This window comes from Rhinichthys klamathensis, unplaced genomic scaffold, assembly GCF_029890125.1.
Source record: "Rhinichthys klamathensis goyatoka isolate OS25496 unplaced genomic scaffold, OSU_Roscu_1.1 h1tg000487l_1, whole genome shotgun sequence".
NCBI lineage: Eukaryota > Metazoa > Chordata > Actinopteri > Cypriniformes > Leuciscidae > Rhinichthys > Rhinichthys klamathensis.
The window spans coordinates 2017355-2123110 of NW_026606974.1; the positions used below are offsets into that span (position 1 = coordinate 2017355).

General features: G+C 37.8%; 5 protein-coding genes and 1 pseudogene across 6 annotated transcripts; 3 read left to right on the plus strand and 3 right to left on the minus strand.

Annotated features, from left to right (window-relative positions):
* Positions 1-293: 293 nt before the first annotated feature.
* On the plus strand, positions 294-18769 carry plcxd3 (phosphatidylinositol-specific phospholipase C, X domain containing 3). Its single transcript, XM_056237541.1, has 3 exons — positions 294-643; positions 13088-13796; positions 17763-18769. Exons 1-3 carry the CDS (start codon positions 541-543, stop codon positions 17917-17919), a joined length of 969 nt encoding a protein of 322 aa, XP_056093516.1. The 5' UTR covers positions 294-540; the 3' UTR covers positions 17920-18769.
* A 10261-nt stretch (positions 18770-29030) lies between these two features.
* On the plus strand, positions 29031-40615 carry c7a (complement component 7a). The gene is made up of 15 exons (XM_056237523.1): positions 29031-29346; positions 29436-29571; positions 29693-29831; positions 29992-30135; positions 33039-33282; positions 33385-33501; positions 33623-33789; positions 33981-34209; positions 36830-37001; positions 37122-37209; positions 37309-37441; positions 38199-38387; positions 38540-38630; positions 38782-38966; positions 40207-40615. The coding sequence occupies exons 1-15, from the start codon at positions 29091-29093 to the stop codon at positions 40386-40388; spliced, it is 2472 nt and encodes an 823-aa protein (XP_056093498.1). The 5' UTR covers positions 29031-29090; the 3' UTR covers positions 40389-40615.
* Positions 40616-41412: 797 nt separating this feature from the next.
* Positions 41413-48530, minus strand: rgs7bpa (regulator of G protein signaling 7 binding protein a). Of its 2 annotated transcripts, none has more exons than XM_056237544.1 (6): positions 47907-48530; positions 46160-46326; positions 44124-44254; positions 43665-43809; positions 43296-43366; positions 41413-42386 (listed from the first exon to the last, which is right to left on the minus strand). In XM_056237544.1, the coding sequence occupies exons 1-6, from the start codon at positions 48045-48047 to the stop codon at positions 42295-42297; spliced, it is 747 nt and encodes a 248-aa protein (XP_056093519.1). In that variant the 5' UTR covers positions 48048-48530; the 3' UTR covers positions 41413-42294. The 2 variants fall into 2 exon arrangements, with proteins under 2 accessions (XP_056093519.1, XP_056093520.1); XM_056237545.1 differs by having other exon boundaries at positions 48133-48525.
* Positions 48531-49777: 1247 nt separating this feature from the next.
* rnf180a (ring finger protein 180a) lies at positions 49778-57328 on the minus strand. Its single transcript, XM_056237534.1, has 4 exons — positions 56433-57328; positions 52256-52487; positions 50247-50372; positions 49778-50073 (listed from the first exon to the last, which is right to left on the minus strand). Exons 1-4 carry the CDS (start codon positions 57120-57122, stop codon positions 49877-49879), a joined length of 1245 nt encoding a protein of 414 aa, XP_056093509.1. The 5' UTR covers positions 57123-57328; the 3' UTR covers positions 49778-49876.
* A 1429-nt stretch (positions 57329-58757) lies between these two features.
* Positions 58758-60680, plus strand: htr1aa (5-hydroxytryptamine (serotonin) receptor 1A a). The gene has a single exon (XM_056237535.1). The coding sequence runs from the start codon at positions 58948-58950 to the stop codon at positions 60148-60150; it is 1203 nt and encodes a 400-aa protein (XP_056093510.1). The 5' UTR covers positions 58758-58947; the 3' UTR covers positions 60151-60680.
* A 29516-nt stretch (positions 60681-90196) lies between these two features.
* Positions 90197-92344, minus strand: LOC130072417 (uncharacterized; annotated as a pseudogene).
* Positions 92345-105756: the final 13412 nt, after the last annotated feature.

Here is a 105756-nt window from a genome sequence, read left to right on the forward strand (position 1 = left end):
TATTTATTGAAGCTCTGCAATTTAAGCTTGTTGTTTTGTCATTTGCATGACGCATCTGTTTACACTTGTTGCACAACCGTTTGTTTCTAACGCGACCTGAACTGCTTCACAAATCAGACTTGCAAACATGTACATCGACTGTGTTAATATTCAACTTGAAAGAGTGAATGTGTGTGATGCACGGATGGAGGATTCGCCCGCCCTGTTCCTCGACACAAACAATAGTTCTTCAACAACATCAAATGAATTAATGAAATCCGCACGAGCATTGCGCGCGCCACATGCTATCTAATTGCGCCCACACCCAGCCAGCAGACACATGGGAGGGAATCATTTAGACCTGTTACATGCAACGAGCTTATATGTGTTTGTAAAGACGATCTTTAAATCCAGAAATCTGGGTAAATTGTGATGCATGTGCGGCGCGCGCCGTCTCGGGGGTGTGGTGATGCTCGTGCTGTGAACTCACGCGAGCGCGGGCGCTGAATACTAGAGCACTCCGAGCGACGCACGGACACTGAGCACCGGAGAACCGACGACATGGCTTCGTCTCAGGGGAAGAGCGAGCACCGTTATGCGGACTGGATGTCAAGTTTACCGGATACCTTGCACGGTATTCCTCTTACCAACCTCGCCATACCGGGTAAGCCTCGTTATGCCTTTTAATGCGCGTATAGTAACTATGAACAGTGAGAAATTGCAGCAGATTATATATATGAATGAAAATATGACGCTTAGGGTCAGGTTCTTGAATGACTTAACTGACCCTTTAAAAAAGTTTTTTTAGTAGGTTATTGTCGTTAACTCTTGCTCAAAACACACATCGCAGTGAGAGTGTTCTGCTCATTACATAAAATGGGTTCTGCTTATGACATAAGCTATTGTGTGACTAATAGGTTGTCGACATTAATATTGCTCCAATCTAGCGAGTTTATAATAATGATAAAACGTGTGGCATAAATTAAATAGGACACTTGTTGCTCGAGGCTCGAAATCCGTCTCTGTGACGGATTAAGAGACACATTACACGTGTGCCACAGCTTCCTTTGATACAATATTACGAAATAACACAGATTATATATAGACCCATACTGCAGTTAGAAGATCAACAAAATAAATCAATAAAAAATTGCAGGAAATACCTTTGTCACTATTTTTTCTTGTTTTCACTACTCAACATCTTAATGACAGGCAATAGTCTAAAAAAAAAAACTAACCTTATTCATTAGCATTAATTTCCATAATACCATGAAACACCATACATCTTTAAAAATAGGTTATTTTTGCCATTTGTGGTTCCGTGAAGAACCTTGGGACCTTTGGAAAATTATAAAATAATGTTTTTGGTCTTCTTCTTTTTCTTTTTTTTTTTTTTTTTTACTGTTCAGTGTTCACTGAAAGGTTTTTTGGGGAACCAAAAATGTTCTTCTATGGCTTCGCTGCGAAAACCCCCACCTTTATTTTTAAGAAAATAAAACACCTTATTCAATGGCAGTATACTCTCCATCATACCCCATAAAACCTTTCTCACAGGCGCTGTACTCTCTATAATACACTTTGTGCATAATTTGCAATTGTGAGTAACTTCTAGATGGCATGTATGTTATGACTATTTAGGAACTGTGATTGTAGACACTCTCTTGAAGTGTAGAGTAATAAAAAGATGTTGGAAGGCATGTTGGAATCAAAGGATCCAAGATGTGTTTGCATACAGGCATTCCCCATGTTCATGGTACAACCAATTCATCACTTGTTGAGTGTATGTCAATATTTTCTGTTGAGACTAATCGTGATTGAATTATCAATATTTGCAGGCATCTGTTTGAACCTTAATGCAGATTTTCACACCATACAAAGGCATTTTAAAACACGGAACAAGTTTGAATATTTTGCTGTTGTAAGGGACTGGTGTTACGGCCTATATAGTGGTATATGGGTTGTTGAACAGCACTAAAGGCTGGAGCAATCAGCCCAGAAAGCTCTGATTAAAACCCTAATTAACGTCTATGTCACTGATTTCCACCATGTGCTACAGGGATCATGCTTTCTTGATCATACTGTACAGTAAGTGTTCTGACTTCTACTGTATGAAAGCAAACTAAACTGCATCATTTGTCTGGACCGCTGCAGTGGAGAAAATCACCTCATGCCACTGATACTGGTCTGGTCTGGATTCATCATTCCAACACTAGCACTGAAGCAGTATTTCCTACTTAAGGACAACTTGTCCCATCACTCTTTTGTAAAACTTTTGTGAAACAGTGTTGTCGGCAAGGCTGTGGGTGGGTGATGGAAAGTTGTAGTGTAGCAGCCGTTTATCAAAAGGCTCTAAACGAATTATGTCTTGAGTAAGAATTCTGAACACGTACCACTCCCACACAGATATCTTGCAAATCTGTGAGCTTTTAAGTTGATCTCACAATGCACATTTAAGATTAACTCGTGAAGACATGAAAAAGATATCCATTGAAACCCTGCCCAGGGGCTCGTATTCAATCAATCAATCAATCAATCAATCAATCAATCAATCAATTAATCTATCAATCAATCTATCAAATCTAATCTGTCTGTCTGTCTATCATTTAACACCACAATAAAAGCTTTTGTCCTTCCATTCATTCATCAATTGTTCTCTGACATAATGTTAGTCAAGCTTGATTTTGCTTAACTCGCATTCAAAACAAAATATAGATCATGTTTTTCAGTTTTATAATTAGAGAAAGCAATGGTCATTTTAGCTCCTCAGGATCAATTCCTAAAACATATAATCATTGATCCTTCGCCTTTGTCTCATGAATATTTCAGTAGTGTTTTATTTCAGCCTGAGGCACTTTTGCTTTCATGCTGTCATATTGTCAGGCTACTGGAGGTTTGCATGATTCAGAAAAAAAATAGTATTTTAGTTTTTTTGAAACTTGCATAATGCCTGTATAATATATTACAGGCAACATGAAACTAAAATCGACCTATTTACTTTGTTAATGCATGTTCCTGGTCTTCTGTGTTATTCTCGTGTTATTTTAGTGCATGTTATTCCGAATATTTTTCCCCTCTGATATCACTATGCCATTGTGAGTGACTGTTTGAAAATATTAACCAATTGAGTGCAACAGTGCCCACCTATATTAGCGGTCTTGTTTAAAAGGATAAAAAGCATAAAAGTATTTGAAAATCAGACCAAAAAAAAACCCCAAAGGTACAAGACTGTGTACTTAACGAACTAGCCAAGAAGCATTATGAATGACATAAATTAAAACCGATAAAGAAATAAAACTATATATAACCATACCTACTGATTTAATATGCATATATATATATAAGCATACAAATTACTAGGATATAGACCTTTAATTAGTACTTATAACGCACATATTAATGCCTTAATCTGCTATTCTGCATTAACATATTCTACATCTCTTAATCACCCAATACCCTTACTTAACAACTACCTTACTATTAATAAACAGTAATTAGTAGTTTATTAAGGCAAAAGTTGTAGTTAATAAATAGTTTATAGTGAGAATTGGACCCTAAACTAAATTTAAGAGTGTAGTAATTTGACTCTGCTACATCATTCCCAATGCTTTACTGGGAGGAGAAATTTTGGTGTAATTTCCTTGCTGCAAATCTGTTATTGGTGGAGAGTTCTTTGCAGAATAATGTGTAATGTTAGCCTGGATGCCAGCCCGAACCCTGCCCACAACATTTTTTGGTCGGGAAGTTCGGTCTGGACTCGATCCATTGAGGAGTAATTATGATCGGTTCAGAATTAGTCGGGCCAATCAAATTGCCAGGGCGGGCTTTATACGATGATGGACAGATGATCTGCAGTTACGTAATCATTGCGTTATCAAAGAGCGCTTGGGTTGAACTGGTTTCCCTCAAAGATGACTGCAGCTGGAGAATTGAGATGTATAGATTTCCCTATCGCGTCTGTTGTAAAAGAAATCGACAGCGCATTCATTTTAAAAGACGAACCGAGAACTGCAATCAAGGCATTTGTCGATCGGAAAGATGTGTTTGCCGTCCTTACTACACAGTATCTACGGGATTCAGCAAAAGTTTATTTTATCAGCTGGCTCCAATGGTCGCTAAGAAGATGGGATGCAATGAAAACCCTGTGGTCGTTGTGGTTTCTCGTTTGGTCGCACTCATGGAGGACCAAGTAAAACACTCATTATTTTACCACTTCCAGCGTGCGTGTAGTTGAGTTATCTTGACAACTTTGCGTAGCTCATAAAAAAACACGTACTGCGTTTCTCTGATTGGTTGTAGGTCTATCCAATTGAGTGCAGAGTTTTTTTTTTCCTGGTTCGGTTAAGACACGCCTCATAATCAAAGCCCTATGGAGCAGTATCAGACTCACATTCTGACTAGAATATGAGTATGACGAAGTTAGTGTAATGTAGTTTTTCACCTAGAATTTCACTGTTTAATTATGTAAAAAAAAATATATATATATATATATATATATATATATATATTACTTTTTTTAGTTGAAATAATGCAGACTGTTTTTAACAGTTAACTTAGAAGTTATCGTTGAAATCAATTTCCTTCTACCAAACTTGTTTGGTCTGGCTCCATTCTGGTAACTACCACTTTCCACAATCCAATCAATTCTCAATGGATAGAAAAATGGATTACAAATAGCCATTCATGTTGACTTGAATCTTTATCAGTAAATCTTGAACTCTCAGCCAAAATGTATTTCTAATATCAATTCCTTTCACAATCGTTTTTGAAAGATTCTGCTTCAAACGTCATCAAAGTCAGCATGTGGACATATTGTAAGGACATCCATGAGCCTGATATTTTTAAGCACTGCCACTCAAAAACTGTCTCTGTCACCTCCTGCGGCGTGAAGGTCAGTGCTTGTGCTAAGACAATCCAGTGTGTCTTTTATTTCCTCTATCGGAACTCTTTTTATAGTCGGTCCAAATTAAGAGGTTCAAGAAATAATTGTAGCCTCTCAAAGCTCTCCTCAGATTAAACATTTGACTGATCCTCCTGTTGCAGCTCAACATTGTTTACTTGTAGCATCGGTTTTGGCAGTATTTTGGAGGTCAGCTACTCGTCCTCCACATACTGTACACACTTGCAAAAACATGAATCATTCTTCTATTGGCAAACAAGTCTCTTACTGAACAGAATAGATATTCTGCCCGCATATTGTAAATGCCAGTGGGGATTTTTGTCACCAGGGAATGCATTTATCCTTTTGTTGTAGACATTGAACAGAGTTTAGGTACAAAATGAACCTGCGTACCTGTTAGAAAAATTCTTTTGAGTGGCCCTTAAACTACTGTGCTCTTCTGGATGGCTGGCTTGATGAAATCATCACACTGTTACAGTTGCCATTGTCACCTTCACTAGCGGCAGGAACCGGGGCAGAGGAATTGTGTCAGTGCTGAGAGAGGCTAAAGTGACAAAGCCACAGAATAAGCAGGACACCGCTGCTTTATCAGCCACCTGTATGCTTAGTGAGCAGTACGCAGATTTTTGCAATTCAGAGATAGGCATGGAACCTGGGTGTTATTGATTGTTATGGAGAGCCATAATTGATATTCATGCTATGGCTCTCATATTTTCATGTATCTCTGCAACTTAATCATGTAATCAGCTTTTGAGTGGCAGCCAATGGCAGACACTGTAGAAACAGAAAAATCGGTGTTTGGCATTTGTTGATCTTCAGTAATATAGTAATACAAACAGTAACATTGCGAAATATTATTACAATATAAAATAACTTTTCTATTTTCATATATTTTACAATGCAGTTCATCCCTTTGATGGTAAAGCGAAATTTTCAGCATCACTCCATTATTCATGATCCCTCACAAACTATTTTAATATGCGGATTTGGTGTTTAAGAAACATTTCTTCTTATCAATGTTGAAAACTGCTTAGTATTTTTGTGCAAACCTTTTTCAGGATTCTTTCATGAATTGAAATTTCAAAAGAACAACATTTTTGTGAAATAATTTTGTAACATTTACTGTCACTTTTGATCAATGTAATGCATTATATATATACAGGTCCTTCTAAAAAAATTAGCATATTGTGATAAAGTTCATTATTTTCCATAATGTAATGATAAAAATGTAACTTTCATATATTTTAGATTCATTGCACACCAACTGAAATATTTCAGGTCTTTTATTGTTTTAATATTGATGATTTTGGCATACAGCTCATGAAAACCCAAAATTCCTGTCTCAAAAAATTAGCATATTTCATCCGACCAATAAAATAAGTGTTTTTAATACAAAAAAAAAGAGTCAACCTTCAAATAATTATGTTCAGTTATGCACTCAATAGTCAATACTTGGTCGGGAATCCTTTTGCAGAAATGACTGCTTCAATGCGGCGTGGCATGGAGGCAATCAGCCTGTGGCACTGCTGAGGTGTTATGGAGGCCCAGGATGCTTCGATAGCGGCCTTAAGCTCATCCAGAGTGTTGGGTCTTGCGTCTCTCAACTTTCTCTTCACAATATCCCACAGATTCTCTATGGGGTTCAGGTCAGGAGAGTTGGCAGGCCAATTGAGCACAGTAATACCATGGTCAGTAAACCATTTACCAGTGGTTTTGGCACTGTGAGCAGGTGCCAGGTCGTGCTGAAAAATGAAATCTTCATCTCCATAAAGCTTTTCAGTAGATGGAAGCATGAAGTGCTCCAAAATCTCCTGATAGCTAGCTGCATTGACCCTGCCCTTGATAAAACACAGTGGACCAACACCAGCAGCTGACATGGCACCCCAGACCATCACTGACTGTGGGTACTTGACACTGGACTTCAGGCATTTTGGCACTTCCTTCTCCCCAGTCTTCCTCCAGACTCTGGCACCTTGATTTCCGAATGACATGCAAAACTGAGCAACAGTCCAGTGCTGCTTCTCTGTAGCCCAGGTCAGGCGCTTCTGCCGCTGTTTCTGGTTCAAAAGTGGCTTGACCTGGGGAATGCGGCACCTGTAGCCCATTTCCTGCACACGCCTGTGCACGGTGGCTCTGGATGTTTCTACTCCAGACTCAGTCCACTGCTTCCGCAGGTCCCCCAAGGTCTGGAATCGGTCCTTCTCCACAATCTTCCTCAGGGTCCGGTCACCTCTTCTCGTTGTGCAGCGTTTTTTGCCACACTTTTTCCTTCCCACAGACTTCCCACTGAGGTGCCTTGATACAACACTCTGGGAACAGCCTATTTGTTCAGAAATTTCTTTCTGTCTTACCCTCTTGCTTGAGGGTGTCAATGATGGCATTCTGGACAGCAGTCAGGTCGGCAGTCTTACCCATGATTGCGGTTTTGAGTAATGAAACAGGCTGGGGTGTTTTTAAAAGCCTCAGGAATCTTTTGCAGGTGTTTAGAGTTAATTAGTTGATTCAGATGATTAGGTTAATAACTCGTTTAGAGACACTTTTCATGATATGCTAATTTTTTGAGACAGGAATTTTGGGTTTTCATGAGCTGTATGCCAAAATCATCAGTATTAAAACAATAAAAGACCTGAAATATTTCAGTTGGTGTGCAATGAATCTAAAATATATGAAAGTTTAATTTTTATCATTACATTATGGAAAATAATGAACTTTATCACAATATGCAAATTTTTTGAGAAGGACCTGTATATATATATATATATATATATATACCACTCACTTTAAAGCTGCAGTCCGCAGTTTTTCCTCTTTGTCGCCATCTCTGTTCGAAATCTTTACGTGAGTTGTACTTCGACACCCTCGACACTGCACAGCGCGGATGAACACAATGTTTGAGGAGAGTGTGCAGCTGTCAATCACCGCGCCGATGTGGATACTGGCATTCAGAATCACAGATTATTCTTTTTGAAAGTATGACCAACAAAAGAATTTTCACCGGAAAATGTCATCTGAACAAGTAAGAATTAACATCCACTTTTGTTCTGGTTCTGACATTGCAGTAAATCGCGCTGATTAAATCTAACAATCGCTTATCATATCACGCAAAACCATGCAAATTATACTTTGTTCTCAAATTGTTAATGTTAACAACGTCAGCATTGCGTGACTACATGTAATGTCCTTCCGATATTTATCCTTGTTTTCGCATGGGTCCGGTTGCAGTCACTTTTTTTCTGTAGCCACTCCGAAGTCCGAACGAAGTGTTTTGCATTTTACAGCGGGTGAATCTCTAGTTGTCACTGGTGATTGTCGTTTGAACCTTTCTGGATCTGCCATCAAATTGATAAGTTTAATTATATCAAGTGCTGTGAGAAAAGGCTATAAATCTCCACCTCCAACATCCTCACATCCATATAGCTTATACGGCTTATACTAGCCGAGACTCCTTCTTTATGTGTACAGATGTGACGTAATGACGCAAAGACATGCTAGAATCTCCCACGGAAATCCACAAGTACCACTGGAATTAAAAACATTATTACAAGCTTACCGCTTTGAATCGAGCTAAGGCAAGCAGATAGTTTTGAACACTGGCTGGTTATGTATTTTCTCAAATATGTATTTTGGATAATTTTTAACCCCAAAAATGCTACGGACTGCAGCTTTAATATATATGTACATATACCACTCACTTTAATATTTACAAATTAGAATATATATATAGCTAAAAATAAAACTTTCTGTGGTTGTTGTATGAACAGTAAAAATGTTTGAAGGGAGTGGGAGCCCCGTTAGTTATCTTGCCCTATTTTTCATACATGTGTGTAATCCCTCCTATTCACTAATGAAGAATGGAAGAAGGGATTACATCACTAACCACAGCTTTTTGTTGATGAGATTCACAGAGGCTTTGTAATCTTACTGCAGTCGTATGTTAGAAGTGTTCCTGACAGGTCTAGCATTTGACCTTGAGGCAGCAGGAATGTGCCATTAGAAACTAGTCTGCTATGCCAATCTTTTTCCTCTCCATGAACAGCATCCATAGGCAGTTAATGGCTAAACTCTTTAAGTAGATTCACTTTGACTAATTGTACATGCTTAGTTGGAGACCAAAAAAACATCAAACTCAAGGCACATCTTTGTTGCAGATAATCGTTCTCTGAAAATGATTTTAATTACCCATTTTTCTTTTGTCCTATCTCTCATTTTTCTTCATAGCAGAACATTGCATTGCTTTGATGTCAAAAATGCATACCCAAAATGTTTCCTGTGATGAGGTGTAGGGATTATTTATTTATTTCCTGACAGACGCACATACAAAATGATTTCAATTATTTAAAGTTGCACTAGTGGCATGAAAAGTTGTAATGGCTTCAAACCTCGAAGGCACCGTTTACTTGTGCCTGATTCATCTTCAAATCTGTCTATCCATCCAATTGTTCATCCATTAATCCTGCACTTTAGACCCAAAAGAGAGGATTTTTAGCCTGCCATGTCTCAATAAACAAGATAAATGGAAAAGATTAAGTGACCAGACATGAAAGCACAGTCACCATTGGAAACAAAGAGGCACTTTTCCCTGTAATGATGACTTTATTTCCCGCTGAACTGTGAGGCGGTCCACTGTGGTTGACAGTGACATGTCAATCTTTTGTGATAAGTAGTTACATCAGCAGCCTAAAGGTTCACAGTAAACCCTTGAATAGAATCAATGGTAAGATTTGCTGCTGCTGGTGTTTTTTTGTTTTTTTTAAAGAATGATAGCATTTCACTGGGCTGCAATATGTGATGTAGGGCAGTCAATCCAGGGAGATTTTGTAAGATCAAATTGGAAAATAACTCATGTCTTCTTTCACCATATCCACATAAAGACAATATAACAAGGCTTAGGATGAAAACTTTCTTCATCTTGGTGCCCTTCAGTGATATTGATAACAGATGTCCTGTGTCATATTGTGTATTTTATTGAGTAATCATTAACCAGGAATGAACTGTTTCATGTAGAATGTTTTATATTTTATAATTATATTTTATATTATTTTTAGATACTTTTTATAATTGTATTTGTGTGATTATATAATTTGCTTTTTATTTATCATTTAAAATTCACTATATTCAAACAGTAACAACTGTAGACTGGTTTGTGTCCTCTCTACACAACAAGATTTATTGTTTCAATTATCATCTCTGGATTGCATGTTTCAAAAACAGAAAAGAGTCTTTAATCTGCTCTAATGTTCCTCCTCTCTGAAGTTCAGAGGTGAAACATGAGACCAATCAGTCACTTTCATTTTGTTAAATGGTCCATTTTCCCAGAAATCATTTCTATCCTAATATCAGCTTAGTGCATCTCAAAGCAGGGATCTCGTAGCAAGGAGACACTCCTTTGCATTTAGCTGAAGAGCTATTAAAAAGCTAAATAAATGCACTGGGTCCTTATGGAGCTGAAGTTGTTAAGACCTGTATAAATTCACCTTGTTTTCTTCTGTTAAAGAACCATACAGAGTTTTAGATGTGGTTTTCTTTAAGGTTTGCACAATTTACATCTTAAGGAGAAAAGACAAGTTGCTATTCATTCAATTTAAAGATGACCCTCCTGTTTGAAAAATATAATAAAAGAGGATGTTTTATAACATAGTTGTGTTTGGAGAGAATTAATAAAAACCATGTTAAAATAGTAATGTATATTGTGCTGCATATTTTATACATCTTACCATCCTTCACAGTTTCTGATCCAATGAGACATACATGGAAATTGTGTTAGAGGAGACTTCCCTCAGTTTCCACGAGCCAGATGGCATTACCTGTGTCAAGGAGGGAAATGAGACATTCACTGTTACTCATTAATCTGAATCAAAGTCTGTATAATTCCAGGCCAATCTGTTTAATGAACATTCATTAGATAAATGACACATTATTGTCATAATAGAGACGGATTGTCATTGAACTGAAATGGTAGCAAATCTCATTCTTCTTTCTTTCTTTCTTTCTTTCTTTCTTTCTTTCTTTCTTTCTTTCTTTCTTTCTTTCTTTCTTTCTTTCTTTCTTTCTTTCTTTCTTTCTTTCTTTCTTTCTTTCTTTCTTTCTTTCTTTCTTGTTAAAGCAGCATCTAATGCCTCCATCATTTCCACTGGTTTTGTTGTAGTGGTGATTGCAGAGATGTATTTTCCGAGCAGACAGCTGCTTGCCTAATGGCCCTTTTCCATGGTGAATTTTGATGGCTACAGTGCTGCCTTCAAATGCAGAGACGCATTGTTTATTCATTAAAAATAATATTCAGAGAGTCTCTCTCACATGCACCGGCTATAGACTGCTTAATGCTTTCATTTAATTACATTAGCAATGCATCTATTTTAATAGTTGTTTTGATTTTTGAGATCAAACATAGCACCTGGCTTTGCTCTATTTAAATTGAAAGCGTGCTCGTGGACTCCATGTTATTATCCTGTAGGCCCTGGCAACGCTTTTCCCTCGTGCTGCACTGCTGCAGTCAGGATGCAAGTGTTGGCTATTACATTATTACATTATTCTATTTAACCATTACAGCAGCCATTATATGTATTCTTAGGTTCCTGCTGTACAAAAGTACAAATTAGTCTTTTTCAGAACAAGTCACCTTAAAATCATTGTTCTCGTCATTTTTAGATGGCCCTGTACCAAATGGCACAGTTGATGTGTATTCGTAGTCTTGTGCATATCTGTGAAGTCCACCAGACCATACAAGAGGGCTATTCCATAATATTAAGATGCCAAATTTAATATTTTTAATATTTTTCGGGGGCATGCAAACCGGAATATTTTGTTAATGAAAAGCTGCTATCTACAGTTGTATGCTATTGTATATATAAAAAATTTTAACTAAATAAATTAAGCACCAGCTTTGATTCTTAATTTCAGGATATTCAATATATAGTTCAACTTAAACTATTTAAGCTACTTAACAGAATATCAAAACATCGAAAGTTTGGGGTGAACAAGATTTCATTGATCAAAAATATAGTTGAAACAGTGATATTATTAAATATTTTTAAAATGTAAAATAACTGTTTTCTATTTTAAAATAACAAAAAAAATGCAATTTATTCCTGTGATGGCAAAGCCGTGCGATATTCCCCCAGTATCAGCACTAGAACCGTTTCACAGTTTGTATCACTCCGCTTGCAGCTACTATCGTGGTCAAGCAAATCCACCATATTTTTTACAAATACTACTGTTGTTGTGTCACGGAATGTAGTTTTAAGAGTTTTTTAGGCAAGAATGTAGTTATTTAGACCTCAAATATGTGACTCGTATATAAAAATAGCGCCTCTTTTACTATTTGTTTAGACGCTTTCACAGATGTTAGCTCCAGTCTGTCAGTGGCCGTTCAGTGCTCATGTACCCGCCGAGAACAGCTTTATCTCGGCTAGTCAATCGGAATTTTGCCGCTGGCTTTTAGATAGTAGTTAAACATGAGATATAATTAATTTGGGGTATATCAAACAGGCAATCTTTGATCTTATTAACCTATTACTTGTTCCAGAGCAAATCGATTTGGGTTAAGGCCAGGGGAAAATTAAGTTTCATAACTTTATATTTACGCTATATTTAACTTAAATCCTGAATTAGATCGCTGTGTTTGTACGTTTGACTGAATTGTTTGCTTGTGTTTATTTCATATTATCTTTTATAATGGCTATTGTTGTTAATTTAAATATTACTGTTCAATAAATATTATTTTACATAAATATTATGCCTTATACTACGGGGCTGTTGGATGCTTGAATCTGATTGGTTGACGGACGTTCTAATTTGTGCAATTATTTTCAGGGAAACACACAGCTAAAGTAGTTCCAGGCAGGTCTTGGTCTTACAGTCCCATATCACTTCGCCAAATAATTTCAGTTATTTCAAAGGTCTTTGCAGCCTACAACAACAAAAGAACAACAGCAAATAAATATAGTAAATAATCCGTTGTTGTTTCTTATTTATTTAGTCACTTGTCGTGTCAAACTGTTGTATTAATGCAATATCACACTTGTAGTTATGCGATATGGCTATATATCAGCACGCTGTGAATACCTACGGCCGAATCATATTCGGTATTGTATTCGAACGTATTCAAATCATCAACAAGATATATGAGCCAGAAAATTGTATCACTCAGTTGTCATCGTCATATGTATGTTCTCTCTTAATGAATATCACTAACTCAGAAATCTTCTCATCCAGGTTCCCACGACTCTTTTAGTTTTTACATCGACGAAGCCTCACCAGTTGGACCGGAGCAGCCGGATACAGTGCAGAACTTTGTCTCTGTGTTTGGCACTGTGGCCAAGAAGCTGATGAGGAAGTGGTTGGCGACACAGACCATGAACTTCACCAGCCAGCTGGAGGCAGGCATCCGCTTCTTTGACCTCCGCATATCCACCAAACCCAGAGACCCCGACAACGAGCTCTTCTTTGCACACGGCCTGTTCAGCGCCACTGTACGTGAAGGCCTGGAGCAGATCAGCACCTTCCTGGCCTCCCATGCTCGCGAGGTCGTGTTCCTGGACTTCAACCACTTCTACGGCGTACAGAACCTCCATCACGAGAAACTGGTCCAGATGTTGCGCACCATCTTTGGAGACCGACTCTGTCCGGTAGTGTTTGCTCAAGAGGTAAGCCTGAAGTACCTCTGGGAGAAAGAGTTTCAAGTGTTGGTCTTCTATCACAATCCAATGGCTCTGGAGGTTCCTTTCCTGTGGCCGGGTCAGATGATGCCCTCTCCTTGGGCCAATACCACAGATCCTGAGAAGCTCATTCAGTTCCTTCAAGCCTCAGTAAAGGATCGGAGACGCAAGGGCACCTTTTTTGTGTCGCAGGTGGTTCTCACTCCCAAAGCAAGCACCGTCATGAAGGGTGTCACCAGCGGTCTGAGGGAGACCATCACAGAGAGGTAGGATACTATAGTATACACCATTACAACATCCATTCTGTGAAATGTGTGGCATCAAAGAATGTGTTGACTCATTAGATCTTGCTCTCCGTTATCTTCAAATCAACACTAGGCACATTTTTTACAGTCCCAATTTAATCTCATTACAGTTATTAGCCGGTGCTCCGAGTCTCTTGGGCTTCAGTGATCAGGATTTGTCAGGCTTGGTTAGAAACATGAAACTCTTGGCAGAAAGCAGAATTCGAAATGGGTCTGGATGACAGAATGACATATTCAGTGCATTAATTCTAGAGTGAACCAATATTCTGCTCATTCTAATGACTGGGAGGGGGCCTTTCCACTTCCCGCATTGAATACATTGGCATCTGCGTCTGTCATCTTCTGTTATTCTTTTTCGCCTGACAGCAGGAATGATATATAGTGTGCCATTAGCCATGTAGCTAAGCACAACCATAATATCTAGGCATTGGACTTGTAAAGGAATTTAATAATTTGATTCCTCTTAATGATTCTAAGAGGAGTTTCTTAGTGAACAAACTCCATCGCACACCTGCAGGTGATAGGTGCGTCGGATAATAGGACCAAACAAGTTAGTCGTTTTCACAGATAAGGAACTCCCGCACACTATCGTTACTTGCAATTTAAAATTAATGTTAATTCACACACAACGTTTCGGTCACACGACCTTCATCAGGAGTATTTTAAAAGGAGGAGTTTCTTAAAAGAATGTTAATTTAGTATATTTGAGATATAATTGTTTAGAAAAAAATATTTTTCCAGATGATGAAATAATTTAGATTAAAAAAAATGTTTGAAACAATAAGGTGTTTTTACCCAGACCTTTAAATGACTCTTCGTAGTCTTTAGATTTACAGATCCAATCCAAAAATATGCCATATAACAATACTAAATAAACAAAAAAATGTGGTAACAATGTGGTAAAAAAAAGGGCCGAGGCCTGGTTGAGTTGCGTTAATAATGTGTTAAAACCTGTAGTTATGGTAACGGGTTTGACTTTTCAAAACAAGCTCGAAGCGGTTGACCAATCACAACACAATGGTCCAGCCGACCAATCAGAGCACGTTGTGCATTTTAGAAAGAGGAGCTTCATAGAGACTGGAACTAAACAGAGCGTTACTGACAGACATGGAAGAGAGGTGCTACAATAATGTAATTTCTTTTTTTGATTTTCGAACATTCAAGCATGAAAACTTATTCTAGTAGACCCCAAAAACAAAACAAAAAAACTTGAAAAGGGGTATATTAGGTCCCCTTTAAATACAACTTGAAATCTGTATGTGCTTGATTCACTAAAAAGAACTGGTTCATTTGTTTGGGAATCATTTTAACTGCACTAGTCACGCTGTATGGTTTTGATTCACTGAAAAGAACTGGCTAAGAAAGTTCATTCAGTAATCAGACTATACTTATCTTGATATGTTTCACACTATATGCTACGGTTCAAAAGTTTGGGATTGGACTCACTGACTCCAACGGTTTGAACGGTTTTTCAATTAATAGCGGTGTTGGGTCATCACTGAATAGTAGTGCAGAAAACTCAGTAGAAGAATTCGAGCGATTCCATTAATGGAACCAAGCATCATTCAGTTATGGTATTTAAAAAAGTGTAACCTTTTCTGAACCGTAATAATACCTGTGATACCACCTTCATGCTCCACATACGTAGCGTAACCCCCTGGGTATTTAGTGAGGAGCTGCACATTATTTCTGCTTAGTGTAACTGGAACATTAACTAAAGGGCAGAGATGACACCAACCTTAGTCACCCTGGTTACTGGAAGACTCATTCAGAAGTGTCATCTCAGCATGTAACACGTTAAGCCTCAAATCTCTATTTTCTCAGGAAAATGTGCACATTGGTCATAAATGTTCATTTTATGACCAAAGCCAATGTGATATTTTGGTAGATTGTGTCATTATTTTTTTTGCATCAACTCTGCTGATGGCAAATGAATTATAGATGAGGGGAGAGGTGGGGCACAGAGAGTAAAATGATACGGTCTCTGCCAGCACACTGCAATCTGACAAGCATGGCATCTTATTAGCTGATAGTCTTCTAGCCCCTGCATCACCTCGGAGTGAACAGCAGAGCATGAGATCTCCTGAGTCATAGCCCTCGTAGATCTACATGTACTGTAGCTAACAATACATATTAGTTTTGTTACAAAACCTAGTGATCTGCCTCTCTAGATAGCATCATAATCACACAATTTGTGCTTCCTCATTATTATGGAAGCCCATTTCCGTCACAGAAGAAAACAAAAATCGGTAACGCTTTAGATTACAGCCCGGAAAGTACTGCGTAATTAAAGCGATTTTACAGCGTAACCTTCTGTAATTATAGGGTACCTATAACGTACTTACAATATAAGTATAAGGGAACAATATTTTAAGTTTGGGGAATAAAGGGGTAACAACCAAGAGAATTAAAAATTATTTAAACTGTAAGTATTATAGAACTAAAGGGTACTTATTCTACTATTATGATATAACAATCTTACATTTGGGAGCAATTTAGCAAGTATTTTTTTAATTATCCTGGTTGTTACCCCTTTATTCCCCAATCTTTACATATTGTTCCCTTATACTTACATACAAGTACATAGTGTACTTTATAGGTACACTATAATTAGAGAAAGTTACACTGTAAATTTCTCTTAATTACACAGTACTTTCCGGGCTGTAATCTAAAGCGTTACCCAAAAATCTGGCTTTGGTAAATTATAATTATGACATAATGAAATTTTGAAATTTTTATTTAAAAATAGCATAATTACAACAAAAAGAGTCCTAATTATGAGATAAAATGTCAAAATGATATACTCAAATGACTGTCATAATTTCAACTTTAACTCATAATTATGACTTATGCCCCTATGACTGAGAATCTCATACGTTAGAATGTTTGTCATAATTGTGACATTTATTTTCAATTTGGAAATTTTACTTTTTATGTCATAATTATGACTTGTATGTCATAATTATGATTTAGCAAACATGATTTTTCCCTTATGTGGTGGAAATGTGCTCCCAAAGAAGATATCTTGTTTTGACCAAATTTGAAGGCAAATTTGATCCTTTCAATGAGAATGCAAAAAAAGTATCCTTCAGGGAGAATGCTGTCCCAGAATGCACTGTGAGATGGCTGACGATGTGAGAGAAATGTTGATTATTACATTCATTCAGTACTGAAAAGTATCTGTGAGAATAGTTTAATAATGAAAAAAATATTAGCGAGTTAAAATAATAGTAATTTAATAGTAATATAATAGTAGTCGCAGTAATTTAAACTAGTTAAAGTAACTAATTAAAGTAGTAATTTAAAACTAATTAAAGACTATTTTATCCAAATTTACATTTAATCATTTAGCAGACGACTTACAATTGGACAACAATATGCAAGTGCTTTGACCATTCCCAGTTTAGTCTAACGCAGTACACGCAAATGTATATAGGCCGAAAGTATATGCTTATTAAAGTTTTGCATCACGATTCAAGACGAACAACAAAGCCTATGTGTAATATATTGACTCTTTTGACAAAGCGTCTATATCCAACGCACATGGCACCCTTTAGCGTCAATATAACACGCTTCGGTTTTGGGTAGGTTTAGGTCTGGGGTAGTGTTAGGGTTAGACCACTAGGAGGCGCCATATATCTGCGTCTCATATGACGCTAAAGGGTGCCATGTGCGTTGGATATAGACGCTTTGTCAAAAGAGTCAATATATTACGCTTTGGGATGAGAATGCGTTGGTACTTTGCATGAGAAGCACTACTTTTATGGCACACAGAGTTGCTGACTACATTCTAAATGTAGTATTACTTAAAAGGCAGCAGGCTATGTAAGCAGCAGGCAGCAAGGCAGTTCACTATGTTTTGAAGCTGAGCTATCACCAAACAAATCACCTTATATTGAAACAGACTGTATATATGTGTTCTCTCAGGGCTCTTCCTAGCATGATGCAGTGGGTCCGCTCTCAGCGACCCGGGGAAAGTGGAGTAAACATCATCACAGCCGATTTTGTGGAGCTGGGGGAATTTATCAGCGCTGTTATCACCCTCAACTACTACCTGGATGATGAGGACGAGAACGACACCTGAACCTCCAGATTTCCCACATAACCTGTGGTATCAATTACTTGCTCCCTCTCCTCTTTGCCATATTTTTATGTTTTATTTATTTATTTATTTTGGGGGATGGATCATAGAAGCTCTGTTGGTCTGACATTTGTAGGACCAATGAAAGCATGAGAATGAGCATAGAGACCAGACACAGTCAGGTCGAATAAATTCAGGGTTGTCTGAGGATGAATGGGGGTAGAAGGTGATTTCATTTCTTTCTGGGTGAAAAAGGTGACTGGCCTTTTCCAATGTTTCTCTGCTTCCTATCTGTTGGACTACTAGTTACTGATTCAAATGATTGAAACCTTGATAAGTTTCCCAAATTCTGCTTCTGATGAAAGTAACAGTAACATTAACTCATTTCATGGGAATAAATATTGTTTGTACAGTGAATGTGATGCTGAATCTATAGTAGGTTTATTTCTAGTGGTCATAGTAACTTGTAAGATTGTCGAGTTGTAAATACTTGTAAACCTATTGAATTGTAACTTTGCTCACTATTAATCATGCCCGAACATACATCAAGAGTAGAGGCTACGTTCGGGGCCTCGATCTGGTCTTAATGTTGAAGAAGTGAACTATTAGATGTTTGTACTCACAACCAAAAATTGCAAATGTATGTAACAGCATTTTTGCCTTTCTGCCATTATAAACACTAATAAGTGAGGCTTTGTATCTACATTTTTGTAGTTGTCTTTCACGTTATCAAACATATGGAAGCTTGTTTCCTCCACTGAATAAAAATTGAAAAAGGTAATTGCGGCTTTTTATCTCACAATTCTGATATTTTTCTCGCAATTTTGACTTTTTTCTCAGAATTGCGTGATAGAAATTTGCTATTGTGAGTTATAAAGTTTATGTCTCGCAATTCTGACTTTATTACACACAATTGCAAGTTTATATCTCAAAATTATGAGAAAAGAAGTCAGAATTGCGAGATATAAACTCACAATTGCAGGAAAAAAGTCAAAATTTGTGAGAAAAAACTCAGAATTGCGAGTTTATATCCTGCAATTCTGACTTTATAACTTGAAATTGCGAGTCAGAATTGTGAGATAAAAAGTCACAATTATATTTTAAATCTTTTGTTATTCCATGGCAGAAACAAGCTTCCATACTAACGGACTCTTTTATATATCCGTGAATGTAAATATTCATTGCATTTGCACTGCTCTGACTGTGGACTGTTAAAGAGTGGCCATTGATGTTTGCTAGTGCAGGACAAAAATCCCCAATACATTCCAAAAATGACTTAATAATGCACAATTTGCATTCAGTTGTAAACATGCATACATAGGGAAAAACACAGGGGAGTCACTTAATGGGTGTGAACAGACTTATTATGACACCATTTTCTAATTAGCCAGACTAATTGAATAAATGGCCTTGCTAATGTTTTAATCACACAGATGCCAAGTCATTGAATTGGTTCAATATATGACATTATGGAACAATGTCCCTTTGTCTTTCCTGTTCAGATTAGGCCTAATAGGCTGCAACATTAAGGTCATGTGACAGTGGAAAACCAGCTCAGAAAGTTTGCAGCGTTATTTGTTCTTTAAAGTGTTTAAATCGTGTTCATTAAAGGCAGGGTAGGTGATTTGTTCCAGAATTTTTTTTTGTTATGCTGGTTGAAAGTCTCTTCACATCCTGATAGCAATCACTAAGTTAAAGGATAATTCCGGTATTTAACACTTTGAGTCTATTTTCTAGTTTGTTTTGGATGAACTAGAGTGGTGAGAAATGTTGACGATGGGCCCTGTCTCGACTTTTTGACTATTTTAGAATCGCCTCTGAGCGCTTCAGAGTGGATGTCTATGGGCATGCTCAAACATGTCCTTAAAACAACCCTTAACGTTCGTTTTCAAAACTGTGCAACTCACCGAGTGGTTAGTGGTGTTCGTTGATGATTAAAAACAAAAATAGCGGCGCAATGTATGCTTTCAATCCGTGTTATTTGCTATAGTGGAACTATTTTTTCAGATACCTCACAACCGCGTATAAACTTCCGCTCGATATTTGAGTCTGAAGCGTTAGCACACTCCCGACCACTTGATGGCGACAACCACTTTGCCGCAGTTGCTCAGCTCACGCTAGCCTTCTGAGAGACGGAGAACCGAGCGAAAAGACTACAACCAAATGTAAACAGACCCCTTTCCGTTTCCGGTAGCGCAGTAATATCAACGAGCACTGAGTCCTCCAGCAGACATCAATGCGATTTTAAAAAATGGCAAATAAAACACGACAGAAACTGTATTTCGCTACGCTACTTGTTTTGGAACATCAACGAACACCACTAACCACTCGGTGAGTTGCACAGTTTTGAAAACGAACGTTAAGGGTTGTTTTAAGGACATGTTTGAGCATGCCCATAGACAGCCACTCTGAAGCACTCAGAGGCGATTCTAAAATAGTCAAAAAGTCGAGACAGGACCCATCGTCAAAATGTCTAAGTCCACCACTCTAGTTCATCCAAAACAAACTAGAAAATAGACTCAAAGTGTTAAATACCGGAATTATCCTTTAAGTGGTCTAAATATATTTATATGTATATGTATCGTCTGTGGAAGGTGTAGCACCATAAAATGTTCGTCCAATCATTGCATTCAGTCCGATGTCCTACCTGCCTGTCAACGTATGTATTTCCATACCTCCGTGCACCCTGCTCGCGCAGACATCACATCATCAGTGCGTTTCATGCTATGCAGAGTTAGACAGACATCAGCCACCGCGTACCACAACCAAAATAGCAGCCATTTTACAGTTCCTTATGAACCAAAACAACAAGCTTATGCTACGTTCACGCCATAACTACCGTAATTTGTAAGAGATGGAAACCCGGCCGTGACGTTATATTCGGAGCGGTTTGTGACTCGAATTTATGCGTTTCAATGGCAACACTATCAACGTCAAAATGAATCTTCAGCAGTCAGGTAGTACAGGTCAGTGTTCTTTAAGTTGTTTATGTTTAATATTATTATAATGTTATGTGCTTAAATTCAGACATGAGGTAGTTTAACGCTGTCTCTCAAGACGCTTTTGTTTGCTCCCTGCTGTATGCATTCATGTGTTTTGAAGGAGGCGTGGCCTTGAAGACGCTCTGAAGGGAGGGTGGGATCTTATGCTTTCAAAGCTAGCTCGCTATTGCTAGCCTCTCTGAAAATTGCCTACCCTACCTTTAATGTGACAATCCCATGGCCAACCTGGAGCATGGACTTGTGTAAATGCACTAATTATGCCTTTGTACAGTATGAAATCGCATGCAGTCGTCAAGGTCGATAAATTGTACGTAAACTTTCTATGGGTATGTGTCCTACTCTAACATTTCTGACTGGTGTACAATAAATGTAAATACTGCATATAAACCACATGGTGTGTTTCTTTGACATAACACTCATTTTTTGTCTCAAACTACTGTATTAAAAAATACATGAAAAATGACATTCATACATACAGTGACTATTCCATGACATAGGGGGGGCTTTTTTAAGACAAGGCAAGATTATTTCAGGGGCCAGTTGCATAAACTTAGCCGCTAAGTTAAGACTGAGTTAAAGGATTTGCTGTTAATTTACTCACCCTCAGGCCATCCATTTTTTTTTTTTTTTTAATCGTACATTTTTGAATTTCGACCCAAATTCAGTTGGATTTGCCACTAATTTGCCAACACTTAAAATAGTAACGTTTTCTCATGAGATCGGGTTGTTGCCATAAAAAATAAATTTACAATCATAGCTGATAATGTTAGTTTAAATACAGTTAAATTGCACATGCTGAAATTCTTGCTTTACATCTTCTATGATATCTCCCATCCAATGAGCCAATGATTGTTGAAAAAAATAACATTTTCAGAGATGTACAGTTTGCCAATTCTATCTCTCTATGATGCCGAGAGCAGAGTCCGTGGCCTCATTACATGCTTTCTCAATTACAGCTATTCATCGCTGGCAGAGGTCCGCTCAGCTTGTTTTGACAATGGCACTACGCAGCTGTGAAAAACCTCTCTTTCACTTATCCGGAGTGCTGCGTGCTTTCTTTTCTGATTGTGAGCTTACTACTCGAAGCTGTTAGTCTGCTGATTGTATTTTGTAAACTGCAACGCAGAAGTGTTGGTGTAACTGTGATTCTCTAATAATTTATAGCACTGCTGCTGTTCAGCGGTGTCATGGTATGCAACTGACCTTTTGAAAATCACTTGGAGACGTTTGGAGATGTTATACAGTATATACAAGCATGCGTAAAGGTGTTGTAAGTGATTTTAGCCAGTTTGCTGTACCTTCAACCACACATCCTCCTTTAAAATCCCTCCTCTAAAGAAATTTCAGCAAACTTGAACATTCAAAATGATTCACAGACAGAAAACCTTTATTATTGGCTAGTTTTCTGATTGGCAAAAAAAAGTGAGGGATGCTCCCTTTTTTTAAAATTAAATTAATTTTATTAAAATTTTAATAGGCTGATTTTTTTTATGATTGTCATTTTCCATTCCAAAATATAGAATTTGATTAAAAAAAACATAAATAAAAAAATAGCCTCAACCAAGCAATATGATTTAGGAATCTCACTGAACCACTTATGTGGGTTGTTATTATTATTATTATTACATTATATTACAATTATCTATATTTTAGAATCTATAATTGCTATTGATTAATACTGATAATAATATTTATAATGATAATTTGCCATCGATGTTCTTAAAATGTAAATGGCCACCTCAGTGTTAGTTATTAAAATGCAAAATAAAGAATATCAGTGCAGCTGTGATTTGGAGGAAGCTGGAGTTTTGAATCAGCAATAGTTCTAGATGTATTAAATTGCTAGAGGTCATATAACAGTAAAGAGATACATGTTTCTCTTGGGCATAAATACAAATATGTTGTGGGAGGCAATCATGATATCATTAGTAAGTTTCCATTTGTGATTAAGAGTGGACATGACTGGCTTTTTCTCCTGCCAACTGAATCTGTTCATGTTTGACAGTTGCCAGCAATTTATCAAAAAAGGTTGGGCATAAACCTCACATTCACAGTGTAATTACGAGCAGCATGGCACCATTCTGAAAGCGGCACTGGTGCAGGATAAGAGTTTCTCTAATGCCAGCGTGCTTTCAGACAGGCAGCTGAACAATATTAGCCTGTTAGCACATCCTAGTTTGACAGCATCTATTTACAAGTTGTATCGAGTCGAACAAGTCAAAGGCAACTGTATAAAGCCTGTATATATGATGGAGTGTCAAACATTTTAGTGATGTTACCAATTTAAATAAATACTAGACATTGCTGCATGCATCACAATTTAAAGCAGCTTACTTGAATTTGTTTGCCTGTTATATAATCTAATTGTTTCTCCAAACCGGCAGACATTACAAATCTTGACTGTGAGATTTAGTCTGAGGTGGATCACATAGTTAATTCTTCAGTTGTGTCTCATCAGAACCACAAACCGAATAATCCTTTCCAGTCCAATTACAAAGCACTCAAGAAAGGTAGATAAAGATATAAAATGATTTGACTTTTTTATGTATATATACAAAGTTCTGGCATGAATCTCTAGATGGTGCAGGTTAATAGGTCCTTTTACTCACCTGTTCATAATCACATCGTTATCTATAGGGCGCAGCTGATTGGTTCCTGGCGTATCAGTAGCCAATGAGCTCGCTGCTCAACCTTCAAATACTTGGGTAGCATTTGCCTTAGCACAGTGCAGCGCGCTTCAGAAACCCTCCACCTTCCCCAGCTTCACCTGTATAGATCTGCTATGGGTAATTCATGTACGCTATATTGTACAGCAGAAACATGTCTTACTTGCTCACAGCAGCGTGTCGTGTATGTATTGGAGGTAGCAAGTCCTGTACTTGCTCTGCCGCAGCAGCAGCAGCGTAGCATATCTATTCCGCCAAGACCAAACATGCAACATTGTCATACCCATTACCATGCCAATTACTCAGAGAGTTGTCATGACAGAAGTACATATATACAGTATACGTTTTTAACCCTTTGACGCGTACGATCACACCGGTGTGATCAGTCTTGGCTGGTCCCTGGTGCGTACGATCACACCGGTGTGATTAGAACGGTCAGTGCATCACGTGATCAACTGCTAAATTCAAACGTGCTTTCGTGCGTTGGCTGGCGCTGAGCCAGAGACAGACGCACTCAGTGCTGTCATATATCACAACTATTGAGTATTTTAAACCACATAATGTTTATTTTAGGTTTCAGACATTTAAATACACATAAGTACTAGCAAAACAGTGATTTTGAATTAGTAAAATAGACACTGATGTCTATGGAAACGGCAACAATAATCATTTCCATTATAATAAGACAAAACGTTTTATTCATATCAGATACACATTGTGTAAGTAGCTTTACATTTTACCCTATTCTTCTCCTAGTTCACCGGCCACTTACTTTCATGTATTTCGTGAGAAACAACAGGTCCGATTCTCTGAACTGTGAAACAAACTAACATGGCGCCGCCCATCGTGCATACAGCTCAACTAACGCGATCGTTATAAATATGTTTAAACAACAAAACACATCCACTTGCACATATTTGACAATCGGAATATCAGTGTTTCATGCTGTAGCTAATACATTTGTGAATATTTTGAATAGAAAAGGAAAAAAGACATAAAAGCAGATCATCACTCATTCAGCTCTGTGTTGTGATTGCGCTGTGTCACGTGACAAGAAATGACGCGTCACCATGGAAACATTAAAGTGACAGGTTCTAAATAACGGTCGCCTTGAAAAACTCACGCTGGGGGGTCAGTTAGAATATTTTAAACTTACGTGTGAAAGGGTTAAAAGACACCCATAAACATACTTGCTAATTCACAACTTATTAATATATATATATATATATATATATATATATATATATATATATTTTTTTTTTACCTTTATTTAACCAGGATAATCTCTCTGAGATTAAACATCTCTTTCACAGGAGTGTCCTGGCCAAGAATGGACAGCAGTTACAATCACAAACTTACAAATCAAAACAACCGAATGATAGATTTAAAATGTTCCATAGGCACCAGAGTTTGTAATTTCAGTTTTGTTTGGAGTAGATTCCATTCAAATGGAGCTGCAAAAAACCCTTTTTTCCCAGTTCAGTTCTTACAAATGGAACAGAAAGAGTAAAACAATTTTCAGACCGGAGGGAATATTTCCCAACACTTTTCTTTTGAATTAGACAACCTAGATACGAAGGCAACAACCCCAGAATAGTTTTATAAATAAATAGGTAATAGTGCATTTTCCTTCTAATGGACAGAGGGGGCCAGGCTACTCGGTTATACAATATACTGTACAACGATGAGTTAAAGGTTTACAATCTGATATAAATCTCAAAGTGCTATGATAAACGGCATCCAAAGAGGACAGAAGATGAGAAGAAGCAAATTGATACACCACATTACCATAATCAAGTGCAGGCAAAAAAGTAGCAGAAACTAACCTCTTTCTTACATTAAATGAAAAACAAAACTTGTTTCTAAAATAAAACCCAAGCTTTATTTTTAACTTTTTCTTCAAATGAGCCATAATGTTGTATACTGTACATGCATTGAATGATATCCTAAATGTATTTTAAAGTATTTATACACTACCATTCAAAAGCTTGGGGTTCGTAAGTTTTTTTTAAATGTTTTAGTCTCTTCTGCTCACCAAGGCTGCATTTATTTGCTCAAAATACAGTAGAAACTGTAATATTGTGACATATTTTTTCAATTTAGATAACTGTTTTCTATTTGAATATATTTTTATTCCATGAATACAATTTATTCCTGTGATGCAAAACTGAATTTTCAGCATCATTACTTCAGTCTTCAGTCTTGATGTGTAAAAAGTTTAAAAGAACAGCATTTATTTCAAATATAAATCTTTTGTAACATTATTAATGATTTTACTCTCACTTTCAATCAATTAATTGCTGAATACTTGATGAATAAAAATATTTTCTTTAAAAAACAAACAAATCTGACCTAAAACCTTTGAATATTCTACATGTAGTGTTTCCACACATGCCGTACAACTCAAAATATTGGGGTCCAAAAGTCTTAGACCCCATTTAAAATGGGATCCAACATTTTACTGAAATCTTAAAAAATAAGAAAAAGAAACTTTATGACATGAATATGAATACTTCAAGGCCACCACAGTAATATGACTCTTTGTACAGACGGTCAGATCAGATGTTCTTCCATTCAAGCTCAAAATGCTCTTTGCATCGTCTCAAATGCTAAAGAGCATGATCATCAGGTTTTACAGGTTTGTTGCCATCATTAAAGCAAAAGAGGGACACTACTAAAGTACTAAGACATTCTGATTCATGTTATATTTAATGTTACAATTTTCTATTAAACTTTCGATCTAAAGGAAATTAAATTAGAAAAATGCATTAGTCTCTAAGTTTAGATGTCACCGAACGACAGTAATGAGTGTTGGATGTACTGCATATATTTCTGTGTGTGAACAGTGACAAGGACTCCGTGACCGGACGAATCTGACATGAATTTATGATGCATTACCTGCCCGCCGAACATGTTGCTAATAACAGCTTGCTGATGACGGGCTCACTGAGAAACTCAATTACCTTTTAATTATGCAAATGAGATCCTCAGAGGAACTGTGGATCCTGAGGTCTAAGAAACGGAAAAGCATACCGATTAACTCCTGACCCAGAGACAATATAAGGCATTATTATTCACAAAGTCATCTGTGCTGGGAAAGCACTGTCATTTTCTTATAGGAGATACATCAGGAGATTTGACTTTTAAAAACAGTGACCTTTCCAGTAGCTAAGACATCTGAATATCCAACAGAGGCTCCTGTATGTATTAAATACTCCACATTTGAAGCAGGATTGGGCGTAAAATGGCGCTTTGTCTCCATCAAGTGTTTATTGTGTATACCTTGACATAGAGAATCCAATGCAGATGTTTGATTCTCATTAGAAGCGTGACAACCACCTGAGCGAACATGATTTAATCTGTCTATGTACTCAAATGGACATCCATAACTGACCGTTTAATTCCTAGCATAAGCCATAAATCCTCTAGTCATTAGAGAGATTTATATGCTCTTTCTATCTCCTAGGGCTCGCTCACATTCCAGTGAAATGAGGATTGTGTTGTTACAAGCATTCATTGGCAGAGAAATGACCATTTCCCGCTCATGGCTTGTTTTAGCAAGATAAGACACGGACTGGGACTATTTCTTAAAAAGCTGCTTGCACACAGAAAAGACAAACAGTTTGGAGAGAAATGCGCATGCTGCTTTAGATTATTACAATGAAGGTAAGCACTCTTGATTTTTCAACAGGTACATTCCTGCATCATTTTAGTGGACCACTAAAAACATATTTTTAAAACTTGGTGCTTTAAGTTTATACTGATTCAAATTATGAGCTTTAATTGTCAGGCTTATCAAATGCATTTTTTATTTTTATTGAACTGTATGACACAAAATGATTAGGAGGAAAACTTCAGTTAACTTTGTTCTCAGTGTGTGTTCCTGCATGGGGTCTTCCTTGTCTCTCTGTTGTCTTCAGCACAGTAAGTAACTGAAAACATGTTTGCCCTTACAACAAATATCTAAATCGCTGGAATTAAAAGTGTCTAACATGCATACATGCAAATTGTTTATCCATTTGTTATTTATTCATTTGTATATATTTATTTTGTCTATTCAATATATTTAATTTTCTTTTAAAAGTAAATGCATTACAGATTTAATGTTAGTATGCCACATACAGTGTACATAAACAGAGGCCCCAAAAAGTTTTTGGACACTGAAGACACACTTAAAAATCTCATTGCATTATATAACAACATAACAAAATGTCAAACTGAAGATTTAATTGAAAGAAAGTTTTACAAGCACACGGTTTAAAAATTGTTACATGATAAAACTATATATTTTTTTATTATAAATGAATTTGTGAATTAGAATTTTACTATGAATGTGCTGTGACATACATAGTAAACGTAATGAACTACATATGTGTTTACTGTAATACACCCTTGTGATTTTGAAGAAAACTGACTTGAGACCAGTTTAAAAGTCATTGTATTACAGCTAAAAAGTCAGTCCTGAGAAATACATCAGCGTCATTTGTTTGCAGATGCCACTTGGTTTGATATTTTGTTATGTAATGTTAAATTATCCAAATACTTTTGTGGCCACTGTACATGGTATACCATATTTGATGTTTCTGAAGACATACTTACATTGAGCTTGCTCCTAAATCAGTGCAGTGTCAGTGAGGTCCATTAGGTCTGTGTCTGAACCTGTGCACTGCCAGTGGGGACCCTGGTCCCCTGGAAGCTGGTCAGCCTGCGATGGCTGCTCCAAAACACAGGTGGGATGAGTTTTATGTTTTTGACCTTTTTAACATGTGTCATTGTAACAGTGTACAGTTATCTTACACTAAATAACTGCATGCAGTCTTGTGCACTGAATACATTTGCTGAAATGCAGTTGCAGTATCTGTATAAACCCTGTCTTGGTTTATATCATATCTCTCTGGTCTCACTATTTTCTATTTTATCTATTTACTCCCTCTCAGCCATATTTTCAGGAAATATGGTCTCCATTTTCACTGCTACGCTGATGACACCCAGCTCTAACTGTCTTCAAAACCTGTGGATCTTTTCCTCCACCTTCTTTCTCCAGCTGTTTAGTTGGAATTAAGGATTGGCTTTCAGCTAACCTTTTAAAACTCAATAGTGATAAAACTTTGTAGGCACAATACTCTGACCAGTTTTTTAGCATCCCTCCACCACCCAGACTCCTCACTCTTAGCTTGTTCCTACCACAGCCAGGAATATGGGGGGAGTACTCTGGGTTCGGGCCAAATACCGAGCTTTGAACCCTCTCCTCGGACAGTACGCCAAATACACATACCATTTATTCTATCTGACTTATTTGTAAGTGTGAACTCGTGAATTCTGCAGCGACTACACTGGCTTGCAGTGAAGTATAGCATTGAATTCAAAATTCTGCTTCTCACATTCAAGGTACTTCATAATCTCGCTCCTCATTACCTTTCTGGTCTTTATATTTATACCCCTTCACACGCTCTCAAGATCTTCACTCTCACTTTCTCTTGTGTCACCACATATACGCTTAACTACCATGGGAGCTAGAACTTTTAGCCATATGGCCCCTTACCTATGGAACTCTCTCCCTCGATATATTATTATTATTATTATACTGACATGTCTGAGGCACTTTCTGGGGACATTACAGACACAGATCCGCTCCATTGCAGTCTACTCTCAGTTTGGTGGTCGGCCTTGCACTGGGAGCTCAACTCGCACACAATCCTGTATATCGACTAAGGTCTGTCCCCTAGAGGAGGGCTGTGGAGAACGGTTCAGATGCCAGTCCGGTAATTATTTTGATACATTTCCACTTTTTCCTGTTTAAAAGTCTTTACAAAGTTATTTGAGACATCTCTTTTTACTTATTTCGCTTAAGGGAAATGTATCAGCCAGTCTCTGGTATGCAATGGAGATCATGACTGTGAATATGGCTCAGATGAGCATAAATGTGACAGTAAAGAGATCTGTGACCTGCAAAAACCTCCACCAAACGTAGAGCTCACTGGTCAAGGGTAATGTAATGATATTTGTCATCTGCTTGATTCCATATCCAATACAACAATGCATTTACATAAACACAGACACACACCCCAATCTCTAATGCCACTATGATTGTGTGTGTTTGCACTATAGGTTTGATGCAGTGAGGAGAGAGGCAAGAGGAACAGTTATCAACACTAAGAGCTTTGGAGGACTGTGTAGAAAGACCTTCAGTGGAGACCATATGGACCTATATAGACTTCCCCAAAGTGTCCTCAGATACACTTTCCAGGCAATAGAAATGTCACAATTTACTATACTAACATAAAAATGACTGATTAGATACAAAAAGAAGAACATAATGTTACCAATGCAAGAAAAAAAAATCTAGGGATCTCTAACAAAAAAAAGGACAAATCTTTTGTCACAGTTTCTACATTTGTTTTTGCCAGGTCACAGCAAAAAGTGATTTTACAGATGAATCCTATAGCAGTTCTTGGCACTACCTCGATCACAGAGAAAAACATGCAAAAACAACAGGCACAGATTATGGGCATGAGGATTATGTCTTTCATGATGAGCTGTTTCAGTCACAGGTACTGTATGCTACAACATATTCACTATATAACCCTGGGTAAACGTAATATTTGGGTGTGTTCCATATTTCGCACTTTATCCTTAGTAAATAACCCTTGCCCGAAGTACAGCAATGAGCATGTGACATGTTAAAGTCAGTATGAAACAGAAGTCACTATGAAATAGTGTTTTCTTCCCTATTGTCACGTTTATCCAAGTGAAACGGCTTCTTGAACAAGAAAAAATGTTGGGCGGGACTTGGTTTTGCTCATCAGGTATTGGATTGGATTGTTGTGGTTTACTACATGTGAGTGACAGGTTATCCCGCCCTCACACCAGTAAACATGTTGTCTCATAATGTTGTCTCATCAGTCCAGTTAACGTGCTTGCGTCGCTGTTCAAGATTTTTTTACATTTTCCCATTAGACGCTACAAACTAAACCGTCTGTGAACGTTTCTTTGACTGTATGAAGTTCATGAATAATACAGGTAAGCGCTGAGGCAGTTTAGGATTGGTTGCTTGTTGCTAAACAAATCCATGTGACATTCTAACACCATGTCACTTCACATGTCTTTTCCACAGCAAAAGTTATAATCAAGTTATGATCAGTTATGATAAGGTTAAAGTCAGCATAAAAGGAAAGTCTGTTTTCTAAATGCATGTTTCAGATCTTATTGTGAACAATTTATCTGTTTATATGTTCCATTTTTTAAAAATGTTTTTGAATGATTAATCAAAATATCATAACTCAATCTTGTATTGAAATGACAGAATTCTCTTTGGTGAGATATGCAGAACTTCTCCAATCATTTAGGCTGCGTCCGATTGCATACTCTCTTGAGTAGGTAGTTATTTTGAATAGGTAATTACTTCACGACCATGAAAAAAAGTATGTTATGAATGTGTGTAGTATGAATGTAATCTGGACGTACTACATTATCATTATCATGTGACCTACCAGCGTCAGTTACGTCGCTTCACTGCCATTCATAAATCCTCTCCCATGGCCTCATGGGATAGTAAAGGGTCCATCGTATGCACACTTCAGAATCTCACCGGAGTAATCTTTTATGAGTACTGTGAATTCAGACATACTGTACTTCTTTTGTCACATATTGTTTTTCGCCTACTAATAAGTATGCGATTTCAGATGCATCCTCAGTCTGCTTAAACCTCTTCCTTACCAGCTCACGTTCATCTGCCTCCACTTGAGTGCAACGCCCACATCTCAAAATCCAATCAACAACCAATGCATAGAACCAAGGCCTGGCTCAACATGTTTCTTTTTTGATAATCCGATACACTTTTATGTACAATTTGTATGTAAAATTTGGAAAAAAAGATCTGTCACTACTTCTGTTTCATTGTGACTTTAAAAACAGTGTTAACCCCTTTCAAAACAAAAGTCGGTAACACTTTACTTGAAGGGGTGTGCATAAGACTGACATGACACCTTCATAATCATGACATGACACATGTCATGAATATGAAGGAGGTTTTATGCATGTTTATGACAACTGTCATTAAGTGTCATTTGCTCAATTATGACATTTTTAATGCAAATATGGCATTGTTTGAGATGTCTTTGTTATGACAACTTGACATAAACCAATACATCATAACCTGCCAGTGTCTTTGTCATGACAACTTGACATTACTAACACAACATAAATTGTCATAAATATGTCATAAACATGACAAAACAGATTAATTATCAAACTTAAGAAACCACTTAGCTTTATGGGTTAACATTACATTAAACTGTCAGGTGGTTGGTTTTGACACTGGCTGTCATGAGGCCATTATAACATTTTAATGACAAATTAAATTTGTACTACTGTAGTTGAGGTCAAGAAAAATATTCATGACACAGTAATAATGGCCTCATCAGCCAATGTCAAAACCAACCACCTGACAGTTTAATGTAATGTTAACCCATAAAGCTAAGTGGTTTCTTAAGTTTGATAATTAATCTGCTGTCATGTTTATGACATATTTATGACAATTTATGTTGTCTTGGTAATGTCAAATTGTCATTACCAAGACACTGACAGGTTATGATGTATAAGTTTATGTCAAGTTGTCATAACAAAGACATCTCAAACAATGTCATATTTGCATTAAAAATTTCATAATTGAGCGAATGACACTTAATGACAGTTGTCATAAACATGCATAAAACCTCCTTCATATTCATGACATGTGTTATGTCATGATTATGAAAGTGTCATGTCAGTCTTATCCACACCCTTTCAAGTAAAGTGTTACCCAAAAGTCTTTCTTAACCCTTGTGGCTTGGTAGTTCTTAACAATAAGGTCAGATTAATTAACATTAGTTATCAGACAGGTATCTTAAACTAAACAATACTTGCATTTATTAATCTAGGCAAATGTTAAAAACAGTTTAATCAATTTTGTACAAATTATATATATATATATATATATATATATATTAGGGCTGTCAAATGATTAATCACGATTAATCACATCCAAAATAAAAGCTTTTTTTACATAATATATGTGGGTGCACTGTGTATAATTATTTTGTATATATATAAATACACACACATGCATGTATATTTAAGAATAAAATATAATTTATATATAAAATATTTATATTTATATATAATATAAATTATATATAAATCTATATACAGTATATACATGAAAATATTTCTTAAATATATACAAGCATGTGTGTGTATTTATATATATAAAATAATTATACACAATGCACCCACATATATTATGTAAAAAAAACTTTTATTTTGGATGTGATTAATCACGATTAATCATTTGACAGCCCTAATATATATAAATTAAGTGTTATCAGTTAACCTGGGGTTTTAGACATTCATTTAAGGTTAAGCCTAACAATCTCTGAATTTGTTGAATAAAAATGAAACTTTGTTCACACTTCAGTCCAAAAATCTGCTGATCATGAAGAGTGATGTGGACGTGGCCCAGTTCCAGAACCAGGCCCCAGAATATCTGCCACTTTCAGAAGAGTTTTGGAAAGCTCTGCGCTCCTTGCCCGTCGCATACGATTATGCTGCCTACTACAAAGTGCTGGAGAGATTTGGAACCCACTATATTTCAGAAGGCACTCTTGGGGGCCAGTTTAGATTATTTATGGCGGTCAGCCAAGATGACATGCAGAAATTGCGTAAGTGATATGTCGCATATTCATTTCACTTGAGAAGAGTATTCGTCATTCAAGATCATTGCATTGTCTAATGATTGTCTGTTGTTTTCTTTTTTTACACAGGAACTGTGCAAAGAGACTATAAACATTGTGTCAAAACGTCCCATTCGATCCTGTTTATCATCAGGTGGACTACAGAAAAGTGCAGTGAAGACACTTCTCACCATGTCGAACGTGTCTGTAAGTCATTTAGGAAAAATAAATAAAAGCAAAAAAGCACTAAATGATACTTTCAAACTAGTTTCTGTAAACACCCAGTGTACTGTACAATAATACTGTTTTCATAATGTCTCCCAAACAGATGCAAGCATACCAAAAAATGATATGACCACAAATATTATTGGCGGAGCTCCTGGATATATTGCACAATTGTCAATGTTAAACAAAAACACACCCCTGGAGAATGGCAGGATGTTCTCGCAGTGGTCGGGTTCAGTAAAGAACTTTCCAAAAGTCATCAAAACGAAGGTTTGTTTGGAAACGATTGTTAATATATGGTTATTGTATGCAAATGAGTTTGTTATCATAATATAGAGTGTGTATGCTATGTTAATCATAGAACATTATTGAACTTGGAGCCTTTGTTAGCCTGCCATAAACTGACCTATTTGCAAAGGAGCACATTCATTCTTATGTGTGTGAATTTCTGATTTGTTCAGCTCAGACCTCTCCATGAGCTGGTGAAAGAGGTCTCGTGTGCAGGGGTGAAAAAGCATCACTTAAAGCGTGCAATTGAGACTTACCTCATCGAGAAACACCCATGCCACTGCAGAGAATGCCAGAACAACGGGCTGCGTGTGCTTGACAATGATATCTGTAAGTGTGTGTGTAAACCAGGCACCAAAGGCCAGGCGTGTGAGCAAGGGACTCCAGAAGAGGAACAGCCAGGTACAGAAATTATTGCATAAAAATGATATAAATCAGCGGTTTTCAAACTTTTCGATGCAACAGACCCCAACTCATGCGAGCTGGTGATTTTGTATGAATTTGTACAATTTGAGTCATACAAAAAGATGAAAAAGTAAGCGTAAAGATTCACCCTTAAAGCAGATTGTACGAAATCATACAAATTCGACACCAATTCGCCAAGAAAATTAAGTATTTATGAGCTGCCATGTGTGTGTGTTGCAACTTCCCTAATGGGAGGTATATTTTCATATATAAAGACCTTTTTACATTAAATTACTGTATATTTTTTTACCCACCTTTAGAGTATATGAAGAGAGAAAAAACATGGCTTTAGAATAAAATAAATATTGTGATTAATTTCATGAGTTGTCATATTTAGAAAGCTTAGATTATTTTGTATATATTTTAATAAATGTATATTTTATACATTTATTTTTTATTAATTTATAAATTGTACCTTATTTTAATAATAATAATTGGTATTATTATTATCACACTTTTTCTGATTTTTAGTGGGTGCATGATGTTGTTGTATGTGCAGTAAAAAAGAACATGCTTAATTTTTAAAGTTTACCCTTTATTTGGATGGTCCACTTTAGACATTCTACAAGTCCATTTGCAACTACATGTCAACTAACTCTCATTAGAGTGTTCGTGTTACTAAAAGTTGACATTTACGTAGCTACAAAGTTACTTATAGTCAGTAGAATGTCTGTTGAGGGACCAATAAAATAAAGTGTTAGCAGATATTAAGCAGACATAGAGGCGGACAGAGTACAGAGCTTTGTTACTTGAGTAAAAGTACAGATACCCTTTGCTAAATTTTACTCAAGTACAAGTAAAAGTACTACGTTCAGATGTCTACTTAAGTAAAAGTACTAAAGTACTTGTTTTTAAAAGTACTTGAGTATCAAGAGTACAAGAGTAGATTTTCTAAATATTGCATTACTAATCTACTGCCACAGTGCTTACATTTATCCACAGAAACGTCCTACATGGAGTTATGAAAAATGTTAAAGTTAATACCTTGGAGAATGTAAAAGGAATTGAAAGTAAAATCAAGTCATTTTCATCTTTTTACCATGTTGCTTTATTTAATTTAATTAAATTTTTTGGGGGTCCCATCTTTAAATGCGGGGACAACACACACACACACACACACCACATGTAAGGGTGGCGCTGCCAATAAAGCACCTAAAAGCTGTCACAAAGAACTGGCAAAAGGAATGATTATGAATATGTAAAATATAGCAAGGAGATATTTTAATTGTTTATTAATAAACACTTGTTAATAAACAAGTGTTTTCTTTGTCAGTGTCAGCTAGATGAAGTTGACGATGCTGACTCGCGATCTTCAGTAGTGAACGCGCCAGAGAGAAATGCAAATTTCATACGGATTACTTAAGCAGAGAGCAGTCTGTAGTCTGTTTTCTTTCGTTTTTAATTTTTCTGTTTAAAAGTAGACATGTCTGTGAGAGGCAAGTAGGCTACCTTATACACTGAGTTTCGGTTTATTTATGAGACGAGATCCAGTTCACGTGCCGGCGCCTCCGTTTCTTATCTATCGTCTGCTATTTACTTCTTATTTGTTAAACCCAGGCAATTGTTTGATGAAACATTGATTCAAATTAAGATACAATTAATGCAAAACGAAATTCAGGTTAAAGAAAGGTTTTGTGTTTTCTGTTTGATGTCTCTGTGAAAGTTTTAAAGCATTTTTTATGCCGCTTTCAGAGCGCTCACGTCCGTAGCGGAGAACACGTCCATAACATTGTTTTTTCCTCATAAATGCAAACCCGAAAAATAAAATAATACAAAATTAATATTTTATGTACTGTGGAGACTGAGCGCCAACCCTTCTTCATTCGCTGGGTAGTAGCCTACTTTGGTTTGCGCAGTGTAATTCACATAATCAGTAAAAATATATTTTGCCTCCTAAAGCTTTTTTTTTAAGAAATCAGAAATCCCTCGCGGCTACGCCACTGCCACATTTGAACCTGACTGTGTTAAACACACCACATACTCAAGAACATCAAACCAAATGCTTGGCTTACATTAATGTGTAATATAAAATCTGACCATGGAGTTGACTTTGGCGGAAAGCTGAAAGTGATTGCTGATAGGCTGTCCCAATCAGTGGCGCCTGCACAATCCAATCACGTTTGAGAGGGAAACAACAAATTTAGGGTTTCCGAGATTTTTCTTTACTTTTTTTTTTTTTACTTGGGTACTCACGGTTATGGATAGAAATGTATTGGAGTAAAGAGTACAATATTTGCCTCTCAAATGTACTTGAGTAAAGTCATGAGTACTCCCCAAAAATGATACTCGAGTAAAGTACAGATCCCTCAAAATTGTACTTAAGTACTGTACTCAAGTAAATGTACTCCGTTACTGTCCGGCTCTGAGCAGACAGTCTATAATACTCTAATGGCTGGTTGACATGTAGTTGCACATTTACTTATAGTTAGTCTATTATAGAATGTCTGAAGTGGACCATGGAAATAAATTGTTACCTTTTAAAGTGTAGCGTAAGTACTTTTTGGGGTCACTGACTATACTTATTTTTGAGTGTCCAGTTAATATCTTTGTATCTTAGGAGTGATCCATGGAGACTGGGCCTGTTGGTCTTCATGGAGCACCTGCAGGGAAGGACAGAAAAGCCGGAGCCGTTCCTGCAGTCGCCCGGCTCCTTCGGGCGGCAGGGACTGTATTGGGAATGCTGTGGAGACCACAGCCTGTGGTGATGCGGAGGAATTAGATTACCTACGGTGAGGAAGGGCACTAGCCTGGTTCTCTGAAAGTTGCTGGAGACCCAGAGAATGAAACTGCTGTGCAACAACACTGCCACTGTGTGGAAGCCTGACTTATTGGTTTTGACCTATTTTCAGTACTATGGAGCCTCACTGCTTCGATGATTCAGTCACACCCAGGGAAAGTTGTAAAACACCACCCTTCCTTGCTAATGGGTTTGTTTTGGTAATAATGATTATATGAAATACCTGTATTCTCCACTCAACTGTGATTGAATATGTTTTTGTGATGTGTTATAATGTTGTTCTCTTCTGCCAATTGCAGTACCCCAAAGATGCATATCCAGTGGGCAGTAAGATTGAGTATGCATGTATTGAAGGTTATCATTTGATTGGAGATCCTATAGCAGAATGCCAAGAAAACCTAGACTGGTTACGATATCAAATAGAGTGCAAGAGTGAGTGTATATGACTTTTTGGAGCTGTTGAATGCTGATGTTAGTATTCATTTTCAGTGTACTTTTCAGTTTTATTTTGATGGTGTGTTTAGCATTGCTGATGTACTTTGTCATTATTTATATATTTTAGATAAAAGTGAAATGATATACTGTAAATGCATAATATGATATCTATAGTTTTGAAAGCTGTATTTTATATAATGTATATAATAATTATTATTGTTTTAATGATTTTAAATATACATTTTAGAGAACGGGAAACCATGTTTCATAAATACTAGATGATATAATTTCTTAAAATAACGATAATTTTGATGTGATGTATTGTATATAATTATTATTGACAATATGCATACATTTTAGAACAACCATGTTTCATAAATACTTAATGATTCATTCATTATTGAGGAGCTTATATGAGACTATTTGTGTTTCATGTAAATATTAAATAATATAAATATAAAATATAAGAACTATAAGAAGTTTTTTTTATAGCCTACATTTTAGAGAATTTAGGAGACGTACATCAGACTGACCGACTGAAAGGGAACTATGTTTCATTAATACTATATGATATAAATACTTAATATATACGTAACTATATTTTTATATTATGCAATTGTTATTTATAATTATTTAATGAAATGTTATTATTTTATCAATTAATTTTATTTACATTTTAATATTTTACATTTCAAAGATATGAGAAAGAAACCGTGCATATGTTTTATAATAAACGATGCCATGCTGTCTGCAGAAACACTGTGTGATCGACCTCAGCTTCCTCCAGATGTCACCGGAAGCCCATGGAAGCTTGCCTATAACATCGGTGAAGCGCTCTCGCTTTCCTGTCCTGAAGGCAAAGTCAAAGAGGGTCCGGCTGAGATCCAGTGCAACGCTGGCCTCTCCTGGTCACCACAGCCAAAAGAAACCAGCTGTCTCACAGGTCTTGTACAGTAATTCAGAGTGAAGAAAATGTGAATGAACACATTACTTACTGTAGCTGTAATGGGAAGGGACAACTCTTACAAGGATATCATTTGATTAATTGAAATGTATTGAAAATTTGAGTAAAAGTATGTGATGTTTTTTCACTAGTTTTTAATTCGACCACTGTGTCAGTGCAATGCCAGCCGTGGGAGAACCTGGCAAAGGATAAATGTGTCTGTAAAGTACCCCACGAGTGCAAGTATGTTCCCAGACAATCCATTAGCATTACACAACACAATTGCCACATAGCAATAAAACACATGCAAATGTCAGAAAGGCATTTCTACACAACCATCCAAATTTTCAGTTGTGTTTCAGTTCTAATTTTCACAATGGTTGTGTTTTTGCAGGGCTTCCTTGGAGGTATGTGCCACTGATGTGAAGCGCGGTCGGTCGCAGAGACTGAGTCTGTGTAAAGTACAGGCTATGCGCTGTCTGGGACACCTGTACACCCTTGCTGAAGACAGTGCCTGCCAGTGGATACAACGCTCCTCCACTGCTTGTCCACACTGCACCATCTGGGAGAGTTGTGATGGTGAGGGGTTGTACAATGCAAGATCAAATAATGGTGCACATCATATCTGAATTTTAGTAAATATGACATTGTGTCTTTCTTACACCATTGCAGACAGAAATCGGAGTGTCAGGTTACACTGGCACTGATATAAATATCTCTATTTTAATATATTTTCAAATGTTATTTATTCCTGTAATAAATTGTCAGCAGCATGACTGCAGTCTTCAGTCACATCATCCTTCAGAAATCAAAATGCTGGTTTGGTGCTCAGTTATTATCAGTTATTTTTGGTGCTCATTTATTAACAATGGTTCTTATTATTATCATTAATGTTTAAAGCAGTTTCTGCTGGGTAATATTTTTGGTCAAATCATGATACATTCTATTTAGGATTCTTTGATGAATAGAAAGTTCTAAAGAGCAGCATTTATTTGAAATATATAAATATTTACTGTCACTTTTGATCAATTGAATGCATCTTTGCTGAATAATGGTGAATATTAATTTCTTTTCTTTTTTTTATCGAATTTCCCCCTAACTTTTAAATAGTAGTGTATCAGTTTCAATAAGAATATTTAGCCTCAAAAACAACATTTCAACATTGATGATAATAATAAATGTTTCCTGAGCAGCAAATCAGCATAATAAAATTATTTCTGAAGGATCATGTGACACTGAAGACTGGAGCAATGATGCTGAAAATTCAGCTTTACCATCACAGGAATAAATTACATTTTAAAATATTTTAAAATAAAAAACAGTTGTAATTGTATAATTTTTTTTTTTTTACTTTGTTTACTGCATCAAATAAATGCGGCCTTGGTGAGCATTAGAGACTTCTTTCAAAAATGGAAAAATCGGTAGTGTTTTTTTTTTTATGGGTAAAATAAAGTCTGTGGTTAACACGACCTGACTTATGACAAAACTTCCAAGTTTAGTTTTACAACATAAATTACACACTCTCATAAACCCAAACATGAATCTATAGCATCGTACGTTTTTAAAACATGCACAATGCTTTCAAAATTCATGTTTTGAGTTGACAGTGTAATTTATGCTGTAAAACAATTATGAAAGTCACTTTAAGTAATGCTAGCCACAAAAATTGAAAACTGCCTTTCAAAAAAAAAAAAACATTTGAAAATTCCTGAGGGAAACCATGGCTTGAAAATGTAAACTCTTGCTAATATCTTTTTGAACCTAGTCAGGAAAGTGCTATTTTAAAGACTAAAATGTTGTAACAATCATGTCGTTGTAGAGCAAACGAACAGCTGCCGTTGCAAGACAAGTGAGGAATGTTCATCCCTGGACGCCTGGATCCATGTGTGTGTGCAGCAGGATGGAGCGTCTGCAGTGACAGTGACAGAATGTGAAGCGGGCGTGAGGAAATGCAGAGGAGAGGCTGTCCACATTGTCAGCATTCAACCTTGTCAGTCATAAACTTAGAGGCTCACTAACTAATTATATAGTGTAACCATATATACTGTACTCTGAGAAGGATTCCTGCATTCTTTCTTAAAAGAAAAGGCTTGACAAGTGCAGTTTTTTTTCTTGTGTTGACATATTTTTCCATTAAAACAGGAAGTTTGGGCTGGACAAAAGAATAGAGCACAGCAGTGATGTGTTTTTGTAGGCCAGACTGTAAGTTAGCATCTTACTGGTTCTGTCGACAAAAAAACAATACGATTTTTCGTATTTTTAGATAGTCTATGAGTGTTAGCTTTAAGGCTAACCTCTCATTTTGATTTTGAAGCTTTCACTTTTTAAAGATGGGCATCTTACCAAGACTTTAAGGTCTTTTTTTTTTATCAGTTTCAGACAAAAAATAAGCTAAACTAATGTTAACTAATTAACCTTATTATAAAGTGTTACCAAAAAAGCATTACTGCACAATTTAAACCGACTGTTCTGGACTTCTACTGGGCTCAGAACAGCGTCCTATTCAGCCAGATCCAGACGTCTTGCCAAACACCTGACAACCCAGATTCCCGCCAACAGCTTGTCCAGCGAAGGCATTGCAGCCAAATAATTAACCTGAAAACCATGTCTATTCTTGTAAAGTTTTTTTGTTGTTGTTGTTTTGCATCCTCCATTACTGCTCTGAGAAAGTAAAAGGGTAGGCACTGCTGCCAGGTGTGAATTTCACAGCCTCCATATTAATGTGCAAACAAATCAAATTACCTCTAACTGACTGTGATACAAAAGTTATATTTTAATGAGAGAAATTGTTTGTGCGTTGAAATAAGAGCCTGTGTCACAAGATTGTTCGGAGAATCGTGGATAACAGCATGGCTATGTGGTGGTTTTTATCTAAATACATTTTTTTTCAAACAGTTTCTCTGAAAGTCATTCATAATGACTTTTATTATTCCACTGATTTGATTTCGGAATCTTTTCTTAACTCATCATGGTATATTATATGTTGAATAAAATATCATTTTTAATATGAGACACAAAGTTCCAGTTTTGTTAAATCATTAAAAAAAGGTTTATTACCAATGTAAAACGACACTGTGCCTTTTCATAAACACTACAGTATCTTCACCATGCCTGACACATTTAGAACTGTTATTAATAAGCAAGACCCATGCTGAGCCCCTCCAATCTGGACTTATATCACACCAGATGGACAGACATGCCATCCTTTACTGACAATCTCTTTAAAGGAATCACAGTTTTGAAAAATAATTCAGAGCGCTAGGTTTACATTGTATATGTACATCTCTAAAATGTCCATTTATAGATATATTCTTTATTTACAAAGGCTTCTTCAGGTATTTTATACTCCTAAAGGCTGAAACAAAAAGAAAAAAGTTACAGGATTTCGGTTTATGGAAGACTAAATAATACTGTAGTAAAAATATTGTAACAGCAAAAAAAAAAAAAGAAGCAGATTGAAAGAAACAACAGATACCACATTCACTCATGTTGTGCAGTATTAAAAAAAAAAAAGCATCGTAAATGTTAAACATCATAACCTTTGCTCTAATTAGCACTCTTGAACGCCTCATTACAACACCTGCCTTGATAAAAAGCACAGCATATGAATCGTATGGATAAACATAGCTGTAGTCATATTACAAACCATTTTCTTTACTAAGCATAATGTAGACAAACATTCATTTAATAATGAAAATATGTTGTACTGATCAAATATTATATAGTGTGTGTATGACTACTGATGTTACACAGATATTACTATTTATTCTCATAGCAGTAGGAAATCGGACAGAACTCACCAAAAGAAAGCACTGGTTTGAGAAATGGCAGTAGTACTGTTGATTGGTGAGTGTCACACATTGTGAGGAAACGCAGTCATTTGTGACTGGATTCTGGGAGAGAGCTTTTAGCTGGACACCAGACAACAGAGGCCAAAGAAACGCCGCTTTCTCTGCCGGACCAACGGGTATGGCGTCAGATTCAACAAACTGCTGTCATCTGTATCAATACAAGAACAGACAGATAGAGCCGTTTTACATTCATTTAACCAAACATTATTTATAATTCCACATGTTAAAGTTGACCAAAAGTGTCAAAAAAAAATTCTATCTAGGATGCACATTTAATTTTGGAATAAAATCAGAATATTGCAAAAAATAAATTGTAAATGTGCACAAAATGGAAATATTGTGCTTTTTGTGGAAACCACTGTATCATCACAATAATTATTATTTTCTGGCAAATAATCCTATTAAGTAAGGTTATCCTTAGTAAAGATAGCTATGCAAATCTTCTAAAATAAATTACCGTTCAAAAGATTGGGGTCAGTGTTTTATTTTTTTTTATTTTTATAAATTCATTATTTTATTCAGCTAGTATGCTTAACAAAATTAAAAGTCATAGTAAATACATTTATAATGTTACAAAAGGTTATATTAAGTAAACATTGTTCTATTCATCAAAGAATCCTGAATTAAATGTACTGTATCACGGTTTGAAAAAAACAATATATTATTAACAATAAATGTTTCTTAACAATAAATGTTTCTAAAATTCTTTAGCACCAAATCGGCATATTAGAAGGATTTCTGAAGGATCATGTGACACTGAAGACTGGAGTAATGATGCTGAAAGTTCAGCTTTGCCATCACAGGAATAAATTTCATTTGAAATACATTACGATTTTTTCTTTTTATTAAATAAATGCAACCTTTGTGAGCAAAAGGCTCTTTTTCTTTCAAAACAACAACAAAAAAACAGTAGTATAGATAAACAATTTGAGACTTTGCTATTGTTGAAAGATTTTGATGAAAGATGTTGCTTGATGGCCAAGTTTGTAATGAATTTATCAGCAATATTATCCAAAATAATCCGAAAGCCGACACTGAGAAAGTGTTGAGATGTTACCTTGGTTCTTCAGTGGTAAAGGCATTGTCTCCCTGAGTTTGCTTAGCAGATTTTTCATTTCTGTCATGTCCCTAGAACATTGAGGAACCATTTCAGATTCAATATCAGTTATTGGTGAAGAAAACTGAGAGATAAAGATCCTGTCAGGGGCCATTCACACAGAACACGTTTTTGTGGTTAAAAAGGCCGCAGGTCAGTGGAGCAAAAAGATGGAACTTATTTTAACTTGAGAAAAAGTCTTGCAAAAGATGTGAGATGTGAGCACAACCGTTAAAGACGTGTTTACATTGGGAAAAAAGTAGCACAGTGGAATGGAAAAACGCCTTCTGTGTGAAGCGGCCCTTCAGTGAAGCAGCTCAGACTATTCACCTCTCAATGTTCTCAATGTCTGTGGCCACCAGGACGTATGTCTGCGAACAGTCCGCTGGAGTGGAGGACGTGTCTTCCAAGATTGGAATGTCAGAGCTGTCCTCTTTCTTACCGTCTACCTTAGTACCTCCTGCATAATGTTTCCCTGGAACACATACAGTAAGACATCACTGGTCTGGCAGACTGTAGTAGAGAAATAGAAATGGTCAAAATATCATGTCATGTCAAAATTTGACCCCTTGGCAACAGTCAACCTGCTCCCAGAACATCCATATTTTCATAGTTTCCTATAAGCTCAAATCAGATAGAAATCACAGAAACTAGCAGTATCAACTCCTGCAAACATTAAGCCACTAGAAGGTTCTTTAGTTTGACAAGCCAGGCTCCATCAACGTCAATTTCCTGTGACTGGTGTGGATGTTTCCTGCTGAGAGCCTAGGGGCGACCTCACAGCATTACCTTTTCTGTGGAGCTGCAGGGATCCCAGCAGACATACAGACTTCAGCATCTCCGTCAGGTACATTTCCAGACAGCACTGCAGCTGGATGAAGAGGCGGCAGATCTCCGGATGTATTTCTCCATCTTCTGGGCTGTGAAAAAAAGCATCACTAATGCATCTCAGATCTGGATTCTGTAGAGTTCCCCCCCCCCCCCCCCCCTGCACTTTTCAACATGTTTAATTTCTTACAAGTTACATACAGTATCCTTGCATTCATACGCCTCACCGTCCACAACAAGTGACCACTGACAGAAATCATGAGTCTCAGACACATATGATGTCAGTTCTGGGCTATATAGCTAATTTTTCAGTTTTTCGGCGATATTAAATATGTTGGTATTAATCATTTACACTAAAACTGCTTAAAACATCTGAAAGACCATCATTTGAACTAAACAGCCATTGTTGCCAAGTAGATTCTAAATCTTTAATGTACAGTAGGTAAAATACAGTAAAAATAATCATGGCATGTCTTTAACACTAAATTAACACAAGGAACATTTATATTTAATCGTTTTCATTTATATGCACCGATATAACAATACAAAAATATTTTTTAAATGTGAACCCGGAGACTACTGTAAAAATTTCTCACTGATGAGGCAAATCGAATGCAAATTGAATTTTGAATTGATTCATCGAAATTGAAACGGAACTGATTCACAGAATTGAATCAAACTTACCAGCACTAACACCAATTTTGCTACAGTTTAAATGAATTTGTCGTGCCATGGATCTAATTAAAATGACACTGTCTTTATGAAACTTAATGCCCAAATAACAAGCCCATTAAAAACAGAAATATTCAAACATCCAATGATTTTGCTGGGATCTTGATTATTGCCGAGCAGCATGTTTACAAGGAAGTTCAAACAATCTCGAGCTCTAAACACATTAGCTCAGTGGCCAGTGACAATTCTCAGAAAATCACATTTCTCAGAATCCTACGCCTGTAATTTCTGCTCTGTAATTCCCATGTGGAATGCTGTAACATGGTGGATACTTTATTTTCCTGTTCTTGGATTACCTGGAACAGAGAGATGCACCAAACTCATGTAAGATAAATCATGTCACGTGTCCATTAGGCAAACCGTTTGCTCTTTGTTCCCTCCTCTCTGTGGTAAATTGTCATATTGACTGTAACACACTACAGTACTAAATCTATTTAAATACCAAAATTGTTTCTATAAAAGTAGTAAAATTATGTGTAGAGGGAATTTCTCTCCATGTTCATTCAAAGAGCAAGATATCATGATCCATGATGAAAATAAATCCACTGCCATTACCTCTGGTACATTATTACAGCACTAAAGAGACTAAAATTGACACTACATTCAGATTTGCTTACTTTAATTGACATATATGACATCAAATGTTTTCTAGTAAAGAGCATTTTTGGAGGCTGTCAAAAAAAACAACTTAATATGGATATGTGTTGACTAATCAAGAGCAGTAGTGTCAATTTATTGTGTTAAATATAAATGTGTTAATATAAAACCATGTTACGGGCCTGTGATTTATGATAGAAGCACAGTTGAAAGCAACATTTCCAACTTAATCATCATTTATCCTGCTCTCCAAACATATTGCATGATGAGCCAGCAGAACTAGCTGATATTTATTAACTAAATGGTGCTGTGCAAAGTGCTCAGACTTATAATTAATAACAAGCTACAATATAATTTTATATGATACGATTTTATAATAGCTCACGTGCTTATAAGATGTAAGTGTGAGTTAATAATGACTAGAGGTTTTCAAAAGGGGGTCCATGACACCTAGGGGGTCCGCATGGGTACTGCATGCCAATTACTGTTTGATAAAAAAAAGGAAGAAAAAGTGTAAATCAAAAACAAAATATTAATTTCAGACAAAACTAAAGCACCTAAAGTTTAGCTAAATGTCTCATTGGCCCTCTCACATTAAAATGCAATATGTTAACATGTAATGTATAAATATATTAAAAAATATGACATTGTACATAAATATGTTTTACCCTGATATTGCAGAAAGGTTTTGATGTGCGGTCCGTGCCATCTCACAGCCTTTTGTGCGTGTCTTGTGCATTTCCGCACGAAGAGAGGGACAATCAGTGGAAATCTCTCCAATAGAGATAACCAACTCCCTATAGAGGGCCACAAGTGTATTGAACTCCTGGACAACCTGATGGAAGAGAGAAAAACAAAAGCAAACAAACTGAGAAAATATAGGGCTCACAAAACCATTTTAACCTTGAAAATGTATGAAGCAGATAAATAAAATGACTAAACATTGACGAAATGACATGTATCCAACTTGTCAAGACTTTTTTATTTTGAACAGAGAATGTCACAAAAACAGGCAATTTGTTGGAAAGTAGCACCTCAGGCAACAGATGCTCATGCCATTTTTATCAATATTTGGTAGAAAGGATAAGCGTTCAATGGCAAGCAGTTTTAACATTTATGCCTTTAACTAGTATCTTTTTATGTAACTAATGCTTATTTTTTTAATTACTTGTAATCAGTGCTCTTACATTCCTCAATCTCGGATGAAATCGCCCTCTGAGGGCGGGGCGGTCAGAGAAAAAGTGAGGGTATGTTACAGATTAAAATATAGAAGTGTGTACCAGCCCACTTCGAGCACTGCTTGTAAGTAATCCCATAATGACCACTATGTTTATTTAATTTCACTAGTGATTATTCATTTAATATTAGTAGGCTACTTATTCAAATATTGACTAGTATCTATTCAATTAGTAACTAGCACTCATTCACTCACGACTAATGTCCCTTTAAGGCAAGTAATTTCACTCGGCGGCCATCTTTGAAACGCCTCTTGGGCAGCTATTTCAATCATGCAAGTAGAGCACCTAACTCTTTGAATGGGGAAACATCAAATTCTCCAAAGCTGTTCAACAAGCTTATGAGTAAATTGCATATTTGAAATCGCCAGTGAAATCTGACACAAACTATCCCATAAATGTTGTTTCTTATGCTCAAATAGCATTAAAAAAGCTTATATTTCAGACTGGCCCAGCCTATTTTATTTAGAAGGCAGGACTTATTCCGCCATATTGCAAGCACTTTCTCTCATTCATATGAGTACATAGTTTTCTTTCTATATAGTCTTTGCTCACTACTAGTAAAAGTGACAAGTAACTTACATTGTTCTTGGAAGCATTTTGCATATTTTTGCTCAGATGTCAATTATTCACTTCCAACAAGGCAATTAGTAGCCTAACTATACAGAATAGTTAGCCAATTTAAAATAATGCCAGCACTTAATAAACAATTGGAAGACATGTTAGTCATAAGCGAACAGTTGATATCTGCACCACAGATCGACATAGAATTCAATGTCAAAAATTCAAGGCAACTGCATTGTCAATGTTAAAACGGCTTGCCACAAGCTTTCTGCCTGTTAACGGGGCAACGATTCCTCAAACACAACACACGAGCTTTACAAATGTGCTGCAGTTTTAGCCCAAAATAGAGTATCGCTCACTCCACGCCATAATCTGTCAAATGAAACGTTGTTTCTTGAAAATCAGTTAGAAAAAGGAAGCTGGAACTACCGCCGCACCATATGACAAGTCAAACCTCAAAGCATTATTTTTTTATTTCACGTCCCTATAGTGTCGCATTATACATTTAGGATGTTGGTACTTCTGCAGAACCCTGCGTAAATTTGAAATGGTGGTTGAACAATCAGCAGGAATCATAGCGGAATAATGCTGTGGGTCATGACGCAGGCATACGCACCATTCTGCAGTCCGCTACGGCACGCTGAGCTTCGCTGCTCTCCCGGCGCTCCGGCTCTCTGGACGGGGGCTTACTGCCGATCTGGAAAATGGTCCCGGCAGTTCTGGGGCGGTTTTTGCGCCCATTCGGTGCAGAACTCATGCATACACATCAAGTGAAGAAACTGCCCTGATATAAAACGCTGATTGATCTATATACTGCCACTCGTTTGGAAAAAATGTCTTACTCAATTGATCGATCTGCCCGTGTCTTGCTCCTGGATTCTCTCCGCATCGCCACGATGCAGAAGCCGAGTCACCTTCATTCACTCCTGCAGAGAGCTGAAGTGTCCTTGCAGGGTTTCTTCTTCTTCAGCAGAGAGAAATGCGATAACAAAGAACCAGATGCAAACATGTCTTGATGCCCCGTATAGCCCTTCAACGAAGAAATACACCTCCCCGCGACAATACTCGCTACTTGAGATAGACTAAAATGTGCCGCAAGTTGAAATGATACACTCTATATGCCGTTTATTGAGAGTAGGTAGCAGAAGGTGATCTAAGAGCGCTATTCTAACCTTGATAGGTGCAGTTGCTTGAGGCATGACGTGGTTGAACACACTGCACTCTCATAGGATGAGAATACTAATGCAACAGATTCACCAACTCACCAACTCAGATTCACCCATCTCAAATGAGTCTTATTAAACATTCATATGATAGGCCCTACAAGTAAAGTGTCTACTTACGGTTGGTTATTAGGAAATGTTCTATTAGTGGTTGAATCATAGGCTACTGTTAATTGTAATAAATCTTAATTGTGCAAAAAGCTAGAAGCACAATTAGACCTAATGGCAGCCTGTTGTTGTGTTGTTCTCTGCCAAACCACTATAGAGAAACCACTGCATTTGAGATGGTCTAATGTAATCTGTGTGTATGCAGATGGTTGAAATAGAACAAGACAGCATGTCTTGACAACAAGGACTGAACAAAGCTTCCAAAGGATTATACCTCTAGCTTTCGATATTAAATATTTATTGCAGGAAAATAACGTTAAATATTAAGTGCAGGAAAAGATTTACAATATTAAAGATTTCTCTACTGCTTCATATGTTTTTGTTTTTAATGTTTTTAATTTAAGTGGCCTAAATAGCCTACATAAAATGTATGTCATGTAAAAGTATTACTTGAATATAAAATCTATATCCTCAATATAAAATAATAATAACATCAATCATTTTCCTCTGAAAGATTCTGGGCCATGGAGGAGACAATAACAATGAATGCTAACAGCAAATTAAAGTAGTTACTTAAGTCAAATGCAAACTTAATGGAACAAATAAGTAAAAAAAAAAAGTTATCTCAGATCGCAAAAGTCTGTTATTTGACATAATAGTGGTCGGATTACTTATCTAAGACAACAAATTGAGCATAGTAATTGAGATCTCACAACGAGCCGTTATGGCCATTTGAGCATTACTGTAAAAACAAACAAGAGCGTTAAATTAAATAGATGTTATAATTCTTAGCATATTCTATGGATAGTTTAGAAGCTGACAGGCAGTTATGGATAGTTAAGTTCACAAACCTGCAGCACTGCACTTTGGAAATTAGCTGTAAGAGAAGACCCTTCACAAACATATTCACACTAAATATAAAGCAAGTGAATACAACTTGAGGTGAAATGAAGAGTCCACTCGTGTGATTATCCATGCAAAGCTGCACACAGTTGGCCAAAATTCTGTTTGAAAGCAAACAGATGTTAGGCAAAGCACGAACTCAAAAATCATGAATCATCTTTGTGGTAAACAGATCATCAAGCTTTGGAATTTTAGCTGCATGGATTCATTTCGCTCTGTGATCGGTTGGCGTTCGTCCCTAGTCCCATACACGTATAGTCCAGAAGCAGCTGCAGTACGATTCCTTTTTTGCCGACCTCTCTATTGTCCTAAGAGTTCAGAAACACTGCAGACAGCTTCTCGCGCCTTCTCTTTAAAAAGAGAGGAAGAAAAAATAGCAGAAGAAGCAGAAGATAATGAAGCCAATGACCCAGTTGACGGAGTATATGATCACCATGTCCATGTCAAATCGCCAGCCATGCGAATCATCCTCAAAGTTGAAGGAATCAAGCCTGTAGCCCCTGTGAGGGAACTGGCGTCTGCCAATTGGACTTGCCTGCCTTTGAAAGCCTAAGAAAGACAGATATAGATAAAGAGTGGGAGAGAGGAAGAAAGACAGAGAGCAAGACAAAGCACAATGACTATTACAATGAACATTATACCATATTACGAAGAATAACAACTGAATCTGCAGAGTTTATTTATGGTGGAATTCGGTGAAATTGATTTAGAAATGGTTTTACCTCCGAAAATGCGAAACAGTTTACGGCAGCTCGGAAGAGGCCATTTTGCACAGCTCGCTTTCTGGAAATTCTGCTTCCGAGACAGGTATTCCTTCGGGAAGAACATACGAGCTGTATGGTTCAGTTCTGTGAAGAGTGGGATGTGTGAATTTATTTATCTGTGAATCATTAATGCTCTCAATGCAATGTGCATTAAAGTGCATTACTTTCAGAAAGCCCAGACTCATTTTATATTTATTTAGGCTACATATCTATCTCATAAGGTGTCTCTCAGATCAGATCCTGTCTGCTATATTTTATGTCACGTTTAGTTTGAAAATCAATAAGAGCCTTTTCTGGTCAATCACTGTCAAAAAGCACGCACTGGGTTAACATGCAGGAATTTTCCTTACTTTTCATTGCACTACCTTGCAAAACTATAGCAGACTACAGTATAAAGCTCAGCAGTAAATATCTAGTAGTTTACTTTTTTTTTTTACCTATCTTTCTCAGCTCTTCCATCCTTATACACCAGTACTCTCAGGTCCTTTAATTCACATCTCCTTTGCTGAGTAGATTATTCACTGTCATGAACTTTTCCCCTCAGATCTCATCTTAAGTTCTATTCTCACAGTACTTCTCCTCTTCTCACTGTTAATCTATGTCTTACAGAACTGTTTGAGGGCCGACTCAGAAGCCTAATGCTCCATGGGTTCCCTTGGGAATTTATAATGAATCTATCTATCTATCTATCTATCTATCTATCTATCTATCTATCTATCTATCTATCTATCTATCTATCTATCTATCTATCTATCTATCTATCTATCTATCTATCTTCTAAATTACCCATTTTTCCAGAAAATCTCAACAACAACAAAATATATTATTATAATATAATTCAAATGCAGTGCAGTTAAAGTAAAACGTTTCCAGAAAAAATAATACTCAAGTAAAGTACAGAGACTCAAAAACTATAGTAAGCTACAGTAGTAAATGTACTTTGTTACTGTCCACCTCTGAAAATATATTTTATACTATGGGGCTGTTGAATTGAATCTGATTGGTTGAGGTGTGCAATTCGTTCTAAGGTGTGCAATTATTTTCATGGAAACACACGGCTAAAGTAGTTCCAGGCAGGTATTGAGCGCATTACAGTATCACTTCGCCAAATGATTTCAGTTATTTCAAAGGCCTTTACAGCCTGCAAGTACAATAGCAAAATAACCAAAACCCACAACGACACTGACCAAGCAAATAAATAGTAAAACAATAGGATAAAAACGTCAAATGATTTAAAAATTTGTACCACAAAATTAAATTTTAATTATGTACGGAAAGCACTCTTTCTCCCGCTTTCAAACGCGCGCGCACACACACACAACAGTACACACTCATACAGAAATGTGTCGCCAGCGTGGCTCTGTCGATTTTGTCAGTAAAATAGTTTAACAACTTAAAAGTTACATGACATTTCTCATAGCCTAATAACGGCTCTGTTCTTGGAGAGGATAAACTTACAGTTTTGCTGAGACCTGCTTCCAAACACTGTTGAGAGACTCACAGACTGAGGTAACGTTAATTCATCTCTCTCTCTCTCTCTCTCTCTCTCTCTCTCTCTCTCTCTCTCTCTCTCTCTCTCTCTCTCTCTCTCTCTCTCTCTCTCTAATAACTGCATTAATAACTGAATTCTGTTATCAATGGCTGAAGCCCCCATTACTAGCTATAAAATTACCTTTTGGAATTAGCAATGGAGGCTTCGGATTAGATGCGTAAGAAATTAGTCTACATAGGCTGGCTACAAGAGAATTTAAGGACAAAAACCTAACAAATGTCTTGAAATCCATGATCTGAAGAATGTTTTGAGGTGTGGTAACCATAGTATCGGCGGAATAATTGACTGGGCCGTTGAATTATTGAAAAATAATGCACACACAATTATTCCTTGCATATTATTATTATTATCATTATAAGTCACATTTATAAAAAGATACCTGACATTTCAAGATTTCTTTTTTCCTGAAACAAACCTTTCTGGAAGAAAACATGTGTTATGGTGGTTCTGCACAATGGACAGGGTGTGTTGGTGGGGCAGTTCTTGGCCAGTGTCCGCAGACAAGGCTCACAGAAGACGTGGCTGCAGGGATGGCACATGTATGGACTGAAGTAGACATCCAGACACACTGCACAAATATAGCCTTCACGATCCCGGCTGGGCAGCTCCTCATCCTCACTGCTGCTAGATGGGTTCCCTGTAGAGCTCTTCAACAGAGAGGAGATGACTCAGTGCTGTTAAACTCAACAATCTGGTGAGCTTCACCTTCACTAGGGAGCATCGCTTTCAGTGTTATGCTGATGGTTCGTATAAACAGTGTTTTAACTTGACCTTTAACACACTTGGTTGTTGGACTATGAAGCATCTTTTGTATTGTGTTAGAGACAGGCTTTGAGCAGGGGTGGTGTGTCCCACACAAGACTTCTCTGATGCACAGGGACTGTCAGCATAATTACAGCTCTCCCTCCCATTGGGACCTCCAGAGACCATGCTCCTTTTTCCCTAGTTGTGTCATTAACACCAAATACACATCTCATAAAAGTCTCCACATCCCACTTGACAACCCAGGATATCACATGGAAAACATATCACATGGAATTTTGTTGTTAATGTCTCCATTAGGTTTACATGCTTCCAAGGTAAAAAAAAAACACTTGCATTTTCTCACAATTTACATTGCAGTATCACCTGTTTTCTCACAGTGTATGAAATGGTTCAATTCAATAAAGGATTCTAACTTCATCTCTTTTTACTGAGAACCTGCTGTGGTCTGATTGGTCAGATGGCCCAGTCTGTTGTGATTGGTGTATTGCATACAGCATGTGTTGTAAACCAAAATCCCATTACCATATCTGAATTTCAGCCCTCACCTGTATATACAGTGATACAAATAGTAACAATGCCGTTGGTTTTACCATATCAATTTGAGCCCGAGTCCACATTCTCATCCTATTGAACTACATGCAAAGTGGATTTGCTTTCGCAGCACATAAAACAGCATCTTCTCGACATGTTAGCCTCAGCTACAACTACAATGTTTGAAGGTGTGTCAAAGTAAGATGTTCACAGGCATGCTATTGAACAGTCTTTTGGAAAGTCACTTTTAAAAGTAATGCGTTGCAATATTGTGTTAATCCCTAAAAAAGTTTCTAATTGTTTTAGTTACTTTTGATATAAAGTAATGTGCTACTTTTTCTCACGTGGGCTGGGCTTGCTTGTTTGTTTTTTAATAAAAATAAGTTATATATTTTTTTGGCAAATGTAATGGCCTTTTCACACCAAAAGTAAAATGAATAAGCCTCAGTATAGGGTGCAGCTCAAACAAATCTTTCAGCTTCAGCAATAAAAAGTCATTTTTGCTTATTGTACGGTTGAATTGGATAACTGAAGGTCAGCAAAGACATTAGTTATTAAAGTGACATTAAATACACAAAGTATATTTGTGTATTTGTGCTATTTAACATATTTCATTATTGCAGGTTTGCGTAATATTCTGAGTTTGCATTTCACTGTTTTTATTCATTTTGAGGAATACTGAATCTGTTTTTGTGCAAGTGAGATGAATAAATGCGTGCTCACATTTAGTCTAGAACTACAATAACCATCATGTTTACAAAGTGCACACAACGCGTCTGCACTTACTCCCGATTTCCCTCAACATGAGGACAGGAAAGTTTTCAGTCAATAAATGGGGAAACAAAGTAACTTGCACTACTTATTTAAAAAAGTGACTTGGTATTTGTTGTAAATTTAAAAGTAATGTGTTACTTTACTAGCTACCTGAAAAAAGTAATCTGATTACGTAACTCACATTACTTGTAAAGCATTACCCCCAACACAGCCAATGAAGACCACACAGTAGGCAGGCATTATGCAAATTTGTTAAATAAATAATTAACAAGCGTATTTTAACTGGTATGCCATGCCACACTGTACCAAAAAGATGTTGTGTGCTCTCCAAAAGGGGGAAAACTGCCTACAACTCGAATTATTATACCACTGAAATGAAAATTTAGGATTTATGTTTCTCTTCACTGTATTATTTATGAAGGGTCCTTACCTCCTCCTGCCAAATCACAACTCACCCCTCTTCTAGCCACTGGACAATGAGAAATTAAAGGGATACTCCACTTTTTTTTTTGAAATAGGCTCATTTTACAACTCCCCCAGAGTTAAACTGTTGAGTTTTACCGTTTTTGAATCCATTCAGCCGATCTCCGGTTCTGGCGGTACCACTTTTAGCATAGCTTAGCATACATCATTGAAGTGGACAAGACCATTAGCATTTCTAAAAAAAAAATGACCAAAGAGTTTCGATATTTTTCCTATTTAAAACTTGACTCTTCTGTAGTTACATCGTGCACTAAGACCGACGGAAAATGTAAAGTTGCGATTTTCTAGGCTGATATGGCTAGGAACTATGCTCTCATTCCTGCGTAATAATCAAGAAACTTTACTGCCGTACCATGAGAGCAGCAGGCGTAATGATATGACGCAGCGCCTGAAAATAGTTCCGTTGTGTTGACGGAAGGTAGCCTATTTTCAGGCGCTGCGTCATATCATTACGCCTGCTGCTCTCATGGTACGGCAGTAAAGTTTCTTGATTATTACGCAGGAATGAGAGTATTTTTTTTTTAGAAATGCTAATGGTCTTGTCCACTTCAATGATGTATGCTAAGCTATGCTAAAAGTGGTACCGCCAGAACCGGAGATCGGCTGAATGGATTCAAAAACGGTAAAACTCAACAGTTTAACTCTGGGGGAGTTGTAAAATGAGCCTATTTCCAAAAAAAGTGGAGTATCCCTTTAAGGTGCAAAAGACATCATTGCATTTGAGTATAGTAATCAGACCAAAACCATGGATTATTGGACTAGTGCTTTCTAAGAGCAGTTGTCTATGGTTTGTGATTTCTTATGAGACACTTTGGGGTGTTGTGCTTTAAAGATGAATCATTGTGAAGAGAAACATACACTTGAAATTTTACAACAGTGATACAGTGAGCATTAATGCTGGTGAATGGGTTTATTGCATTGTGAATGCAGAACCTGTTGATTGTTAAAAGGTGCCCTCTGCTGGAAAATTATACATTCTGTGTAAATGATCCGGGAGTGATCATTCAGCTTTATATTGTGCTAGCAAAAAAAAAAAAAGAAGAAAAAAAAGGAAGAAGCATTGAATAATATTTTTAAATATATGAATACATGTAAGGGATAATGTGCCAGCCAGTAATTATTGCAAAATAAACCCTAAAATGAAATATTAATTTGAGAAAAATATTTTAAGAAAAAGTTGTCCAGCACAACAGAAAATAATCAGTCTTGCAACAAAACAAACACTGAAACAAAAATCACAAAATTCATATATAAGCCTATTATTGTTATTATTATTATTATTATCTGCAATCAGTTACTTGTTGTTCTGGGTGGTGTGTCCATTGTACCATTGTGTTTCCATTGTTTTACCTGAAAACTCATTTCAAGATACTACATGTCAAAAGTTTCATATTTATCATAAAAGTAATACAGTAGACCTCCGATGCTGATTATCGAGCTCAGAGATAATACTTCCGTTTGTCAGCCAAACTCTGAAATATTAAGTTAGCATTTTAGTATTTTAATACTTTCACAACTTATTTGCATGTTCACGGTTCTCTAATATTGGTTAAAGACCACATGACACGCAGATAAACAAATTAAATATTTCACTTCCCCCTTTCTTTTATTTTAATTTTTTTTCTTTATGTTTGACATTTTTATGATTAAATCAATTAGCTTTTCATCAACTCACAAAAACTAATAATAAATGAATTATATTCATTTTTTCATTAACTAAACACGGTATATATTAATTTAATCTTTTGGCACCAACTTTACAGAAAGAAACTTTATAGAAAACTTCAAAGCATTTCATCTTAAGTTTGTTAATGCATTGTCTTTTTCATTTCAAGTACAACTGATTGACAGAGACTTGCAGTAATTGCAAAGGAGTTGATCTTATCTTCTCACTTCTCTAGAATTGCAGCTCTTGAGTCAAGAAAGCTAATATTCTGACAGAAAAGCAATGGTCTGTCACACATCAATCCCAGCTTGAGCTGCTCTTGAAAGAGAAGCTGCTATTACAGCTCGTGTATGTGTGTGTGTTTATGCTTCACCTGCGCGTTCTCCTGCTGCTGGTTCTGTCTGCAGCGCTCTCTCCTCCTCTGTCTCCTCCTCAGGCTCTTCAGTCGTTTCCTCTCTCTCTTGCTCAGCCTGCGTTCCCCAGTGGGAGTAGGTGTGAGCAGGGATGAAGTCACTCTGCCAGCCCGCTCCCCAACCTCCTGTTCCTCCTCAGAGGTGCTGAGAGACATCAGAGGAGCTCTGTGGTTGAAGGAGCTACCTGCTCCCTGATCTTCGCGAGAGCCTCTAATAATATCTGATCTAACAGGATCAAGATCGGACCTCCTCGAAAGCATCATAGCCCTACTATAGGGAGGCTGAGCAGGAGGGCTTATCCTATGGCATGGGGAAGTGGAAGCCTGCTGGCTGGCAGTGGACCTCAGCGTATGTCCAGTGAGGACATCACAGTCTGGAAAGAGCAGATGAGCGAATCCTCGTGGGGAGTATCGCCCTCTGTAGTGAGCCTCTCGATGGGTGTCCATATAGTCCAGACTGAACGCCTTCCTGTGGGCAAGTCTGACTCCAAGTGTGGCCCTCTGCAGGGGCCTGACCTCTAAGCACAGGGCCTCAGCCGTACGCCCACAATCCTCTCCTCCATGTGAGCCCATCTCGGAGATCAGACAACTCACTGGCGAACCGAGTCCTCCCCCCCACTGCACCCAACCCTGCAGCAGAACGGGAAACATTTGAGTTCATTGTTGCAGAGGTGAGCAGGAACATACTGGCCCCCTGAGGCATTTTGCACTGTTGACAAAGGTAAAGCCCCATAAATAGTGGCAGTTCAGCGACCCAATTGTCTCTAGGGGCCTGTAGAATTCAAACAGCCCACAATGCATGCATTGTTATAAGGGTGGTAAAATTAGGTGAAATAACTAGACCAACCTTTTTCAACAGACACGGTCAGCTCTTTTTCTATCTGAACAATTAGCAGCAGCATATATATATATGAGTATATGAGTATATGAATATATGAGTCACGCTGACTGAAACGAAATATGTGCTCATTTCATACAGTTTGTGTGGTCTTCTTGAAACTTTATAAATATAGTGATTAAGTTACAAGTGCAAGTACACAATTATTTTCACAAAATTATATATATGTGTGTGTGTGTGTGTGTGTTTTAATATTTTTAATTAAATATTACATAATAATATAATATAAAATAATATATATATCAATATAGAAATGTGTGTAAAATGTATATTAATATAAAATGCATGATATATTTCAATGATCTTTTAATTTTAACAATTTAATTGAATGTACATTTCAATGGATAACAAAGGATTTTTTGATTTGTAACATAAATGTTAAATCAATTTAATGCAATTTAAAAGATTAAAACATGTAGACAACTTAAACCAAAGAGACATTCAAGTTGAATGTCATTGCATAAGGTAACGATGGGTTATAGCACTATATTATGTAATGTTTATTAATATTAATAATCAATTTCGAAACCATACTCTCAAACCCTTTTCTGTTGTAATCATCCGAGTATGTTGTCGTCTTTGCTATAGCCAGAGTTATAAATGTATTGATATTATTTATATTCTAGCGCTTTTGAGAGAAAATCTATGCTGCATGGTGTTGAGAGTCGTTAGGAAACGGGGTCTCGTTCGATACTTCGCCGTCATTAATGTTCTTTCATCTTGTTGCCATGTTCTCACCAGATGGCAGCAGATTTCCGTTCTGGGTAACACAAGGAGCTGTCCATGGTGCTGAAAGTGCTTTTGATGCATCTCTACAAGTCAAGCCATACAACACGTGTATATTCTAATAATTCTAATAATCATCAAACTGTTTATGATATTCGAAAGCATCATCATTTACTGGCATATTATACTGGCAGTTTTGCAATGAGCATATAATAATGAATATATTATTTGTATACGTTTTCAATTCATTAGTTGTTCACATAATTATATGCTTTGTAAAGTATTTTTCATCTTTCTTTCCAACCATTGAACTTATATAGCCATTTGGGTTTTTTTTCAACAAAAAAAAATTCAGATAGATTTCAAGCTGATATTTTTCATTAGTATGGAAATCCAAAAAAGTGCAATTAGTTTAGCCCTGCAAAAATAAAATAAACAAATATAAAAGTTTTAGAGGGCTGTAAAAAAAATTAATAATGTATAATACAAATATTGTGCCTTAATTGACAACCAAGAAACATTTTAACAAGCACGTTCTTGAATTTGTGTGCTCAACTTTCACAACATCAACTGTTGAATATCTCAAAACAAATTAGAATAGCAGCTCATATCCTAAATACAACTTTGTACTACTTTAAAGCTTGCACGACAGCTCTGCAAAGTGCGCGCGCCAACCTCTCAACCATCTCTGACGCACTTAGCACGACTCGTATAAATGAATTCACTTCGTCACTGGGCGCCAATGATCGCAGCTCGAGCGTGCGGCACTTCCTAAGCCCGGAGCCCGCCATGCGTCTTCAGAGCAGCGAGGTGACCGGCGCGAGGGACTGTTTCTGAGTGACCGCTCTCAACATGGAGAGTTACAACAACACCACAGAAAGCCAAGACTGGAGTGGGAACGAGACGACAGTTAGTGAAGTTGCTCTGTGTTACCAAATAATCGGCTCGCTTTTCCTGGCTGCGTTAATTCTGTTTGCCATATTGGGAAACGCGTGTGTCATCGCTGCCATCGCCTTGGAGAGGTCGCTTCAGAATGTGGCCAACTATCTTATCGGCTCTCTGGCCGTCACAGACCTCATGGTGTCGGTTCTGGTACTACCCATGGCAGCCCTGTATCAGGTTTTGAACAAATGGACTTTGGGACAGGAGATGTGCGATATATTCATCTCTCTTGACGTGTTGTGCTGCACCTCTTCCATCCTGCACCTGTGCGCAATCGCTTTGGATAGGTTCTGGGCCATCACCGATCCCATAGACTATGTGAATAAAAGGACCCCCAGAAGAGCGGCTATCTTGATCAGCCTCACTTGGCTAATAGGATTTTCCATTTCCATTCCGCCCATGTTGGGTTGGAGGAAACCAGAGGACCGGGCAGACCCCGACGCGTGCACAATCAGCCAAGACCACGGGTACACCATCTACTCAACTTTTGGAGCTTTCTACATCCCCCTCATCCTCATGCTGGTCCTCTACGGGCGGATATTCAAAGCGGCGAGGTTTCGTATAAGGAAAACGGTGAAGAAACCCGAGAAAGCCAAAATCGCGGACAAATGCCTCGCGGTGTCTCCGGCGCTGTTCCCGAGGAAAGCGAACGGCGAGCTGGGCAAAACTTGGAGGCGAAGCGTGGAGCCGCAACCGTGCGTAAACGGAGCGCTGAAACAAGCGGAGGACGGAGAGTCGTTCGAGATCACAGAAGTTCAAACCGTCTCCAAAAACCACCTGAGCTTGCCCAACAACCCTCAGCCGTGCTTCGAGAACAGAAACGAGAAAAACACGGAAGCGAAGCGCAAAGTGGCTTTGGCCAGAGAGCGCAAAACGGTCAAGACTCTGGGAATCATTATGGGCACGTTCATTTTCTGCTGGCTGCCCTTCTTCATCGTGGCGCTTGTTTTGCCTTTCTGCCAAGATTGTTTTATGCCCGAGTGGCTGAGGGCAGTCATTAACTGGCTTGGATACTCCAACTCACTTTTGAATCCCATCATATATGCGTACTTTAACAAAGACTTCCAGAACGCATTTAAGAAGATCTTGAAATGCAAATGTATTAGACAGTGAATGAAGCTATGTGATGGAGGCTAATATGCAGATATTGATTGTTTGACTGTTCTAACGGCATTAATGGACAGTACTTCAGCACAAGAAGAGTTAGAGCTCTGTCTTTGTGTATTTGTTTATCTGTGAAGTTAATCTGCTTCCACCACAACACAATGTGCATATACCACTGGATGGACTCAGATTAGATCAAGAATTTCAGACCAGCTGCGTTCGTGCATTAAACAATAAAGCCCTTAAACAAAAAATGCTTTTGTTTTATACTGTATATGATGAAAGGCACCTTTCTCTGAGCAAGGAGCTGTTGGTGGGATTGTAAGCACACGGATACACCAATATCCAGCAGATTATTAATGTAGAAAAATGTAATGTGAAATCATTTCTCTTACATCTATTTGTTTTCAGAGTTTTCTTATATGACATAGACTGACTGGAAATACCTTGAAATAAAAACATAAATCTAGATCACAAAAAAAATCACTGTATTTGAATCATTGCAGTTGGGAAGGGTTGGAAAAAGCTTGCAAGGGAAATGTACACATTACCACATTCAGATGTACAATTCAAGAAAGTAATGAACAAAAATATAAATTATATCTATATTATATATTCATATTCATAAATGAGTTGGTATAATGCAATCTTACAAAAGGAACTTGCTAAAAGGATTATTATGCTCTTTTTTTTCTTCCTTTGGTACATAAAGACGCTTCTCTTAAGTCAAAGATGTTTAATTTGCAAATGGACATAAAATTAAAATATGTGCTCATAGATAATAAAGCTATAAAGCAATGTGTGTGTTGAATGTCAGTGCCGGTATCAGAGATGCAGTGCGTATACAATAATGCGTTTGCATCGGGCACAGCTAGGCCTTTGTTCCTCTAATACTGCAGTCGTGACACACTGCATTAATAATGATAAAACTATAACCTGCAAACCAGTTCAAGTGATTCAAAATTACAACCCTCAACGGGCTTAAAGAGCCTAATACATTTAAGTCCAAGGCAAACAACATGACTTCAGCTATCGATATAAACCTCCTCTCGTAAATCGAATTGGCTTAAGCCACCCCAAACATCCTTTACATGTCTCTCCAGATGTTTAATTCTTTAAAGCTATTACAGATTATAAACCTCCTCCACTTCCAGTGACATTTTCAATGTATCTTTCGAGTGGCCACAAGCACAGTGATGGGAGAGGCAATGGTGCAGAAATCTTATTCAAATAACATATAAGGCTCTGCCCACATAGAACCTTGGCAAAACATAAATGTCAGAAAAGATAAATGGTAAATACCCAATGTAATGTTTATGATTTGCCTTCCCTCCAACATTAGTAAACGTGCTGTTTTACTGACACACTGCCATGTGACGGACGAGGCCGTTCGGATGAGATGACAGCATTGATAACTTGACAAAGGATATTGTGAACACAAAGCACTCGTGGTAATATCCTCTGCTGGATTTAAATTTTGTTGACTCACTCCTTTAGCGCATATAGGTCCTAGAAACTAATTTGACCCATTTTCACTTGTGACATTTTTTTTTAAATGTACACCACTGCTGATGACAGTGGTCATGCCCCCCCTGTCAAAGTTATAAATGACCAGCCACCAACTTTGGCTTGCTTGGAAACTATAGGGGAAAGGCACAATATGAATTCCTCCCCCTTGTGCCCTGGAGTAAATTGAAATGGCCATGAGGGACATTCACAAGGTCATTCTAACCTTGATATAACTATTTGTGAGGCTAAATGACAAGTGAAAAGAACATCCTGGACTCACTCTCCTCCTCCGAGGAAAGCCTTAGTCTAGAGACCACAGTATAGTGGCTGTTAGTTACTCAGCTGACTGTTGTTTCCGAGCATTAAGAAGAAGAGAATAAGCTGCATGTTTGTCATTTCTTTATGTTTTTTTTAAAGTGATACATTGCCAAAGAGCTATGAATCATCACTTCCTTGCTCTTACACAGCATGCTCTGATGGATCTTTCCCCTGCATGTTAAAAGTATATAGGAAATAGTTATTACAAATTACATCTGTGTGATAATTGTTGGATCTCTAAAAGGACAACTCTATAATAATTTTTTTTTTTAAATCAGTTCAGGTTAAAGTTGTTCAAAGCTGTTTAAAATGTAAAACATTTTAATGAATTGCTTTGTTTACAATTTTACCTCAGTTTTACCTGATATTTGATAATATACAGTACATAGCCTACTATTATAAACTGTGATATTGTGAAATGTCATTACAATTTTAAAATGTCTTTCTTCGTTTTAATATATTTTAAAATTTAATTTATTCCTGTTATCAAATCTGAATTTTCAGCATCATTACTCCAGTCTTCAGTGTCACATGATCCTTCAGAAATCATTCTCATATGCTGATCTGGCACTCAATAAACATTTTTATTCTTATTATTATCAATTTTGAAAACAGTTGCAGTTGTGGCAACCATGATACATTTTCCAGAACTCTTTGATGAATAAAAAATGTAAAAAACAGCATTTATTTGCTAATTACTCTCAGAATATAACACTGTCTTTACTGTTTAAACTCTTGATCAAGTTAATGCATCCTTGTTGAATTTATTTATTAATTTATTTTTTTTCTTCTTTTTAAATCTTACTGACACCAAACTTTTAAACAGTAGGCCTAAACATGTTAGGCCTATATGATTTATTTGCAATGTATTCAAAATAATAAAAAAATACAAAATAACAATATAAATGTATAAAAATATTATTTAAAAAACCAGACATGTCCCGTTTAAACAAATGTAATAAATATACATCGATCTCTCCCAATGGCACTTTCAATGTGTTTTATCAAATATAATATTATATGGTATTTCTGAAGTTGAGTTTGCGGAGTTCACACTAATGTATGTTCAGCGCATCATCACAGTCACTTGAGTTTCTGTTTCAGGGTCAAAGAGGGTCAAACCAAAGAGCTTTAAGGGATCAAAAGTCCCCTGTTGGGTTCATGACAACATTTATTCAAAAAGAAACAGGATGCATGCTACTGTAAAAAGTAAACATATTCAGTTGTTGCTTTATGAAGGTATTTCTACCTGATTCTACCTATAAATTCTAATTTTGTAGTGTAAATTCATTTGATCTAAACAAACTAAATTGTGTTGACCCAACTAAACGCAATTATTTTCAATTAAATTAAGTAAGACTGGAGTACTGATGCTGACAATTCAGATTTGATAACAGGTATAAATTAAATTTTAAAATATGTTAAAACGAAGAAAGACATTTTAAAATTGTAATGACATTTCACAATATTACAGTTTATAATAGTAGATGTAACCTGATTTCTCCAGCAAGGTAAAATTACTTTTTATAATCTTTCTTGTTTTATATGATGAAAGTCCTTTTCCACCTTGATGTAAATATGTTAAATATATATATATAAAAGATTGTATAAAACGTATTAAGTAATTTTACCTTGCTGGAGAAATCAGGTTACATCTACTGACAGTAAAACCTTATTTTTACAGGTTGGTTGAATTCAGTTGATCAGTAATCTTTCAACAAAACTGTAGATGTTACCACATGTCAGTGTAGTTTTTTTTGTTATATATGCACACAACAATCTTTTTAGCTATTGTAAGGCAATAGTGTAGGCATGTTTAAATCTGAAGTTGATTCATGTTTGAAGTCCAATAGATACAGCAGAAAATGAGTTGCACACGAGCCAGTGACTGAGTAATGTGGTTTGACAGAATCTGAAAGACGTTTTACATTTGAATGCAAACTGTCTTTAGTCAAATGTAAATTTTCCTTATTGCGCTCTCTTTCTCTCTATCCTTGGTCCTTCAGCTGAAATGAAGCAAGCAAGAAGACAATAAAAAGAGAAAAATTAGCAATAGCAAAAAATAGCAATTTTACATCTTTGCATCTCAATAGAGACTAGCCGAGGGGCACAATAATGTCATTGTGTGATTGGTCATGAGTCACCTCTTCGGCTACAGTCATCATCATCATCACACAGGAACGTCACTGAAGACTCTGGGGCCTTTGAGCGCTTTTTTTACTTCAGACTCAGAGCGTAATGCAGTTGCTAAACTCTTCATTCTTATCTTCAATTAATGTTTGTACCGACACAGCTGACATGTTATTGTAGTTTTAACAATGTGTGAATACAGGCATTTTTGACTAAAACGTGAGAGATCGATTTTCTTCACTGCGCTCTTTCTCTTCATGGTGTTGGGCGATGTGGACTGAGCAGCACAATTTCTATTGCTTTACTACCAGCTCCATTAAATGAGTAATTCCATTAGCTTTCTTTCACACACTGACCGAGCCATTTAAGATTCAGCTGAAGGTCTCGCTGCTATTGGCCTGTAGCACATTCCAGCCAGCTTTCCCTAAGTGCCTGTGGTTTGCCCAGAGAGAGTGCGTCTGAACATTAAAAGATGGGGCACAGAGGAGGCGAAGCTGATGAATAATAACAGCACGGACCCGGTCGACATATATTTTTTCACATGTAATCATAATACTTTGTAATTATATTACATTTCACCAAACTTAAAAACAGCAATTAGTGATAAGCTACATTTCAAGCGCTAACATTTAACAATGCCTTCATTTATGAAATGTATAGAATTTATATATATAGGCCTATTTAAAAATAAAAAATTTATATATATATATATATATATATATATATACAGTATATATATATATATATATATATATATTTATATTATTAAAATAATAAAAAATAATGAAAAATAATTTATTAAAAACGTTTTATTAAACGTTTTATTAAGAAATAATTGATAAGGTATAAAAATTTATAATATATGTTTAAAAACTCAAATCAATGAATCGCAATCGCTAAAATTGATATAGGCTATATATATATATATATATATATATATATTTTAAATTATACAATTATTATTGAAATTGATATATGTGTGTGTGTGTGTGTGTGTGTGTGTGTGTGTGTGTGTGTGTGTGTGTGTGTGTGTGTGTGTGTGTGTAAATGTCAGATTTGATTGATCGGGATTAGGCTATTCGTTTTGACAGCACTAATAAAAAACACTTAAGAATCATTCAGAATTTATATAATGTTCAATAAATATGTAAAACAATAAAAAATGTATTTTGAAAAAAAGTAAATATTTTAAATAATTCATTCACATGCCTTGTGAATGTTAAAAAGACTTTTAGGCTTAGATTTATGAATCATACTCTGTTTTATTACAGTATTTAATAAAGTGCAATTCTCAGAGTCTAATAAAACAGAATATCACAACTTCGTTGCAACTTCCGTATCATGTTGTCTCACAGGCGGCCGTTTACAACAGTTTTCAACTCAAAACAGAAAACTTTTTTGGCAGTTTATTAACACGATAACGGCGTTTTGGCCGCCTGAAAATGCAAACTATTGAAACCGTGTTTCAAAGTGCAAGTTTCTCTGTATAAACTTAAAAAACACAAATTTGTGAAAACGGTTACGTCATGCACGTGCGTAATACGTGTTCAGTCTGGCCTGGATGTATAATAGGCCTACAGCGTTTTTATTCGTTTTCACTGATCCATGTGAACGGGATCGTTTTGACAACATTGTTGTCTGTACGCAACACTTTTCAAAAACACAAAGGAAAAACTTTTCCTTTTTTAGGACATCATTGTTGTGTAAATGTACCCTCGGTCTAATGAAAAAGAATAGCCTATCACAACTTCCTGTATCATGTTGACTTAGTTAGGCAGCAGATTGTCTTTAATTACATGCTAATCTATTTAAATTGTCCACATGCAGGGAACAATGCTAAAATTTCATTCAGATGAGTACCACAAAGAGCTGTTCTCTAGCCATTGCCATCAGATCAACATTCAAAATGCAATGAGTATTGCACTTCTTTAGACCCCATCTATGGCACCCGACCCCTCGTGGTGCTCAGAAATGTCTGTGGCTTAAGCTCCCTATTCATCCCTATTCATAAGCAATATTACACAGTTATTTGGAAACTTGTTGCCAATGTTGAGAGCTGTGCTGGTCACCATGGAGATGCTCTAAAGCCGAACCTCCACAGTTCTAAGGGAGCAATTACCTGATGACATCAAAGCCCTTCAGTAGCACAATAGAAGCATGCAGGACAGACAGGCTTCAAACAAATTAGTCTGAAGATTCCCCTCATTTGCATTACATTTCCACTCCATGTCCACGGAGCAGAGAGCAACAGCAGGATGCAAATCAAATGTTAATAGTAAACAATGTTTGATGTACTTGGAAGTACATTTATGCTTGAGGAGAATGAAGGAAATGCCTCATTATTGAAGCATTCCGGGAAGGCCGACGATTTAGTTCACTTATTAACACTGTAAAGTTTTTTTGTAAGGGTAGAACGAGTGTAACACAGGGGGGTGATTTGGCAATTGTCAGAAAACAACTGAAATTAATCACTTATGTCTGGTTTCACAGACAAGTCTTGTATCTTGTTTGAACTGTTTTAACTGAAAGCAACTTGCTGCCATTGATTTGTCTAAAGGTGCACATTAGTAATCTTTTTTAAGGCACGTCCTAGTCCTGGCTTAATCTAAGCCCTGTCTGTGAAACCAGCTTTAGTCGATTAGAATTTTAGCACAAGCTTAACTGAGTGCAACAATAATTTTTGACATGCAACAAGAAATTAAGAAACAGCCATATGTTGTGTAGGGTTCTGGAAGGAAGAGAACAGTGCGTCTCATTTCATCAGCGATCACTTACTGTAACAATGAACTGTAAGATCCGCCCAATCGGTCCAACGACAGTTTCCGATAAGCGGGTAAAGATTTCTGCATGTTACTGTCTTTTCAGCGTGGCAAAGTGATTTAATTACCTCTTTATTTCAGCCAAACTCCAAAAATGAAAATTGATGTTTGTTAATCATTAAATTTAGGTGAATGTTTGATTATTCTATTTAACTCTTTATTGAAATTGGGAGCACTTCGACTCGGTTCAGTAATATCATCACTCCTGAAAAATCCTCGGCGCAGTAATATCATCACTCCTGAAAAAATCCTCTCCCCCTCTCTCTCCGGAGTGATGATATTACTGCGCCGAGTCGAAGTGCTCCCAAGCACTTGCTATGGTATTCCGCCATACATTATAGTTATCAATTTTACACACTTAGAAAAGCGCAACGTTTTATTTAGTGTCACCATACTTGGTCGAGTTACAGTACTCGTGTAACTGTATTTAAATAGGGAAAACGTGGAAGTGTTTGGTCGCTTCTCTGCTTGGATGCTAATGAATGAACTGGGCTAAGCTAAGTGCTATCAAAGTGTCGCCGCAAGACAGAGCGATTTAGTGCACGCACTGAGACGAGAGAGGTATGTATCAACTCGTCTTAGTTAAGAGAATAACATAGTTTAATATGAAAAAACGGTGGAGTATCCCTATAATGACTCATGAACATTACCATAAAACCAAACTGACCAACTAGACTTCTTCTAATGGTAACTTTGTATAATCATGTCATAGTTTCCCACTTAGTTAGAATAATACTATACAATAATCAGAGGTTGAGGCTCACCCTATTTAGATTGGTCTCAACGGAAAACCCATTATTAGCCTCTACAGTCTAAGTATACATGACTAATGCCAATGTGTTAGTCAGATGTATAAAACTTCAGTCGCATGCTCCTCTGCTCCAACTAAGCTGGATTTTAGTCCTTTACTATCCTGAGCGTAGAATCGTGGTGTTATGGACTTAACGTAATCTACTAGAGTAAATCATTTCAGAGCAAGTCAGAATAAATCCAAATGCAACCATTTATTATTAGCCGGGTAAATGTATCATGCCAATTACACAATCAATTCGAAGATAATCAATAAAATAGCATTAAATGCTCAGAGATAAAGAGTAAAACATGCATACCTGACATTTAGAAAAAATACATAATGCTGAGCGTCCGAGGACATTCAGCATTATGGGCTCATTTGGCTACAAATCGCCTTGAACCTCTTGAAATAATTCTTTAAAAACCCAGACCAAGACAAAACATTCCCCAACGTGGGACATGAATTTACAATAGGAATTTGCATTGACTAGAGTTATAGGCAGTTCACACCTTGTTGAGGAACAGGAGGTAGTTTGGATGACGGCCCCTGGGAAAATGGCAGTATGCGTGTGTGTTGTCCATATCTCAGGAGATCAAAGTATCTGAGGTTCTGTTTTTATTACAGAATTAAACAGTCTTAACTTAACACACTTAACCAATTTTTCATCACAACAATAACCCCTAAAACGCCAAGAGAGAAAGACTGGCTGATCTCACATATGATGCTGTCTGTCACATATACACAAGAAAAACAAACCAGCTAAATAATTTAACTGTCAAAAGGAGAAATATATAACTTTCAAATAAAAATGTTATGGCTAAATATACATTTTTGAAAAGTCATTTTAAGCACCAAATCAGCATAGTAGAGTGATTTCTGAAGGATTATATGACACTAAAGACTGGAGTAATGATGCTGAAAAATCAGCTTTGCTATCACAGGAATAAATTACATTCGAATATATAATCAAATAGAAATCAGTTGAAATAGTAGTTCACAATATCACTGTTTTTATTTTTCCAGTAAATTAATGCAGCAGAAGAAAAAATCACGTGTGGTAGAGTATCTTATTGGTTAAGGGTCTACTAACACAGGATGAGTTCAGTTCTATACAGGGATGAGCCAGTAATTGAGTCACTGAGATCACAGTCTTGCTCACAATTGTGTCACTGGGCATCTTAACACCACTTTGCTCCAGTGGGATCTGTCTTTGCAATTAGTATACGAAAAGTCACTTTGGATCCAAATGGACTGGCTAATAAACTATGAACTTCAGAGTTCATCATTGTTGGTTATTACACAGTGCTAATGTGTTGTCTCTCACCTTGTAAAAGGTGAAAACAGCGTTCAGGGTAATCGTGTATAAGTCATATTTCCAGTGGGCAATGTTCTGTACAGTGGCTCTATATATTGTGCTGTCCTCATTAAGGAAGACCTGAAACATGCAGAAGTCATTTATAAAGCATGAAAGGGTGAAAGATCTCATTGATCTCTAGGTCAACCTCATTGCTTTTAATAAGACACTTTGCAAGTCTTACTTTAAAGAACCGCAGCAGTTCACCCAAAAATAAAACTTCTGTCATCATTTATTCACCCTCATGTCATTCCAAACATGTCTTTCTTTCTTCACTTCAAGACTTCTCTTCTTCTGCCAAATATTGATAGACCAAAAAAAGAGAAAAATTGAATAGTTTGTATACAATTAGCTACTATGTTTCCCATAACTTATTCAGTGACACATCTGCTAATGGCTTTCTCAAACTAAAGGAGAGGTCTGTGGTCTTAAGGTCCCGATATTGAACTGGTGTGACATCATCTTGAACAAAATCAGGACAAAACAAACTTCAGGTGCGTCCCAATTTGCATACTGCCATCCTAAATAATATTCCAAATTAGAATTAGTGGGCTACGTCCCAAATCGTCGTATGTTGAAATGAGTATTCCAAAGATACCCGGATGGTCTACTTCCGGTCAGAATCTAAAGTGCAGATCGATGCACACTGTAACGGCAAATATTGCTCACAACCCATTGAGCATTGGATGAGGATTCGATTAAAAATACGAGTAAAAAGTGTTTTAAAAAAACTACAGACATGGAGGATGTGCGAGTCTGGCGGTTATGTAGAGGGGTTTAGATAAAGGGGTTTGAGTGATTAATTATCAGTATCAGAATTTTTGAAAAGATACATTTTTGAATGCATCATTATATTTAAATTGCAAACACATGAGGAGAGTCTCCGCATGAAAGAGCCACGACTGGCAGATCAATGTGCTACAACATTTCTCTCCGGAAAAATTAGGAAATTAGATTAGATTGAATGGAGGATTTTAACTGTGACAACATGATTGACAGGGCAGTTAACGGTGACAGGATGCACGCAACAGAGCTGTCCTTTAAAGATGACGAAGTAGTATGTCCCAAAGCTTGCCTACTCTTTTGCTACACACTCAAAAGTATCTACTTTTTCTTCACAAAAAGAGTGCATACTTTTAGGGCGTAGTATAAGTAGGCGAATTGGGACGCAGCTTTTGTTTGGAGTTCTTTTCAGGAGTTTAACGTCAGTTGGCATTTCAGAAAAGTGTTCGTTTACACAAACACGTGTGTATATATGCCATAAAGAGCATGCCAAATCTGTAGGTGGCAGTGTAACGAGAAGCTTCGTTTGCGTGTAAACGAAGGGCACAAACAAAGGGAAATGTCTCCGTTTTTCAAAATAACCATGTACGTGTAGCCTGACTTCGTCATACTCGAGCCCGTTCTCATCCTTTGGCGTCATATAGGTGACGCCATATGACAAAACGGCGAAATACTATGCACATGGCACCCTTTAGCGTGAATATAACACGCAAACCCAAGGCGTCATAAAGTTGGCTGGCATCCTTTAACGTGAAAATGAGACGCAGACCCTAGCCCACACCTAAACCTACCCATCACAGTGCGTGTTATATTCACGCTAAAGGGTGCCATGTGGGTAGTATTTCGCCGTTTTGTCATATGGCGTCACCTATATGACGCCAAAGGATGAGAATGCGTTGCATACTCATATTCTAGTCAGAATGTGAGTCTGATACTGCTCCATAGGGCTTTGATTATAAGACGTGTCTTAACCGAACCAGGAAAAAAAAAACTCTGCACTCAATTGGATAGACCTACAACCAATCAGAGCAACGCAGTAAGTCAGCTACAAAGTTCCATAGCATAGTTTCAACAGAACTCAACTGCACGCACGCTGGAAGAAGTAGTAAAATAATGAGTGTTGCTTCTTTTACTTGGTCCTCCATGAGTGCGAGTGTGTGACCAAAGGAGAAACCACAACGACCGCAGGGTTTTCATTGCGTCCCATCTTCTTAGCGACCATCGGAGCCAGCTGATAAAATAAACTTTAGTTACTGTGTAGTAAGGACGGCAAACACATCTTTCCGATCGACAAATGCCTTGATTGCAGTTCTCTGTTCGTCTTTTAAAATGAATGTGCTGTGGATTTCTTTTACAACAGACGCAATAGCGGAATCTATACATCTCAATTCTCCAGCTGCAGTCATCTTTGAGGGAAACCAGTTCAACCCAAGCGCTCTTTGATAACGTGATGATTACGTAACTGCAGATCATCTGTCCATCATCGTATAAAGCCCGCCCTGGCAATTTGATTGGCCCGACTAATTCTGAACCGATCATAATTACTCCTCAATGGATCGAGTCCAGACCGAACTTCCCGACCAAAAAATGTTGTGGGCAGGGTTCGGGCTGGCATCCAGGCTAATGTACGTGTAAACGGGGCCTGAAATCAATCCTTGACACCTGGGATAATAAGTTTGCCAGGTGAGCCCAATTAAAGGAAAACTACTTAAGAAGGATGTTCCACATAACTAAGCAGGCCACAGGTTTCAAGCAATATGGGAAAGAAAAAGGATCTCTCTGCTGCGGAAAAAAACGTCAAATAGTGCAATGCCTTGGACAAGGTGTGAAAACAAGCGTGATCATCGTACTGTGAAGAGATTTGTGGCTGATTCAGAGCACAGACGGGTTCGTGCAGATAAAGGCATAATGAGGAAGGTTACTGCAGGACAAATTCATCGGATTAAGAGAGCAACTGCAAAAATGCCATTACAAAGCAGCAAGCAGGTATTTGAAGCTGCTGGTGCCTCTGGAGTCAAGTGGACCTCAAGGTGTAGGATCCTCCAGAGGCTTGCAGTTGTGCATAAACCTACTCTTCTGCCAGCCCTAACCAATGCTCACAAGCAGAAACGGTTGCAGTGGGCCCAGAGATACAGTACATGAAGACTAATTTTCAAACAGTCTTGTTTACTGATGAGTGCCGTGCAACCCTGGATGGTCCAGATGGATGGAGTAGTGGATGGTTGGTGGATGGCCACCATGTCCCAATAAGGGTGCGACGTCAACAAGGAGGTGGCGGAGTCATGTTTTGGGCCGGAATCATGGGGAGACAGCTGGTAGGCCCCTTTAGGGTCCCTGAAGGTGTGAAAATGACCTCGGCAAAGTAGATCGAGTTTCTGACTGACCACTTTCTTCCATGGTACAAAAAGAAGAACTGTGCCTTCCGTAGCAAAATCATCTTCATGCATGACAATGCACCATCTCATGCTGCAAAGAATACCTCTGTGTCATTGGCTGCTATTGGGCATAAAAGGAGAGAAGCTCATGGTGTGGCCCCCATCCTCCCCTGACCTCAACCCTATTGAGAACCTTTGGAGCATCATCAAGCAAAAGATCCATGAGGGTGGGAGGCAGTTTGCATCAAAACAGCAGCTCTGGGAGGCTATTCTGAGATCCTGCAAAGAAATTCAAGAAGAAACTCTCCATAAACTCACAAGTTCAATGGACGCAAGAATTGTGAAGGTGATATCAAAGAAGGGGTCCTATATGTTAACATGTAACTTGCCCAGTTAAGATGTGTTTGATTGAAATAGCTTTTGATTTCAGTAAATATGACCTCCTAACGCTGCAAATTCAACCAATGACCATTTTCAGTTCTTTACAACCTATAAAATGTTTTCAAACTCTGTTGTGCATAATAATTTGGAACAGGGTTGAGTTTTTTATTTGTGAAAAAAATACTGTTTTCGTTGGGTGGTTGGTTCAATGAAATTCGACTTATACCCTAACGGTTGGTGACTTGAAAATTATACTGACTGTCATTTGCATCGACTATTTAAGAAAATCAGTGTAAAATATCATTTGCATAATAATTTGGAACGCAGTGTATAAAGGCTGCTCTCAGATGTTCGCTACCAGTGTACCGCAGCTCTCGTTTTACGAACTTCTTTTTACCCCTAAGCAAAGAACGAAACCCCAAGCACACACTGCACATAGCCCTACTTGTTACTACAAAAAGTGAGATCACACAGACGTCCCACATTCATCCCCCACTGTGACCTGCTCGAGTCAGTCAGTAAATCAACAACACACCGTAATCCTCCCGTATCCATCGCTGCAGTTATACAAAGAGTGATAATTAACTCTGCTTCACAATGCAAATGCCTCCCTTATAATCCTGTTGTTGTTAGTGGATGTTTTGTTCTGCAAGTAATAGATAACAAATCTAGTCGAGCCGAGCATTAGGAGTCAATGCTGTTAGCTAATGTGCATAAAGTTTCTTGCCGGAAAAAAGTTTCATGCAAATTTTAGACTGCAAATATTTGGCAAATATCCTGTGATGTTTTGTGCATGGAGTGTGAACTTTTAAATGTTTGTATAATTGGGCATAAAATGTCACAGATTAATGTCACGTCTCTTTCCTACATGTCTTTGATCTGTAAAAGCCTCGGCATTATTAACCTGGAAGCTGAAATTGCTATATTTATACACAGGATTACCATGATTACAGGCAACAAAGAGACATCCAACTAACACAATATATAAATAGAAACAAGTTTGTGCTCAGATAAAACAAAATATTAATGAGAATCTGACTTTATAGCTGATTATGTTTGTTATATTTATTAATGACAAGATTGTCATGTTTACTGTTCAAGGTCACGACCTCTAGATTTACCATGTCTGATGAATTAAATTAAAGCTACTTTATGCAGCTTTTTAAATAAAAAAATAATAATGTTATCTTATAAATCAAGTCTCAAATGAAAACATAATAATTATTTGTTTTAAAGTCGTTGGGACAAATTTCACGGGAAAATTGCATACTGTACATCATTCACCTGTCACGTCATATAATGTTATACATTAAAATAATGTTATCATGTATTTTGATTTGGCCAGGGACAAATAAACATTTTGAGTGTTCAATTTATTTTTAGATCTGATTTTTAGATTTGAAATAATTTTGATGTAATTTAATTTCATTACCACGTGTGGCTGAATCACATCAGTCCAAATAATTCAGTTAATTATCTTTCTAAAGCTGTTTTGGAACAACATGTATTTTGAAACACTATAAAAATTAATTGAACTGAATTGAATTGAAAGTCTTTGACGTCCAGTAACTTCCCATCCTGATTCACTTTCAGGACTGTTTATTGCACAGCTGGAAGACTAACCTTAAACTAATTTCAAAATGATGATGTTTGTCTCCTATTATGGTGAGGTTATTTGTATGATTTTAGATTGCTTTACTATGTGGAAAGCACTAGAGGAGGACATTAAAGAGCAGGCTTTATCCCTCAGATCTTATCGGGAAACTCCATTTTGAGTGCATCGCAAAAAACACAAGCATTTCTTCACAGGACTTGACTGATTTGAAGAGACAGTGCACTTACTCCCAGGTACAGAGCCCCTAAAGGGACATGGTGATGGAAAAATATAAGATAGAAGGAAACAATAAAATATATTTCCGTGCTCTTTTCCTTCCTTGCAACACATTTGTGTTCCCTCGCAAAACTGCATTCCACCGATGAAATTTGCATTTGCTTGCAAAGAAATCAAAAGTCCCCATGCATTCTCTGGGGAACGCAAAAGCAAATTTTTCCTTTTTTTCATCACCATGTCCTTTTAGGGGCTCTGTAAAATCTGGGCTTTAAAGGTGTGGAGTTTAATGGAAAAAATAATTTTCCTTGTTTGTATCCCAGTTTAATATGCAGAGACAACTGCAGATTACAGGCAGTTGGTGTATTTGAGAAACAATCATTGTTTTTACAATTCAGTTTGGCTAAAGGTCATACAGTGATGCTAAAGATGTGTTTGAGCTCCATATATTTACAGTTCATTTACATTTTCTGTTTGAGCAGTCAGATTTCACCCCCAGTCAATCCCATGATCATTACAGGATTCTCTGGGATTCCATTTGCATTCATTTATTCCCTTCCCTGCTCTGTTCCGAGTCACTGGGCCTTGTTCCCTTGTTCTTTGTAGTCGATTCTTTTAAGAGGTATGAATCCCCCTAGTGAGTTACTTTGCCAGGAGTTCAAAAAGTAGGAGCCTTAAAGGTGGCAGAGAGTAAGGAACTCTGGGTACTCTCGCTGTTTCTCAAAGAGGGCAGTGGACAGAACGAGTCTGACAGTGAGGGGAAATGAATAATATGAGATGTATGAGAACTGAGAAAAGATCCTTTATGTCAATGCAAATCTTCCAATGATATTTCTCTCTGCTTAAAGAATAAGCCTGATTCTGAACTAATAAAAATATCCAAGCATTGAAACAGTAGGAAGTGCAAATGCATGCAGTCATTTTTCATTCAAGCAATTCAGATATTAAGGAGAGAATTTTTTTTTTGTTCTCATAAAGAAAACTGTGCTAGAAAGCATGCTTAAAGCCTTATGTTCTTTCTTTGGTTCATGTGTCATAAAACCACTACATTTAAGGTGTCACATATTAGTTAATTTAGAATTATTATCAAGATTTACTCATTTGCTACCCACTAATATACTTAATTAAAACACTAAAGGAAATAATTAGGTGTAATTATAGGCTGTTAACCAAATTAATTACATGTTGTTCATTAATATTACACAGTTCTCATGTAATTAAACTCCAATATGAAGACTAAAGTAAAGCAGGGCCACATTTAATTTAAAAGAAGCAAGGAGCAGTGGGAGGACATTGTGGGTGTAAGAAAAAAAGAAAGAATGAAGTGCTTCCCCCTGAGCTGAAAGAGCCCAATGTATAGATCACTTTTGAAACCTGTCAAAATCAAAAGAGAAAAGAGTGAACTGTGCTTGAGAAAGAGCAAAAAAAGAAAAAGAAAAAAATATATAGGCTACTCAAAGCACTCAGAGACTTTGAAAAAAAAGGCACAATAAAAGGTTTCACAGTCAGTAATTTAATGAAATAACATCCTTCAGCTCCAAGAAACACTTTGCTACCTTTGAGGTATTTTTGAGCTGTAATTACTGCTTTAACACAGACAATCATTTTAATAAGTCTGTCCTTATAGGCACAAAATAAATACTGGCATTTTAATAATATTTCATATGTACATAAGACGGTTGCTGCTTCCTCAAAAATGGTATAATTCACTTCTTTTGCTTTTAAATGTTTTTCTTTTTCTTTCTGAAAGCACGTTATGTTTGGTCATGCACAAGGGAAACAGACCTGTCAAAATCCATTTTAAGCTTTGTGAATTAAGACTTCATTTCCTGTTCTTCTGATCTTGCTCTCTGAAATGAGGTGAATCTGGTGTTCTCGCAGGCAAAACACTGCTTCAGGCTCTTGGGCTTGTGTAAAATACCTTTGCAATCATATCCGATTGCTTTGTTTTCCCTCTCTGCTTTGTAATTTGTGTGCTTGAGGCATCCAGAATATCCTGTTGAGAATGTAAGGACAATAAAAACAGTTCTGTAATGAAAAATCTCCATGCGCGCGCACGCACACACTTCATTATTCAGAGATATTATTGATATATTTTATTTGACAAGAAATACATACAAATTAATACATATAATTATTATATTATATTATATACTTACTATGATCTTGCATGCGTTGTCATATTTTATCCAATAAGAGATTCATAAGGTAATAAAGATCTATAGCTCCTCCAGGACATTGTGAACAACAATTGAATCGCAGCATTCAGTAACACAGTCTCTTCATCTTTCTATTATTCTTTAAAGTCAGCTAAAACACTCTTACTTTTCCAGGCACAAAGAATGAAATAGTGGCAGGCAAGGTCATTTTGTCTCTTTGTAAAAATCAACACAGTCTGATAAAAAAAAGGGGTGCTATTCTTGTTTTTTGGTCAGTAGTTTCTGCAGATGTGAACACTGGCTTCAAGACCAGAATCAAAGATGTTCACATTTACTCACTATGTCCTAATTACTCTGAAGAATCTTAAATTACCAAAAGTTTCTAAATGAACTGTGAGGATCCACTTCCCTTGTGAAAGAAGTCCGCTTAATGTGCTTCAAAGTAATTTTTAAAAACTGTACTAGCAGTTAAAGCTGCAGTCCGTAGCTTTTCCTCTTTGTCGCCATCTCTGTTTGAAGTCTGCAATTGCAGTCATTCGCGGAATTATTAATTTTACGTGAGTTGTACATCGGCATGAAACAGCGCGGATGAACACAATGTTGTGCGCGTCGCGGCTGTCGGTCACAGCGCCGGTGTGGATACTGGCATTCAGAATCACACATTCTACTTTTTGGAAGTACAGGATGACCAACATAAGAATTTTCACTGGAAAATGTCATCTGAACAAGTAAGTAACATTCACTTTTGTTCAGATCAACTAAGGGGAAAAATGCATTGCACTGTCTGCAGTAAATCGCGCTGATTAAATCTAACGATCGCTTATCATGTCGAACCGTGCAAATTATAGGCCTACTTTGTTCTCAAATTGTTAATGTTAACAACATCAGCATTGCGTGATTTAATGTGTTTTATGGTTACCTAGTTCAGAATTCATATTCTCCATAATAGCTAAACGAGAAAGGCACAGCAAAGGAAACTCCATAACTGTGTGAATTAAGTAAACAATTGTGGTACTGTTACACGATTGAACTATTGAAATGTCATACTTGTTTGTCCAGCAGAAAAAAGCGTCTCTTCTTCCGTTTTGAACCCCTTCACGCACTTTTCAAAAGCCCTGCCGATGTTTATCCTTGTGTTCACATGAGACATTAATAACATTGTGTGAAAGGTAAACCATGGAAAACAACCTCTTTCTTGATTAAATAATACGTATCCCAATGAAAACCATCCAACAGTGGAAAAAAGGGTGCAATTGCCATTTAATCATCCTTGAGCCACTTTCAACATTTAAAACATTTTTACCTGTCTTTCTCTAGCCACTTTAAATCCGAAGTACGAAGTCTTTTGGGTTTTATAACTGGTGAATCTCCAGTTGACACTGATGATTGTCGTTTGGATCTTTCTGGATCCGCCATAAGTTAAATTATGTAAAGTGCTGCGAGAAAAGGCTATACATCTCTACATCTCCACACCGTCAACGTCCTCACGCGCAGTATAGCCGGCTAGCCGAAACTCCTTCTTTATGTGTACAGATGTGATAATGACGCAAAGACATGCTCGAATTTCCCGCGGAAACCCACCAGTACCACTGGAATTAAAATCATTATTACAAGCTAACCGTTTTGAATCGAGCTACGGCAACCAGATAGGTTTGAACACTGGCTGAATATTATTTTTTATACACAGATTATTTTTAACTTGAAAAAAGTTACGGACTGCAGCTTTAACTATTTTAATACAATGAAAGACCACTTATTTATTTGAAAACATGACCTACAAGCTTCAATAGAAATTATATTAAAGCACAGAATTATGAAATTACATATAAAGATGCGCTTCAGTCCTACTTAACTGGGTGAGAAGTTCAGAAGATTGCATTTAATATAAATTTAAACTGTAATCGATTTTCATTTAATTGCAATTAACGTGCAATTAAGTGTCTGAAACCATTCCATTCTTTTATAAATGTATGCTATACTTTCAAAAGTTCCTGCAGCGATCTCCAAGATTGCAAAAGTTTGATATTTCAAAGAACCAACAAAGATAACGTCGATTTCACATTGCCTGATGTTTGCATCATACCGGTCTACTGTCACTATATAACCATGAATAAAGTGATTCTTTGATCTCGAAAAGCAACTGAGTATCTTCACTTCGCCAGAAGGTCAGAATTGATCAATTCATTAAGACTATATCCTCTCTTGGAAATTGAACTTTGATTCAAGTCTCTTCTTGTTTAAATGAACACAGCCCTGTAATCCTTGATGTAGTGACTTATTCCCAGCACTTCAAGTGGTGAGGGATTAAATCAATGAACATTGATTCATTGATTTGTCTGTGACGAGAACTTGCTCGACACCCAACAAGTGCATTGCGACAGCTATACTAGAAATCATTCCCGGAATAAACCTGACAAACAGGGTTTTGTTAAAGCACAGTACATTATGTCAAGGTCCTCCGAACAACATCCTCCATAATGTAGTGGTGCGATCGATCAGGACCATGTGACCTGGATTAAGAGCAGGCGATGGTAAGCAATGACTGACAGAACACCCGGGCTGCCAGATGATCAGACCCGCCGAACATGCAGAGGGAGAAGAATGAGATTGCGCGAAGCAGTAATCGATAGGTTGTCTACGTTGAAGAAATTAATTCAGAGCTTTTAATATCCCAACCAACGGAGCATTACAGAGTCTTAAATCTTCAAAAAGATGGGCTGCAACTCTCTAACCTTGGTTAGTGCTGCTCCATCTTCTGAAATATGTGGAAGTCAACACAAAATGTATTTGGCAGGCCACTCTTATTAATAATTGATTTGTGTAACCGAGGGCCAAATATTGCTCATGCGACAGGATAAAGACTTGCCACATTGCTGTCATGCTGAGATGTCCCAACTGAAAATTGCACCAGGATGCACCAGGATGAGAGCTGACCTTGAATGTGATATTGCTGCAACCAATCAATTAAGATATAGTGACTGAATGCAGCACAGCGACTGACCGAGAGAGCGATCGCATGAGCCCAAGAAGAGTTTAATGTTGAATGCGGGCTTGTTCTTCAACTCTGTTAAATATGTGAATATGTCAGTTATGCTCATGCATGCTTCATTCAATTTGAATGTTACCTTCAGTCATATCAAAAATATTTCCATAATCCTAATTCCACTGAGATTTTTCACCAGTGTAATTTCCAGATTTCCTCATACAATATTACCGAAGGTGAATTCTTGATGGACTAAGTGCCTTTGCTAATGACTCTTACAGTTGGGTTTCTCTCACCATGTGGTACGAGGATTGTCAGAGGGCATCAACTTGAAGTCATGAAACATAAACATCATTGAAATATGTCAGCACAGTTCTTCAGGAGCTCAATGGCGGCATTTGTTTTTCACTCAGAGAGCCATTTGTCTCATAGCTGGCCTTGATGGTCTTTTTCGATGACGTTGTGTCATGTAAGAGCTATGGTAGTCCTGGCAGACAATTTTCCAGCTTGCTACCTCATCAAAAGAATAGAAACTGAAACTCAGTACTTAAAGTATGGTTTGTTGCATACAAGCAGCTTTTAAAGGGATAGTTCACCCAAAAATGAAAATTGTCATTTACTCACCCTCAAGTTGCTCCAAACCTGTATAAATTTCTTTCTTGTGCTGAACACAAAAGAAGATGGACGTCAATGGGGTCCATCAACTGTTTGGTTCCCCATACTCTTCAAAATATCTTCTTTAATATATTTATAGATAAAATCATTTTTTTTAGCACAATGACAACATAAAATGGCAATTATTTCATTCATAATATCACACTTACTTTTTTGATATGAGGGTCCCTGACATCAAATAGTTTGAAAATCTATTTAAACTAAATTTACTTTCTTGGGACATAAGACCGACATCTCGAGGAGAAGACCGGTACGGCTCAGTATTTATTTGTACATTATACTACACATACTTTTTGTGTATTTGTGGATTGTGACCAAACAATATAGTGTATTTGCACTTGGATAAAAGACAGAAATTATGTTCTTTCCCTAAAAATGTCAACTTGAAATCCCCCCCTCGAAATTCACTTCCCAGACTCAATTTTACTTAATTTTCCACTCACACCTTTAAAAGGCCGAGGGGGCAGAATTGCGAACTTAAAATGTCAAATTATTGTGAAGGGGCACAACAGCTAATAATTGGTGCAGTTCCCCTACACTTTAAGGTACTGATTTGCTAAACCCCTAAAGGTACTAGTGGTTTTTTTCTGACTGCGTGCATTCACAGATGCGGGTAGCTAGACATAAAACCCTTTTTGTTATCCGGTTCTACCACTCATATCTTAAAATGGCACGTAAAAACTAATAATAGGACGACAAATAACAGTAAAATAAGGCTTAATAAAGACCAAGTTTAAAGCATTCGCCCTGAGTTTTTATTTGAGTGGATTTATGGTCATGCAAACAATGAGTAGGAAGGGGAACATACGGTTCAAGAATAGAATGTATTTGTCCAGACCAAACAACTGTTTCGGACTGCACCAGGATAACAAGATAACCAGAAAATGGCAGTGAAAGGAAATGAACCTCCATACTCTGACATTATATAAATGTGAATGTTACTCAAGATTTATAAGCAAACCAAACATGAACTGCATTTCACCTTTATGAGTGGAAAGACAGCATCTAGAAAAGGCATCGTGGAGTCAAGGCACACATAGACACGTCTGGCACTCCACAAGACTCAGACACATGAGGTTTGTGATAATGATCCAGGCTATCCTACATGGACCTGAAAATATTGCTTTCAAATCTAAACCTACACTTAGAAACGCCTGTTAAACCCTAAGAAAATTACTTGGAGTTAAAAGCTTGATCTGTAAGAATGATTTTCAGTAAACGAAAAATATAGAGCTAAATTTAATTAAAGTTTTCACTTTCACTTAGCTGGAAAAGAAAAGTGTCCTTCACAAACTGTGTCCACAAAGATGGAAGTGCACATTGCTCAAAAATTCCATTGTATGCCATAGCATTAAATTTTGTAAAATTAAGGTGATGTGCATTAAACCCGATAATTTATACGTTAGGATTATTGGCAGTGTAAATAACTGAAGAACATCTTACCTGGCTGCTCAAACAGATTATATGAAGTAGACGAGGCGTTGTCAAACTGGGGTCCCAGGACCGCGCAGGGGGCCACAAGAGGGTGCACCGGGGACCACACAGTGTGTATTTAGGGCTTTCAAAATTAACATGCACTCAAGATATTAATAAAATGTTAACGTGATTGTTCACTGTAAATTCAAACTGTGGTCAGTGTCACCCATTTAACTGTTCTTGCTGTAGGAAGTGTAGCAGGTATTTTGGATTGCATTTTTGGACACTGGCTTCATTTTTGAGAAGCATTTTAAATGAAATCCAGAACAATATGAGTAGGTGAGAGCACAGAACGACCAAAACTAAAGGATTACGTAGCTTAATTAAATATGGATGTTGAAAAGCAGAATTGAAGTGTCCTTTTGAACTCTGCAGATTTCGCAAGCTGTTGATATCCAGTAATGGCGTGTCTAATGGCAGCTTGTTAAGGAAATTGACTTTTTGGCAGCTGAGATGCCACCTGCAGACTGCAGTATATTCCACAAAGCCTTCTTCTCGTCTTGCCTGTTGAGCAGCGCTCTCAGTGGACTTCCTTTCAGCAGTGAGCCCATGAGCATTTCTGAAAATCACCCATCAGCAATGCGTTAGAGGTTATTCAAGACGTCTAGATAGAAGAATTAAAGCCTTGTCAGTAGTTTGAGGTCTGCGTGCTCTTTGAAGCCAACACAAAACCGAGGGTCAGAAGGCTGCAGGAGAGACGCAAAGGGCAACTGTCAGGCTCAGTCAAAGAACCCAGAAAACTGAGACACAAGAAATACAGCAGCCTATTCGTCCAACATAAGAAACTGAGCGTATGCTGTGATGGGAGATCTTAAAGGGACAATTCACCCATAAATGGGAATTCTGTCATCATTTACTCACCGTCATGTTGTTCCAAAACATGTATACATTTTTTTCTGAACACAAAAGGATACACATACAAACTTCTTTCCCCCCCAGACCTGTTGCTGTCTGAGTTTCCATTGCGGTCTAAATTACCATGAATATTTCAGCCCGTTCTCATCCTTTGGCGTCATACATGTGACGCTTTGTACATTTCGTTGAAATCTTACCCACATGGCATCCTTTAGCATCAATATGAGACGCAGAACCCAAGGTGTCATAAAGGTGACGCGCGTCTAAATCCAATGCACATGGCATCGTTTAACGTAAATATGAGACGCAGATCCCAAGGCGCCATAACCGTACCCTACCCCAGACCTAAACCTACCCATAACAGTGCGTGTTATACTGACGCTAAAGGATGCCATGTGCGTAAGATTTCGACGAAATGTCATATGGCGTCACCTATATGACGCCAAAGGATGAGAATGCGTTGGAATATTTAGACATATTAGTCCGTTGACGTAGGACTGCAAGCGACTTTCCAGTTTCCGCGGGATCTCGTCCTCCACATACAAGCTTAATAAAGCTTGAACCTCGTTCGTATCTTGCCATTGGTGATTTGAATAGCAAATAACTCTTAATGCACGCTCCGCATACAAGCTTAATAAAGCTTGAACCTCATTCGTATCTTGCCATTGGTGATTTGAATAGCAAATAACTCTTAATGCACGCACCGCAACAGACAATCAGCATGTTCAGCACCCAAGTCCCACCCCCGAAAGTTCCTGAACTTCGAAAAAGTACTATCTTGCGAGCAGGGACTTTCTGAGGGGGAAATTTTTACACAGAACTTCATTTAGACCCTGGACCCTGCTGTGGCTGAAACACACTGAGTACCACCCCAAAGTCCCTAGTTCCTGGGAAAGTTCCAAACACAGCTCAATAAATTAGACTACAGTAACCATAGATTACATACAAGTCATATGGATCACATTTTTGACACTTCTATAGTCCTTTTGTGCACTTTTTAAAGCAATCCCTATTCATTGTAATACACTGAAAAGCCAGTATTCAGCATTTATCCTTTTGTGTTTCACAGAATAAAGTCACAAGGGTTTTTTGAAAAACATGAGGATGAATAAATGATGAGAGAATGTTCATTCTGGGTTGAACAATTCCTTTAAAATACACATTCCTTTAAAATGTTAACACAGGTTTTGAAGGGATCAAATAGCCACCATTAGCTATAATTCAAGTGACTTTGAGTCAGTCCAAAGAGGTTTCCATTAAAAGTAAAGGACTGGGTAAATGGTAACGTTACGTAACAGTCAGTCCTTGGTTTAAAAACAAGATTGCTTGAGATTAAATACTGGTCCAAGTGATGGAGAGATATGGATAAATGTCTGTTACCATCTGCTGTTAGACAATTGCACAGAATGGTAAAAAATTGTAATGGTAAAAAAATTACAAATAATAAAATGTATATTTAAGCAACATAAAATCATTTACACTCATTAATTTGGCAGACACCTTTACACAAAATAGGTACGTTTAAGGTATACTGTACATTTCATCATGTGCATTTTCAACCAATGCTATGGCCTTGGTGCTATAGGAACTTAAAAAAGTGGATAAAATCCAGATAGCAGATGGGACATGTGGCTACCCTACAAAATGCAACAGATATTTTGAGTTTTAGCAGTAAGAACTCAAATAGCTTGTAGTAAGGTGAACAGAAATGCCTACAAATATATAAAACACATTTACAAGATCATGAACTAAACTAACTATAATAAAAACTATTTGTTACTGCATTGATTTCATAGAAACATGAATTATTTTATTTATTGCATTTATTTTATTGTAAGATATACTGCCGTTCAAAAGTTTCGATTGGTTACAAAAAATTACATATTTGTTCAGCAAGGATGCATCAAATGGATTTAAAAGTGACAACAAAGACATTAATAATGTTAGAAAAGATTTCTTTTAAAAAAAATTTTTTTTTCAACTTTCCATTAATCAAAGAATCATGGTTTCCATAAAAATATTAAGCAGCACAACTGTTTTCAAAATTAATAAGATATGTTGAATTTCATGATCATCACATTAGAATGATTTATGAAAGATTATGTGACACTGAAGATGAGTCATGGCACTAAAAACATCTTTGCATGTTTTTGCATCACAGGGACAAAATACATTTTAATATATATAAAATTGTTATTGATATTTCTCAATTTTAGTTGACTGTATTTTTAATAAAGTACATGAATAGCAAACAAAATGAGAAAAATTTATATTTTTGTATATTATTATAAAGTTTTATATTATTATCATTCAAGACTGAATCCTGCTAAACCATTTCACTTTCTGAAATTCCCTTCAGTTGACCTATAGCTGAGATGTTTGGGCTCCAACAATCCCCTCATCGCATTTCTGAGCCCCAACAGTACAGACAACAGATCACCGAGGCTGATGTCAAAGTCAAAATGTCTCTCATCAAGAGCAGCATCTCCTGGTCTTAATTGAGAAGAGAAGAGTAATATAGGTGACTATCTGGAGTCATTTCCTCATTTCTTAACCACAGGGGAGCTGTGTAATTCCCCAAAGGAATCACGGTGATTGAAAAGTCTGCAAATCAAAGGGTGGGAGGACGCCTGGTGCAGATAAACACGACTGCAATCAGAAATCATCAAACCTGAGCTGAACAGTTCAACTCTGACATCATATATATGGAAAGCTCTTGACAGCGATGTTTAAAGACTCAGAAGTTTCAGAATGACATCAAAGAGAATAACCAAATCACTGTCTGATGATTGAGCTCAAAAATGGTTACTTTAAACATTCAAAACAAAGTGAAAATAAAATTTGAAATTAACTTTGCAAGACCGTAGTCTTAATTAAACATCTAGGGCATCACAGAAATACTATAATGACCACTTACAGGCACTATTTTCCTTTCACATATAATATTAATTGTTCCTTTAGAGCTATTTATTCATAATCCATTTCAGAAAATTCGGTGCAAAATACATCTCAGAGATGAAACCAAACAAATGATTCATTTTAAATCTCTGATAGCTCTAGTATGCAGTCGGAGTCCCAGAGTATGCGGCAAATGCGCTTTGCTGGAGGCATGAATGGACACATTGAGAGCCTAAAGGCCCAAAGACATTGTTAATGAAAAGTATTGACCTATTCCAGACATGTCACATAGCTAAATTCTTCTGGCTGTGCATAACAAAAAGGAAAGAGGCAGAAATGATTAAGCACATTGTTGTGCTTATGTGCAACGAGTTCAACAACACCTGCGCAATAATTTGCTTCACTTCAATCCAGAACAATTACACAGACTCCTAATTGCATTACACAGACTCCTAATTGCAACTTTTAATGTTAACAGCAGTTGTACACAGTGAGTGGAATCCCACAGTCACAAGGATTGCCAACATTAATATAACATTTTTGTCCCACTCTCAAAACGCTTAAAGGCACACTGTGGAACTTTTCAACCTTTATAATATATTACCAAAACCCATTGAGATGGTACATCGACTTACAATAGGTTGAATGACAGGTCTGCCGAAGCCTGAAGGTGTCTGTATCGCTTTTACTAGCACTATGTAACTTCGGGTTTCGGGTAGGAACCCGAGCACAAAAAGAACTACAAAATTCGACCGCTTTACGGCATACGTCACTTCCCCCACCACCCCAACTTCCTCTAACGTGAGAGCTCAACTCGCGGATTGCCGGCGTCTCTATGTTGTCGTCATGGCTGAATCAACAGCTACTCGGAAGAAAGCGAAGAAAGCAAAGATTTTGTCAGAGGAGACCAAAAAAAGAAAAAGGGAGAGTTTAAAATAAACATCGGCATAAAAGTGTAGCCTATATATAATGTAGGCTAATATTTACTGCGAATTCGTGTAACAAAACTGATATAAGTCACAACATACTGCCGTATACAAATGTAAATGTTTTTTTTTCCTTTCAGCTCATATATGTTTGTATTTGTGTAAAAGGAAAAACAAACTGAAGACTACAAATAACGGAAATATGTAGTGAGTTATATCAGTTTTGTTACACGATTTCCCGACTACTCGATTTCATCTCCAACCCATTGCAAAGAGATCCTGAAGACGTTAATTGTTTGCTTCAGGTGTGTTTGATTAGGGTTGGAGATGAACTGTGCAGGACAGACGATCGGCAGGAGCAGGATTGGGCAACCCTTGTCAATGCGACTTACCTGATCAGACATTGTTTTCTGCGTATGCTACTTTTATTCAATTTGTTTTCTTTATAGGATTTATATTATTAATCTTATATTTATATTATTATTTTGGTCAGTAGTGAATCGATTAACTTTCTCCAACATACAAATCAAATGCCGTCTGCACACACATAAAGACACTGGAGGTTGACCGGTTGACTGTTTGTTGACTTTTTCGACAATGCTGCGGCGCTTGTGGCCTCTAGGGGCACTAGACGTGAAAATTACAGGTCGAGCGCACCCTAGTGGCCAAAAATTCCACAGTGTGCCTTTAACAGAGACAGAGGGGTAAAGTTATGCCTGCATAAGGAAATGAATATACAAATAAAAACGCATCATTAAGTACATAACCACTATATGTGTATTTTTTACTTTTAGACTTGCATGCACCAATACTTGCTATGAAGTAAGCCCAAAATGTCTGATTACTAGCTTCATTAATGGGCCCCTATTATGTTTAGAATAGGTTTAGATGATTTAATGTTCAGTGCCTGTTTTCATCCTGTCTGAACGCTCTTGTTTTAGTTTCAGTTTCTTTCAAACCCGCCGCTGATTGGTCAGCCGCCCCCTTGTCTGTTGTGATTGGTCAAGCAGTTAGAGCGTGTGTCAGATTATGGTAACGCCCCTAAACAAAATCGTCACACTCCAGCTAGTGTCAAGGTCAAGGTCAACTCATAATTAAGCGTAGGGTCTAACCCAGCACAATAGGAACTAACAGTGACATTGATTGGCCAAACATGAAAAACACTGGCACCCGCCATTTGTAAAATGCTTTGTAAACCCACAGTTTATAACCTATATATTTACTACACAAACATGGAAAACAGTGATGGATGGGCAGACGGCAAAATCCAGGAACTTCTCAACCTTTACGCTGTAGGGATACTCCTATTAGCTCAGATACAGGGAATATAATTTTAATAACGAATCATAAACATGATCGGGAATCAGGACATGATCATGGTCATGATAGGACAATTGTACTATCAATAATCAATCACAACGAATTATAATTAAATATTAATATGTCAATTGTCTAAAATAGATCGATTCTGAGGACAATTCCCCATGGGATTAATTTAGTACTGACTAATCTGGAGTGCGTTTCCCAAAAGCATCGTTATCCAACTATGATCGCAATTTCCATTGAACTCTATTGGTAACAACGGAACCTGCGACCATAGTTGGCTTTGGGAAACGCACCCCTGTTTTGTCCAGCAAACTGATCATCCGAACTTTATCACCCCATGAAAAATTATCCCTCTGATAGACTTTCAGGAGACGCTATTCCTCTGGCCACGAGGATTAACTTTCCTGTTCTATAACTGTTCTATAATACTATTTAAGTGTCAACAAATTTGTAAAGCACGTAGCTTGACCGTAACATTAAAGGGACTTTGAAATATGCGCACGAGACAGTCAATCAAATGAATATAATGTATTTAATAAATGAAACTATGTTTACAGGTGAACTAAAGTTGCACGGAATAAATGTATATACAACAGACTAAAGCAACAAAAAACACTGACAGAGAATGAAAGTGAAAGAAAAAGGGAGAGAGTGAGAGAGATCACGAAGGATCATAGAGTGGCAAATTTACCTGGACAGTTAACCTTTGAGAGACAACAAGGAAACAAATCTTAATGCTCTGAAAGCTCGATAAACGAATACTTGCATCTGGTTCCCTTGTGTTGCTGAGTAAGTAAAGTGCTTGTGGTGTGTCGTTCCGTCGGAGCGTCACGTGGTCTGTAGGTTCGGAGCGCGCTTCATCCCAGGTTTAAATGTCCATTTGAAAGTAAAGTTTGCCCGCTAATTCAGTCTGACTTCATTTCACTCGCAAGTAGAAATGAACAAAGTAGAATACGAAAAAGGAAAACAAAACTTAACAAAACAAAACAAAACAAAAAGACTAAGACCAAAAACAAAAAGGAAAGGACAAACTGACGTCCAAAACACACAGGAAGAGAGCCGAAGAAGAGAGAGAGATACTCGAACTTCATCCTTTTTTAAGGCAAATATTCCGCACCCCTTTTCGAGCGGAATGACCAATCACACTCGGGAACTTTGCGCGGGAGAGGATTCCTTTGTCTCTTTCTGACAGCCGATTTGCATGGTATATGACAAGGGTGGTCAGAATCATGATGAGCATCATCTACTCTCATGAATGGAAAGCATAGTGTAATACATTTTATCGTAACCTAAGATACATTTTTGACTAGAGGAGGCCGAGAGGATTACAATGATATTAAGAGAGGCATGCAAACAGGAAAGGAAAGCAAGGTTACATTCATATGCATGAATATAGGCATTCAGAGTTTATCTAACACATCTATAGAAGTCATGATTATACTAAAATGAAAAATAAAACACATGGGTATGCAGGAATATATCGTATTCTTTCCAGAATTAGTCAAATTATAGATTTCAACCTCTCCTTGAACTGCCACCTTAACGTGGTGGAGGGGTTTGAGTAACCGAACGACCCTAGGAGCTATGTTGTCCGGGGCTATATGCCCCTGGTAGGGTCTCCCAAGGCAAACAGGTCCTAGGCGACGGGTCAGACTAAGAGCGGTTCAAAAATGCGTACAATAAAATCGAGGACCATGACGTCGCCCGGTATGGCGCAGCCGGGGCCCCACCCTGGAGCCAGGCCCGGGGTTGGGCCTCGTATGCGAGCGTCTAGTGGCCGGGCCTCCCCCCACGGGGTCCGGCCGGGCTCTGCCCGAAGGAGCGACGTAGGGCCGCCTTCCCGTGGGCTCACCACCTACAGGAGGAACCGTAAGGGGCCGGTGCTGAGAGGATCGGGCGGCAGTCGAAGGCGGGGGCCTCGACAACCCGATCCCTGGACACGGAAACTAGCTCTAGGGACGTGGAACGTCACCTCGCTGGCGGGGAAGGAGCCTGAGATTGTGCGTGAGGTTGAGAGATTCCGACTAGAGATAGTCGGGATCACCTATACGCATGGCTTGGGCTCTGGAACCACACTCCTTGAGAGAGGATGGACTCTTCACCACTCTGGAGTTGCCCATGGTGAGAGGCGGCGGGCTGGTGTGGGTTTGCTTATAGCCCCCCAGCTCAGCCGCTATGTGTTGGAGTTTACCCCGTTGAACGAGAGGGTCGTTTCCCTGCGCCTACAGGTCAGGGCTAGGTCTCTCACTGTCGTGTGTGCTTACGGGCCAAACGACAGTGCAGAGTACCCGGCCTTCTTGGGGTCTCTGGGAGGAGTGCTGGAAAGTGCTCCGACTGGGGACTCCGTCGTTCTACTGGGGGACTTCAACGCCCACGTGGGCAACGACAATGACACCTGGAGGGGCGTGATTGGGAGGAACAGCCCCCCTGACCTGAAACCGAGCGGTGTTCTGTTGTTGGACTTCTGTGCTAGTTACAGTTTGTCCATAATGAACACCATGTTCAAGCATAAGGGTGTCCATCAGTGCACGTGGCACCAGGACACCCTAGGCCGTAGGTCGATGATCGACTTTGTGGTTGTTTCATCTGACCTGCGGCCGTATGTCTTGGACACTCGGGTGAAGAGAGGGGCGGAGCTGTCAACTGATCACCACCTGGTGGTGAGTTGGATCCGATGGCGGGGGAGGAAGCTGGACATACTCGGCAGACCCAAGCGTACTGTAAGGGTCTGTTGGGAACGTTTGGCCGAGTCTCCTGTCAGAGAGATCTTCAACTCCCACCTCCGGCAGAGCCTCGACCGGATCCCGAGGGAGGCTGGAGATATTGAGTCCGAGTGGACCATGTTCTCCACCTCCATTGTCGAAGCGGCCGCTCGGAGCTGTGGCCGTAAGGTCTCTGGTGCCTGTCGAGGCGGCAATCCCCGAACCCGGTGGTGGACACCGGAAGTAAAGGATGCCGTCAAGCTAAAGAAGGAGTCCTATCGGGCCTGGTTGGCTTGTGGGACTCCTGAGGCAGCTGACGGGTACCGGCAGGCCAAGCGGACTGCAGCCCAGGTGGTTGTGGAGGCAAAAACTCTGGCCTGGGAGGAGTTTGGTGAGGCCATGGAGAAGGACTATCGGCTGGCCTCGAAGAGATTCTGGCAAACTGTCCGGCGCCTCAGGAGGGAGAAGCAGGGCCCTACCAACGCTGTTGACATTGGAGGTGGGCAGCTGTTGACCTCAACTGGGGATGTCGTTGGACGGTGGAAGGAATACTTCGAGGATCTCCTCAATCCCGCCGTCACATCTTCCATTGAGGAAGCAGAGGCTGAGGGCTCAGAGGTGGACTCGTCCATCACCCTACCTGAAGTCACGAGGTAGTCAAGAAACTCCTCGGTGGCAAGGCACCGGGGGTGGATGAGATCCGCCCTGAGTACCTCAAGTCTCTGGATGTTGTGGGGCTGTCTTGGCTGACACGCCTCTGCAGCATTGCGTTGTGGTCGGGGACAGTGCCTCTGGGATGGCAGACCGGGGTGGTGGTCCCTCTTTTTAAGAAAGGGGACCGGAGGGTGTGTTCCAACTACAGGGGGATCACACTTCTCAGCCTCCCTGGGAAAGTCTATGCCAGGGTACTGGAGAGGAGAATTTGGCCGATAGTGGAACCTCGGATTCAGGAGGAACAGTGCGGTTTTCGTCCAGGCCGTGGAACACTGGACCAGCTCTATACCCTCTACAGGGTGCTGGAGGGTTCATGGGAGTTTGCCCAACCAATCCACATGTGCTTTGTGGATTTGGAGAAGGCATTCGACTGTGTCCCTCGCGGCGGCCTGTGGAGGGTGCTCCGGGAGTATGGGGTCCGGGGTCCTTTGCTAAGGGCTGCCCGGTCCCTGTACGACCGAATCAGGAGCTTGGTTTGCATTGCCGGCAGTAAGTCAGACCGGTGCATGTTGGACTCCGGCAGGGCTGCCCTTTGTCGCCGGTTCTGTTCATAATTTTTATGGACAGAATTTCTAGGCGCAGCCAGGGGCCAGAGGGTGTCAGGTTTTGGGGACCACACGATTTCGTCTCTGCTCTTTGCGGATGATGTTGTCATGTTGGCCCCTTCAGACCAGGACCTTCAGCATGCACTGGGACGGTTTGCAGCCGAGTGTGAAGCGGCTGGGATGAGAATCAGCACCTCCAAATCTGAGGCCATGGTCCTCAGTCGGAAAAGGGTGGCTTGCCCACTTCAGGTTGGTGGAGAGTTCCTGCCTCAAGTGGAGGAGTTTAAGTATCTTGGGGTTTTGATCACGAGTGAGGGAAGGATTGAACGGGAGATTGACAGACGGATCGGTGCAGCTTCTGCAGTAATGCGGTCGATGTACTGGTCTGTCGTGGTGAAGAAGGAGCTGAGCCGCAAGGCGAAACTCTCGATTTACCGGTCAATCTACGTTCCTACTCTCACCTATGGTCATGAGCTTTGGGTCATGACCGAAAGGACAAGATCCCGGATACAGGCGGCCGAAATGAGCTTTCTCCGCAGGGTGGCTGGGCGATCCCTTAGAGATAGGGTGAGAAGCTCGGTCACTTGGGAGGAGCTCAGTGTAGAGCCGCTGCTCCTCCACACCAAGAGGGGCCAGCTGAGGTGGCTCGGGCATCTGTTCCGGATGCCTCCTGGACGCCTTCCCAGGAAGGTGTTCCGGGCACGTCCCACTGGGAGGAGACCCCGGGGAAGACCTAGGACACGCTGGAGGGACTATGTCTCCCGGCTGGCCTGGGAACGCCTTGGTGTGCCCCCGGAAGAGCTGGAGGAAGTGTCTAGGGAGAGGGATGTCTGGGCATCTCTGCTTAGACTGCTGCCCCCGCGACCCGGCCCCGGATAAGTGGAAGAAGATGGATGGATGGATGGATGGATAGATTTCAATGAAGGAATGTCTGTTTGTGTGTGTGCGTTTTGGAGTGAGCTTTTCTTGGCCACCTGACATTGCTCTGAGGAGATACTGATATCTTTGAGGCTCGAACCCATGGCTGTGTGTAAACATTTGCATGCCATAAAGGTGTCAATGGCAATTTTAACGCAGACTCGGTGGTGCCAGAAGAGAGAGTTACGGATAAGAGTCAAAGGGTTAAAAGCATTCTCACATGTAGAATTGAATGAGTCAAACTGGCACAGTCCAGATACACTACAACGCTGAGGAGGAAATCCAACGCGACTTTAAAGGGACCAAGCGAAACATGAAACACGAAATTAGGCATCAACCACACGGCGAACGCTATACTACTTTTTCAAATACTGTTTACTTTCTATCAAATAACATTTTAGGCCTGTTAAACAGATCGTAAACTAATAAAAATGGGCCGTGTGATCGGCTCTGGCAAAATAAATGTCCTGCAAAACAACCAGAGCGGCAAGGCGTAAGTGATGGTTTATGTCATTTCGGAGTTCCTACTGCCGATGCGAATGCAACCAGGAAAATTGTATTCTCTGGGGAATGCCCTGGTGGCTAGTTCCTATAATTGAGTTCCTTTAACTACCTGGCACAAAAGCCCCTCATGTAATGATGTTTTGGCCTAGCAGTGGGAGAAAAAAACAGTGTTTCCTAGGCATAATGATAGTCCCTACATGGCCTCATAACTACCTCTTTTTTGAGGGCGAGCCAAAGTAGCCAGCAGGTGGCATTATGCAATGTATTACATTGTGACATAGCCACATTGTGAAAAAAATAGCAGGACTACAAACAAGGCGTTTAAGGCAGCTGTTTTCTGTTGGAGAGATTAACTCCCTTTGCTGTTGAAAGTAACGCTGCAGATTGTTTACAAGCACAAACAGTTATTTTACACACTATAGGAAAGGTTAAAAAAAAAAGAAAGAAAAAGCATAATAGGACATGCTATTTACACAATAGACCATCTTAAATACTACATTATACAATTTGTATTTATATTTGCACTCATTGTTTAACTAACAATATAGATTTTCTATGAAAAAATATACATAAGAAGAATTAAAAAAAGGAAGCATTTTCACTTTTCGCACCCCAGTGCAATAATTACGGAGCCCCAAAAGGAACATGATTGAAAAAATTATGATATCGGAGGAAAAATTGCATTCTCTCGCAAAAGCAGTGACATATCCTTTCATCTCATATTTTTCCCATCAACGTGTTCCTTAAGGGGCTCCATATAATAATAATAATAATTTTTAAAAAAAAGTTTTGGGGTGTTATATGACTTTTTGTTGGTTCTCATAGTTCATTTATCTTCATGGAAGATTGACACTTTGGGATATGCCTAATGTTAATTTTCCATACATCCTAATGTGCTTTTTGTCAGCACAAAGTACAAAGACATTTGGCTTATATGAATATTTAAATAAAACTGTAGCTCCATATTTTGTTGTTAGGAAAAAACATCTGTCTTTACAGCTTCTTTTTCAAACGCATGAACATACTGAATACTTCTTAGTTCTAGCCTCCCACGTCTGCGAGCCAAGTTTAGAAACTTTAAATTGATTTGACACTCAAATGGATAAAAGATAGCGACTTTTCTGTCACAATAAAAGCTTTGTTTGTGCTTCTATGCAATCCTGCATTGTCAGACAAAACAGGCTTTAAAAAATTACATTTGAGTCAACATTAATCTATAGGTTACCTGACGCTTATCTTTAACAACTGTCTTCAAAATACTGTCTTTTCAAAACTTTTGTCTGGTACAGCGTCAGCAAGTCACCTCTTTTGCATTGTTATTAGAAATTCACTCCACCAATGAGTCTTTTTGGACTCGGAGAGCAGTTTAGGAAGAGAAGTGAATTATATTAGTGTTGGTAGTAAGTAGCTGGCTGTAAGTGACCGCATGGACGGTGTGCGTACAACAGCGCATGTGCGAGTGACTGTGCGCAAGACGGAGAGGAATGCAGAAAATTAAGTACTATACCGGGTCCTTTGTATACACACAAGTATATGGACGAGGGCGAGCCAGGGTGCTTCTCAATATCCCTCCTGGAGCTGAGACGCGATGAAAGGAAACGAGGATGCACAAATAAGAATTGAGAAGCACCCCGGGTCATAGGATGGAGGACGGAGGGTATCTTGCTTTATTATTATTTATTATGAATTTCTTAAATAACCAAACTAATTACAACATAAGGGCAGATCCTTTGAGCGCAGCTGATGACGCTATGAAGTGACGCTCGAGTGATCAAGTATTCCAATGTATAAAAAAACGTTCATTCGATTCGTCCTCATTTTCTTTCCTTGCAGCCTTCCCTCGCATCCTACAGGGGGTGGAGCTGAGACGCTAGGAAAGGAAGCGAGGATGCACAAATAAGAATTGAAAAGCACCCCTTGAATAGCTTTATGTTAGTATGACCAAAAAAAGAAAAAAGAAAAAAAGAAAAAAGATTGGTTCGACTACTAACATGTGAAATTAAATCAAAATTTAAATCATAAGTTCAAATTTAGATTTTTTTTAAAATTACCTGAACTTTTCACACAAATTGATTAAGTGTAGGCCTATGTGTAATGTTTATTTAATATCTGTAATGTATAACTTAGACTACATTTACAATTTGTATTTGGATGTAAAATGTATTTTACAAAATATATAAATATTTTAACTGAAAACTATACAAAATAACATTCGAAAACTGCACTATTTTTCTAAAAAGCTCAATTAGGTAAATCTGGCAACCCAGTGCTAAATCAGAAAAAAAGAAACATTCGTTTGACATTTAGTGCCTTATAATTAAGTGAACAGACAACAACCAAACTAGCACACAAAGTGACTGAGCTCTGAGAGGCACAGAAGAGAAAGGTATATCAGCAGACACTGACCCTACAATGAACTAGTCCTCAATGAACTGGATCAAGACAATGATCACTTTGTTTAAGTCATCACATTTAAAAGAGTTTCCAGAAGTCCCTGCATGTGCTTCATATAAGTAGTTTCTAGTGTGGCAAGCTACATTTTCAAAGGTCATCTATAGTAAGACACCAAGCATTTTTGCACACCTGGAGGCAACAGCTATGTGACCTTCAACTAGGACATTGAGAGATTTGGTGAGGAAAAAAAAAGAAACTCAGTCTTGTCAAGATTAGGCTTGAGGTGATGAGTAGGCAGCCAGTTTGATAGGCTGTATCAGAGAGGCATGCTGAGATCCTCTTTGAGATTGCATTTGTGAAGACAGAACAGAGGATAGAGATACAATTGAGTATCATCTGCATATCAATGACAGCAATGAAACAAAAGAAAACATTTCAGTCTCTCAGACTCAGACAGAGAAGATTCATTTCCACTTAGGTCTGTTGTCTTTGCAAAATTGTTGGTATGAAAGAAGTCCTGGAAGTCCGTAGTGTAGCAAGGGTTTGTTTATTTTCCTGCAAAATTGCTTAGGAATTATACCTGTAACTGCAATAAAAATGATTTGATGTAAACTGTTTCTCTTTTTGTAAAGTCCTAAATAGAGGTTTCTAAAAAATCAAATGTGAAACCATCGGCAGGGCAAGTAAAATTTGAACTACTGACCCGACTAGCCCAGAGGGGAGAGAGGAATTCTTTTTTGTTGATCCCTTAGGGCAAAAAGGTTTGCTTTTTTATATAGAGATAACATAGTACTTTTTGCCCTAAAAAAATGTTCAAGTAAAACCCAAAGTGATTTTCAGTGTGAACGATGTTCAGTCAATACCACAACAATAGGATTGCTGTGTGTCTAACTAGAGTCTACCGGAATGTTCTACTTCACATAAATCTCCCTTGCACGAACAAAGCTGTACAAATCTGATCCTGCATGCCAATGCCTGTCACTTTTAACTCAAATTCTGGACAATTTTTACTCCAGTTGAATGAAAACTATGTTTAAATATTTGACTACACTTGTCAAGCAATTTAGATCAGTTTATTTAGCACGGCCCCAAAAATTGATTTAAATAGGGAGCTGTAACAAGCAACACGACGGGAAACGGGGGAAAGCTGTGAGGTGGAGATGGGCAGAAACTTGTCTCAATGTCGATATGGTAGCACCTTATTTTATAGTCCTATTTCGCATGTACATACGGTATACATATTGTAGTAATTACAGTAACTGGGCAATTACTAGGTATACGAGTTCTGAACCTAACCCTAAACCTAATCTTAACCCATGTAGTCACCTTATATTATTTAGTACTTTCTTGGTAAGTAGACTGTAAGTACATTGAAAGTGCACGTCTGTAAAATAAAGTGCAACCCGATATTTATACTCTCAGAAAAAAGGTACAAAATCCGTCATTGGGGTAGTAAAGGTAAATTATTATACATTTAGCCCTAAATGGTACATGATACATATTAGTACCACCCCTGACAGCTTTTGTACCATTTTTTATGATAAACTACAGAGCCCCTAAAGGGACATGGTAATGGAAAAAATATATTTCAACACTTTCACACAAAGAAATCAAAAGTTTTGCGAGCGAACGCAAAGTTTCACAGGAGAACGCAAAAGCATTGAAATATATTTTCCATCATCAGGCTCCGTAATATACTATTTGTGTCACAGTCTTCGTCTGCACCAGTCTGTCTTCGTCTTCACTACACTTCCCAGAATCCTTCTTGTCTCCACACCTGAACTCACTCCCTCATTACCCACCTGTTCATCGTCATCTGTGTCACCTGTCCTCACCTCGTTAGTGTTCATCAGTGTTTGTATTTAGTTCCTTCAGTAGAGTCAGTCCTTTGTCTGTAGTTAGTCGTATTTAGCGTGTGTTATCCTGCCTGTCTGTACCTGCCTGAAGTTTCTTTGTGAAGTTTCTTGCCTTTTCATCTTCTTCTGCACCACGCTGTGACAATTTGTGGGTTCCAGGAAAATACTGCTTTTTTCTTTCTTTTTTTTACTTTATGGTTTCCTGAACTTCACAAAGGGTTTTAGTAATTGTATAAATAAAAATGCTATTAAAAAAATCACATGGTGTGCTTACAAGAGAGAACAGTAGATAATCACCTTATATAAGAGACACAACTATCTTCCCATCTTGCATGATAAATAAGCACTTTCCACATTAGTCTCAGCCTGCGGCAGATCAATGTACACTTGAACTGCTCCCTTAAACGATCAGGGTGACGGGTCGAACACTTCACTTAATTGATAACAGTATTTACCATTGAGTAAACTCTTATAATTTAGATGAACTGGAATGCTAAGGTCCACTGTCAAGCATTGATTCCCAAGTCATCATTCTCAAGTGATTGCCTCACACTGAAGTCAGTCTTAATATAGCAACAAAGCACTGCATTGTGGGAACTGAACCGAGTGCTCATATAAGATGCTTGTTGTTCAGTGCTTGTGTGCCCAGAGGGGGATTTAATTATATCATAATTATCTCCTATACATTCTAAAGTCAATCTGTCCTCATTTCTTGTCATTATTTTTTTCGTAGTAATGACGCAGAATGTCTCCTTATCAGTGTGATGAGGAAGCTTGCCCTGAACTGTTTTTTGTTACATCAATCGCATAAAATGTGCGAAACCGAATGAGTTGCTATACGTACAATAACATGCAAACCGTATTTTACAGCATTGGTTCTCACCTCTCAGCCTTTTTGATTCCAAGTCCCTCGATTGCCAAAGACAAAATTCAAAGGCCAACCATGTAGGGTAAAATATTTGTATGTAATGGCTAAAATAAAATGTAAGAGTGGTAATATATGAAAATAATTAAAGTAAATTCTGTAATTGAAAAAAGTTATTTAATATTTAAAATATTTATTTTTTAACTCACAAATAGCAATTTATCAGCAAGTTATTTTAAAATATTTTAGAGCTTTAACTAGAAAAGCTTCTTTTTTTTTTAAATTACACTAAAACAATTTGCTGTAGAAACAGTTTTCACTCATTACAAAGAAACAGCAAGTCACGCATTGAAATAAAACATGAAATTTTGAAGTAGAAAGAATAAAATACTGTCTTGCCAAACTTACTCCAATATTCTTTGTTTTATGTTTTATGTACTTTGAAAAATCTTTCTTTATATTGTATATTTACTATCAAAATTTACACATTTTTTTAATATTTCATTAATCTCCTTGAATTCCCTCACATATGCAGGTTTTCCAAGACTGTGTTCTTAAATGAATGTCTGGATTTTTATTGATTTTAATCATATTTTGAAAACCATGCGGCCCCCTTGGAATTGTGCTGAGGGAGGCCCCCTAGTGGGTCCCAGCCCTCTGGCTGAGTTCAGTAATCAATAAAATAAAACACTGCATAGTCTTCACCGTATGAATTAAATATAGTCTGCATTGATTCTTATTCAAGTTACTAAAGTTATTCAGTGAAAAGCAGTGAATGGATCTCTCATTTTCTTTTGCTGTTGATTAACATTAAATGACACAGACAGCAGCAGGTTTATTATGCTGCATTCACTTTAAGACCAAATGCACAGATCTAATATAGGCTACTGACAAGCATTTGATTACCTTCCCAAATGTTTAAGTTCTCTTAAAGGGTTAGTTCACCCCAAAATGAAAATTCTGTCAGTAATTACCGTAAAACTTCAAATAATAGCGAGTCCCAAATAGACGCCTGTCTCTTTTACACGCCTGGTGTGGCTGCAGGTTTGGGTAAATAAAGGCCGGTCTCAAATAGAGACCTGGTCTGTTTTTTAGTTTCGGGTTGTATTTCTAAAACCCGTCAGATCGTCCGCTTTTTGGCGGCCGCCAACGCAAATGTTTGTCCCGCCAAAGCCTTTTTTGATCGGTGAGTGATGTAGAATAGAATGACTGCTGCGCCTGACAGGACGCATAACCAGCAGAGAGAGCGCCCCGGCCGCGTGCGCGCACTCTCACGTCTTCAAACACGAGTGCTGTCTTGGTCTCTCTCCCTCACGCATATTAATCAAAATCAATTGACACGATAGTAAAAGGTCGGAAGTTTCACGTGGAGCATTTCAACACATTCTCATCCTTTGGCGTCATATAGGTGACGCCATATGACATTTCGTCGAAATTTTACGCATATGGCATCCTTTAGCGTCATTATAACACGCACTGTTATGGGTAGGTTTAGGTCTGGGGTAGGGTACGGTTATGACGCCTTGGGATCTGCGTCTCATTTTGACGCTAAAGGATGCCATGTGCGTCGGATTTAGACGAGCGTCACCTGTATGACGCCTTGGGTTCTGCGTCTCATATTGATGCTAAAGGATGCCATGTGCGCAAGATTTCGACGAAATGTCAAAAGCGTCACATGTATGACGCCTTGGGATGAGAACGGGCTGAGCATTTGGATATTTTTAGAGATTAAAGACTCTAGGCCTACACACTCAATGAATAACAGCATTCTCAACACTAAATTATAAAGGCCTGTCTCATATAGACGCCTGTCTCAAATACAAGCCGGTGCAGTTCGACGATTTGGGAAAATAAAAGCCGGGCTACTATTTGAAGTTTTACGGTACTCACCCTCATGTTGTCCCAGCCCCGTAAGACTTTCGTTCATCTTCGGAACACAAATTAAGATATTTTTGTTTAAATCTGAGACCTGGATCACTCCTCCATAGGCTTCTAAGGGATCAAAACTTGCCGGCCCAGACAAGTTATTAAAGGGATAGTTCACCCCAAAATGAAAATTCTGTCAGTAATTACTCACCCTCATGTTGTTCCAACCCCGTAAGACATTCGTTCATCTTCAGAACACAAATTAAGATATTTTTTGATTAAATCTGAGAGCTGGATCACTGCGCCATATGCTTCCTACGTGTGACGTACAACCCAGAAGCGCTGCGCTGTTACACTACGTGAACTATCTCGAGGCCCACAGAGAAGAAAATGAATAGTTGAATAAAGTCGTTATTTTTGTTTGTTTTTTGCGCACAAGTATTCTCGTCGCTTGATAAACTTAAGATTGAGCCACTGTATTCACTTGGACTATTCAAACAATGTCTTTAAGACATAGTGAAAACTCGCCATGATGGACATTTTTTTGAGACTTGGCTGAATGTGGGGATACAAGCCACTTCTCTGAACTTGTGTCCACAAACTGTTCTTTTTTGAACTGCCATCTGCCATCCGTGTTCAGAAATGGCTTCTGCTGTCGAACTCTTGAGACTCAATCTTTATCAAGTTTTGAAGTACTTCTATTTCAGTTGAATAAACAACGTGTGGTTTATTGCCCCGAAACCTCATATGGACTTTTCAAAAGAGTTCTCAAATTTCTTAGTTGACGCTGTTCTTAAATATAATAGGCTTTTTATTGTAGGGGATTTTAACATTCATGTTTGTTGTAAGTTAAACTCCCTGGCCAAGGATTTTAGTAGTCTGGTTGACACTTTTGATTTTACCCAAGTGGTGAATGGTCCAACTCACAGACATGGCCATACCTTAGATCTTGTATTGTTGACTCGTTTTTTCAGTTCTTCATCTAGTGCTGACTTTTCTGTGCATTTCAAAGAGGCTTGTCAAATGAATAACCTTGATTCCCCTTCAAATATTTCAAATGCAGATGAACATCTTATGTTGTTAAACTCCATCTGTAATGACATCTTGAATTCTATGGCTCCATTGAGAGAAAACGACTACAATTTAAACCTGAACCTTGGTTAACTAGCACGACACAAGATCTTAGACAGGTATGTCGTAGAGCTAAATGGAAGTGGAAAAAAAGATAAATTATAAGTGTCCTTTAAATACTGCATGAGACATTGATCTGGTAAAGTTAAAGCTGCAAAATCTCAATATTTCTCAGATATTATAGTTAAAAACTGTCATAAACCTAAAACCCTTTTTACTATTCTAGATTCTGTTATAACTTATAAGTCCAACTGGTGCGGTTTATTTTAATGCATCAGCTGCAAAATGTGACAGTGTCCTTAAGTTCTTTACAGATAAAAAAATTGACATATCATATCAGCATATTATACCTCCAAATTTGTATTTGTCCGTTCCCCTTATTTGTATTTTAACTTTTAATGAATTCCAGACAATCTCTTTGAACTCTTTCCATGATATAATTAAGCAGCTAAAGCCTACCACATGTCCACAAGACATCGTTCCCATACGGTTTTTGCTTCAGGTCTTCGATGTTGTTGGGCCAAGTATTTTAGCTATAATAATTAAGTCTCTTCCTACAGTGACTGTTCCAAAATACATAAAGCACGCTTAAAAAAATCTAATCTTGACCCAACCATCCTATTAAATTATAGACCCATTTCAAATCTATATTTTCTTTCAAAAGCCTTAAAAAAGGCTGTTTTAGTACAAATGCTGAGTTTTTTAAAAGTCAAACAGTATTTTTGAAAATCTGTAGACTCGGGGGACTCTATTGATGATAGAATCCTTATTTCATGCCTTTAACAATGTGTGGGTTTTAAATGTTGTGCTTTTGACTGGTTTAAAACTTATCTTGATGACAGAACTTTTTCTGCTTGTCTTGGTTTTTCTACCTAGCTCTGCCCTGCATTTTGGAGTTCCTCAGGGCTCAATTTTGGCCCCTGTTTTGTTCTTGTTATATATGCATTATATATGTTATATATATTCGTTTGGGGGTCCATTTTACCAAGCATAAGGTTTCATTTCATTTTTATGCTGATGGCACCCAAAATCTACCTTCGCTATGAAAAATGACAAAACAGGCTAAGATCACTAGTTATGCATCTGATATTAAGTCTGGGTTATCTTTAGATCTTTCTCAATGAGAACCAAACAGAGTTCATCGTGGGCCTTCAGGCACCTCTGATTGTGATTTGGGAGATCTGGACTCCTATGTAAAACCTTCTGTGAAAAATGTGGGTGTTGTCTTCGATTCTGCACTCAAATTTGATAAACAAATCAGTTTATTATTTTTTGTAATTCTCTCTTTATAAAGTCGAATCAGATGATTCAAAATGCAGCTGCCAGTCTTCTGACTGGCACCCGGATATTTGATCATATCTCCCCAGTATTATGCTCTTTGCACTTGCTGGCGGTCTGTTACAGAATTTAGTTTAAAATTTTACTTTTTGTTTTTAAAGCTCTGACTGGACCGACTCCTATATATCTCTGTGATCTTTTAAATCCAAATACATCTGTTAGATCTCTGAGGTCTTCAGAGCAAAGATTGTTGATGGTCCTGAGATCTAGATTAAAGTTGAAGGGTGACTGTGCTTTTTCCATTGTTGGGCCAAAACTGTGGAATAGTCTTCCGGTTTCCCTCAGATTAGTTTAATCAGAACCTGAATTAAAAATATCTCTTTTTGCCCAGGCTTATAACTGTTATAACTTATAAGGATCCATCACTTATTTGTGTTGTGATACGCTCCTCCTCCTCATTGCATTGCAGTCTAAATGATTTATATTCATTTTATGTCTATTTTTTAGCATGGTTTTGTACAGCACAGTGTTCAACTACTATTGTTTTTATTGTGCTTTTGATTTTGACTTATGTGTCAGTTGCTGAGAGAACCAAAACAGAAATCATTTACTGGATATTTTTCATTACAAAGAGCCCAAACCACTCGTAAACATTATTGTGTGTCTGTCTGCGGAGTGAAACTCTGGAACAAACTGGACTTGCAACAAAAGCAATGTCAAACTATTCATCAATTTAAACTGTTATATAAACATCGGGTCTGGTTAAAATACAGAGATGAGGATCTTTAATTTACATTGCTGTTGTACTCTGTCTTATTGTGTTAACATGTGCTCAATGTTTCCTAACCATCGTTGGTATATTGTCCATTAACATCGTCGGTATATTGTCCATTACCATTGTTGTGTTACGTCCATCGACGTATTCAATCATTTATTTATTTGTTTATACTATTATATTTATTTTTTCTCTGATCCTTTTTGATTTACTTTGTTTCTGAAAGTGTGGGCGTGGTTATGTGCCCTGTGTTTGTGTTTGCTTGCTGTCTCCCGTTCTCTCTCTCTACTCGCTCTCAGGCTTAACCCTCACACCCTGTTCACATTACAGCCCTTAATTCCGTGTCCGTGGACAAATGTGGGCACAGAGGTCTCAGGTGTGATCCAATTTTTTTTTTTTTTTAAATGTTATATCAATCTCTTCGATAAAATAAAATCTATCAATTTATGGTGTTTTTTTTATTTTGGGGGTATTTTTGAATTTATTTACCTCTAAAAGTACCATATTTTCTATGTAATTTATGCTTATTTTTATGTTATATTTAATATTTCTTTAACTTCAGTAAAAAAAATCATTCCAGTAAGTTCAGATAGCCAAAACCTAAAAATGTGGTGACTTTGGTGTCATCTAGTGTCTTATGTTGGTATAAAATTAAAATAAAAGCAATAATATCAATAGCCACTAGATGGCTATACTACTAAATGGCTGCATAGAGGCTGAACACTATAAACCACTGTTATAACGAATTTAACCTCTTTTTTTTATCTTTTTTTTTATAAAGTTTTTGATTTTATCACAAGTTAAAATTGTAATTAAAAATATATATATATCTGTGTTAGGTGAGACTGTAAAAAGATGCCAAAATATGCTTATACAAATATGACCATGCTGTAAGGAAAAAACAAAGTAGTGGATCATTTATCATTTATTTCAAACAAAAAACATAATATTTCATAACTCAAAAAACTAATTGCTACCAAACAGGTAAGAATAAACATAATAACTAAAAAAAGTAAGTGTTAGGTAAAAATAAACAGGTTATAATGTTTACATGCACTTGTGCGCATGTGTGTGTTTGTGTGTGCGTGCAGAGGTGGATGATTGGAACATAAAAAAGAAATAAAATAAAACGTCAGTCATTGGCTCATTCAATCCTTTGTTTTTGTATGTGCGAGTGACTTTTTATTTGAAAAAACAACAAAAAAAACAGCTGCTATAGGCTAATTGAATGCTTTGTTTGTGTGCGTGTGTCTGTGTTTGTGTGTGTCTGTGTTTGTGTGTGTGTGTGAGTGTGAGTGTTTGCAAAATTTAGAATGTTGTACAGGCTCACCCCTTCATTTGTGTGTATGTATGATATGCATTGTGTTGGATCTATTAATTTTTATTAGACAAAACAAATGCTCTGAATTACAGTATTACAGTTTTTCCCATTCATTCCTATGGGTGCCCATTTTTGTCCACGAACACAAGATTAAGGACTTTTTTTTTTCCACCCACTTAACATTGTAGAATCGAGTCAAAAAAAAAATGTGTGTGTTCAGGTGGATTATTTAGGAAAAGTAGCCAAGTCTCGTACCGCTCAGATTAAGGAAAGTATTTTTAAAAAATAAATCAAAATTATTTTGCCCACATTTGTCCCCAACACGGTATGGGGGTTAATCATCAGCACCTGTCCCTCGTTTGTGAGTGTGCCTGAGACGGAGTGTATAAGGATGCAGTCCAGCGTTTGCAGAGGGAGACGCACTTCTCCCCTGCTCCAGATTGAACGCTGTAGTTTACCCTTTTTGCTGTTGTTACCTATAGACTGCAGTTGGGAGTTAGCAGTGGCTAACTCAGTTTAGCAGTAATTTGTTGTAAGAGATCTTGTTCTCAATGCACCTAAAACCTAAGCAGAAGCCATCGTGTTTTTTTTCCCTGTTACCACTTACTGTTGTAAGGGAAGCTGTAGGGGGTGAGTGCCTTTTTTGTTGAATACTGTTTTGATCCTGTTTTTGTATAGCGAGGGAGTTGAGGGAAGTTTTGTGTTGTTTATTTACTTTTGTTTAACCCCTCGTAGGTTAGTTAGGACTCCTCCCAAACTTAGTTAGTGGGCTGTTTTGTTTGTTATTTTAGGCCTTGCTCTCCCCTGAGCCAATGCTCCCCAGTATCATCTGATCTGTTCCTTGTTTTCTTTTTTTTTGCTGTAAATAAAATCCTTTTTCTGATATACATATCATCTGGACTTGTCTTCACTCTGGGACAGAGGATTGAAGTGTGTTCAGTGGCGTAACGAGCCAACACCGGGCCCTTATGCAGGATTATCAAGGCGGGCCCCCTACTACAACACGTGATGACGCAATGTCCACGAGTAGACTTTTGCATGCAATACGCAAGGAACTGTTTACACCTGGCCACTTCATGCTTTTTCTGTGATCGTATAGCTATCCGATCGTGAAAAGACCAGGTGTAAATTCCCTTCGAAACGCATTCGAGACGGATT

What these genes read in the sequence shown, in the direction of transcription:
- plcxd3 (XM_056237541.1), top strand. Translation starts at nt 541, where the DNA reads ATGGCTTCGTCTCAGGGGAAGAGCGAGCACCGTTATGCGGACTGGATG. An exon ending in TACCAACCTCGCCATACCGG is followed by an intron (nt 644 to 13,087) that starts GTAAGCCTCGTT and finishes CTTCTCATCCAG; the next exon opens with GTTCCCACGACTCTTTTAGT. An exon ending in AGGGAGACCATCACAGAGAG is followed by an intron (nt 13,797 to 17,762) that starts GTAGGATACTAT and finishes GTGTTCTCTCAG; the next exon opens with GGCTCTTCCTAGCATGATGC.
- c7a (XM_056237523.1), top strand. Translation starts at nt 29,091, where the DNA reads ATGGGAGCTAGAACTTTTAGCCATATGGCCCCTTACCTATGGAACTCT. An exon ending in CAAAAGTCATCAAAACGAAG is followed by an intron (nt 33,790 to 33,980) that starts GTTTGTTTGGAA and finishes TGATTTGTTCAG; the next exon opens with CTCAGACCTCTCCATGAGCT. An exon ending in TCCAGAAGAGGAACAGCCAG is followed by an intron (nt 34,210 to 36,829) that starts GTACAGAAATTA and finishes TTTGTATCTTAG; the next exon opens with GAGTGATCCATGGAGACTGG.
- rgs7bpa (XM_056237544.1), bottom strand. Translation starts at nt 48,047, where the DNA reads ATGAGTTCTGCACCGAATGGGCGCAAAAACCGCCCCAGAACTGCCGGG. An exon ending in CCTGCAGCTCCACAGAAAAG is followed by an intron (nt 43,810 to 44,123) that starts GTAATGCTGTGA and finishes TATGTGTTCCAG; the next exon opens with GGAAACATTATGCAGGAGGT. An exon ending in TTTACCACTGAAGAACCAAG is followed by an intron (nt 42,387 to 43,295) that starts GTAACATCTCAA and finishes GTATTGATACAG; the next exon opens with ATGACAGCAGTTTGTTGAAT.
- rnf180a (XM_056237534.1), bottom strand. Translation starts at nt 57,122, where the DNA reads ATGTTTCCCGTTCTGCTGCAGGGTTGGGTGCAGTGGGGGGGAGGACTC. An exon ending in AGCAGCAGGAGAACGCGCAG is followed by an intron (nt 52,488 to 56,432) that starts GTGAAGCATAAA and finishes TCTCTGTTGAAG; the next exon opens with AGCTCTACAGGGAACCCATC. An exon ending in ACTGTTTCGCATTTTCGGAG is followed by an intron (nt 50,074 to 50,246) that starts GTAAAACCATTT and finishes TGTCTTTCTTAG; the next exon opens with GCTTTCAAAGGCAGGCAAGT.
- htr1aa (XM_056237535.1), top strand. Translation starts at nt 58,948, where the DNA reads ATGGAGAGTTACAACAACACCACAGAAAGCCAAGACTGGAGTGGGAAC.